This window comes from Cherax quadricarinatus, chromosome 58, assembly GCF_038502225.1.
Source record: "Cherax quadricarinatus isolate ZL_2023a chromosome 58, ASM3850222v1, whole genome shotgun sequence".
Classification (NCBI taxonomy): domain Eukaryota; kingdom Metazoa; phylum Arthropoda; class Malacostraca; order Decapoda; family Parastacidae; genus Cherax; species Cherax quadricarinatus.
In genome coordinates this window covers 1,770,510-1,910,509 of record NC_091349.1, presented here as the reverse complement: position 1 = coordinate 1,910,509, position 140,000 = coordinate 1,770,510, and the positions used below count along the sequence as shown (strand labels likewise).

Here is a 140,000-nt window from a genome sequence, read left to right as displayed (position 1 = left end):
ATGGATTAATTTGATTTCCATTATTTCTTATGGGGAAAATTCATTCGCATAACGATAATTTCGCATAACAATGAGCTCTCAGGAACGGATTAATATCGTTATGCGTTATATGTACGTATGTGTGTGTGTGTGTGTGTGTGTGTGTGTGTGTGTGTGTTATATATATATATATATATATATATATATATATATATATATATTATATATATATACAGTGGACCCCCGGTTAACGATTTTAATCCGTGCAAGAGGGCTCATCGTTATGCGAAATAATCGTTATGCGAATGAATTTTCCCCATAAGAAATAATGGAAATCAAATTAATCCGTGCAAGACGCCCAAAAGTATGAAAAAAATTTTTTTTTACCACATGAAATGTTAATTTTAATACACACAAACTGAAAAAGGCATGCACAATTAAATGACACTTACTTTTATTGAAGATCTGGTGATGATTGATGGGATGGGAGGAGGGGAGAGCATTATCTTCTTACTGTTTAGAAGGGGAATCCCCTTCCATTACGACTTGAGGTAGCAAGTCCTTTTCCGGGGTTACTTCCCTTCTTCTTTTAATGCCATTAGGACCAGCTTGAGAGTCACTGGACCTCTGTCGCACAACAAATCTGTCCATAGAGCTTCGGTATGCGGAAAAATATATATATATATATATATATATATATATATATATATATATATATAATATATATACATACATATACATATATATATATATATATATACAGTGGACCCCCGCATAACGATGGCATCACATAGCGATTATTTCGCATACCGCTTACTTTAATTGCAAAAATTTTGCCTCACATACCGCTTAAAAACCCGCTTACCGATTTTCGTCCGAGACGCGTCCAATGTGCGGCCTGAGCCACGCTCACATGTTCCGCCGGTGGCATTGTTTACCAGCCAGCCTCCGCGGTAACATCCAAGCATACAATCGGAATATTTCGTATTATTACAGTGTTTTCGGTGCTTTTTCTGGAAAATAAGTGACCATGGGCCCCAAGAAAGCTTCTAGTGCCAACCCTACAGCAATAAGGGTGAGAATTACAATAGAGATGAAGAAAAAGATCATTGATAAGTATGAAAGTGGAGTGCATGTCTCCGAGCTGGCCAGGTTGTATAATAAACCCCAATCAACCATCGCTACTATTGGTGGTACAGCTGCTGCTGCTGCTGCACTGTCAGCTGCTGCTGCTGCTGCACTGTCAGCTGCTGCTGCTGCTGTAGCACCGTTGTTGGTGTGGCTTATTGAGAATACCAAGAAACAATTAACCCCAGAGGATTTGCCACCCAGGATAACCCAAAAAAGTCAGTGTCATCGAAGACTGTCTAACTTATTTCCATTGGGGTCCTTAATCTTGTCTCCCAGGATGCAACCCACACAAGTCGACTAACACCCAGGTGAACAGGAAAAAATGCCTGGAACTAGTGCTCATATTGGTGAATTTAAAGCCAGCAAAGGTTGGTTTGAGAGATTTAAGAATCGTAGTGGCATACACAGTGTGATAAGGCCTGTTCTGGAAGAAAATGCCAAAGAGGACCTACAGTACTCAGGAGGAAAAGGCACTCCCAGGACACAGTGTCTCATCAGTCATTGCTGCATTTTCAATAAAGGTAAGTGTCATTTATTCTTCATTTAGTAGACTAGTACATGCACAATATATACTGTGCATGTACTACTCTACTATTGTGCATGTATCCTTCTCTTTGTGTGTGGGAAAATGTATATTTCATGTGGTAAAATTTTTTTTTTCATACTTTTGGGTGTCTTGCACGGATTAATTTGATTTCCATTATTTCTTATGGGGAAAATTCATTCACATAGCGATTATTTCGCATAACAATTACCCCTCTTGCACGGATTAAAATCGTTAACCGGGGGTCCACTGTATATATATATATATATATATATATATATATATATATATATATATATATATATATATATATATATATATATATATATATAATATATATCTCCAATACACCAGGGAGGAAGGAGGGGCAGCTGCCAGCTTCAGGGAGTCCCAAAAGTCTAGAAAATATGGAGAACTTGCCCATCATTATATGTTTGTTCCCATAGGCTCAGAGACCCTTGGCTCATGGGGAAAGAGTGCATCTAAATTCCTTAAGGAGCTGGGAAAAAGACTCATCAGGGTAACTAGGGATCCCAGGGCAGCTAGTTTTCTGTTCCAGCGGCTCAGTGCGGCTGTTCAAAGGGGGTAATGCCTGCTGTATTTTGGGCACACGCCCCAGCTCTGAGGAGCTGGATGAGATTTTCGCCTTATAATCGGTGATACACACGTAACAACATGTACCGTATGTTCCACCTTTATATCAATAGTGTATCTCTTGGATCTTCTGTACCATATTATGTAATAAAATATTCCTATTAGTAAAAAAAAAAAAAAAAATATAAAAAGATGGGGTGGTAGGGGAAGTGGAATATTCAAACGGCTTCAGGAAGAAATCCAAATATTTTTCCTTGAAGCCTTTTTATCCACTTCTTCGAGGCTATGGGTCCCACAATTTACACCAGAGGTGGACCCCATTATATATATATATATATATATATATATATATATATATATATATATACAGTGGACCCCCGGTTAACGAACTTTTTTCATTCCAGTAGTATGTTCAGGTGCCAGTACTGACCGAATTTTTTTCCCATAAGGAATATTGTGAAGTAGATTAGTCCATTTCAGACCCCCAAACATACACGTACAAACGCACTCACATAAATACACTTACATAATAGATCGCATTTGGAGGTGATCGTTAAGCGGGGGTCCACTGTATATATGTATATATATATATATATATATATATATATATATATATATATATATATATATATATATATATATATATATATATATATATATATATATATATATATATATATATATATATATATATATATATATATATATATATATAAATATACATATATATATATATACAGTGGACCCCCAGTTAACGAACTTTTTTCATTCCAGTAGTATGTTCAGGTGCCAGTACTGACCGAATTTTTTCCCATAAGGAATATTGTGAAGTAGATTAGTCCATTTCAGACCCCCAAACATACACGTACAAACGCACTTACATAAATACACTTACATAATTGGTCGCATTTGGAGGTGATCGTTAAGCGGGGGTCCACTGTATATATATATATATATATATATATATATATATATATATATACACACACACACACACACACACACACATACGTACACATACGTACCTAAAGAAACAAGCACATAAAGAAACTAGAGAAAGTGCGAAGGTTTGCAACAAGACTGGTCCCAGAGCTAAGGGGTATGTCCTACGAGGAGAGGTTAAGGGAAATCGACCTGACGGCACTGGAGGACAAGAGAGATAGGGGAAACATGATAACGACATTTGGAAGTTGAAGACACAGATGAATCACAGGGATGTTAGAAAGTATTTCTTCAGTCACAGAGTAGTCAGGAAGTGGAATAGTTTGGGAAGCGATGTAGTGGAGGCAGGATCCATACATATCTTTAAGCAGAGGTAGATAAAGCTCACGGTTCAGGGAGAGTGACCTAGTAGCGACCAGTGAAGAGGTGGGGCCAGGAGCTAGGACTCAACCCCTGTAACCTCAACTAGGTGAGTATACGTACATACGTACATGCGCATGCACGCACCCACCCGCACTCACCCACACACCCACACCCACCTACCCACCTGGAACAGAACAAGAGTATAAATGACAACCAGCACAGTTTCATGAAAGGCAAATCCTGTGTCACAAACCTCGAGTTTTATGATAAAGTAACAGAAGTAAGATACGAGAGAGAGGAGTGGGTTGATTGCATTTTCTTGGACTGCAAGAAGGCCTTCGGCACAGTTCTTCACAAGAGATTAGTGCAGAAACTAGAGGCTCTGGCGCGTATAACGGGAAGGGCACTTCAATGGATCAGAGAATACCCAACAGGTAGGCAACAACAAGTCATGGTACGTGATGAGGTATTACAGTTGGCACCTGTGACGAGCGGGGTCCCACAGGGGTCGGTCCAAGGACCATTGCTATTTTTAATATATGTGAATGACATGATGGAAGGGATAGACTCAGAGGTGTCCCTGTTTGCTGATGATGTGAAGTTAATGAGGAGAATTAAATCAGACGAGGATCAGGCAGGCCTTCAAAGAGACCTGGACAGGCTGGACGCGTGGTCCAGCAACCGGCTTCTCGAATTCAATCCTGCCAAATGCAAAGCATGAAGATCGGAGAAGGGCAAAGAAGACCGCAGACAGAGTATAGGCTAGGTGGCCAACGACTGCAAACCTCGCTCAAAGAGAAAGATCTTGGCATGAGTATAACACCGAGCACATCTCAGGAAGCACACATCAACCAGATAACTGCTGCAGCATATGGGCACCTAGCAAACATGAGATCAGCGTTCCAATACCTAAGTAAGGAATCTTTCAAGACACTACACCGTGTATGTCAGGCCCATACTGGAGTACGCAGCACCAGTTTGGAACCCACACCGGGTCAAGCACGTTAAGAAATTAGAGGAAGTGCAAAGGTTTGCGACAAGGTTAGTTCCAGAGCTAAGGGGAATGTCCTACAAAGAAAGGTTAAGGGAAATTGGCCTGACGACACTGGAGGACAGGAGGGTTAGGGGAGACATGATAATAACATACAAAATACTGCATGGAATAGACAAGGTGGACAGAGACAAGATGTTCCAGAGAGCAGACACAGAAACAAGGGGTCACTCTTGGAAGCTGAAGACTCAGATGAGTCACAGGGATGTTAGGAAGTATTTCTTCAGTCATAGAGTGGTCAGGAAGTGAAACAGTCTGGCGAGTGATGTAGTGGAGGCAGGAACCATACACAGCTTTAAGATGAGGTATGATAAGCTCATGGAGCAGGGAGAGAGAGGACCTAGTAGCGTCCAGTGAAGAGGCAGAGCCAGGAGCTGAGTCTCGACCCCTGCAACTACAATTATGTGAATTAGGTGAGTGAGTGAGCAAGTGAGTGCGCACATCCATGCATGCACATGCACATGTGTGCATGTGCGCGCGAGCACAATTAGGTGAATACATCCTGGTCAGCAAGGTATGCCATCTTTTAGGAGTGAAGAAGAGCAGGATGTGAGTGTGGGGGAGGTGTGTGAGGCATTACATAGAATGAAAGGGGGGTAAAGCACCTGGAACTGATGGGATCATGACAGAAATGTTATAAGCAGGGGGGATATTGTGTTGGAGTGGTTGGTATTTTTGTTTAATGTATGAAAGAGGGGAAGGTACCTAGGGATTGGCAGAGAGCATGTACAGTTCCTTTATATAAAGAGAAGTGGGACAAAAGAGATTGTAAAAATTATAGAGGAATAAGTTTACTGAGTATACCAGGAAAAGTGTACGGTAGGGTTATTATTGAAAGAATTAGATGTAAGACAGAATGCAAGATTGCGGATGAGCAAGGAGGTTTTAGAGTGGGTAGGGGATGTGTAGATCAAGTGTTTACATTGAAGCATATATGTGAACAGCATTTAAACATCTTAGACAGGGATGTGTAATGTCACCATGGGTGTTTTATATATTTAAAGATGGGGTTGTAAAAGAAGTGAATGCAAGGGTGTTGGGGAGAGGGATCTACCTGGAGGGTATTCTGGGGATCAATGCCCCTGTGGCCCAGTTCATGACCAGGCCTCCCAGTGGATCAGGGCCTGATCAACAAGGCTATTACTGCTGGCTACACACAATCTAATGTATGAACCACAGCCCGGCTGATCTGGCACCATCTTTAAGCATCTGTCCAGCTCCTTCTTGAAGACAATCAGGGGTTGTCCTCAAAAAGGTTGGAGGGATGGGGTAAAGGAGGTTTTGTGGGTGAGGGGCTTGGACTTCCAGCAAGCGTGTTAGATAGGAGTGAATGGAGACAAATGGTATTTGGAACCTGACGAGCTGTTGGAGTGTGAGCAGGGTAATATTTAGTGAAGAGATTCAGGAAAATCGGTTATTTTTATATAGCTGGACTTGAGTCCTGGAAATGGGAAGTACAATGCCTGCACTTTAAAGGAGGGTTTGGGATATTGGCAGTTTGGAGGGATATGTTGTGTATCTTTATATGTATATGCTTATAAACTGTTGTATCCTGAGCACCTCTGCCAAAACAGTGATTATGTGAAAGTGAGGTGAAAGTGTTGAATGATGATGAAATTATTTTCTTTTTGGGGATTTTCTTTCTTTTTAGGTCACCCTGCCTCGGTGGGAGATGGCCAACTTGTTAAAATAAATAAATATAATATATATATATATATATATATATATATATATATATATGGGTATATATATATATGGGTGTGAAGCGTGGGTGATGAATGTTGCAGCGAGGAGAAGGCTGGAGGCAGTGGAGATGTCATGTCTGAGGGCAATGTGTGGTGTGAATATAATGCAGAGAATTCGTAGTTTGGAAGTTAGGAGGAGGTGCGGGATTACCAAAACTGTTGTCCAGAGGGTTGAGGAAGGGTTGTTGAGGTGGTTCGGACATGTAGAGAGAATGGAGCGAAACAGAATGACTTCAAGAGTGTATCAGTCTGTAGTGGAAGGAAGGCGGGGTAGGGGTCGGCCTAGGAAGGGTTGGAGGGAGGGGGTAAAGGAGGTTTTGTGTGCGAGGGGCTTGGACTTCCAGCAGGCATGCGTGAGCGTGTTTGATAGGAGTGAATGGAGACAAATGGTTTTTAATACTTGACGTGCTGTTGGAGTGTGAGCAAAGTACCATTTATGAAGGGATTCAGGGAAACCGGCAGGCCGGACTTGAGTCCTGGAGATGGGAAGTACAGTGCCTGCACTCTGAAGGATGGGTGTTAATGTTGCAGTTTAAAAACTGTAGTGTAAAGCACCCTTCTGGCAAGACAGTGATGGAGTGAATGATGGTGAAAGTTTTTCTTTTTCGGGCCACCCTGCCTTGGTGGGAATCGGCCGGTGTGATAAAAAAAAAAAAAAAAAAATATATATATATATACATATATATATATATATATATATATATATATATATATTTATTATTTTTTATTATCACACTGGCTGATTCCCACCAAGGCAGGGTGGCCCGAAAAAGAAAAACTTTCACCATCATTCACTCCATCACTGTCTTGCCAGAAGGGTGCTTTACACTACAGTTTTTAAACTGCAACATTAACACCCCTCCTTCAGAGTGCAGGCACTGTACTTCCCATCTCCAGGACTCAAGTCCGGCCTGCCGGTTTCCCTGAACCCCTTCATAAATGTTACTTTGCTCACACTCCAACAGCACGTCAAGTATTAAAAACCATTTGTCTCCATTCACTCCTATCAAACACGCTCATGCATACCTGCTGGAAGTCCAAGCCCCTCGCACACAAAACCTCCTTTACCCCCTCTCTCCAACCTTTCCTAGGCCGACCCCCACCCCGCCTTCCTTCCACTACAGACTGATACACTCTTGAAGTCATTCTGTTTCGCTCCATTCTCTCTACATGTCCGAACCACCTCAACAACCCTTCCTCAGCCCTCTGGACAACAGTTTTGGTAATCCCGCACCTCCCCCTAACTTCCAAACTACGAATTCTCTGCATTATATTCACACCACACATTGCCCTCAGACATGACATCTCCACTGCCTCCAGCCTTCTCCTCGCTGCAACATTCATCACCCATGCTTCACACCCATATAAGAGCGTTGGTAAAACTATACTCTCATACATTCCCCTCTTTGCCTCCAAGGACAAAGTTCTTTGTCTCCACAGACTCCTAAGTGCACCACTCACTCTTTTTCCCTCATCAATTCTATGATTCACCTCATCTTTCACAGACCCATCCGCTGACACGTCCACTCCCAAATATCTGAATACATTCACCTCCTCCATACTCTCTCCCTCCAATCTGATATTCAATCTTTCATCACCTAATCTTTTGTTATCCTCATAACCTTACTCTTTCCTGTATTCACCTTTAATTTTCTTCTTTTGCACACCCTACCAAATTCATCCACCAATCTCTGCAACTTCTCTTCAGAATCTCCCAAGAGCACAGTGTCATCAGCAAGGAGCAGCTGTGACAACTCCCACTTTGTGTGTGATTCTTTATCTTTTAACTCCACGCCTCTTGTCAAGACCCTCGCATTTACTTCTCTTACAACCCCATCTATAAATATATTAAACAACCACGGTGACATCACACATCCTTGTCTAAGGCCTACTTTTACTGGGAAATAATTTCCCTCTTTCCTACGTACTCTAACTTGAGCCTCACTATCCTCGTAAAAACTCTTCACTGCTTTCAGTAACCTACCTCCTACACCATACACTTGCAACATCTGCCACATTGCCCCCCTATCCACCCTGTCATACGCCTTTTCCAAATCCATAAATGCCACAAAGACCTCTTTAGCCTTATCTAAATACTGTTCACTTATATGTTTCACTGTAAACACCTGGTCCACACACCCCCTACCTTTCCTAAAGCCTCCTTGTTCATCTGCTATCCTATTCTCCGTCTTACTCTTAATTCTTTCAATAATAACTCTACCATACACTTTACCAGGTATACTCAGCAGACTTATCCCCCTATAATTTTTGCACTCTCTTATATATATATATATATATATATATATATATATATATATATATATATATATATAATTATTTTCATAGGGAAGCGCTAAACTCGAAGGGGTATACCTGAATAAAGTTACTTAACACCTGGGGAAATGTTGTTAGGTAAGACACATATGCAACAGTTAGGTATCTTTAATTCGAAACGTTTCCCCTACACAGTAGGCTTCTTCAGTCAAGTACAGAAAAGTTGATAGAAGCAGAAGACTTGAAGACGATGTAATCAGTCCATCACCCTTAAAGTTTTGAGGTGGTCAGTCCCTCAGTCTGGAGAAGAGCATTGTTCCATAGTATGAAACAATATGGAGTTGAAGTGACAGGATGGAGCCTTATATACCGCCAGGAGGTGAGACGTAGGTCACTAGTAGAACGCAGATGTTGGGAGGTCAGGTGCCTCTCAAATCCAGCCGTTCTCACTAGTAGAGGTTGTCGAAGATACCCTTGTGTTGCAGTGTCTGACAGATTGAACATTGTTCAACCTGGGGAAATGGGAGGCACTCAGGTTTGATCGAAGGAGGGAAAGCAGCTTCAATTCCATGGAACAAATGCCCCTCAACAATATGAAAACAGCGAGAATAACCCCAATACCTTGGAAGAGGAGCCTCTGAGCCAGTGTCAGCAATATACTCACAATTATTATTATTATTATAATCAAGGGGGAAGCGCTAAACCCGGAGGATTATACAGCGCCTGGGGGGGGATGTGGAAGGCATTTAGGCTTAATTCGGGGAACTGGAGCACAGATCCAATTCCCTAAATCAAGAGCCCCTCACCAACATCAAGGAACCTTCCTTGAGGGGAATATACTCACAAGAGTGAAGGCTGAGCCTGACATTAAGCAGCAGTGTCCTTCTGACGTTTGACTTCTCACAGGAATTATATTATATATTCCAAGTGTTGTTAATCCTCCAAGTCTCCTCAGTAATGTTCCATCATTATTACACAAGTAATCACACATTTAATAATAATATTAGTGAGGCAGCAGAGTCAGTCGCCACAACCTTAGTCTTGTTGGGGAGGTTGTTAAGGCACATCAAAACTTGAACCTTTCATAAACCATCATCATAAACTTGTTTTATGCTAAGTAATTAAGCAAGCAAGTATTTAAGTAAGTAATTAAGCAAGCAAGTATTTAAGTAAGTAATTAAGCAAGCAAGTATTTAAGTAAGTAATTAAGCAAGCAAGTCTTTAAGTAAGTAATTAAGCAAGCAAGTATTTAAGTAATTAAGCAAGCAAGTATTTAAGTAATTAAGCAAGCAAGTATTTAAGTAAGTAATTAAGCAAGCAAGTATTTAAGTAAGTAATTAAGCAAGCAAGTATTTAAGTAAGTAATTAAGCAAGCATGGAAGTATTTAAGTAAATAATTAAGCAAGCATGGAAGTATTTAAGTAATTAAGCAAGCATGGAAGTATTTAAGTAAGTAATTAAGCAAGCATGGAAGTATTTAAGTAAGTAATTAAGCAAGCATGGAAGTATTTAAGTAATTAAGCAAGCATGGAAGTATTTAAGTAATTAAGCAAGCATGGAAGTATTTAAGTAAGTATTTAAGCAAGCATGGAAGTATTTAAGTAAGTAATTAAGCAAGCATGGAAGTATTTAAGTAATTCAGCAAGCATGGAAGTATTTAAGTAAGTAATTAAGTATTTAAGTACTTAAGCAAGCATTTAAATAATTAAGCAAGCAAGCAAGCAGGTAAGCAAGCAATGAAGCAAGCAAGGAAGAAAGCAGGTAAGCAAGCAAGTGAGGAAGCAGGTAAGCAAGGAAGAAAGCAGGTAAGCAAGCAAGGAAGCAAGGAAGCAAGCAAGGAAGCAAGCAGGTAAGCAAGCAAGGAAGCAAGCAGGTAAGCAAGCAAGGAAACAAGCAGGTAAGCAAGTAATAAAGCAAGCAAGTGAGCAAGCAGGTAAGCAAACAAATAATCAAGCAAGCAAGCAGGTAAGCAAGCAAGATTACTTAGGTGCAGGTACACATAAGTACAATAATCAGGTAGCGTAAATTACCTAGGATAACCTCCAAAAAAAAATCCAAGTGACTAGTTACTCCTTGATGCAGGGATACTTGGCATTAAGGATATACCTTTTATAAAGCTCCTGGTTACACACAACATTAAAACAAACTTGTAACTACAACTAGAATTTTCGGAAAACAAATTAAATTCAATATTACATCATTTTTGGAGGGTTACAATTATCTAGGACTCAAGGACCCCAATGTAAATAAATACTTCGACTTTTTTGGAGGGTTAACCTGGAGGGTAATTTGCACTATGTATGATAATTGTACCGAAATAAACCTTGTACATGTACTTGTAGAAATAAAGATTATTATTATTATTATTATTATTATTATTATTATTATTATTAATACTCCAGACAGACTTCTGAGTCAACAACAACAGGTTTTCTTTCAGCCTGGAAGGTGATGTCTGGCAGCAGCAGCAGTGGTGATGTCATGAACAATAACGTGTCAGGGGAAGAATATGAAAAGAAATGCTACACTGGTGTATCAAAGTAGTGTTAGAGTAAGATGTCAAGACTGATGCAGAGGTTGCTGTCTGTTGAAGAGAATGATCCACTTTAGTTAACTTCGGTAGTCAGTGCAAAACCTATAGTCACACTACATAGAAACGTTTCTTTTTTTTTTTTACACATTTTTTAGTCAATAAAGCTTCTGCAGTTAGTACTGTCGATATTAATCGAGTATTTAATTTTATACCCATTTTTAGGTAATAAAGCAACTACCCGAACACACTGTTCCTAGCTCCGACTAACCCATACGAAGTCTCCCTTATTATCAACGCACAAAAAAACAAGGCAGGAGATTTAAATACCTTACCACCCTTTATATACAAAAAAGTGTCACAAGTACTATCACCAATCATTGCAACACTCTTTAACAAATCCATTGAATCCTCCATCTTCCCTACAGTTCTCAAAATAGCAAGGGTCACCCCGATCCATAAAGGAGGAGACCAAACAGAGTTGAATAACTATAGGCCAATATCCAATTTACACCCTCTCTCAAAAATCTTCCTGGAGTTTACCTGGAGAGAGTTTCGGGGGTCAACGCCCCCGCGGCCCGGTCTGTGACCAGGCCTCCTGGTGGATCAGCGCCTGATCAACCAGGCTGTTGCTGCTGGCTGCACGCAAACCAACGTACGAGCCACAGCCCGGCTGATCAGGAACTGACTTTAGGTGCTTGTCCAGTGCCAGCTTGAAGACTGCCAGGGGTCTGTTGGTAATCCCCCTTATGTGTGCTGGGAGGCAGTTGAACAGTCTCGGGCCCCTGACACTTATTGTATGGTCTCTTAACGTGCTAGTGACACCCCTGCTTTTCATTGGGGGGATGGTGCATCGTCTGCCAAGTCTTTTGCTTTCGTAGTGAGTGATTTTCGTGTGCAAGTTCGGTACTAGTCCCTCTAGGATTTTCCAAGTGTATATAATCATGTATCTCTCCCTCCTGCGTTCCAGGGAATACAGGTTTAGAAACCTCAAGCGCTCCCAGTAATTGAGGTGTTTTATCTCCGTTATGCGCGCCGTGAAAGTTCTCTGTACATTTTCTAGGTCGGCAATTTCACCTGCATTGAAAGGTGCTGTTAGAGTGCAGCAATATTCCAGCCTAGATAGAACAAGTGACCTGAAGAGTGTCATCATGGGCTTGGCCTCCCTAGTTTTGAAGGTTCTCATTATCCATCCTGTCATTTTTCTAGCAGATGCGATTGATACAATGTTATGGTCCTTGAAGGTGAGATCCTCCGACATAATCACTCCCAGGTCTTTGACGTTGGTGTTTCGCTCTATTTCGTGGCCAGAATTTGTTTTGTACTCTGATGAAGATTTAATTTCCTCATGTTTACCATATCTGAGTAATTGAAATTTCTCATCGTTGAACTTCATATTGTTTTCTGCAGCCCACTGAAAGATTTGGTTGATGTCCGCCTGGAGCCTTGCAGTGTCTGCAATGGAAGACACTGTCATGCAGATTCGGGTGTCATCTGCAAAGGAAGACACGGTGCTGTGGCTGACATCCTTGTCTATGTCGGATATGAGGATGAGGAACAAGATGGGAGCTACTACTGTGCCTTGTGGAACAGAGCTTTTCACCGTAGCTGCCTCGGACTTTACTCTGTTGACGACTACTCTCTGTGTTCTGTTAGTGAGGAAATTATAGATCCATCGACCGACTTTTCCTGTTATTCCTTTAGCGCGCATTTTGTGCGCTATTACGCCATGGTCACACTTGTCGAAGGCTTTTGCAAAGTCTGTATATATTACATCTGCATTCTTTTTGTCTTCTAGTGCATTTAGGACCTTGTCGTAGTGATCCAGTAGCTGAGACAGACAGGAGCGACCTGTTCTAAACCCATGTTGCCCTGGGTTGTGTAACTGATGGGTTTCTAGATGGGTGGTGATCTTGCTTCTTAGGACCCTTTCAAAGATTTTTATGATATGGGATGTTAGTGCTATTGGTCTGTAGTTCTTTGCTGTTGCTTTACTGCCCCCTTTGTGGAGTGGGGCTATGTCTGTTGTTTTTAGTAACTGAGGGACGACCCCCGTGTCCATGCTCCCTCTCCATAGGATGGAAAAGGCTCGTGATAGGGGCTTCTTGCAGTTCTTGATGAACACAGAGTTCCATGAGTCTGGCCCTGGGGCAGAGTGCATGGGCATGTCATTTATCGCCTGTTCGAAGTCATTTGGCGTCAGGATAACATCGGATAGGCTTGTGTTAATCAAATTTTGTGGCTCTCTCATAAAAAATTCATTTTGATCTTCGACTCTCAGTCTGGTTAGCGGCTTGCTAAAAACTGAGTCATATTGGGACTTGAGTAGCTCACTCATTTCCTTGCTGTCATCTGTGTAGGACCCATCTTGTTTAAGTAGGGGCCCAATACTGGGCGTTGTTCTCGATTTTGATTTGGCATAGGAGAAGAAATACTTTGGGTTTCTTTCGATTTCATTTATAGCTTTTAGTTCTTCCCGCGATTCCTGACTCCTAAAGGATTCTTTTAGCTTAAGTTCGATGTTTGCTATTTCTCTGACCAGTGTCTCCCTGCGCATTTCAGATATATTGACCTCTTTTAGCCGCTCTGTTATTCTTTTCCGTCGCCTGTAAAGGGAGCGCCTGTCTCTTTCTATTTTACATCTACTCCTCCTTTTTCTTAGAGGAATAAGCCTTGTGCATACATCGAGTGCCACCGAGTTAATCTGTTCTAGGCATAAGTTTGGGTCTGTGTTGCTTAGTATATCTTCCCAGCTTATATCGGTTAGGACTTGGTTTACTTGGTCCCACTTTATGTTTTTGTTATTGAAGTTGAATTTGGTGAATGCTCCCTCGTGACTAGTCTCATTTTGTCGGTCTGGGGCTCCTCGCATACATGTCTGAACCTCAATTATGTTGTGATCTGAGTATATTGTTTTTGATATGGTGACATTTCTTATCAGATCATCATTGTTAGTGAATATGAGGTCTAGTGTATTCTCCAGTCTAGTAGGCTCTATTATTTGCTGGTTTAAATTGAATTTTGTGCAGAGATTTAAAAGCTCGTGTGAGTGTGAGTTTTCATCAGAGCTGCCTCCTGGTGTTATTACTGCAACAATATTATTTGCTATATTCCTCCATTTTAGGTGCCTTAAGTTGAAATCCCCCAGGAGCAAGATGTTGGGTGCAGGAGCTGGAAGATTTTCCAGACAGTGGTCAATTTTTAACAGCTGTTCCTGGAATTGCTGGGATGTTGCATCCGGAGGCTTGTAGACTACCACAATGACTAGGTTTTGGTTCTCGACCTTTACTGCTAAAACTTCCACTACGTCATTTGAGGCATTAAGCAGTTCTGTGCAAACAAGTGACTCTGCAATGTACAGGCCAACCCCCCCCCCCCCTTTTGCCTGTTCACTCTGTCACATCTGTATAGGTTGTAACCTGGGATCCATATTTCATTGTCCAAGTGATCCTTTATGTGGGTCTCAGTGAAAGCCGCGAACATTGCCTTTGCCTCTGCAAGCAGTCCACGGATGAAAGGTATTTTGTTGTTTGTTGCTGGCTTTAGACCCTGTATATTTGCAAAGAAGAATGTTATCGGACTGGTGGTATTGTTGGTACTGGGGGGGGGGATTTTTTTTCCGGCATTAGTATCTGTATCTGTTGGTTTGGAGTGGAGGCCATCGACTGTGGTTCCACTCCAGGAATGACTGGATTTGGTGTACGATTTCTGCCATTTCCTGCCAGTTCTTTTTCCTTCCTGGCACTAAAAAACCTCTCCCTCTTGAGTGGCTGTGGCTACCCAAGTTTTCCCATGGCCTGGATGTTTTGTATCTTTTTGTCCCCTTTAGATGGTATGCCTGGCAATTTAAGTTATAGCACAGTCTTTCCTGTACTGAAGAGGTACACATTTCAGGGTGAAAAAGCTTACAGGAAGGGAGTTTGCATTTTCCTGTTGTCATATGGGCATGACATTTTCTAGGGTGGTCATAGTTGCACGTCCCATCTGTTTTTCCAGATTTCCCATGCCAGCAGATACCAAGTGCATAGTATGTGCACAGGCTTGGTTTCCGCTTGCCTTGGGTTTCTGTGACTGTATTCCCTGTTGGTGCATGTTTCCCTGTCTTCTATCCTCCCTAGCACCAACAATGGAGCTCCCACCAGTTGTTTTTGGTAATTTATCCTCACTATTGCTATTGGAGTCCTCTTGTTTGCTATTTCCTGCGGTATTTCTAGTTTGCAATATTGGTTTTATCTTATCTTTGACTACACTTGTTTCCCTACTATGGCTCCTATCCCCTATGAGGTCATTTATATGTATTCCTTCCTGCGTATAATTCCCGACTACCTGGACAAAATCTCCAGCTTCACCATTACTGTCTCCCAGGAAAAAAAATTAATTCATAAACGAATCTACTCCTACCTCATCTCCCATAACATTCTCAACCCCTGCCAATTTGGATTCAGGCCTAATAAAAATACTAATGATGCTATTATACACATGCTAGAACATATATACACTGCAATAGAGAAAAAAGAAGTCCCACTGGGGATCTTCATTTACTTACGTAAAGCTTTTGATACAGTTGACCATGACTTGCTCCACGTAAAATTGTCACACTATGGTATTAGAGGGCACTCCCTCAACTACCTCAAGTCATACCTCAGCAACAGAAGCCAATATGTGTACGCAAATGGGGCAAGCTCTTCCGCACAACCAATTACAGTTGGTGTCCCACAGGGAAGTGTCCTTGGCCCTCTTCTCTTTCTCCTATACATAAATGACCTACCAAATGCTTCGCAATTACTCAAACCCACACTATTTGCAGATGACACTACATACGTCTTCTCTCACCCGAGCCCAGTCACGCTAGCCAATACTGTAAATACCGAATTACAGAAAATATCTACCTGGATGAGGACTAACAAACTTACACTAAACATTGACAAAACCTACTTCATTCAGTTTGGTAACAGAGCTACAGATGTCCCTCTTAACATAATGATAAACGGATCACCTATCACAAAGCTAACAGAGGGAAAATTCTTAGGAATCCACCTTGATAATAGACTCAAATTTCATACACATATACAACAAATTTCTAAGAAAATTTCCAAGACTGTAGGCATACTATCGAAGATACGGTACTATGTTCCACAGTCAGCCCTCCTGGCCCTTTATCACTCTCTTATTTACCCCTATCTCACCTATGGAATTTGTGCATGGGGCTCAACAACAATTAACCATCTCAGACCACTAATTACCCAACAAAAGGCTGCAGTTAGAATGATAACAAATTCTCACTACAGGCAACACACTCCACCAATATTCAAAACACTAAACCTACTCACCATACAAAACATCCATACTTATTACTGCACCTATTACATACATAGAACACTTAACTCTGATATTAACCCTCCCCTCAAACATCTCCTTGCCAACCTCAACAGAACACATGACCATAACACAAGGCACAGATCACTCTTTGATGTTCCTCGTGTCCATCTCACGCTATGCAAAAACTCAATGCACATAAAAGGCCCTAAAATCTGGAATTCATTACCTGTAAATATAAAAGAAACACTACCTGTTTATAAATTCAAGTCTCTTCTCAAAGATCACTTACTCAAAACCAAATAAATACTGAATAACCGAACCTTATAAATTGTATATCCTAAATGTTACTCACAATTATATCACACAAATGTTAAACCTAGGACCCAATCTAACTTTGTTAAGATAAGATAAGATTTCGTTCGGATTTTTAACCCCGGAGGGTTAGCCACCCAGGATAACCCAAGAAAGTCAGTGCGTCATCGAGGACTGTCTAACTTATTTCCATTGGGGTCCTTAATCTTGTCCCCCAGGATGCGACCCACACCAGTCGACTAACACCCAGGTACCTATTTGCTGCTAGGTGAACAGGACAACAGGTGTAAGGAAACGTGTCGAAATGTTTCCACCCGCCGGGAATCGAACCCGGGCCCTCCGTGTGTGAAGCGGGAGCTTTAGCCACCAGGCCACCGGGCTACCTAACAGAATACTCCATTCGACTGAATGTACAGCAATGCATGCAACCATATGACCTGTCTTTGTAATACTCATTTGTGCTTTATAGTTATCTGTTTACAATAATGTTTTATCACTGATTTCATCATTGCTTAGTTAATCTTAAGTTAATTTTAAGCCAGCCCGTAATGCTATGCATATAAGTGGCTTTGGCATACTGCTCTTACCTGTATTTTTTGTACCTCTGTTTGTATGCTAAAATTACTAAATAAATAAATAAATAAATAAATAAAAAGTTCTCACGTTCTCTCCTCCCTCACTTTCCCTTATTTTCTCTACTCCCTCTCACTTTCCTCCCATTCTCCCTTCACACTTTCTTTTTCCTCTTACTTTCACTCGCCAATTCCTCTTGCTTTTTCTCCTTGTTTTCCTGCATCCCGTTTTCTCCATCTCAGATTCTTTCTTCCCCTCACTTTCTAAGTTTATTTAGGGACAATTTTATACAATTTTGAATGAATAGTTGTCTTACATAGTAACATAAATAACTCGGATAACCAAAAAAAATTACTGACTGTAACAGTATTTTCGTTTGGGTTCTTGTAATTCCTTACGTTTAACATAGTTGCAATCTGTATTTTCCTAAAATCAAAATGTTTATTTCCTTGTAAAGCTTACAATGTATGGTTTACATGTTATAAAATATTAATTACAAAGAAGGCCACTAGCATGCCAAGGTATTTATTTTATTTATTTATTTATTATAAATTTGAGCACACATACAGAGGTACAAAAAAATACAGATAAGAGCAGCATGTCAAAGCCACTTATACTATGCATAGCATTACGGGCTGGCTTAAAATTAACTTAAGATTAACTAAGCAATGATGAAGTCAGTGATAAAACATTAATGTAAACAGATTACTATAAAGCACAAGTGAGTATTACAAAGACAGGTCATATGGTTGCATTCAGTCATATGAAGGATTCTGTTAGGTAGTGTATTTAAAAAATAATAAAGTTAGATTCGGTTTTAGGTTTAACATTTATGTGATATAATTGTGAGAAACATTTAAGATATACAATTTATAAGGTTCAGTTATTCAGTATTTATTTGGTTTTGGGTGAGTAAGTGATCTTTGAGTAGAGACTTGAATTTATAAACAGGTAGTGTTTCTTTTATATTTACAGGTAATGAATTCCAGATTTTAGGGCCTTTTATGTGCATTGAGTTTTTGCATAGTGTGAGATGAACACGAGGAACATCAAAGAGTGATCTGTGCCTTGTGTTATGGTCATGTGTCCTGTTGAGGTTGGCAAGGAGATGTTTGAGGGGAGGGTTAATATCAGAGTTAAGTGTTCTATGTATGTAATAGGTGCAGTAATAAGTATGGATGTTTTGTATGGTGAGTAGGTTTAGTGTATTGAATATTGGTGGAGTGTGCTGCCTGTAGTGAGAATTTGTTATCATTCTAACTGCAGCCTTTTGTTGGGTAATTTCGGGCAAGCTAATACTAATTCTTACTCTATATTGATAAAGGTACATTTGAACATACATTATTAGATACATAATTAGATACATAACCTACTTAGGTACATACATGTCACAGTAATAGTACTGGATATTATACATATTGTACATCACTGAAAACATTGCTTGGCTGGTAGCTGCCTCAACTCGCACACTGAGCAGAAATGTTAGACATGTTGCTTGAAATGCTCTGCATGTTAAGGGGCTTTCTGCATGCACACCTTTGTCATTCACTATTGTACTAACTTTGGATCATGCTGAAATAAAGTATCATATCCTACACCTTTTGCTCCTCATTACCTAGCAGTAAGTAGGTACCTGGGTGTTAGATGACTGTTGTGGACTGCATTTTTATTTATTTATTTATTTATTTGAACATGATACAGAGAAGTACAAGGAATACAATTTTTAAGGTGCAATATGCCAAAGCCCCTTGTATGCAGAGCATTATGGGCAGGCTTAAAATTAACTTAAGATTAACTAAGCAATGATATATTCAGTGGTACAAAAATTATTGTAAAACAGATAACAATTTAGTACAAATGAGTATTACAAAGACAGGTCATATGGTCATTTACTGTGTTGCTGTGTAATCAGTAGAATGGAGTATTCTGTTAGGTAATGAAGTTAAATAGTAACAAAGTTTGATTGGGTCACAGGTTGACATTTATGAGATACAATAATGAGATACATATATGAGATACAATTTATGAGATACAGTTATTCAGTATTTATTTAGTTGTGAGTGAGTAAGTGATTTTTGAGAAGAGACTTGAATTTATAAACAGACAGTGTTTCTTTTATATTCACCGGTAGTGAATTCCAGATTTTAGGGCCTTTTATGTGCATTGAGTTTCTGAACCCCAGTGAACATAAGATAGTCCTTGATAACAATATCCTGATTTAATTGGGTTATCATACTAACCATCCATTTTAATAATCCGAACAAAATCTACTGTATATTAAAACTATGAGGGCAAGTGGTGATCCTCCACTGTGACATTTCTCTTTATCATTGGATTGTATTTATTTTTTCAAATAAATTGTCTCGTCCATTATACTGTAATAATTTTGCTTTCATTCTTCCAGTAGCTGAAAGTTTCAAGATTAGACTTCCATGAGAACTCGACCAACATTTTAATTCTGAAATTCAAATAACATAATATAATCTGCCTATCCATATAATTCTTGTAAGTTTTACAGAGGATAAAGCTGCAATATGTATGATTTTACTGGCCATCACATGAAATGTTTGGGTTTCAGAGCAGCAAAAACATACAAATTAAATCTGAGTTGCTACAGTTGTGTGGACCTCTGTTAATGAGGAATTTTTAATTTTTTTTTTTTTTTTTCAACAAGTTGGTAGTCTCCCACCGAGGCAGGGTGACCCAAAAAAGAAAGAAAATCCCCAAAAAGAAAATACTTTCATCATCATTCAACACTTTCACCACACTCACACATTATCACTGTTTTTGCAGAGGTGCTCAGAATACAACAGTTTAGAAGCATATACGTATAAAGATACACAACATATCCCTCCAAACTGCCAATATCCCAAACCCCTCCTTTAAAGGGCAGGCATTGTACTTCCCATTTCCAGGACTCAAGTCCGACTATATGAAAATAACCGGTTTCCCTGAATCCCTTCACTAAATATTACCCTGCTCACACTCCAACAGATCGTCAGGTCCCAAGTATCATTCGTCTCCATTCACTCCTATCTAACACGCTCATGCACGCTTGCTGGAAGTCCAAGCCCCTCACCCACAAAACCTCCTTTACCCCCTCTTTCCAACCCTTTCGAGGACGACCCCTACCCCTCTTTCCTTCCCCTATAGATTTATATGCTTTCCATGTCATTCTACTTTGATCCATTCTCTCTAAATGACCAAACCACCTCAACAACCCCTCTTCTGCCCTCTTACTAATGCTTTTATTAACTCCACACCTTCTCCTAATTTCCACACTCCGAATTTTCTGCATAATATTTACACCACACATTGCCCTTAGACAGGACATCTCCACTGCCTCCAACCGTCTCCTCACTGCTGCATTTACGACCCAAGCTTCACATCCATATAAGAGTGTTGGTACTACTATACTTTCATACATTCCCTTCTTTGCCTCCATAGATAACGTTTTTTGACTCCACATATACCTCAACGCACCACTCACCTTTTTTCCCTCATCAATTCTATGATTAACCTCATCCTTCATAAATCCATCCGCCGACATGTCAACTCCCAAGTATCTGAAAACATTCACTTCTTCCATACTCCTCCTCCCCAATTTGATATCCAATTTTTCTTTATCTAAATCATTTGATACCCTCATCACCTTACTCTTTTCTATGTTCACTTTCAACTTTCTACCTTTACACACATTCTCAAACTCATCCACTAACCTTTGCAATTTTTCTTTAGAATCTCCCATAAGCACAGTATCACCAGCAAAAAGTAACTGTGTCAATTCCCATTTTGAATTTGATTCCCCATAATTTAATCCCACCCCTCTCCCGAACACCCTAGCATTTACTTCTTTTACAACCCCATCTATAAATATATTAAACAACCATGGTGACATTACACATCCCTGTCTAAGACCTACTTTTACCAGGAAGTAGTCTCCCTCTCTTCTACACACCCTAACCTGAGCCTCACTATCCTCATAAAAGCTCTTTACAGCATTTAGTAACTTACCACCTATTCCATATACTTGCAACATCTGCCACATTGCTCCTCTATCCACTCTATCATATGCCTTTTCTAAATCCATAAATGCAATAAAAACTTCCCTACCTTTATCTTAATACTGTTCACATATATGCTTCAATGTAAACACTTGATCTACACATCCCCTACCCACTCTGAAGCCTCCTTGCTCATCCGCAATCCTACATTCTGTCTTACCTCTAATTCTTTCAATTATAACCCTACCGTATACTTTTCCTGGTATACTCAGTAAACTTATTCCTCTATAATTTTTACAATCTCTTTTGTCCCCTTTCCCTTTATATAAAGGGACTATACATGCTCTCCGCCAATCCCTAGGTACCTTCGCCTCTTTCATACATTTATTAAACAAAAGTACCAACCACTCCAACACTATATCCCCCCTGCTTTTAACATTTCTGTCATGATCCCATCAGTTCCAGCTGCTTTACCCCCTTTCATTCTACGTAATGCCTCACGTACCTCCACCACACTTACATTCTGCTCTTCTTCACTCCAAAAAGATAGTATACCTCCCTGGCCAGTGCATGAAATTACCGCCTCCCTTTCTTCCTCAGCATTTAAAAGTTCCTCAAAATATTCTCGCCATCTACCTAATACCTCCCTCTCCCCATCTACTAACTCCCCTACTCTGTTTTTAACTGACAAATCCATACTTTCCCTAGGCTTTCTTAACTTGTTTAACTCACTCCAAAATTTTTTCTTAGTTTCATTAAAATTTCTTGACAGTGCCTCTCCCACTCTTTCATCTGATCTCCTTTTGCACTCTCTCACCACTCTCTTTACCTTTCTTTTACTCTCCATATACTCTGCTCTTCTTATAACACTTCTGCTTTGTAAAAACCTCTCGTAAGCTACCTTTTTCTCTTTTATCACACCCTTTACTTCATCATTCCACCAATCACTCCTCTTTCCTCCTGCCCCCACCCTCCTATAACCACAAACTTCTGCCCCACATTCTAATACTACATTTTTAAAACTATTCCAACCCTCTTCAACCTCCCCACTACTCATCTTTGCACTAGCCCACCTTTCTGCCAATAGTCGCTTATATCTCGCCCGAACTTCCTCCTCCCTTAGTTTATACACTTTCACCTCCCTCTTACTTGTTGTTGCCACCTTCCTTTTTTCCCATCTACCTCTTACTCTAACTGTAGCTACAACTAAATAATGATCCGATATATCAGTTGCCCCTCTATAAACATGTACATCCTGGAGCCTACCCATCAACCTTTTATCCACCAATACATAATCTAACAAACTACTTTCATTACGTGCTACATCATACCTTGTATATTTATTTATCCTCTTTTTCATAAAATATGTATTACTTATTACCAAATTTCTTTCTACACATAGCTCAATTAAAGGCTCCCCATTTACATTTACCCCTGGCACCCCAAATTTACCTACTACTCCCTCCATAACATTTTTGCCCACTTTAGCATTGAAATCCCCAACCACCATTACTCTCACACTTGATTCAAAACTCCCCACGCATTCACTCAACATTTCCCAGAATCTCTCTCTCTCCTCTACACTTCTCTCTTCTCCAGGTGCATACACGCTTACTATAACCCACTTTTCACATCCAATCTTTATTTTACTCAACATAATCCTTGAATTTATACATTTGTAGTCCCTCTTTTCCTGCCATAGCTTATCCTTCAACATTATTGCTACTCCTTCTTTAGCTCTAACTCTATTTGAAACCCCTGAGCTAATCCCATTTATTCCTCTCCATTGAAACTCTCCCACCCCCTTCAGCTTTGTTTCACTTAAAGCCAGGACATCCAGTTTCTTCTCATTCATAACATCCACAATCATCTCTTATCATTTGCACAACATCCACGCACATTCAGACTTCCCACTTTGACAATTTTCTTCTTATTCTTTTTAGTAATCTTTACAGGAAAAGGGGTTACTAGCCCATTGTTCCCGGCATTTTAGTTGACTTTTACAACACGCATGGCTTACGGAGGAAAGATTCTTATTCCACTTCCCCATGGATATAAAAGGAAAAGTAATAAGACCAAGAACTATTAAGATAAAATCAAAGAAAACTCAGATTAGTGTGTATAAATAAACGTGTACATGTATGTGTAGTGTGACCTCAGTGTAAGTAGAAGTAGCAAGATGTACCTGTAATCTTGCATATTTATGAGACAGACAAAAGACACCAGCAATCCTACCATCATGTAAAACAATTACGTACAGGCTTTCGTTTTACACTCACTTGGCAGGACGGTAGTACCTCCCTGGGTGGTTGCTGCCTACCAACCTACTACCATAATTTTTAATTTTTAATTAATGTTGATTAATAATGAGGAAATGCCAAGCCTATAAGGGGTCACACAGTGCCTAGGGAATGGGAGAGAATCAGATTTGATCTGAGGAAGGTGAGGGATTGCTCATTTCCTTGGCTCAAGAGCCTTTCACCAGCATCAAGGCATGTGTGTAACCCTTGAAGGGATGATCAGTGTGGCACGTAAGTGCTTATACTTTTCTGCTGAGGGACAGAAACACAGGGAATGTCTCTGGTGTAAACAGCTATACTACTTATAAACTTGATCAGCTTTTCAATTGATTTGGTAATAGACTTTGCACCCAAGGTTGGATGTGTACTGGCAAACATCTAAAAACTACAGATTTGGCATACATGTCAACAGAAGATGAGCAAGTTCAGGTTATGTGCAAATGAAGCAATTCAAAAACATTATTCAGTTAGAATATGTTTATTAATATCTAAGTTAACAAACTACATAGTATGATGCAATGATCTTTATTGTACAGATGTCACTCACAGGTAGCACACTTGACACTACAAGGCTGTATTCTGTAGTCTGACAAGCATGACAAAATGCTTGGAAGGTGTCAGTTCTAGGCTCTTGCTATTGGCCATGACTAGTATTTTAGTCCTTGGCTACTCAAGTACCTACAAGCAGAATTCTCTAGGTGGCATCAACCTTGGTACTTTCTCATCTAGAAAAATGTCCATACAAAGCACCATTGCAAAACACTTGGTCTACATCAGTTTGCGAGCAGTTGAGTTGAAATTTCATAGTAAACACACTGAATATATTTTCACCCTTCATTAAAACTGATGCATACTGCACCCTTCCCTTCCTGCCAGTACTACAGTTAAACAAACAATGTACAGCTGCAGGAACAACACTCTGTATCATACACTATAGTATATGACTACCATGAGAGCTACAGCTACTATACTTTTGGCATAGTATAGGAATGAGGAAATTCTGGCTACTTACTATCTTCATAAAAAAGATTAATTTGGGGAAACTCCCCAAATTTACTAAATATGATGACTCATACAGAAAAACTATTTAGGAAGACCTGACTAAAATTTATCACCAGATAACCAAAATGTGAATGAGCATAGGTTAAAACTGGAGTCTCAGTCAGTGTTGAAGTGTCTTGTCTATTATTTCTTTAATGAGAAAAATTATAAATAACATTATTATTAGTGTCATGGGGAACCACTGAACTTGTAAGGATCATACAGCACCTGGGGAATGGAAGGTATGGTAATAAAGCTTGATCCAAGGAAGGGGAGGGCAGCTCCATTTCCTTGGATCAGGATCCCTTCATCAGTATCAAAGCATCCCCCAAAAGGTGCTTTTATAAACCACATCAAGCACACTTACATTCATACATTACTATTATATGCTCTATACCAGTGCTTTATAAACTTTAGAATGGGTCTTCCACCCATGGGAAGCTTTTTCATTACACCCCATAACAATTAATATTATTATTATTATAATCAAAAAGAAGCGCTAAACCACAAGGGCCATACAGCGCTGCAGGGCAGGAAGGAAGCAAGGGTATCAGGTCGCAAAAGGGAGAGGGATGATCAGTAGGTTACGGAGAACAGCGGGGCAGTGGATAGTGTAGGGGTAGAGGGTAGCAAGAGATTGAGGTAGAAAGGGCTGAGGGGAGTGCGAAAGGTATCATCATTAGAGTTTATGGAGTAAGTCAGTTGTTGTCAAGAAGTCAATGAGAGAGTCAGGATTAAAGGAGGGTCCATCAGCAAGAAGGGAAGGTAAAGAAAGAGTAGTAGAGCGGAGATGATGTTGGAGGTAAATTCTGCGTGCTCATTGATAGAGAGGGCAGTCTAACAGAATGTGGCTAACCGATACTGGAACCTGACACTTCTCACAGAGAGGAACAGGGTACCTCTCCATGAGATACCCATGAGTAAGACGAGTGTGGCCAATGCGAAGACGGGAGAGAGTAGTCTCCCAACCTCGACACTGATGACAAGAAGACGGCCAGTAACCTATACTCGCTTTAATAGACTGAAGTTTGTTACCAAGCAGATTAGACCAACGTTGTTGCCAACAGGTGTGAAGGTGGGTAGCTATTACAGCAAAACAGTCCGTAAATGGAACACCTCTATATGAAACTGGTAGGTCATGTACTGCTGACCGCGCAGCAGTGTCTGCCTGTTCATTGCCCTGTACGTCAACATGGCCAGGGACCCAACAAAAAACAGTATCTTTATGCTTGGTAGAGATGCGGTGTAGCCAAAGTCGGATATGGAGAACTAGGAGGTGAGGTGTATCAAATTTTCGTATAGCCTGTAAAGCACTAAGGGAGTCTAAGACAACCACAAATGATGACACAGGCATAGATGCAATACGGACCCCCATAACAAGAGATTCATTATTTGTTAACACTCGGTCTAGCCTATTTTCCCCCTTGTATCACTCTTCCATTTGTACTAAAAAATATTATATTAATACAACAAAATAATGGTTTTCAGATGTAGTGGCATGTGATAAACAACTTTTACTATGTGATATAATCAATTCACACACAGCCGTGAATCATAGAAGCTGAAAAGTGACACTCATCCTGTTGCATTCTCCAGGCTACTGACTTGCTGCTATCATACCAATATTGGCAGATTTTAACACCCAAGTTGGCATACCATTATAGGAAGTTAGGAAGAGAGAAGAGCAAATGAAGGAGGTATACAATACTGCTACTGCATCACCGTATTGAGCAGGGAACTTCCCAGGTCACCCTTGACCCTAGCTTGGGTCACCCTAGTTGAAAAGCACTGCTCTGTACACACATTCTGTATTTATCATATAAATATTTGATATTAGGTATGACGATGATAAACTACAGCACTTCCCTTCCATACAAGGACCTCTCAAGACAGGCCAAATATAAATGCAAGTGGCTCTCCTTCTATAATATAATCATGAGTAGTGTTACACTATCTATCTAATCTGAGAGAATTCTACTAATGTAACCCTCCACAGAAACACTGTATGTATGGAGACCAATCTAGTGGAACACAACATTAAGAACCCTCACTGACAAGAAATACCGTGCAACGAAAAGGAGAATATTGTACATACATAATTAATTTTCACATCACAGTTACCACTCACTGACTCTCTCTCACACACAACACACAACACACACGATAATGACATATAAGGGAACATGATTACAACATATAAGATACCGAGAGGAATTGACAAGGTGGACAGAGACAGGATGTTCCAGAGATGGGACCCAGCAACAAGGGGTCACAATTCTAAGCTGAAGACCCAGCTGAGCGACAGGGATGTTAGGAAGTATTTCTTCAGTTGTAGAGTTGTCAGAAGTGGAATAGTCTGGTAAGCAATTAGTGAAGGCAGGATCCATACATAGCTTTAAAAAGAGGTATGACAAAGCTCATGGAGCAGGGAGAGAGTGGACCTAGTAGTGACCAGTGAAGAGGCAGGGCCAGGAACTATGACTTGACCCAAGCAATCACAATTAGGTGAGTACAATTAGTTGAGTGCGTGTACATGCATGTGCGCACACACAATGTGACCCATGCTCTCAGAGTTATAAACAAATTATTATTATTATTATTATAATCAAAGAAAGCGCTAAACCGACAAGGGTCATACAGGACTGCGGGGCAGAAAATAGTGCTGGGGCTATAAACAGCTAGGTGGAGAGGAGATCAGAGGTGAGGGGAGAAAAGGGGTGGAAGGGACACTAAGGGTTATGTGTCAAAGTTTGTATGGTAAAACAGTTGCTGACAAAAAATCATAAGTGATTGTAAGTCAAAGGCAGGGCTGTCTGCAAGAAGGAAAGATAAGGTAAGAGTGGTAGGGCGGTGGCAGCATTGGAGGTAAATCCTACGAGCTCGCTGGTAAACCAGGCAATCTACAAGAAAGTGAAGAATTGAAATAGGGCCTTGATAAACCTCATAAAGAGGAATAGGGTGTCAGTCCATGAGATACCCATGGGTAAGGCGAGTCTGGCCAATGCGGAGACGGGAGAATGCAGTCTCCCGCTAACTGCAACGGTGGTAAGAAGATGGCCACAAACCTAGAGGCAGTTTAATAGAGTGCAATTTATGGTGTATACCCAACCACTGTTGCTGCCAATGGCCACAAAGATGGGCAGAGATGACTGGAAAATAATCTCTGAACAGAATACAGTGGACCCCCGCTTAACGATCACCTCCCAATGCGACCAATTATGTAAGTGTATTTATGTAAGTGCATTTGTACGTGTATGTTTGGGGGTCTGAAATGGACTAATCTACTTCACAATATTCCTTATGGGAACAAATTCGGTCAGTACTGGCACCAGAACATACTTCTGGAATGAAAAAATATCGTTAACCGGGGGTCCACTGTACCTCTATAGGAAACCAGAAGCTCATGTACTGCTGACCACATAGCAGCATCCACTTGTTCATTGCCCTGCATATCAACGTGTCCAGGGACCCAACAGAAAATGACATCTTTGTTTTTGCTAGCCACACGGTGCAATTGTAGTTGAATACGAAGGACTAATGGAGTTATAAACAAAATGCATACAGTACAGTACTTTATACAGTACTGTGCTGTATTTACTATAGCTGCTGAATTTGTAAAACAAAATGGCAAATATTTTGTTATTATGTATATTCATACTTTCAGTAGATTATTACACAAGGGCAATGTATGGTGTGCAGAGAATTCACAACTTGGAGATTATTCAGAGAATTTTTCAGAGGGCTGAGGAGAGACTGTTGAGGTGGTTTGGACATTTAGAGAATGGACAGAAATAGCATGACTTGGAGGGTGTATAAATCTGTAGTGGAGGGAAGGCAGGGTAGGGGTAGGGGGTCACCCTAGGGAAAGTTAGAGGGAAGGCATAAAGGAGGTTTTGTGTTCAAGGGGCTTCAACATCCAGCAGGCATCTGTGTGTTAGGAGTGGAAGCAAATGTTTTTTGGGACTTGAGAAGGTGTTGGATTCAAGGGATTCAGGAGTTTGTCAAGTCCCAAAAAACATTTGCTACCACTACTAACACACACATGTCCAGTTAGCCAGATTTGAGTCCTGAAAGTGAGAAGTACAGTCCCTGCACTCTGAAGGAGGGGTGGGGGATATTTGCAGTTTAGAGAGGCATCTAAAATGTAGAATCTGCATGCCTCTGGCAAGACAGTGATAGACTGAAAGATAGTGAAAGTGTTTATACTTTTTCGGGTTTCCCCATCTTAGTGGGAGACGACCCGTGTGTTAAGAAAAATAAAACAACTGCTGTCTGGGTCATTGAGCACTACTCTTAGTAAAAAAAAAAAAAAAGCTGCTGTGATCTGCTCAAAAATAAACTGCATCTAACATGTCAGGTTACTGTCAGGCTCCTGTCCTTTTGTCTTAATATCACAAACAATGTAGTAAGCCGGAGTAACTAGCTTCAGTGAGAATATAGATACAAATTTTTTGATAAAACACATTACTGTCTTCACACATACATGTGTGTACAACATACACACACAAGAATATCACAAATTTTGACATTTAATGTCTAAGGTCTATCATTATAGCTGGTTACCATACACACGTATACTTTTACCCCGTATCTACAACAGCTTATAAATACAAAACCAAGCACTTATGGTTTTTGATCCTTGCCAACATTCCAATAGAGAAATTAAGTAAAATTCCTATCATAAAAATACTGTATTATTTTACTGTGGCAAATACAGTATTTATTCCAGTTTTGGATACGACAGAAAAATATAAAAGACAATTTATAAAAAGAATTCTTAAAATGCTATATACAAAACAGAGACATATTCACAATGCAATCAACAAATTTTTAATATAAATTATACAAACTGAGTTAATTTTTCCGAGAATCTCACAAGTACACAAATACGACGACAAAATAAAAATATGAGCTTTAACAGATTTTAAGTAATCAGCAAGTGTAGTGAGCATCACCACAGTCTCCTCTGACAATTCTCTCATTAATAATATTTTTATTATTAAAATTACAACACTTGAAAACAAGCAGCTTGTCACACATGCAACATGTGTCTGAGAGCTCTGTCTGTGTCTGTGTTTAGTTTCAAATCACTTATGCATTTTTATGTATAATACAATGTTCAGACAAATTTTAATTAACTTAATATTTTATTATTACATTGATGGGGTGGATGTTAAACCCACTGGGGTCATACAGCACCTGGGTGGATGTTAAAGCCACTGGGGTCATACAGCACCTGGGTGGAATGAGACGCATTTAGGTTGAATCTAAGAACAGGGAAGAGAAGTTCATCTCCTTGAATCATTCACTAAAATATTTAGACACTAAATCTGATACATTGATTTTATTTTTACACACACACACAGACAGGTAGACAGAAAATAAACACACACACACACACACACAGACAGGTAGACAGAAAATAAACACACACACACACAGAGAGAGAGAGAGAGAGAGAGACTGAGAGAGAGAGAGAGAGACTGAGAGAGAGAGACTGAGAGAGAGAGAGACAGAGAGAGAGAGAGAGAGAGACTGAGAGAGAGAGAGAGAGAGAGAGAGAGAGAGACAGAGAGAGAGAGACTGAGAGAGAGAGAGACTGAGAGAGAGAGAGACTGAGAGAGAGACTGAGAGAGAGAGAGAGAGAGAGACTGAGAGAGAGAGAGACAGAGAGAGAGAGAGAGACTGAGAGAGAGAGAGAGAGAGAGAGAGACAGATAGAGAGAGACTGAGAGAGAGAGAGACTGAGAGAGAGAGAGACTGAGAGAGAGAGAGACTGAGAGAGAGAGACTGAGAGAGAGAGAGAGACTGAGAGAGAGAGACAGAGAGAGAGAGAGAGACTGAGAGAGAGAGAGACAGAGAGAGACTGAGAGAGAGAGAGAGACTGAGAGAGAGAGAGAGAGACTGAGAGAGAGAGAGAGAGACTGAGAGAGAGAGAGAGAGACTGAGAGACTGAGAGAGAGACTGAGACTGAGACTGAGACTTTCTCTAGAAGAAACGTGCATAAAACGTAAATAGAACACAATATGTTCTAAATAAAAAATCCAACATGGTATAAGCAATATTTTCTAGAATACAGTACTGTATTTAGTAATTTTTAAAATGTTACACTTCACATTCATTAACAAATATTCATTTTAATATGACTTGACTTTGTGAGGAAGAAGAGTGCAGTACACACCATTCACCTTGTTACACGTGTAAGCAAAATATTCACAAGTATGGTAATTGTTTTCTCAGAAAACTTTGCATTTTATTTACTGAAGTTTCATCTCATTTCGTGAAGAATTTTAGAGTTAATTAAACTTTACCTGTCATCTAACATGTTCATGAACCAGAAACATTTACCCATCAACTTATATGTTCATGAACCAGAAACATTTACCCATCAACTTATATGTTCATGAACCAGAAACATTTACCCATCAACTTATATGTTCATGAACCAGAAACATTTACCCATCAACTTATATGTTCATGAACCAGAAACATTTACCCATCAACTTATATGTTCATGAACCAGAAACATTTACCCATCAACTTATATGTTCATGAACCAGAAACATTTACCCATCAACTTGTATGTTCATGAACCAGAAACATTTACCCATCAACTTATATGTTCATGAACCAGAAACATTTACCCATCAACTTATATGTTCATGAACCAGAAACATTTACCCATCAACTTGTATGTTCATGAACCAGAAACATTTACCCATCAACTTATATGTTCATGAACCAGAAACATTTACCCATCAACTTATATGTTCATGAACCAGAAACATTTACCCATCAACTTGTATGTTCATGAACCAGAAACATTTACCCATCAACTTGTATGTTCATGAACCAGAAACATTTACCCATCAACTTATATGTTCATGAACCAGAAACATTTACCCATCAACTTATATGTTCATGAACCAGAAACATTTACCCATCAACTTATATGTTCATGAACCAGAAAGAGCAGCAAGCTTGCCAGTGTTAAATGTTTAACAGCCAACTGTTTCACACACAACAGGAGAGTAGTAACTTCCTGGGTAATTGCTCTCTACCATCCATTGATCAGTTTGTTTCTGGATAAAGACTTGATGGGGGATACCATCAATGCCCACTAGAGATGGAAATACCACTGACAGCCACTGAAGACAAGGGATACTATATGCATCCATTAGAGATGGGGGATACCACTTACACTCACTACAGAAACTGTGAACACACACACCCACTACAAATGAGGACACCATACACATCCACACACATCAGCAACATGCATTTCTTACCAGCATTGGATCAAATTATGTCAATTTTAGTTTTTGCATTTACTGAATAAATTAGAGTAACGAAAACAAAGTCTCAGAGTCACAACATTCACTATTGTTGCATTGTGACAGGTCTGTCTCGGTACTGCTCAACCCAATAATATCAAGGGATGGAGAGAAGTGGTATAAAATGCTGACACAATAAAAAAAAAGACACCAGTGCAGTATAATGCAATCCTTTACTGACAATGTGTCGTTCACACAGTGGACTTTTTCAAGTGATGAGCAAACTTGAGATAGCCCACTGCATGAGTCAGATGTTGTCAATAAAGGATCACATTATACTGCATTTATGTACAGTATCTTTTCCTATTATTTAAGGAATTGGTTCTGATATACAATTTTTGAAACTGTAAAAAACTTTTAAATATTTTTAAAAATTTGTTTGTGATCATGAGGTTCTTTAGCAATGGAATTTGACTTATGTTGCATGTGATCAGAGCAACAATTGTTGAGGTAGTGCTAACGAACAGTGCTTGAGGTACAAAACATTAATTCTGTTGTGCTATGTTTAATTTACTTTTGTGTATTGTGTTTGGACCACAGTAGTGCTGAAGCAAACAGTGACTGTATCTAGGCATGGGTTAGCACCTGTACTAAACTTACAGGACAAGAATGGATGATTTTGACATCAGTGACGTAATCCTTGTGAATACTTGGTTCTCAATAATAAGCATGAATGTGGAAAGCCCAAAACTTAGTTACCCATACACAGCATTAACCAAAAGGAATCAAGTGTTTAGGTAGATGTATATTATTATAGCATTATTCTTGGGGAAAATGATAAACCTGTGGGGATCATGCTGCACCTTGGGAATGGAATGTAATTAAGTTTGATCCATGGAATAGAATGATAGCTGTAGTTCCTTGAATCAAGAGCCCTTCACCAGCACCAAGGCTTAAGTAGTACACACAAACTTAAATTAACCCACTTTGAGATAAAACACTAAGACTAATACCAGTACATATAGGCATAATACACAAGTGCATCATCCAAACAGAAAAATATAATAAACACTGGTCAGTGGTACAAATTTACCCACATGGATTCAATATTATGTACATGGGAGAAGCAATGAATGGTAGGAAATCAAGTTTGACCTGACGAAGGTAAGGGTAGTCCAGTTTCAGGGAGACAATAAAACAGTAGGCAAGAGGAGCACCATATATTGCAGCCTACCACTGAAGTCCTCAGAGTGAGGCTGACATTACAAAAGGTAAGAGAAGCACTGTATATTTCAGCCTACCACCAAAGTCCTCAGAGTGAAACTTGTATAAAAAGTACAGTACCACTCTTAACTTATGCTTTATTGTCTCCATGTGGATTAGTTTCTACCAGTATTCATTAAATGCATGATAAAGAAACTATGTTTTGTCTGTATAACTAGTTACATAAAGGGATATAAAGTTACATAAAGGGAAGGGGGACAAAAGAGATTGTAAAATTTATAGACGAATAAGTTTACTGAGTTAAAGGTAGTAGGTTGGTAGACAGCAACCGCCCAGGGAGGTACTACCATCCTGCCAAGTGAGTGTAAAACAAAAGCCTGTAATTGTTTTACATGATGGTAGGATTGCTGGTGTTCATTTTTGTCTCATAAACATGCAAAGATTTCAGGTAAGTCTTGCTACTTCTACTTACACTTAGGTCACACTACATATACATGTACAAGCATATATATATACACCCCTCTGGGTTTTCTTTCTAGTTCTTGTCCTTGTTTATTTCCTCTTACCTCCATGGGGAAGTGGAACAGAATTCCTCCTCTGTAAGCCATGCGTGTTGTAAGAGGCGACTAAAATGCCAGGAGCAAGGAGCTAGTAACCCCTTCTCCTGTATATACAGTGGAGCCCCACTTTACGATCAGCTCCCAATGCGACCAATTATGTAAGTGTATTTATGTAAGTGCGTTTGTACGTGTATGTTTGGGGGTCTGGAATGGACTAATCTAATTCACAATATTCCTTATGGGAACAAATTCGTTCAGTACTGGCACCTGAACATACTCCTGGAAAGAAATATCAAACCGGGGATCCACTGTATTACTAAATGTATAAGGAGAAACTTTCGTTTTTCCTTTTGGGCCACCCCGCCTCGGTGGGATACGGCCGGTGTGTTGACAGAAGAAGTTTACCGAGTATACCAGGAAAAGTGTACAGTAGGGTTATTACTGAAAGAATTAGAGGCAAGACAGAATGTAGGATTGCGGATGAGCAAGAAGGTTGTAGAGTGGGTAGGGGATGTGTAGATCAAGTGTTTACATTGAAGCATGTATGTGAACAGTATTTAGATAAAGGTAGGGAAGTTTTTATTGCATTTATGGATTTAGAAAAGGCATATGATAGAGTGGATAGGGGAGCAATGTGGCAGATGTTGCAAGTATATGGAATAGGTGGTAAGTTACTAAATGCTGTAAAGAGTTTTTATGAGGATAGTGAGGCTCATTTTAGGGTGTGTAGAAAAGAGGGAGACTACTTCCTGGTAAAAGTAGGTCTTAGAGAGGGATGTCACCATGGTTGTTTAATATATTTATAGATGGGGTTGTAATTTAATACATTTATAGATGGGGTTGTAATTTAATCCCACCCCTCTCCTGAGGGGTGGGATTAAGTTATGGGGAATCAAATGCAAAATGGGAATTGACACAGTTACTTTATGCTGATGATATTGTGCTTATGGGAGATTCTAAAGAAAAATTGCAAAGGTTAGTGGACGAGTTTAGGAGTGTGTGTAAAGGTAGAAAGTTGAAAGTGAACATAGAAAAGAGTAAGGTGATGAGGGTATCAAATGATTTAGATAAAGAAAAATTGGATATCAAATTGGGGAGGAGGAGTATGGAAGAAGTGTGTTTTCAGATATTTGGGAGTTGACGTGTCAGCGGATGGATTTATGAAGGATGAGGTTAATCGTAGAATTGATGAAGGAAAAAAGGCAAGTGGTGTGTTGAGGTATATGTGGAGACAAAAAATGTTATCTATGGAGGCAAAGAAGGGAATGTATGAAAGTATAGTAGTACCAACACTCTTATATGGGTGTGAAGCTTGGGTTGTAAATGCTGCAGTGAGGAGGCGGTTGGAGGCAGTGGAGATGTCCTGTCTAAGGGCAATGTGTGGTGTGAATATTATACAGAAAATTCGGAGTGTGGAAATTAGGAGAAGGTGTGGAGTTAATAAAAGTACAGTGGACCCCCGCATAACGATCACCTCCGAATGCGGCCAATTATGTAAGTGTATTTATGTAAGTGCATTTGTACGTGTATGTTTGGGGGTCTGAAATGGACTAATCTACTTCACAATATTCCTTATGGGAACAAATTCGGTCAGTACTGGCACCTGAACATACTTCTGGAGTGAAAAAATATCGTTAACCGGGGGTCCACTGTATTAGTCAGAGAGCTGAAGAGGGGTTGTTGAGGTGGTTTGGTCATTTAGAGAGAATGGATCAAAGTAGAATGACATGGAGAGCATATAAATCTGTAGGGGAAGGAAGGCGGGGTAGGGGTCGTCCTCGAAAAGGTTGGAGGGAGGCGGTAAAGGAGGTTTTGTGGGTGAGGGGCTTGGACTTTCAGCAAGCGTGTTAGATAGGAGTGAATGGAGACGAATGGTATTTGGGACCTGACAAGCTGTTGGAGTGTGAGCAGGTTAATATTTAGTGAAGGGATTCAGGGAAACCGGTTATTTTTATATAGCCGGACTTGAGTCCTGGAAATGGGAAGTACAATGCCTGCACTCTAAAGGAGGGGTTCAGGATATTGGCAGTTTGGAGGGATATGTTGTGTGTGTATATGCTTCTAAACTGTTGTATTCTGAGCACCTTTGCAAAAACAGTGATTATGTGTGAGTGAGGTGAAAGTGTTGAATGATGATGAAAATAATTTCTTTTTGGGGATTTTTTCTTTCTTTTTGGGCCACCCTGCCTCAGTGGGAGACGGCTGACTTGTTAAAAAAAAAAAAAACTATATCTCAGGAAAATTCATAATAACAAGAATGAAAAATTTCCTACACTCCTGTACATGAAGCTGTAATTATATTCATGGGAAGATGCTGAACTCAGGTATTGTGGTAATTATTTTTGATCTATGAGAGGGAACAATAGCTTCAATTACACTTGGATTGAAAGTCCTTCACTGACATCAAGGCAGCATCTTAAATGTCTTAAGTGATTTTGAACCATATTTCCATGTACCACAATAACAGAGTATACAGTAAAAAGGTTATTTGCAGCTTCTATTTGGACATGTATTCCAGTTTGAACAATATTATATTATACTGTACTGTAGTGTATTTATATGATCAATAAACCCATGTGGGTCTTTCAGCACAAGTGGTTGAGGCTCAATATTTTGTCCACTAATAACGAGCCAGATATGCTACCCTTGCAGTCAGGCTTTCCCCCATGTAACAATATATTAATAGAGTCCAATGTATTTTTTAATGCATGGAAACATTAGCAGCATGTGACATTCAGATATTTGCTTCCTAAATATTTATATTAACTGCAATATTTTCAGGGCTCCCATCCATATTTAAGAATGTCATTCAACAAAAATACTGCTTTCAATGTAATAAAAAATCACATTCATGTAGTTTCTAAATAAGCTCCTTGGTTGCTATTTTTTGCAACAGTGTGTGCTGGTGATCAAACAGTAACATTATCAGAAGAATTCTGTATCTGGAACAACTTACACCTAATCCACTAACAGGTGAAACTATATGACCTGATAATGACCCACGATGGCCCAAAAACATTGTCTTAGTTTTACATTCAATTTCTAGGTTAGTCATAACATTAAAAAAAAAAAAAAAATGATAAATAGCCACACCACAGAAACTGCTAGTGAAAGTTAAATCCTGAGAAAACCTGCAAAGTTCAAAAAACACAGTGATCCCTAGTGTCCTGCCATGAGATACATCACATACCATAATTATGAATGCTGCAAAACACTTGCACAGTACAATAAGATCACAGCCAGCAGTGTATTACTAAGGTAACTTAATTTACACCTAAGCAAATTGTTAAGCAATTCGTTTTTATGTATGCTTTAATAATAAATAAGAATAATGTTATGCGGTACATGGGTTCTATGGAGAAGAACATCCATCAAGTCTACCAGAGGAAGTACCCAAAGAACAAACTGCACGATAGTGTTCTGATTATTCGGAAATAGGACAGGTGTCTCATGACATAGTAGAGCATGGTGAAATAGGTGTGAATACTGACACATGGCTTAGTGTGCCTATGAAGAGGAAATAGATCCATTGGTCTTTGCAATTCCAAATGCACTACCCACACAGTATAGTCTGGTTGCCACAGTTTATATACTTCAGCATGTAGCATCCTTCTGACCCTTTGTGATCAAAAAAGTGTACATCATTCACACTGTTCATTAACATTTTATCCATCCACAGTAAAATTTATTTATTCAACAATAATACTGCACGATCATCCACACTGCTTATAGCTATCACTTCAGGTCATGCACTCACATGGCATTATTTTACCGCTTCACTAAGATTTATAACGCTATGCAGGCAACTACATTACTGTTTTTGCTACATCTTTTATTGCCCCTCTTGAATAACAAAATTATTGTAAAAGGACACAAGTGCAACTAATGTGACATTTATTGTGGCAACGTTTCGCTCTCTAGGAGCTTTATCAAGCTCCTGGAGAGCGAAACGTTGCCACAATAAATGTCACATTAGTTGCACTTGTGTCCTTTTACTTTACATATTGTCGGTAATTCTACCAACTTTATTACAACAAAATTATTACTCCCCTCATAACTTGTTTGCCACACTACCTGTTTTTTAGCAGATTAAATCAAAAGGAGATTTTCCTCAGACACAGACTAACGCGGGCAGCTAATCTCTCTCACAAGTATAAACACCGGTGTTAGGAAGACAGCATGTTGCAAAGAACACACATCAACTTGGTTTTGAACAAGACTGTACAAGCCATTGCATTTATTGGTACAAAAAAATATACTAGTTTATGAAAAGATGGTAGAGGAAGAAGAGTCTGTGCTATCTGTAATCACATACAAACAATAAAACAACATAGTTCCCTGTTCATTTCTGCCTCATACTTGTGCAGTGTAGACATCAGCAGTCTCCTGAAGAGGACCTCATTGTGAGGTCAAAATATATAGTACGTACTAAGTTTGCCTCGTTTGTCTCCATGTTCGTGCCATTGACCAGTGATTATTACTTTTGTGTTTGATACACAGTTAAATTCAGATATGAGGAGAAACTTACAGAAATGTGTTAGAGAATATGCTACATCTATTAATGTTGGTGAGCAGAAATTATTTTTTTAGGTTTTAGAGCATGAAGTAGCTGCAGCTGCAGCTGCAGCAGTTATGTCATGTGTCATGTCCAGAGCATCAAATAACAGGATTATTAAAGGGTGAATCGGCCTTTTCCCACTGAGGTAGGATGACCCAAAAATAAAGAAAAAACTTTCATCATTCAACACTTTCACCATAACTCATACATAATCACCGTCTTTGCAGAGGTGCTCAGATATGACAGTTTAGACGTCCCTCCCAACTGACAATATCATAAACCCCTCCTTTAAAGTGCAGGCATTGTACTTCTCATTTCCAGGACTAAAATTCCTACAATTTCTTGCCAATAAGTGGCTTTATTTGAGAAAAGAGTACACAAGTTGAAAATGATTATGAAACAAAGTAATTTGCATGAATTTTTTTGTGAGCATAAGTGCGCTGGTTTGAGTTTGAGGTATATATTGAAGTTTTAATGCTCAAAATTGCAAATGCAGTTTTAGTAAAGTAGGGTTTGTTGGTGAAGGGAGATAGGCAAGCATTATAATCTTGTGTTCACTCAGCACAGGGAGTGGTGAAGGCTTGATCTTCTGTTCACTAATCACAAGACAAACTCTACTCTCGCAGCGAGGCTGCTGATCAAAAGGGTAAGTGGATCAAATTTAAGAGCAAGAGGTGCTACAGTAACAAAAGATTTAGATAATTAGAGAAAGGAAATAGGAGACAAAAGCTAACACACCTGTTGAACACAGTGTGGGGAGGGGCTGTGGAAAGGTTTGGAGAATTTTGTGCACTGGGCCTAACACAGAAGCAAGGCAATGTACTGTAGCCATTTTTTGTGTGAACAGTCTTCTAAGTGTATGAATATGCCATCACTTATAAGGGCGAGTCAGGTACAGGATACAATATGTGCCAAGGCAAACACACACACACACACACACACACACACACACACACACACACACACACACACACACACACACACACACGCACACGCACACGCACACGCACACGCACACGCACGCGCACGCACACGCACACGCACACGCACACGCACACGCACACACACCACACACACACCACACACACACACCACACACATGCATGCACATACAACAGGCCTAGTGTCTAATCGACACGTGCCTAGGACCAAATGGTAACTAACACACGTCACTAAAGTGCTATTGCATTATGACTGTTACACAAATTTTTATTTCATGCTTCTTATCCTTAAATTATTTAAAAAATAGGTGGGAGTGAACCAGATTATCATCTTCAAGGTTTGACAATAATGAGAACACATTTGCTGGCACTTAAAAAGATCATTTGTCATCACTTTATTTTTTGAATATTTGCAAACATGTTATCATTGATGAATAATCAACAGTTTCATGTTAGTTACAAATAAATTGTAATATTTAGGGCCCAACTATAAAAAAAATATACTTGTTTCCACTATGAAGGTGGAAGAAAACTCTACGACAGATATTTACTGCCCATGAAAAACATATCCCATCAAAGTTACTTTAACATTTACATATGAACTTGTGTGAAAGAAGACATGCACAAAAATTTCAAAGAAATGTAAAATCAGACCAACAGCATCTAAGTGTGAAAACAAGTATTTTTTTTTTTTTTACTTTTCTGGCCCCGTAAATGTCAGCACTTTTACACATTTAAAACACACAAGATAACTTTACACAAACATGGATTCCAGGAAAACTGACAATAGGCAGTACAGGTAATTACTAATTAAACTTAAAACCTTACTTATGAAATGTCTTACAAAGTTTCAAAGATTCTAATATTAACTTAAGTTCAGTATAATCTGCAATGACAATTTCTAGAACTCAAGATCACCCTGCAGCTACTTCTTTTAGTTCACCCAGCTGCTAGTGTTAACATTCTCATCTGAGAGAAACAATTTAGTTGTGTTTATTTCTAGTTTCTCAAAATAAAAGAAAAATAGAAGCAAGTCACAGACTTGTCCTACAAAGGAAATATATCACAGTTTATAAAAAAATTAAAATTCCCATATTTACTGGGAAGATTCTGCATGGGCCACCCTAGGTAAGTTGTTTAGAGCACTAAAGAGGCCGAGGAATGCAAATTCCCACATGCTACACTGCAACCATTCATTCCCAGCTTATACTCACTCGTCACCTTTTATGTACACATTCCCCAGGAAGAGAGAACACAATGCCAACGCCAGCAACCAAGACATACAATACCAGGACAGTCCCACTACCTCCTAATCAGCCAGGCTGTGATGGCTATGTGGGTTTGTAGATGACTAACAGTAACAACCTGGTTGACCAGGCCATCAACAAGGAAGCCTTGCCACTGGCTAGGCTGCCAAGGCAGTTGAACCTACTGAATCCAGTCACAGGAATGTCAAGTAGCAGGCAGTTCAGTTCCGGCTGCTATGTGCCTCACAAGTCTATGAATTTAACCTTAAATTTAAAACTAGCTCTTTTATCTCTTAACACAAAAATTGGAAAAATTTCTGTAATTTACTTGAAAGCTAATGCCTAATTTTTTAAAGTTTTTGTTAGCTAGTGACAAAACAGAGAAATAATAGCGAGTGTGTGCTCATTCTCACTTTCTCACTCTCTCATGCACTAACCTCTAATCATGTCTATGAATGGTAATTCTAAATGAAAATAACCACTTGAAATTCATTTAGGCTCATCAAGAATATTCATTTTCAAGAAATGGCAAGTCGTGAAATGCTTACTTACACCAGAGGTAACAGAGTGAAGGAAATGAAACAAGTCCAATATGAACTCGATATATCCCCGAAATTTTAAGAACACAAGCATGACGGATAGACTTAATTAATGACGATGGATGTGATTATGTACATATTGCTGAGCTTACTGCTAGCCCTTTGTGTTAACTTTGGTGAAGCTATCTTGTCACTCGTATCTAACAAATCAATGCACTACACTACCTGCAAGTACAGTTTAAAATAAAGTAAGATTACATGGAAATGCCTGTTATGTAACTAATTTTTATGTAAGTGCATACTGTACATTACTATCATATTTCAAGTCAGATATGAAACAAACTTGCACTGCCAATACAGTTGCCAGGTGGGGTTGACTTGATAATGAAGTGACAACGTATGCACACTTGAAAATGGCGATGTTAGCTACTGTGGGATGAAATGTTAGGATGATGATGATGAATCTGAATTGTCATCCTTGGTCCTGCACTTGAGGGACTCAAGATACTCCTGCTGACTAGCTGCCAGTACCTGGGCAAGGATGTCAGCCTCAGCATTGGAGTATTCTGTCAGCCCTGAAAAAAAGATGAGTAAGTTAAAAACTATTACAATATATTTTATCAATTAACTTGGACATTCACCCATCAATTTAAGAAGATATTCACATCTTCTGGAAGATTCTAAAGAGAAGTTGAAAAGGCTGGTGGGCAAAAATGGGAGGATATTTAACCCTTAAACGGACCAAAGAGATCGACGTTCAAATTCGTAGTGCTACAAAAGTAGATCTACTTTTTTTACATATTTTCAAATATAACAAATGTAGATAAAAGTTTTTTACACGTTTTCAAATGTAAAACAAAAAAGAAGATCTACATTTTTTTTACATACTTTCAGATGTTGAAAAAACATATATATACGTTTGGACCATTTAAGGGTTAAAAGGGAATTGAAAGTGAACACAGGAAAAAAGCAAGGTGATGAGGGTAACAAAAAATTTAGGTTGTGAGAGATTGGATATCAGATTGGAAGGAGGGAGTATGGAGGAAGTGAATATGTTGAGAGATCTGGTGGTAGGTTGGTAGACAGCAACCACCCAGGGAGGCACTACCATCCTGCTAAGCGAGTGTCAAACGGAAACTGTAATTGTTTTACATGATGATAGGACTGCTGGTGTCCTTTTTTCTGTCTCATAAACATGTAAGATTTCAGGTACGTCTTGCTACTTCTACTTACACTTAGGTCACGCAACACATACACATACAAGCATATATATACACACCCCTCTGGGTTTTCTTCTATTTTCTTACTAGTTCTTGTTCTTGTTTATTTCCTCTTACCTCCATGGGGAAGTGGAATAGAATTCTTCCATGCGCGTTGTAAGAGGCGACTAAATTGCCAGGAGCAAGGGGCTAGTAACCCCTTCTCCTGTATATATTACTAAATGTAAAAGGAGAAACTTTTGTTTTTCCTTTTGGGCCACCTCGCCTCAGTGGGATACGGCCGGTGTGTTGAAAGAAAGAAGAAAAGGACTGCTGGTTCCTCTTTTTTTGTCTCAAACATTCAGGATAACAGTATATCTTGCCACTTCTACTAACACTGAGGTCACACTACACATGCATGTACGTACACACGCATACACACGTACACACACACACACACATGTACACACACACACCTACACACACGTCTCGGGGCCAGGAGCTGAGTCTCGACCCCTGCAGCCACAATTAGGTGAGTACACGTACACGCTCACACATACACACACGTACACACACACATGTACACAACACACGTACACACACACGCACACACACACGTACACACACACACACATACACACGTACACACACACGTACACACACACACGTGTACACACACACACACGTACACACACGTACACACACACACACGTACACACACACGTACACACACGTACACACACGTACACACACACGTACACACACACATGTACACACACACGTACACACACACCTACACACACACAACAGGCCTAGTGTCTAATCGACATGTGCCTAGGACAAAATGGTAACTAACACACACACACACACACACACACACACACACACACACACACACACACACACACACACACACACACAACAGGCCTAGTGTCTAATCGACATGTGCCTAGGACAAAATGGTAACTAAAACACACACACACACACACACACTCTCTCTCTCTCTCTCTCTCCCTCTCTCTCTCTCTCTCCCTCTCTCTCTCTCTCTCTCTCTCTCTCTCTCCCTCCCTCTCTCTCCCTCCCTCTCTCTCTCTCTCTCCCTCTCTCTCTATCCCTCTCTCTCTCTCTCTCTCTCCCTCCCTCTCTCTCCCTCCCTCTCTCTCCCTCCCTCTCTCTCCCTCCCTCTCTCTCTCTCCCTCTCTGTGGCATGCAAAGAGTACGTAACCTTTATTCGGCGCATGGACACACCCTCATTTACAGGTTATCTCCCCCAACCAGCGAACCAGGTTGCTAAGAGTTGATGATGGGGCCCCATCGTTCAACTAGTGACCAGGTTCTAGCCAATAAGAAGGTGGGATTGGCAATCGCAGAGGTTATGTGGATACCGCTCTCCTGTCTGCCCTTGTCATTCCCATTCTAGAGCTGGTTGAAGCACGGTCTGCTATCTTGTGGCTTCTATTTCTGCCTTGCTTACCGTGGAGTGCACTATATTTATCACTGTACATAGTGTACATATTGCTGTTCTAAATTGGTGAAGGATAATATAAGTCTAAACTTTTTCTACTGTGTTTATTTGCTCCCATTACACCTGGGATAACAGGCCATTTGAAATCCTAGGTTGTAATATGGGTAGCCTGTCCGAGAGCTGGAGCTGGACTTAGAGAAACGGTTGAGCTTAGGGTGAAGCTTGTAGCAGGAACATTGTGTAGCTTGCTGTTTCGCTTCGCTTTACAAATTTTGCGTGTCAGTTGCTTATGATCAGCCTTGCTATTGTGTGATCGTTCAACAGCTCGCTACTAGCTTGTTCAGTGTGCTCGCTTCGCTACGGTCAATCTTGTGTGCAGTCGGCTTTGCTTGTATGCGTATTCTGCAATCGTACTGTGCATAGCTAAGCGTGTTCTGCAAATTAACGTGTTACGTTGGGGTATTCGTACTGTGCATAGCGAATAACTTATGCCACCTAGACGAGTCAGACGCCTGGTGTCGGCATATACTTTGCATAACCTACCTAAATTGTCCCTACAGCGTTGTTGGCAAATTGCTCGTTCCATTGGCATTCCCTATAAACGCACTCTCACAGCTGCGCAACTGCGTTCACTTATTGCTGACAAACTTATTGAAGAAGAGATGGCACATCAAACTCCTCCCTCTACGGGAGCTGGGGCAAAAACTCTTATGTTCTCGCATGAGGAAGATGATACACCTACGGAGCAAAATGGTCAGTATGGTGCAGCTGGGTTGTCTTGAGGTGAATCAGCGTCGTTGGCACTTGAGCTGGCAAAAATCACGCTGGAGCAAACTAGGGAACAGAGAGCATTTGCAAGGGAAGAATTTGATAGGGAAAGAGAAAGGAGGCAGTTTTCGCATTCTGTAAACGATTTCAGTTTACAAAAAGCAGTACAGCTTGTTCCCCGCTTCAATGAGGCCGAACCAGAGCAATTTTTCGAAAGCTTCGAAAATCAGGCTCGAGCCTTGAGGTGGCCGGAACAGCACTGGGCAGCGTTGGTTCATACAGCATTATTGGGTAAGGCACAGGAATTTACGTCGGTATTAACTGACGCTGAATTCTCTGATTATCAAGTAGTGAAGACCACAGTGTTGGGAGCATATACATGTATCCCAGCTAAATATCGTAAGACCTTCAAATTGAACAGGCGGCAGCTTGGTCAATCCCTGGTGGACTTTGTGAGACAGCAAACCAAAGCTTTTACCAGCTGGTATAAAGCGAGTGGTGTCTCTAACTTTGAGGAGCTGGTGCAGCTTATTCTGATTGATAACCTGCTGGAGTCTGTGGGACCCGAGGTTCGTGTCTTTCTGCAGGATCGTGACTTAACCACTGCATTGGAGGCAGCCAGGTGGGCTGATACCTTCGAAACGAACCGCTCCTTGTCCGAGCGGTCCCGTCTCTCTTTTCAACAGTCTGGCGTGAGCAGAGATCGACAACATTGGAGAATGAAGTGCCAGCCGGAGGGAGAGCGTCTACGACATCCAACTAAGTCACCTGGTGAGCCACGCTTCTCAACATATGGTCCCCCTGCGGAGAGGCAAACTACTTATGGAGCATCTCGACAACAATATCCAGAGAGGCACCAGCCAGAACGACACCACTTGCAACGTCATCAGGGAGTAAAGGGCAAGCCTGTCGTCTGCTTCAGGTGTAATAAAGTAGGTCACATCAGTTCCAACTGCCCCCAAAAACCTCAACCCATCGGGAAAATCTCTAATATCCCTAGTAACATGTCCCCTAGAGAAGTAGAAAAAGGTATGGCCCCTTATTATTGCGAAAGTCTTATTTCCCTTCAGGAAAACTCGGAACCAACTAAAGTAAATACCTTTAGAGATACTGGAGCATATTGCTCACTTGTCAGAGAAGGAATATTACCCCTTTCAGAGAATACTTCCTTGAATTCCTCAGTTTTATTGGAAGCCTATGGAGGAGCTATATATTCTGTTCCTTTGCATAAAATTTATGTACAGTGCAAATATTACACTGGGTACTTGACTGTAGGTATCTCAAAAGGATTTCCCATGAAAAATGCCATGTTATTACTGGGTAATAACATTACTACTGTTACTTCGTGTCCTGAACCTATAATGATTAATGCTTCTCCAGTGTTGGCCATAACTCAGGCAACATCCCAAGGGTTGTCTGGGGAGAATGTTGACCTATCCTTGGACGACTCCGATCTCGGAATAGCCACGTTGTTTTATGAGACACACCGGCCGGAGTCTCGTAAATCAAGTGAACAGACCCCGATCAAGCCTTCCTATTCCCAGGTTGCAGGATTGCCAGATGTCTCTGTTTCCATGCCCGAGGGACTGTCCTTCCGGGAGGAACAACGAAAGGACCCTTCTTTAAAATTCGCTTTTGAGGCAGCCATGGGTAAATCCTCTTTGGGTCATCCAGTCAAGTATGAAGTTAAAAATGATTATTTGGTCTGCACTGAGACTGGTAAGGAGACAGAGGGCCGGCAATTATACGACAGGTTAGTGGTTCCAACCAAGTATAGACCTCAGATATTAAATATAGCTCATAATACGTCATTAGGAGGTCACTTAGGAATTACAAAAACCTTGTATAGAATCACAAAAGAATTTTATTGGCCAAAATTAAAGAAAGATGTGAAGAATCATATTAGGTGTTGCCGAGAATGTCAGCAAGTTGGAAAACCTGGACATTCCATTAAACCTGCACCTCTCCAACCCATACCTGCTGATGGAGAACCTTTTGCAGATTTAATTATAGATTGTGTAGGTCCACTACCTAAGTCAAAGTCTGGAAATCAGTATTTATTTACAATTATGGATAAAGTAACCAGATATCCTGAAGCGATCCCAATGCGTAGTATCAATACTAAAGCTATTCTCAAAGCTTTAACAAAATTCATTTCTTGTTTTGGCATTCCTAAAACTATACAAAGTGATCAAGGTACTAACTTCACTGCCAAAGCATTTAGGGAAGTATTAACCCTTTGAGGGTTTTCGTCGTACTAGTACGTCTTACGCGTAGGGGTTTTTGACGTACTAGTACTCATAAATTCTAGCGACCTCAAATCTAGTGGGAGAAAGCTGGTAGGCCTTCATATGAAAGAATGGGTCTATGTGGTCAGTGTGCACAGTCTAAAAAAAATCCTGCAGCACACGGTGCATAATGAGAAAAAAAAAACTTTTTCCATTTTTTTTTAATAAATCAGCGACTTTGCAGTGTATTTTCGTATAGTATTTATTGTTGTATTCTAGTTTTCTTGGTCTCATTTTATAGAATGGAAGACATATTACTGAAATTGAGATGATTTTGACTGGTTTTACAATGAAAGGTGCCTTGAAATTGAGCTCAAAGTAGCAGAAATGTTCGATTTTTACCAAACTTCAAAAGTAAACAAATCATGCCAAGCGTGCAATACACGTCAACTGGTGAGTCTAATATTCTTTCACAAGTGCACCAATAATATTTATACCATTTTTTACACTAATGCAGTAGTCTGCATAACAGTAAATCTTATATTTTTTGTGAGAATAAAAATTCAAAGTGGAAAGCAAAAGAATATAAGAGGGGCCTTGAGACGTGACTAATGACTAGAGGAAATGTCATTTTAGTTCCAGGAATGTATTTCTTGTTTATTCTGGACCCTATTCCGAAATTGGCATCTTTTGAAATTTGTGTGAAATTGGCAAAATTGCTAAATTCTGACCACTGTACTGGATAGTTGAATTTATAAATGGGTGGTTTCTTGCACCCATTCGATAGAAAAAATGGAGTTCTAGCGAAATATTCATGTTTTTTGTCGACTAGTACAGTGAAATTGGCCGAAAATGGGGCTCAAAGTGGGCAAAATCGCCGATCCGTAAACATCGCCGAGACCGCTAACTTTGCGAGAGCATAATTCCGTAAGTTTTCTATCAAATTTCAAACTTTTGGTGTCGTTATGATCGGGAAAAGATTCTCTATCTTTTCATAAGAGAAAATAATTTTTTTTTTTTTTAAATTTGGCCGACCCTGAGAACGAGTTTCGGAGAGGGCCTGTCGACCCTCAAAGGGTTAACTAGGTTAGGGATAATTCACAACTTATCCACTGCCTATCACCCTCAGTCCCAAGGCGCCTTGGAAAGATTCCACCAAACATTAAAAACAATGATGAGAAGTTTTTGCATGCACTTTCCGACAGATTGGGATGAATCTCTACCGTTGTTGCTGTTCTCAGTACGAGAGACGGTGCAAGAGTCTACAGGGTATAGTCCGTTTGAGCTGATCTTTGGGCACAATGTACGAGGTCCTCTTCGGGTGCTCAAAGAAGGATGGATGGGAGAAGACGTAAGCTCAGCACTCTACAACCCGTCTTCAAGGTTGCAGGTGGCACGTGAGTTAGCCACGGCTAACCTAAAGATAGCTCAAAGTAAGATGAAACAGAGGTATGACAGAAGTGCACAATTCTGCTCCTTCCATCCAGGAGACAAGGTGTTGGTGCAGGAACCTATACCTGGCCACACCTTGAAAGCTAGATTTACGGGACCTATGCAGATAGTAAGTAGATTATCTGATTTAAATTATGTGGTAGCTCCCATTGATAAGACCTCAAAAACAAAAAACTTACCACATTAATCAAATCAAGGCCTTTCATACACCAGATAAAGTCCCAGTAATGACTCTGTCCTCTACCTCTGAGGACGACTCTGACTCTTTGCACTCTATCTCTGAAATTAATACTAAACTTTCAAATTCTGTCCTCCTCAAGGATCCTAGCCCGTTAATGGATGGATTATCTGAAATACAAGCAACCAATTTAACTGAGCTTCTACAGTCATATCCTAATATTTTTTCGGATGTGCCGAAAAAATGTACGTTAGGTTACCATGATGTAGATGTGGGAAAATCTAAACCAATTAAACTCTCCCCCTACAGAGCTAATCCTGAAAAGCAAAGGCTACTTCAGCAGGAAGTAGACTTCTTGTTAGAACATGGTTTAGTGGAGGAGTCATCTAGTCCATGGGCTTCACCGTGCATCCTAGTAAAAAAAGGCTGATGGAGGGTTTCGTATGTGCACAGACTACCGTAAAGTGAACGAGGTCACAATCACAGATGCTTACCCTCTTCCTCGTCTGGATGACGTAATTGACTTTGTGGGTAAGGCTACTTTTGTGTCCAAATTAGATCTCCTTAAAGGTTACTATCAGGTACCTTTGACAGATAAGGCGAAGGAAATCTCTGCCTTCGTAATTCCAGGAGGTCATTATCAGTATACAGTTACCCCCTTTGGAATGAAAAATTCCCCCTCTTCATTCCAGAAACTCGTCCATCAGGCTATTAAAGGACTTGAAGGCACGGCAGCATACCTAGATGATATTGTTGTGGTGTCTGATACTTGGGATCAACACCTACTTAGACTTAAAGCTCTGTTTGAGACCTTTAAGAATTCCCAATTAACAGTTAATTTATCTAAATCTTCCTTTGGCCAGGCCACTGTCACTTTTCTAGGCCATGAAGTAGGTAGTGGTAATGTTGCACCTAAACTTGCTAAAGTTCTTTCGATTAAAGATTATCCAGTTCCTCATGATAGGAAATCTCTTCAACGTTTCCTAGGCATGATAGGATTTTACAGAAGATTCTGTAAGAATTTCTCAGATATTGTAGCCCCTCTTACCTCTCTTACCAGTCATAAAGTTCCCTTTAATTGGACGTCAGATTGTAACACTGCTTTTAATAAAGCAAAAAGATTATTGTGCTCTGCACCCATTCTCCTGTCTCCAGACTTCTCCAAACCTTTTTCATTACAGGTTGATGCTTGTGAGTCTGGGGTTGGGGCGGTACTATTACAAATCGGGAACAAGGAGCTGCAGCCAATCGCATACTTTTCAGCTAAGTTCCAGCCACATCAGAGAGCTTACTCTACCATTGAAAAAGAAGCCCTCGCGCTGGTAATGGCTTTGGAGCATTTCGATGTTTATGTGGGCCAGACATCGCAGGTGGTCACAGTCTACAGTGATCACAACCCGTTAGTCTATCTCCAAGCCATGAAGAATCACAACACAAGGCTTATGCGTTGGACGCTCAGGCTGCAGCCCTACAATATAAAAATTAATTATATTGCCGGCAAAGAAAATGTGTTGGCAGACTCTTTGTCAAGAGTCTAGTTTAATATTTTATTTAGGTTAGGATGTATTTGTGGTAACCCCCCTTTCAAGCTCTTTTTTTTATCCCCTGATGTGGGGGTTTTTTTTAGTGAGGGGATACGGGCTACCGTCCGCTTGTATCTTGGACCTATGTTGGCCTATCTGACTGCTGTCTCACTCTGAGTTTAGGGTTTGGCTTTTGGTCACTAGGAAAGCTGAGCTCTATCTAAGAGTTGGATGGTGGAGAGGATAGGCGGTCCCATTATTTTGTGCCATGGCGGCACGGTTACCACTGGGAGGTGGCAGCCTAATCCTGAGCCTTCTCGGGGGTGGGGGTGTGGCATGCAAAGAGTACGTAACCTTTATTCGGCGCATGGACACACCCTCATTTACAGGTTATCTCCCCCAACCAGCGAACCAGGTTGCTAAGAGTTGATGATGGGGCCCCATCGTTCAACTAGTGACCAGGTTCTAGCCAATAAGAAGGTGGGATTGGCAATCGCAGAGGTTATGTGGATACCGCTCTCCTGTCTGCCCTTGTCATTCCCATTCTAGAGCTGGTTGAAGCACGGTCTGCTATCTTGTGGCTTCTATTTCTGCCTTGCTTACCGTGGAGTGCACTATATTTATCACTGTACATAGTGTACATATTGCTGTTCTAAATTGGTGAAGGATAATATAAGTCTAAACTTTTTCTACTGTGTTTATTTGCTCCCATTACACCTGGGATAACAGGCCATTTGAAATCCTAGGTTGTAATACTCTCTCTCTCCCTCTCTCTCTCCCTCCTTCTCTCCCTCTCTCTCTCCCTCTCTCTCTCCCTCTCTCTCCCTCCTTCTCTCCCTCCTTCTCTCCCTCTCTCTCTCCCTCTCTCTCTCCCCCCCTCTCTCTCTCCCTCTCTCTCTCCCTCTCTCTCTCCCTCTCTCTCTCCCTCTCTCTCTCTCCCTCCTTCTCTCCCTCTCTCTCTCCCTCACTCTCCCTCTCTCTCCCTCTCCCTCTCTCTCTCTCTCTCTCCCTCTCTCTCTCCCTCTCTCTCTCCCTCCCTCCTTCCCTCTCTCTCTCCCTCTCTCCCTCACTCCCATAACCCAATCTCTCACCCTCCTCTCTCTCTATAGGCTTCTCTCTCCATCTCTCCATTTCTCTCTCTCATAGCCTTTTCCCTCGCCCTCCTTTCTCCCTCTCTCTCTCTTTCTCTCCCTCTCCCTCTCTTTCTCCCTCTCTCTACCCTTTCTCTCCCCCCTCACATCTCTCTCTCTCCCTCTTGGTCTTATCCCTCACCCCCATACTCTCTCCTCTCTCTCCCTCTTTCAACCCTTTCTCTCTCCTCTCTCCCCCTCTTTCTACCCTTTCTCTCTCCTCTCTCTCCCTCTTTCTACCCTTTCTCTCTCCTCTCTCTCCCTCTTTCTACCCTTTCTCTCTCCCCCCCACACCCCCTCCCTCCTCTAGCCTTCTGTCTGTGGTAATAAAAAAAAAAAAAATATGGGTGGCCTTAGAGGACGGAAAACCAGAGATCTGGTAGACGAACCAGGGAGGAAAGACTGGGAGTTAGAGCTCCAAAAAAGGGAGGAAGAGTGGGGAAGGAAGATAGTAGAGCTTGGTAAGAAAATGGAGGAGCGGATAGCTGAAGAGTGCAGGAAGTGGGAAGTACAGGTCTTAGCAGCAGAAGCTAGGATACAGTGCTTAGAAGAGAAACTGCAAAGCCTGAAACAGATTAGAGAGACAAATGACAATTCAGATGTGACATCAGGAAATTCAAAGTCAGGCGCAGACAAGGGGATGGTAAGCAACAACGGAGACATGCCGTACACGAAGGCCCTATCAGACCCACGTGGGGCCAGGGAAAAGACGATGAGCACACTGAGATCAAACGACAGGTCTGAAGACAATGAAGGAAATTCAAAGTCAGGCGCAGACAAGGGGATGGTAAGCAACAACGGAGACATGCCGTACACGAAGGCCCTATCAGACCCACGTGGGGCCAGGGAAAAGACGATGAGCACACTAAGATCAAGCGACAGGTCCGAAGACAATGAAGGTTTGTTATGTGCAGAGATTCTAACAGCCAACTGCAGTAGCAAGGGACAGCTGGTCAGGAAAGACAGTTCACTGAGAATAGAAGTTTCAGATATGACAGGGACTGAAGGCAAGAACATGTCAATGGAAGGAAATAAAATGCCTCAGAGGAAGCAGATGGAGACTCAGTGGGAGGAGGAAAGGGCGAGGTCAGTTTTTGTGTACGGGCTCCAAGAAGCCAAGGGGGCCAACTTTGAAGAAATAAAACAGGAGAAAAAAATGATTGAAGGCATCATGAAAACAATAGGGGAGGGCAATATGACCCAGGTGACAAATTTTCAGAGAATTGGGTGGTTTGCGAGTGGAAGGATACGGCCTGTCAGAGTAACTTTCAAGGAAGAATCAGTTCGAACCAGGATTCTGCAAGAGAAAGCAAGACTGAGGGACAAACAGGGGTACCAGAGAGTATACCTCGACCGCGACAGAACACAAGAAGAAAGGACTACACTGAAAGAGAGGGTACAGAGACGCAAGGAGGAACGAGAAGCAATGAAAATGAGCAGGACCCAGACACAGGAGGAAGGGCAAACACACCCCACAGAATCTCCCACCAAAAGACTCCACCCGCGACATTCCCAACGCAACTGAGCAACCTATACTACAACCCACTCACTGTTCCCTCTGCCACCAACCCCCATATCACAAACCTCACCCCAACAGCTGTCCCTTATGGGCATTCTGACCCCACCCCCATCAACACAAACCCCACCTACACCACAGCCCCATATAGGCCCCCACCAAGGCTCTCGCTCCCCCAACCCCAATATACTTGCATGACCACAATGATAGAAAAGAAACTAAAGGTTTGGTACACAAACGCGGATGGAATAACGAATAAACATGAGGAGTGGAATGAAAGAATCAGTGAAAAATCCCCAGACATCATAGCAGTCACAGAAACAAAACTCGCTGAGACAATAACAGACACAATCTTCCCAACAGGATATCAGATCCTGAGGAAAGATAGAAGGAGTAGAGGGGGAGGAGGGGTTGCACTGCTCATAAAACACCAATGGGGATTTGAGGAAATGGAAGGCATGGACATGATTGGAGAAAGAGACTACATTGTAGGTACAATTCAGTCCGGAGAACATAAAGTAGTCATTGGAGTGATGTATAACCCACCACAGAACTGCAGGAGGCCAAGAGAGGAGTACGAAGAAAACAACAGGGTGATGGTGGACACACTGGCTGAGGTGGCAAGAAGAGCTCACTCGAGCAGAGCAAAGTTACTGGTAATGGGCGATTTCAACCACAGGGAGATCGACTGGGAAAACCTGGAGCCACATGGGGGTCCCGAAACATGGAGAGCCAAGATGATGGATGTGGTACTTGAAAACCTCATGCATCAACATGTCAGGGACACAACCAGAGAGAGAGGGGAGGATGAGCCAGCAAGACTGGATCTTGTGTTCACCCTGAGCAGTTCAGACATTGAGGACATCACTTACGAGAGGCCCCTTGGAGCTAGCGATCATGTGGTTCTGAGTTTTGACTATATAGTAGAGTTACAAGTGGAGAAGGTAACAGGAACTGAAGGGGACAGGCCAAACTATAAAAGGGGGGACTACACAGGTATGAGAAACTTCCTGCAGGAGGTTCAGTGGGACAGAGAAATGGTAGGAAAATCAGTAAACGAGATGATGGAATATGTGGCAACAAAGTGCAAGGAGGCAGAGGAAAGTTTTGTTCCCAAGGGAAACAGAAATAATAGGAAGACCAAAACGAGTCCTTGGTTTACCCGAAGGTGTAGGGAGGCAAAAACTAAGTGCAACAGAGAATGGAAAAGGTACAGGAGGCATAGGACCCAGGAAAACAAGGAGATTAGTAGAAGAGCCAGAAACGAGTATGCGCAGATAAGGAGGGAGGCCCAGCGACAGTATGAAAATGACATAGCATCGAAAGTCAAATCTGACCCGAAACTGCTGTATAGCCACATTAGGAGGAAGACAACAGTCAAGGACCAGGTGATAAGGCTGAGGAAAGAAGGTGGAGAACTCACAAGAAACGATCAAGAGGTATGTGAGGAGCTCAACACGAGATTTAAGGAAGTATTTACAGTAGAGACAGGAAGGACTCTGGGGGGACAGACCAGATGGGGACACCAACAAGGAATACACCAACAAGTGTTGGACGACATACATACAGATGAGGAGGAGGTGAAGAAACAGCTAAGGGACATCGATACCTCAAAGGCAATGGGACCGGACAACATCTCTCCGTGGGTCCTTAGAGAGGGAGCAGATATGTTGTGCGTACCACTTACCACAATCTTCAACACATCCCTGGAAACTGGGCAACTACCTGAGGTATGGAAGACGGCAAATGTAGTTCCCATTTTCAAAAAAGGAGACAGAAAAGAGGCACTAAACTATAGACCTGTGTCATTGACGTGTATAGTATGCAAAATTATGGAGAAGATTATCAGGAGGAGAGTGGTGGAGCACCTGGAACGGAACAGGAGTATAAATGCCAACCAGCACGGATTCACGGAAGGCAAATCCTGTGTCACAAACCTTCTGGAGTTTTATGATAAAATAACAGAAGTAAGACAAGAGAGAGAGGGGTGGGTTGATTGCATCTTCTTGGACTGCAAGAAGGCCTTTGACACAGTTCCTCACAAGAGATTAGTGCAGAAGCTAGAGCATCAGGCGCATATAACAGGAAGGGCACTGCAATGGATCAGAGAATACCTGACAGGGAGGCAACAACGAGTCATGGTACGTAATGATGTATCACAGTGGGCACCTGTGACGAGCGGGGTCCCACAGGGGTCGGTCCTAGGACCAGTGCTATTTTTGGTATATGTGAACGACATGACGGAAGGGTTAGACTCAGAAGTGTCCCTGTTTGCAGATGATGTGAAGTTAATGAGGAGAAATAAATCTGATGAGGACCAGGCAGGACTTCAAAGAGACCTGGACAGACTGGACACCTGGTCCAGCAAATGGCTTCTCGAATTTAATCCTGCCAAATGCAAAGTCATGAAGATAGGGGAAGGGCACAGAAGACCACAGACAGAGTATAGGCTAGGTGGCCAAAGACTGCAAACCTCACTCAAGGAGAAAGATCTAGGGGTGAGTATAACACCGAGCATGTCTCCGGAAGCACACATCAATCAGATAACTGCTGCAGCATATGGGCGCCTGGCAAACCTGAGAACAGCATTCCGACACCTTAGTAAGGAATCATTCAAGACACTGTACACCGTGTATGTCAGGCCCATACTGGAGTATGCAGCACCTGTTTGGAACCCGCACTTGATAAAGCACGTCAAGAAACTAGAGAAAGTACAAAGGTTTGCAACAAGGTTAGTTCCAGAGCTAAGGGGAATGTCCTATGAAGAAAGATTAAGGGAAATCGGCCTGACGACACTGGAGGACAGGAGGGTCAGGGGAGACATGATAACGACATATAAAATACTGCGTGGAATAGACAAGGTGGACAAGGACAGGATGTTCCAGGGAGGGGACACAGAAACAAGAGGCCACAATTGGAAGTTGAAGACACAAATGAGTCAGAGAGATAGTAGGAAGTATTTCTTCAGTCATAGAGTTGTAAGGCAGTGGAATAGCCTAGAAAATGACGTAGTGGAGGCAGGAACCATACACAGTTTTAAGACGAGGTTTGATAAAGCTCATGGAGCGGGGAGAGAGAGGGCCTAGTAGCAACCGGTGAAGAGGCGGGGCCAGGAGCTAGGACTCGACCCCTGCAACCACAAATAGGTGAGTACAAATAGGTGAGTACACACAGGAATGAGGAACTACCTGAACGGGGTTCAGTGGGACAGAGAACTGGCAGGGAAGCCAGTTAATGAGATGATGGAATATGTAGCAACAAAATGCAAGGAGGCTGAGGAGAGGTTTGTACCCAAGGGTAACAGGATTAATGAAAAAGCCAGGATGAGCCCATGGTTTACCCAAAGGTGCAGGGAGGCAAAAACCAAGTGTGCTAGGGAATGGAAGAAATATAGAAGGCAAAGGACCCAGGAGAATAAGGAGAACAGTCATAGAGCCAGAAACGAATATGCACAGATAAGAAGGGAGGCCCAAAGACAATATGAAAATGACATAGCAGCGAAAGCCAAATCTGACCCGAAACTGTTGTACAGCCACATCAGGAGGAAAACAACAGTCAAGGACCAGGTAATCAGGCTAAGGAAGGAAGGAGGAGAGACAACAAGAAATGACCGTGAAGTATGTGAAGAACTCAACAAGAGATTCAAAGAAGTGTTCACAGAGGAGACAGAAGGGACTCCAGAAAGACGGAGAGGTGGGGCACACCACCAAGTGCTGGACACAGTGCACACAACCGAGGAAGAAGTGAAGAGGCTTCTGAGTGAGCTAGATACCTCAAAGGCAATGGGGCCAGATAACATCTCCCCATGGGTATTGAGAGAGGGAGCAGAGGCGCTATGTGTACCCCTAACAACAATATTCAATACATCTATCAAAACAGGGAGATTGCCTGAGGCATGGAAGACAGCAAATGTAGTCCCAATCTTTAAAAAAGGAGACAGACATTAAGCATTAAACTACAGACCAGTGTCACTGACATGTATAGTATGCAAAATCATGGAGAAGATTATCAGGAGAAGAGTGGTGGAACACCTAGAAAGGAATGATCTCATCAACAGCAGCCAACATGGTTTCAGGGATGGGAAATCCTGTGTCACAAACCTACTGGAGTTCTATGACATGGTGACAGCAGTAAGACAAGAGAGAGAGGGGTGGGTGGATTGCATTTTCTTGGACTGCAAGAAGGCGTTTGACACAGTTCCACACAAGAGATTGGTGCAAAAACTGGAGGACCAAGCAGGGATAACAGGGAAGGCACTACAATGGATCAGGGAATACTTGTCAGGAAGACAGCAGCGAGTCATGGTACGTGGCGAGGTGTCAGAGTGGGCACCTGTGACCAGCGGGGTCCCGCAGGGGTCAGTCCTAGGACCAGTGCTGTTTCTGGTATTTGTGAACGACATGACGGAAGGAATAGACTCTGAGGTGTCCCTGTTTGCAGATGACGTGAAGTTGATGAGAAGAATTCACTCGATCGAAGACCAGGCAGAACTACAAAGGGATCTGGACAGGCTGCAGACCTGGTCCAGCAATTGGCTCCTGGAGTTCAATCCCACCAAGTGCAAAGTCATGAAGATTGGGGAAGGGCAAAGAAGGCCGCAGACGGAGTACAGTCTAGGGGGTCAGAGACTACAAACCTCACTCAAGGAAAAAGATCTTGGGGTGAGTATAACACCAGGCACATCTCCTGAAGCGCACATCAACCAAATAACTGCTGCAGCATATGGGCGCCTAGCAAACCTCAGAACAGCATTCCGACATCTTAATAAGGAATCATTCAGGACCCTGTACACCGTGTATGTTAGGCCCATATTGGAGTATGCGGCACCAGTTTGGAACCCACACCTAGCCAAGCACGTGAAGAAACTAGAGAAAGTGCAAAGGTTTGCAACAAGACTAGTCCCAGAGCTAAGAGGTATGTCCTACGAGGAGAGGTTAAGGGAAATCAACCTGACGACACTGGAGGACAGGAGAGATAGGGGGGACATGATAACGACATACAAAATACTGAGAGGAATTGACAAGGTGGACAAAGACAGGATGTTCCAGAGATTGGACACAGTAACAAGGGGACACAGTTGGAAGCTGAAGACACAAATGAATCACAGGGATGTTAGGAAGTATTTCTTCAGCCACAGAGTAGTCAGTAAGTGGAATAGTTTGGGAAGCGATGTAGTGGAGGCAGGATCCATACATAGCTTTAAGCAGAGGTATGATAAAGCTCACGGCTCAGGGAGAGTGACCTAGTAGCGATCAGTGAAGAGGCGGGGCCAGGAGCTCGGACTCGACCCCCGCAACCTCAAATAGGTGAGTACAACTAGGTGAGTACACACGTACACACACACACACACACACACACACACACACACACACACATACACACACACACACGCACGCATATACAACAGGCCTAGTGTCTAATCGACATGTGCCTAGGACAAAATGGTAACACACACACACACACACACACACACACACACACACACACACACACACACACACACACACACGCACGCACGCACGCATATACAACAGGCCTAGTGTCTAATCGACATGTGCCTAGGACAAAATGGTAACTAACTAACACACACACACACACACACACACACACACACACACACACACACACACACACACACACACACACACACACACACACACACACACGCACGCACGCACGCACGCACGCACGCACGCATATACAACAGGCCTAGTTTCTAATCGACATGTGCCTAGGACAAAATGGTAACTAACACACGTACATTTGAGTTTTCTTTATTTTCTTAATTAATCTTTTTTTATTTTTGAACACATCGGCCATTTCCCACCAAGTTGACAAAGTGACTCAAAAAGAAAGAAAATCCCAAAAGAAAAAAAAACTTACATCATTATTCAACACTTTCACCATCACTCATACATAATCACTATCTTTGCAGAGGCGCTCAGATATGACAGCTTCGATGTTCCTCCAAATTGCCAATATCCCAAACCCCTCCTTTAAAGTGCAGGCACTGTACTTACCATTTCCAGGACTCAAGTCTGGTTAACCGGTTTCCTTGAATCCCTTCACAAAATATTACCCTGCTCACGCTTCAAACAGTTCGTCAGGTCCCAAAAACCATTCGTCTCCATTCATTCCTAACACCCTCACGCATGCTTACTGAAAGTCCAAGCCCCTTGCCCACAAAAACCTCCTTTACCCCCTTTCGCCAACCTTTTCAGGGATGACCCCTACCCTGCCTTCCTTCCCCAACAGATTTATACGATCTCCAAATCATTCTACTTTGTTCCATTCTCTCTAAATGACCAAACCACTTCAACAGCCCCTCTTCAGCCCTCTGAATAATACTTTTAGTAACTCCACACCTCCTCCTGATTTCCACACTAAGAATTCTCTGCATAATATTTACACCACACATTGCCCTTAGACACATCTCCACTGCCTCCAGCCACCTCCTCACTGCAACATTTACAGCCCATGCTTCACACCCATACAAGAATGCAGGTATCACTATACTCTCGTACATTCTCTTCTTTGCCTCCATGGATAACGTTGTCTCCACAGATACCTCAATGCACCAATCACCTTTTGTGCCTCATCAATCAATTCACCGGTTAACCTCATCCTTCATAAACCCATCCACTGACAAGTCAACTCTTCCTTATTTCCTCTTATCTCCATGGGGAAGTGGAAAAGAATTTTTCCTCTGTAAGCCGTGCGTATTATAAGAGGTGACTAAAAGACTGGGAGCAAGGTGCTAGTAACCCCTGCTTCTGTATACATTACTAAATTTAAAAAGAAGGCTGTTTTTCTTTTTAGGTCACCCTGCCTTGATGGGATATGGCCGGTGCATTGAAGATGACTTGGTAGTGGACTCTTCAGTGGATGGGTCTATGAAAGACAAGGGTAAAAAGGTGAATGGTGCACCGAGGAGACAAAGAACGTTATCCAAGGAAGAAAACAGCGAGTATGGGTGTGAAGCATGGGTGGTGGATATTGGAACAAGGAGAAGGATGGAGGCAGTGGAGATGTTATGTCTGAGAGCAAGGTGTGGTGTGAATATTATGCAGAAAATTGCTTGTTTGGAGACTAGGAGGTGGTGTGAGGTTACTAAAAGTATTATCCAGAGGGCTGAAGAGGGGTTGCTGAGGTGGTTTGGACATTTAGTGAGGATGGAACAAAATATATATCTGTAGTGGAAGGAAGGCAGGGTAGGGGTCAGCCTAGGAAAGGTTGGGAGAGAGGGTAAAGGAGGCTTGGACTTCTCGTGAGCCTTTTCTAAGTTCAATCACGACAAATCTAACATTAGTTCATAAATGAGGGACCCCTGGCCATTTTTCTCACTTATTATTAGCCATATAGTTAAGTGGATGAAAGGTACACACACACTGCACTAGAAAGACAGGCAGATGAAGGAAAAAGTTTGTCTTGAGGTATTGAGCACATGACTAACAATTTTTGAGTGTGTAAATTACTTTGTGATCAGTCTAGGAAACAAAATATTGCAGTCCATGTTTTGCTTATCGTTAGTGATGCATTACAGTATATATTAGTTTTTCTTGATGCTCAAGAGCACGGAAGGTGGTGTGAAAGATCAGGTGTCAATTTGCTTTAAAATAATTTTCCCAACACTGCTTTACAATCTTTGTCAAATGTCTCCCTATCATATGAAAGTAATAGGGTAGTAATGATGATGACTATCAATATCATGATCATAATCACAGATCTTTATACTGCCAGTATAATTTAGTTTCAGTAGTACAATACCAAATTAAGAATTCCAGTGTTATGACAATAATATATATAAAAAACATCACATTTTACTTGGGAGATGCTTACCAAATATGTTAGGAGGAAGGTGATTTAGGAAAGATGCTCTTTCATTAACAGTGAAGTCTCCTATGGAGGAATATCCTGAGGATGAGGGCATTGGGTCTTTGGAGGAGCCAGGAACAGCTGGGTCATGGTTGGGCTCAGAGCTTGTCTCTTTGGAGCTTGATGATCCACGAAGTGAAGAGGAACTCCTTGGTGATGTTGAATCACGAGGAGATGTAGAACTACGAGGCGACATGGATCCACGAGGCGAAGTGGAATTACGAGGTGATAACCTAGCCAACTCAGTGGTGCAAGGGGATGAACGAGGGGAGCTACGAGAAGTTTCCGTGGATCCTTCTGCCTGAGAGCTTTGATGGATAGGCGAGGAGCGTCCTCGAGTACAGCGATCACTGGAGCTGGAGCCCGACGGTGAAGAGGGAGATCGCTATGAAAATGAAAGGAAAGAAATTTAATCAAATCATAAACAGTACTGTATATAAAAATTTCCATCACTTCGTGTGGGTTTGCTCAATATGTATTTAGTATTATGTGATGTCCCATTTCTGTCAGTAAGTTCGTATGTATGTTGGTGAAGTTTGCAAAACACACTGAAGATTCTTTTTATGTGGCATTAAATGTTGATGGTCTGATTCAGCTTAGAACAGTTACCAAAGGCCTAGAAAGTTTCTACTACATGAAGCTAGGGACACCTGTATCTAAAAATACTACTGCTATTAATAATATATTTTATTAGCATACACTCAAGGGCAAAAACATTGTAATATTAGACGACTTCCTATCATGCAAATTACTAGAAAAGATTATAAAGAAAGATTTTTTTAACACACTGGTCGTCTCCCACCAAGGCAGGGTGACCTGAAATAGAATAAACACTTTCACCATCACTTACTCTATAACTGCTGTCTTGCTAGAGGTGTGCCAACACTATAGCTCTGATGCCCCTCCACACTGCAACATCCCCAACCCTCCTTTAGAGTGAAGGCACTGCACATCCCACCACTAGGACTTAAAGTTCAGCTAACTAGCTTTCAGTGAATTCCATCATAAATGTTACCGTGATCACACTCCAACAGCACGATTTCATAAAAACTACTTGCCTCCACTCTCTCCTATCTAACATACTCATATAAGCTTGTTGAATGACCAGGCCCTTTGCATGCAAAACCTCCTTTACCTCCCTCCATCTAACAATTTCTAGGACAACCCCCTACCCCTCCTTCCCTCCACTATAGATTTATACACTCTTGAGTTATCATATTTTGCTCCAGCCTCTCTTTGATAATAAATTCTGGGATTCAGCAGTGCCTTAAACCATGCTCCAGGCAGTACCACACAGTCAAACACTAGTATCTATAATAATGAACACTTTTTATACCATCAAGGGTCACACATTGCAAGGGAATGGGAAGTAATCATGCTTGATCTGAGGAAGGAGAGGATAGCTCCAATTCTTCTGATCAAGAGCCCTTCAACCGTATCAATAAAAACTACTAAAGAACTAATTTTATGTAAAAAATTCTACAATATGTTAGTACAGAGCAATCAGGCTTCAATAACCTAATTTTCAAATCATAATACTACAGTGAGATAAGAAGCAATAACAGTGTGTGTGTTAAGATACAAGAGCAAGAAAACAGTCAAATTAATCATAGGAAAGAAGGAAATCAACAGGTGGTAAAGATACTGATATAAACAGATACATTAAAGTGTTAATACTATATTATATACAGGAGGAAGCACTATGGGTCATACAGTACCTGGGTAATGGATGCAATTAGGTTTGATCAAGAAGAGGGAAAGATATTCAATTTATTGGATCAAGAGCCCCTCACTGGAATCAGGGAACCCCCATGAAGGGATAAGCAGATAGAAAAACTCTTAAAAGACAAGATAAAGAAGTGATGAAGGATTAATGGCAGATTGATAATCAAGGGTTATATGTATTAATCAGTAATTTATGTACAAGCCTTCATCCTCAAGGGTTAAAACATTCTTAGAATGCTATAGAACTTGTTTTGTGCCTGCTCAAAAATGCATATCTTCACCTGGCCTTTGGAGCGCTGATCGTTTTCTCGTAACCACTGAAGGTAACTCTCACGGGCAACCTGCTCTTCTATAGCCTCGCTTGTGGCCTCAAAATCTGTAGCTCTGATTTTGTCTTCTAACATAGCCTGAAAAAATGTTTCTGTATTATTATATTTTTTTTTTATTTTACATTAACACATCAGTTGTTTCCCACCAAGGTAGGATGGCCCAAAAAATGGAAAACCTTTCACCATCATTCACTCCATCACTGTCTTGACAGAGGTGCACTTAAGTTATAAAACTGCAACATTAACACCCCTCCTTCAGAGTGCAGGCATTGTACTTCCCATCTCCAGGACTCAAGTCCGGTCTGCCGGCTTCCCTGAATCCCTTCATAAACATTACCCTGCTCACACTCCAACAGCACGTCAAGTCCTAAAAATCATTTGTCTCCATTCACTCGTATCTAACATGCTCATGCATGCTTGCTGGAAGTCCAAGCCCCTTGCACACAAAACTTCCTTTACCCCCTCCCTCCAACCTTTCCTAGGCCGACCTCTATCCTGCCTTCCCTCCACTACTGATTTATACACTCTCGAAGTCATTCTATTTTGTTCCAACCTCTCTACATGTCCAAACCACCTCAACAACCCCTCCTCAGCCCTCTGGATAATAGTTTTGGTAATCCTGCACCTCCTCCTGATTTCCAAACTACGAATTCTCTGCATTATGTTCGCACCACACATTGCCCTCAGACACAACATCTCCACTGCCTCCAACCTTCTCCTTGTTGCAACATTCACCACCCATGTTTCACACCTATATAAGAGCACTGATATCATTATACTCATACATTCCCCGCTTTGCTTCCATGGACAAAGTTCTTTGTCTCCACAGATTCCTAAGTGCACTATTCACCTTTTACCCCCTCGCCAATTCTATGATTCACCTTATCTTTCATAGACCAATCTGCTGACATGTCAACTCCTAAATATCTGAATACATTCACCTCCTCCATACACTCTCCCTCCAACCTGACATCCAATCTTTCGTTACCTATTTTTTTTGTTATCTTCATCACCTTACTCTTTCCTATACGTACATGTATTCACTTTCAATTTTCCTCTTTTACATACTTTACCACACTCATCCACCAACCTCTGCAACTTCTCTTCAGAATCTCCCAAAAGCACAGTGTCATCAGCAAAGAGCAACTGTAACAACTCTTACTATGTGTTAGGTTCTTTATCTTTTAACCCTAAACCTCTTGCCAACACCCGTGCATACACTTCTCTTTCAACCCCATCTATTAATATACTGAACAACCATGGTGAGATCACACATCCTTGTCTAAGACCTACTTTTACTGGGAAATAATCTCCCTCTCTCCTACATGCTCTAACCTGAGCCTCACTATCCTCAAAAACTTTTTACTGCTTTCAATTACCTACCTCCTATTCCATACATTTGCAACATCTGCCACATTGCCCCTCTATCCACCCTGTCATATGCCTTTTCCAAATCCATAAATGCCACAAAAACCTCTTTACCCTTATCTAGATACTGTTCACCTATATATTTCACTGTAAACACTTCGTCTACACACCTTCTACCCTTCCTAAAGCCTCCTTTTTCATCTGCTATTCTACTCTCCATTTTACTCTTAATTCTTTCAATAACAACTCTCCCATACACTTTACCAGGTATACTCAAAAGACTTATTCCCCTATAATATTTGCATTCTCTTTTGTCCCCTTTGCCTTTATACAAAGGAACTACGCATGCTCTCTTCCAATCTCTAGGCACCTTACCCTCTTCCATACTTTTTTTCTTTTTTCAACAAGTCAGCCGTCTCTCACCGAGGCAGGGTGACCCAAAAAAGAAAGAAAATCCCCAAAAAGAAAATACTTTCATCATCACTCAACACTTTCACCTCACTCACACATAATCACTGTTTTTGCAGAGGTGCTCAGAATACAACAGTTTAGAAGCATATACATATAAAGATACACAACATATCCCTCCAAACTGCCAATATCCCAAACCCCTCCTTTAAAGTGCAGGCATTGTACTTCCCATTTCCAGGACTCAAGTCCAGCTATACAAAAATAACCGGTTTCCCTGAATCCCTTCACTAAATATTACCCTGCTCACACTCCAACAGATCGTCAGGTCCCAAGTATCATTCGTCTCCATTCACTCCTATCTAACATGCTCATGCACGCTTGCTGGAAGTCCAAGCCCCTTGCCCACAAAACCTCCTTTACCTCCTCCCTCCAACCTTTTCGAGGACAACCCCTACCCCGCCTTCCACACTCCGAATTTTCTGCATAATATTCACACCACACATTGCCCTTAGACAGGACATCTCCACTGCCTCCAACTGCCTCCTCGCTGCAGCATTTACAACCCGAACACCCTAGCATTTACTTCTTTTACAACCCCATCTATAAACATATTAAACAACCATTGTGACATTACACATCCCTGCCTAAGACCTACTTTTATTGGGAAGTAATCTCCCTCTCTTCTACACACCCTAACCTGAGCCTCACTATCCTCATAAAAACTCTTTACAGCATTTAGTAACTTACCACCTATTCCATATACTTTTAACATTGTCACATTGCTCCTCTATCCACTCTATCATATGACTTTTCTAAATCCATAAATGCAATAAAAACTTCCCTACCTTTATCTAAATACTGTTCACATATATGCTTCAATGTAAACACTTGATCTACACATCCCTTACCCACTCTAAAACCTCCCTGCTCATCTGCAATCCAACATTCTGTCTTGCCTCTAATTCTTTCAATGATAACCCTACCATATACTTTTCCTGGTATACTCAGTAAACTTTTTTTTTTTTTTTTTCAACAAGTCAGTCGTCTCCCCCCGAGGCAGGGTGACCCAAAAAAGAAAGAAAATCCCCAAAAAGAAAACAAAAAGAAAATACTTTCATCATCATTCAACACTTTCACCACACTCACACATTATCACTGCTTTTGCAGAGGTGCCCAGAATACAACAGTTTAGAAGCATATACGTATAAAGATACACAACATATCCCTCCAAACTGCCAATATCCCAAACCACTCCTTTAAAGTGCAGGCATTGTACTTCCCATTTCCAGGACTCAAGTCCAGCTATACAAAAATAACCGGTTTCCCTGAATCCCTTCACTAAATATTACCCTGCTCACACTCCAACAGATCGTCAGGTCCCAAGTATCATTCGTCTCCATTCACTCCTATCTAACATGCTCATGCACGCTTGCTGGAAGTCCAAGCCCCTCGTCCACAAAACCTCCTTTACCCCCTCTTTCCAACCCTTTCGAGGACGACCCCTACCCCTCTTTCCTTCCCCTATAGATTTATATGCTTTCCATGTCATTCTACTTTGATCCATTCTCTCTAAATGACCAAACCACCTCAACAACCCCTCTTCTGCCCTCTGACTAATGCTTTTATTAACTCCACACCTTCTCCTAATTTCCACACTCCGAATTTTCTGCATAATATTTACACCACATATTGCCCTTAGACAGGACATCTCCACTGCCTCCAACCATCTCCTCGCTGCTGCATTTACCACCCAAGCTTCACATCCATATAAGAGTGTTGGTACTACTATACTTTCATACATTCCCTTCTTTGCTTCCATAGATAACGTTTTTTGACTCCACATATACCTCAACGCACCACTCACCTTTTTTCCCTCATCAATTCTATGATTAACCTCATCCTTCATAAATCCATCCGCCGACACGTCAACTCCCAAGTATCTGAAAACATTCACTTCTTCCATACTACTCCTCCCCAATTTGATATCCAATTTTTCTTTATCTAAATCATTTGATACCCTCATCACCTTACTCTTTTCTATGTTCACTTTCAACTTTCTACCTTTACACACATTCTCAAACTCATCCACTAACCTTTGCAATTTTTCTTTAGAATCTCCCATAAGCACAGTATCATCAGCAAAAAGTAACTGTGTCAATTCCCATTTTGAATTTGATTCCCCATAATTTAATCCTACCCCTCTCCCGAACACCCTAGCATTTACTTCTTTTACAACCCCATCTATAAATATATTAAACAACCATGGTGACATTACACATCCCTGTCTAAGACCTACTTTTACTGGGAAGTAGTCTCCCTCTCTTCTACACACCCTAACCTGAGCCTCACTATCCTCATAAAAGCTCTTTACAGCATTTAGTAACTTACCACCTATTCCATAAACTTGCAACATCTGCCACATTGCTCCTCTATCCACTATCATATGCCTTTTCTAAATCCATAAATGCAATAAAAACTTCTCTACCTTTATCTAAATACTGTTCACATATATGCTTCAATGTAAACACTTGATCTACACATCCCCTACCCACTCTGAAGCCTCCTTGCTCATCCGCAATTCTACATTATGTCTTACCTCTAATTCTTTCAATTATAACCCTACCGTATACTTTTCCTGGTATACTCAGTAAACTTATTCCTCTATAATTTTTACAATCTCTTTTGTCCCCCTTCCCTTTATATAATGGGACTATACATGCTCTCTGCCAATTCCTAGGTACCTTCCCCTCTTTCATACATTAAACAAAAATACCAACCACTCCAACATTATATCCCCCCTGCTTTTAACATTTCTGTCATGATCCTGTCAGTTCCAGCTGCTTTACCCCCTATTATTCTACATAATGCCTCATGTACTTCCCCCACACTCACATCCTGCTCTTCTTCACTCCTACAAGATGGTATACCTCCCTGGCCAGCGCATGAAATTACCGCCTCCCTTCGTCGACATTTAAAGGTTCCTCAAAATATTCTCGCCACCTACCCAGTACCTCCATCTCCCCATCTACTAACTCCACTACTCTATTTTTAACTGACATATCCATTCGTTCCCTAGGCTTTCTTAACTTGTTTAACTCTTCAAATTTTTTTCTTATTTTCATTAAAATTTCTTGACAGTGCCTCTCCCACTTTATCATCTGCTCTCCTTTTGCACTCTCACCACTCTCTTCACCCGTCTTTTACTCTCCATATACTCTACTCTTCGTATAACACTTCTGCTTTGTAAAATCCTCTCATAAGCTACCTTTTTCTCTTTTATCACACCCTTTACTTTCTTCCATACATTTATTAAATATAAGCACCAACCACTCGAAAACTATATCCCCACCTGCTTTTAACATTTTTATCTTTATCCCATCAATCCCAGCTGCTTTACCCCCTTTCATTCTACCCACTGCCTCACAAACTTCCCCTACCCTCACAACTCGCTCCTCCCCACTCCAAGATGTTATTCCTCCTTGCCTTACACACGAAATCAGAGCTTCCCTATTGTGGCATGCAAAGAGTACGTAACCTTTATTCGGCACATGTACACACCCTCATTGAAAGGCTCTCTCTCCCAACCAGCGAACCAGGTGCTAAGAGTTAACGATGGGGCCCCGTTGTTCAACCAGTACCCAGGTTCCAGCCAATAAGAAGATGGTTTTGGCAATTGCAGAGGTGATGTGGGTACCACTCACCTGTCTGCCCTTGTTATTCCCATTCTAGAGCTGGTTGAAGCACGTTCTGCTCTCTAGTGGCTTCTATTCTGCCTTGCTTACCGTGAAGTGCACTAATACCTATTGTTGTACATAGTGTATATAGTGTACATACTTCTGTTCTAAATTGGTGAAGGATAATACAAGTCAAAAAGTTTTTCTGCTGTGTTTATTTTGCTCCCTTTATACCCAGGATAACAGGCCTTAGGGACTCCTGGGTTGTAATACCTATCTTCATCACCATTTAACTATTCCTCAAAATATTCCCCCCTCCCCCCCCATCTTCCCAATACCTCTAACTCTCCATTTAATAACTCTCCTCTTCTATTTTTAACAATTAAATCAATTTGTTCCCTAGGCTTCCTCAACTTATTAACCTCACTCCAAAACTTTCTTATTTTCAACAAAATTTGTTGATAACATCTCACCCACTCTTTCATTTGCTCTCTTTTTACACTGCTTCACCACTCTCTTAACCTCTCTCTTTCTCTCCATATACTCCTCCCTATTTAGGAGGAAGCATCATAAGAATCAGAGAGAGCCTGGGAAATGGAGGGTAATCAAGTCCAGTCAATGGAAGCGATTTGCTCATATGGTCAGTACATGACCTGCTCAACAAGAGATTTGTGTATTAAAATCAAGTAACAATATTAAATAACCACATTTGTAACATGTATATAATGGCTCAATAGGTCAGTAAAGATTCTAACACATAATTTGCAAAGTTATTCAACATCCTTTTTTTTTTTTAAGTTACAGTAAAACACCTCAGTGAATTTCCACAATTTCGAACAAAAAAAAAAAAAAAAAATTGGCTGAACAAACATTGGAAGTATTGGTAAAATGAAAAAAAGTCTGTAATTCTGGATTTTGTCAATAGTGATAGTGTTTAGCTGTCTTCTGAAATATCAGTCCAACTCTGATGTTTGTCTGGTATGGGCCAGAGAAGTCATATCCAGGACTTGTGTTTTTCTTGTTTCCTGAGTCATAAGCCACCCATGCAATTCATTGTTTGTGCACTCACACTCATTATTTAGTTTCCAATTTTTCCTGGATTTAGTGCTTTGTAAAAGTTTATTAACATACTAAGTCAACTGCAATTAACAATGGCTTGTAAATCATGTGGTGGTGGCAAGAGGAAATGTGTGGTTCTCAATGTTAACAGAGAAAGTCAAGTCTGGCATCTCAGTGGCACGGTTATGCGAGGCATGTGACGTTAAGAAACACCGTCTGATATCTGTAGATGATGTTTACATTTTATCTAGTAGAGCTTTAAAGCTCCTCTGACTCAGAATAAAAGTTATTCTGAGTCCTCACTATCAATCACTGTGGTTTACGCCTCATTTCTCCAATGTGGAAAGGTAAGTAAAAATTGCTGTAAATTATGTACAGTAATATAATTACTATACAGTATAGTACTGTACTACTACAGGCTACAATACCCATATTCTTATTGTCCAGTTGTCATTTGAAGTATCAGAAAGCCTACTCATTCAGAAGACAACCAGACAATCATAAAAATTAATTTCAAAATTCAAAAGTTTCGGACTACAGTGGACCCACGCATAACGATTACCTCCGAATGTGACCAATTATGTAAGTGTATTTATGTAAGTGCGTTTGTACGTGTATGTTTGGGGGTCTGAAATGGACTAATCTACTTCACAATATTTCTTATGGGAACAAATTCGGTCAGTACTGGCACCTGAACATACTTCTGGAGTGAAAAAATATTGTTAACCGGGGGTCCACTGTATTGGCAAAATTGTACACCCCCCTTGCCCCTATTGTCCATTAATGAAAGGATTTGCTTTACTTATTTGTGTTAAATATACAATATTACAGGTTTATTAGGTAATGCATAAGGATATAAACGTAAAACAAGGATAGTTTGACGAAGAAGAATGTACATGTTAAGTATTGTGGTGAAACTGACCTGCTCCAGATGAACGTTCTCACTCTGCCTGGTTGCCTCCTTCATTAAATTTTTCTCTGCCTGACCTGGCTGGAAGCCCGGCAGACCCAGACCTACACCAATGGTGGCCTTGAAGGGGTCCACCAGGCTGTTATAGTGCGTGCCCATATGGTAACTTAACCGGATAGGCTCATTGTCAGTCTCTAGGCTACCTTGGAAACTGTTGATAGGTTCTGAAAAATATTTATAGTATAAATATACATGCATGCCAGCAAAGGCTGTATTTTCTAAATTGTTTTTATGTCATTACAATAACCTGCTTCTACTTTTACATATTAAGTCTGTGAATCAAAGCTCTTCTTATTTTTGTATCTATGACAAATGACTTAAGTACATATCCTAGCACCTATGCTTTAATGCCCATCTACACTGCAGTAATATATCTTGCTGTAGAATTTCATTACTCACCTACACTGTAGCAATATACTTCGATGATACGGTTATACATTTCTGACATGGCTGCTAATTCTATGTGGTTGCCAAAGCAGTCATCTCGTCTCTTTCTTTGTACATATGTCTGGAAGTTCTCGGATACAAAGGGAGCAAAAGCATCTTCATTAAGGGCCTGTGAAGAAAAGCTTATCTTCAGTCTCAGGTCTCTATAGTGCAAAATTCATTGTCTACATCTATTGTTATACAGGACATATGGCAAGGACTTCTAGAAAACATACACACTTTTTTTTAACACGTTGGTTGTCTCCCACTGAGGCAGGATGACTCATAAAAGAAAGGAAAATTTTTACGATCATTCAACACTTTCAAAATCATTCCACATAATTATTGTCTTTGCAGAGGCACTCATATACAACAGTTTAAATGTCACTCATAACAGCTAATATCCCAAACCCCTCCTTTAATGTGCAGGAATTGTACTTTCCACCTCCAGGGCTCAAGTCCAACTAACCGGTTTCCCTGAATCCCTTTAGAAAATATTAACCTGCTCACACTCCAGCAACTTGTCAGGAATATTTATTCTACACAGAATAAGTTACAATGTTAATTTGGAAATGAAATTGATAATGGTCCAGAATGGACCAAACCTCTTAAAAGTCCTTTCAAAATTATCGGTTATTTAGGAAATATATTCAACACTATAATCAACAGTTATATACACTTTTTTTTCTTTCAACACACCGGCCGTATCCCACCAAGGCAGGGTGGCCCAAAAAGAAAACCGAAAGTTTCTCGTTTTAACTTTAGTAATTTATACAGGAGAAGGGGTTACTAGCCCCTTGCTCCCGGCATTTTAGTCGTCTCTTACGACACGCATGGCTTACGGAGGAAGAATTCTGTTCCACTTCCCCACGGAGAAGTTATACACACATGCGACTAAAATCTGGAGAGACTCACTACATAATCCATGCAGTTTTTTCTAACACTGCTGTGCATATCCTGATCACCATAAACTTGATCAGCGATGGCACGGAAAAGACAAGCACCATCTTCACGCATCTTCTTAATCATGAGACCCTTTTTCTTCATCTTCTTTTCAAATCTTCGCTCTTTCTGCATGAACAAAAATATAATTATATTAATAGTATACAATAACAACAAGTAGACAAGTTAGACACAAGTACAACAGTTGGGTATCTTTATTTTCATAGATACTCATTTGTAGCAATTTTTTTTTTTTTACACAAATCAATTTTACAGGCTAAGAGCTGTTATCCTTCCTCAGTTCATTTTAAAGCCCTTAATATATTTACTGCTACAAGAATAATATAGAGGCCATCCCTGTCTAGCCTTATTTCTTAACAATACTGTACATAAATGAGTTATGCACAGCCTAACCTTGTTATATATAAAGTGACAGCCTACTTCCTGTTATACATAACGACCCACAACCTACCTCCTCCCACTGATCAGCAGTTAGGTTCCACCCAAACGGCTCATATTCGTCTCCACTGTTGTACCCGCTATGGTCATTGTCCTCTTCATCTGGGGGTTGCGAGGGTCCAGCCTATAATATCAAATACCACTGTGTTCAGTTGGGTGTTTTTCATTGTAGAATTGCGATGTCAACAATCTGCAGAGTGTCGTACGATAAGTACTGTACAGCTTAAGACATAATGAAGCCGAGAGGAGTATATAAAAAAATAACAACACTAAATCCTCATATGGCTATCTTTGCCTATTCTATTACACTGTATTCATTTTATACAATTACTTGTCTTTTAGAAAAAGAAGGTACATGATATTTACAGAGACTTGCAACCTAGTAATGCACAGCATTATGGTAATAACATTCAGCATAACACAATTACAGTGGAACCTCAGTTTTTGTTTGCCCTGGTTTTCATTGAATTCGGGTTTTGACTACTTTTTGGTCAAAATTTTGTCCCAGTTTTCGGTCATCACCTCGGTTTTTGTCAAGTTGACAGTGGTCCGCTGTACTGAACATGTCCAACCTCGCCCACACTAAGCATCCCACGTGTTCTGAGTCAGTCTGGCTTTGTTTCTCGTCAGTAGAGGGTGGTAGTGGTGGTGGTAGAGGGTGATAGTGATTGTGATGATGGTAGAGGGTGATAATGACTGTGGTAGAGAGTGGTAGTGATTGTGGTAGAGGGTGGTAGTGATTGTGGTAGAGGGTGGTAGTGGTTGTGGTGGTAGTAGAGGGTGGTAGTGGTTGTGATGGTGATAGAGGGTGGTAGTGGTTGTGATGGTGGTAGAGGGTGGTAGTGGTTGTGATGGTGGTAGAGGGTGGTAGTGGTTGTGATGGTGGTAGAGGGTGGTAGTGGTTGTGATGGTGGTAGAGGGTGGTAGTGGTTGTGATGGTGGTAGAGGGTGGTAGTGGTTGTGATGGTGGTAGTGGTTGTGATGGTGGTAGAGGGTGGTAGTGGTTGTGATGGTGGTAGAGACAACCTTTCCCCCTCTTCCCTCCTCGCTGTCTTCCATATGCCAACAAGAGTCGTCAATAAAGGTAAAAGTGATGTTAAATGTTCATTTATCCATTTCATTAATCCTTTATATTTATTTCTCATTGTTTTCTGTATGTAAAACTATAGTTATTCTCTATAAAATGTATTTTTTGTTAATACTTTAGGGTTTCTGTAATGGATTAATTGGATTTACATTATTTCTTATGGGAAATATTGCTTCAGTTTTCATCAGACTTTCTGGAACGAATTAATGACGAAAACCGAGGTTCCACTGTACCTCTTGACTCCCTGTACTTATGAAATCAATTATTATTATTAGGTACAGTGTTCAGAGACAAGTGCTGAACCCCTAAAATTCATACTGCACTTACAAAATGAGAGGTAATCAGGTCTGATCTGAGGAAGTGGGATAACTCACATTCCTTGCATCAGGAGCCCTTCTCTGAGCATCCTGGCACCCTTTGAAGGGTTGTGATATCAAACACATCAAAACTTTTTGACAAACTTCTCTAAATATTATACTGCTTAACCTTTTTAGGGTCCAGAGGCCAAATTTCAAAGTGCTCACCTGTGTCCAAGAATTTTCAAAAAATAGTTTTGTTATTTTTTCTTATGAAATGGTATAGAATCTTTTTCTGAAGGTAATAAAGCAAAAAGTACGAAATTTGATGGAAAACTGACGAAAATTATGCTCTCACAAATTTTGACGTGTCTGCGATATTTACGCATCAAGTGATTTTGCCGACTTTGACTGTTTCAACTACAAAATAAAGTGACTGGAATTTGGTAATTTGGCGAATTTAGTGCAAAGTTCAAAATATTCCAATTTCAAAATAGGGTCCAGAATAAACAATGCAGGCATTCCTGGCACTAAACTAACATTTCATCTGTTCATTAGTTACGTTTTCAGGCTTTACAAATGAATTCCATTTTGATTTTTAATTCACATAATGAATTTTTATTCAAACCAAAAAACAGAAGATTTACTGTCATGCAATACTGTAATAATTGTATAAATAATATCAGCACATTTGTGAACGTATATTAGATCCACCAGCTGGTGTGTATTAAACGTGTGAGGTCATTTGTTTACTCTTGAACACTGGCAAAAATTTAACATTTCCGCTACTTTGAGCACAGTTTCAAGCCATTTTCAGTACTAAAACCAATCAAAATCATCTCTATTTCTGTAATATATCTTCCATTACTCTGTAATATATCTTCCATTCTATCAAATGAAACCAAGAAATCGCAAATATACCTATAATAAACATACAAAAAATACTGCAAAGTTGCTGGTTTAATCGAAAATTACGGTCTCAGTTTTTTTCTCATTATGCAGTGTGTGCTGCAGGATTTGTTTTATGTGGTGCACACATACCACATAGATGTATTCTCTCATATCTAGGCCCAAATTTACCACTCACAGCTTATCAGAGTGAGCTGAGCTCATGGCGTAGCTCTACGGTTTGGACCCTCAACGTAAAGCCGTAGATCTACGGCACGGACACTGAAAGGGTTAATGATAACATTAATGGCTGAAATAGAATATTTTGGTTTTGATCACAAGTATGTAATTTACAACCCTTCAGCATTTTATGTAGTCTGTTCATGGCAAAGTGCTAAATCCATAAGGGTCATACAGTGCCTCAGATGGTAAATAATTAGGTTTGATATGAGGAAGGGGAAGGTAGCTTCAATTCCTTGGATCAAGATTCCTTCACCAGAAGTATTAAAACATTTTCATACAATGATGGAGGTCAGACTCAACTTAACAATAACACCTGACACCCACTAGTTGAAAGTTGCTGCTCCCAATGATATATGTACAGTACAGTGCTGCACAGTATAATAAATCATACTTTTAAAATTGTAACTTTTATATATTAGCTACGTTATTGTGCATATAATTGTATGTCTCAGAAACCCCAATTAACTAAAGATCACTGGATCAGTTTGAAAAAAAAATAGTCATACTTAAAGTATATCATTGTTCATTTAGCTACCCTTCTTCGTGTGCATATAACTTTAATTAATGCATAGTACATTCTACTTAACAGACTCGTTCAACCAGAACAAGTAATTGGCCTAAAATAGGACTCAAAGTAGGCAAAATCGCCAATGCGTAAATATTACTAACACAGCAAAATTTGTGAAAGTGCAATTTCATGAACTTTTGATCAAATTTGTGCTTTTTGTTTTATTACCTTCAGAAAAAGATTCTCTACCATTTCATAAGAAAAATCATTTTTTTTTTTAAATTCTTGGACACTGTGGACAAGTTTCAGATCAGGGGTCTAGGCAGTGAAAGGATTAAGCATTAGGATTAGTTTGCCTGAGATGCGGCTGCATAATAGTAGATTTCTTTTGTGCCTAACAATGTTTTATTACATGTAAACTACATTAGCTTTGTGCAGCATAAAAAAAAAATACAAATCTGAATTTGAATAGTAGTGTACAGTACATACAGTATACCAAGAGGTTACCAGAAGTCAATTAAGACCAAACCCTTGCAGCTTATAGTGAAGCATAAACAGCATGTTAAAAATTAAAGGGGCTCAGATGTGAGATTGCCAGGTACTCTTACCTGCCCATGATTACCTCCACATTGGATACTCCAATATGGAAATAAACTTGAATTTGAAAAAAAAAAAAAATGTTTTCTTTAGGAAAAGATTGTAAATTACAAATTAGGAATGCAACTTATTCATCAGTTTGATATTCTTGGTGCTTGTTCACAGTATTATCAGCTAAGTGATGTTTTTAATATGCATATTTAACCAACAAGTTAAGAAAGCCTAGAGAACAAATGGATTTGTCAGTTAAAAATAGGAGAGGAGAGTTATTAAATGGAGAGTTAGAGGTATTGGGAAGATGGAGGGAATATTTTGAGGAATTGTTAAATGTTGATGAAGATAGGGAAGCTGTGATTTCGTGTATAGGGCAAGGAGGAATAACATCTTGTAGGAGTGAGGAAGAGCCAGTTGTGAGTGTGGGGGAAGTTCGTGAGGCAGTAGGTAAAATGAAAGGGGGTAAGGCAGCCGGGATTGATGGGATAAAGATAGAAATGTTAAAAGCAGGTGGGGATATAGTTTTGGAGTGGTTGGTGCAATTATTTAATAAATGTATGGAAGAGGGTAAGGTACCTAGGGATTGGCAGAGAGCATGCATAGTTCCTTTGTATAAAGGCAAAGGGGATAAAAGAGAGTGCAAAAATTATAGGGGGATAAGTCTGTTGAGTGTACCTGGTAAAGTGTATGGTAGAGTTATAATTGAAAGAATTAAGAGTAAGATGGAGAATAGGATAGCAGATGAACAAGGAGGCTTTAGGAAAGGTAGGGGGTGTGTGGACCAGGTGTTTACAGTGAAACATATAAGTGAACAGTATTTAGATAAGGCTAAAGAGGTCTTTGTGGCATTTATGGATTTGGAAAAGGCGTATGACAGGGTGGATAGGGGGGCAATGTGGCAGATGTTGCAAGTGTATGGTGTAGGAGGTAGGTTACTGAAAGCAGTGAAGAGTTTTTACGAGGATAGTGAGGCTCAAGTTAGAGTATGTAGGAAAGAGGGAAATTTTTTCCCAGTAAAAGTAGGCCTTAGACAAGGATGTGTGATGTCACCGTGGTTGTTTAATATATTTATAGATGGGGTTGTAAGAGAAGTAAATGCGAGGGTCTTGGCAAGAGGCGTGGAGTTAAAAGATAAAGAATCACACACAAAGTGGGAGTTGTCACAGCTGCTCTTTGCTGATGACACTGTGCTCTTGGGAGATTCTGAAGAGAAGCTGCAGAGATTGGTGGATGAATTTGGTAGGGTGTGCAAAAGAAGAAAATTAAAGGTGAATACAGGAAAGAGTAAGGTTATGAGGATAACAAGAAGATTAGGTGATGAAAGATTGAATATCAGATTGGAGGGAGAGAGTATGGAGGAGGTGAACGTATTCAGATATTTGGGAGTGGACGTGTCAGCGGATGGGTCTATGAAAGATGAGGTGAATCATAGAATTGATGAGGGAAAAAGAGTGAGTGGTGCACTTAGGAGTCTGTGGAGACAAAGAACTTTGTCCTTGGAAGCAAAGAGGGGAATGTATGAGAGTATAGTTTTACCAACGCTCTTATATGGGTGTGAAGCGTGGGTGATGAATGTTGCAGCGAGGAGAAGGCTGGAGGCAGTGGAGATGTCATGTCTGAGGGCAATGTGTGGTGTGAATATAATGCAGAGAATTCGTAGTTTGGAAGTTAGGAGGAGGTGCGGGATTACCAAAACTGTTGTCCAGAGGGCTGAGGAAGGGTTGTTGAGGTGGTTCGGACATGTAGAGAGAATGGAGCGAAACAGAATGACTTCAAGAGTGTATCAGTCTGTAGTGGAAGGAAGGCGGGGTAGGGGTCGGCCTAGGAAGGGTTGGAGGGAGGGGGTAAAGGAGGTTTTGTGTGCGAGGGGCTTGGACTTCCAGCAGGCATGCGTGAGCGTGTTTGATAGGAGTGAATGGAGACAAATGGTTTTTAATACTTGACGTGCTGTTGGAGTGTGAGCAAAGTAACATTTATGAAGGGATTCAGGGAAACCGGCAGGCCGGACTTGAGTCCTGGAGATGGGAAGTACAGTGCCTGCACTCTGAAGGAGGGGTGTTAATGTTGCAGTTTAAAAACTGTAGTGTAAAGCACCCTTCTGGCAAGACAGTGATGGAGCGAATGATGGTGAAAGTTTTTCTTTTTCGGGCCACCCTGCCTTGGTGGGAATCGGCCAGTGTGATAATAAAATAAAATAAATTTAACCAACAACACCTCATCAATTCAGCACTGGCTCTTCTATCATAATTTATGACAAGATGGTTTTCCCTGATACTTCAACCTAAGGGTAAGGAAATCTGTCAGCCCCAGGTGGAGATATGAGTATGCTCCATATAACTTACCTGCTTTACTGAACTTCGAGGTCATGATCTGATCTACACAGAAGTTTATTAGTGGGAAAATAATGACAAAAATGTAGAAACAGTAGAGAAGTAGGGATATTATAGATTACTATGCAGTGCTTCAAATAGTGTTGCCTGTGGCAAATGTATGTTTATGTATGCACCTGCTCAGATGACCTGTTAAACTTTTCCCTGCCACACAAGAACTACAAATCTTCGAGCTATTTTCTTAAACTTTAAAACCACAAACTCAAGAGTAAAAGCACAGTGCCAAGCAATGAAAATTTAAATTTTTTGTTTTGATAAAGTTTGGAAATGTTCATTTTTATTATATGGTTTGACTGATTTGAGTTTTATTTTTCTAATGTTATTCCATTGCTTTTGCCATTTACTGTTGAGAAATGACTCCCAGGTTTGTACTTTATGCCTGACAAGGCATCAAATACAAACATCAGGTGAGGTATCACTTGGTGCTTCATCTAAATGCTAACACATCCACGGGATAAGCTAAACAGGAAACTAAAATTTGTATGTAATTTATTATTTATCCCAACTATAGTAGTGGATTAGGATGTTCAAATGATTCTACTGATTTTAAGGAGTGTTAATAGAATACTACAGTTTTATGTAGTTTGGGTACAGGTTGAAAAGAAGTCATAGGAGCCTAGCTTTTATTTTTGGTTGTACATATGCTTAAAAAAAAAAAAAAAATTGCTGGATTCATGCAGTACCTCCCTAACAAGGCATCAAGCCGGCACTCTTACAGACATCACACCGCAGATATTCTACATGTGGCCAGACTCACCTGTGGGGAGAGAGCCGGGGGAAGGGCGGGAGCAATAGAGTTTGACATGGGTAGTGGATGTGGATGAGGATGTGGATGTGGATGTGGATGAGGATGTGGATGAGGGTGAGGATGTGGGTGAGGATGTGTATGCTGATGGGGGTGAGGGTGGTTCACTGGTGTCACGCTCCACCCGCTACTTGTACTTGGGTAAGGTGGAGAGGTACTGCCCCGGTGTTCTCTATGGTCACGGTGTTTGGGACGCACACTTCTGTAAGCATCCATTGCATCAGCCACCTTCTTTGACCAAGAATAACAGATATGAAGTAGCTGCTAGTACTAGTCCAGACCAGTTCTTTTATTAACATTTTTAAATTAAAGATATTTAAATACCAGCCATGCTTACCTAAAGGTTATGAAGAGTACACACTTGCATACTGTATATGGTAAACAATATAGTCATCATTACACATAATGAGTTTTATTTCAGAAAGAAAACTATAAGAAAGCCTGTTTTATGCCTAAATTTTTCAGTGAAAAAAAAAAAGCCAGATAGAGGTGATCAATAAATTTTATATAAAATACAATATAAACAATTACAGGCCAATACAGTGGAACCTCTACTTGCGAGTTTAATCCGTTCCATGACCTTGCTCGCAACTGGATTTGCTCGTTTGTACAGCCAATTTTCCTCATTTAAATTAACTGAAATGTAATTAATCCGTTCCAGTGGAATTCTGTACTGTACTTTAATAATTTCGCTAATATCAACTCTACAGCTTATTTATCCATCTCACTTCATCTAATATGACATAATAAACAATATAAATAACATAGAAACCTGATATATATTCTAAAATTAATAAAATATGTAATTCATGTAGTGGTATGGGCGGTGTCGGCGGTGGACGAGAGTTTGTCTGGAGACAGGACAAAATACTCCTTGAATATTTCACTATCAACTCTATGGCTTATTTATCTATCACGGTTCATCTAATATGAAATAATAAACAATATAAATAACATAGAAACCTGGTATATACTCTAGAATAAAATGTCATTATGTAACAGGTGGAGGCGGCCACAACCGCTCCCTCTTTGTTGTGGTAAACAGTGCCATCTAGTGACGGCCTTTTGAAGCTGTCTATTATTATAATTATTATGTAGTACATTATTATATATAATTATTATATGTATTATTATACGTATTATTATTATTATATGTATTATATTATTATACTATTATTATTATATGTATTATTATTATTATTATTACAATATAAATAATTAGAAATTTTTATTCACACAAAAAACATAAGATTTACTGTTATGCCTTATTGCAATAATTGTATAAATAATGTCAACCCATTCACTACTGCATACTGGAATGGACAGTAACATTTCTCCTATGTTGAGCTCAATTTCAAGGTACTTTTTGTCATGAAAGCAATCAAAATCATATCTATTTCTGTAATAGATCTTCCATTCTATCAAATGAGACCAAAAAAACGAGAACACAACCATAAAAACCAAACGAAAATACTGCTAAGGGGTGGCTAATTGCTGAGAAGTGAACCCCATTATTTATGCTCTGATTTCTTTCATTTTTGGTGTAAGTTAAGAAACATCTTTCCATCATACATTGCCCAAGTTTCAATAAGATAGTCCAACAAACAAATGAGATACAATTCCCAAGATCAAGAGCAAGAGCCCTTCACCTGCCTTGAGGTCTGCTCGCTTATAGAAATTTTGCTAGCATATGAAAGCAAAACAATCAACCCATCGACTGCTCGTATTTGGAAAAACTCGCATGTGGATGCACTCGCAAGTAGAGGTTCCATTGTATTGCTATTAATATGAGGATGGCATCTGAAGCTTATATGGCTACAACAAAGCACTATATATGGCAAATACGGGTTAAGAAGGGTGAATAATTTCCAGTGTATGAAGGAAGAAAAATGGTAAGTTTGATACCATATACTGTACGTTAAGATAAAGATCCCGAGTTATCTTTGCACATACATTTAATTACATTAATTTTTCTCACTAGTTCAGCACCAACATCAAATGCCGAGAGAGTTTAGGCCATGATAGCGTACACTGAACTGTTGAAGCAATGTATTACCGAGCGACACATGAAGCCAATTGTGGCCCACGCCGATTTTCCCTCTATCATACCTGAGGGGGCTGGCTCGGTAGCGGCGCTTACTGTGTGATGGACCACTCTCATGTGCATCTTCAAAATGTGAAGGAGATGCATGAGATGAGCGCTTCTCCTCCCGGGGTGTTGACGTGGGAGGTGGGGGAGGCCAGCAAGGGGGTGGTGACTGTGATGACAAATACAAGGTGCCCCGGCTCGTCCCTTCCCCAGCCTGTAGGTGGAGTCTCAGCATCAGACACACAGGTAGTCATACAAACGCAGTCACTCACACACCTGCTTGTACACCTTGATTACATATATACATGTATATATACATGTATATATATACATATATATATACATACATACATACACATATACATACATACACATACATACACATATACATACATACACATATACATACATACACATATACATACATACACATATACATACATACACATATACATACATACACATATATACATATATACATATATACATATACATATATATATATATACATACATATATACACATATATATATATATATATATATATATATATATATGCATGCATGCATGCATGTAGACCATGCCACATGAAATGGGGTGACACTGACATGGTAAAACCATGCCTCTGACAGAATTTTTCCTTTATCTGTTGCTAGACTTGCAACATTTCATAGCCATGATGACATGTATGAAAGATCTTGAGCTAAAGATTTCCATTCCCATGTGGCTTGTTCTGCATTGTAATGATCACCTGTTTGAAATTAAATTGTGTATATGTATGTACAGGAGGCCCTCCACATTTGCGAGGGTTAGGGGATCAAGAACCTCGCGAATGTTGAAAATTCCCGAATGTTTGGTGCACAATATGTAGAGAAATATAATAATAATGTACTGCAGCATTCGTGAATGTTTTCATGCTCAAATATATTGTAAGGAAATACAATAATAGCATTTACTTAGCCTAACAATACTGCTTCCTTAACCCATTGAACCATGAACAATCATAAAAAACATGAAAACATAAAATACGTGAAAACACATGAAATCTGGACAGCTGGGCATTCGCAAATGTTCGAATTTTGCGAAAGTGGAATTCGCGAATGTGGAGGGCCTCCTGTACATGGGTGTATGATATATATAAAAGACAGAGAAAGTTTCTAGAAAGAGAAAAAATAGAAAAAGGAAAAAGGGGAAAAAAAGAGAAAAAGAAGAAAAAAAGAGAAAAAGGAAAAAAGAAAGGAGGAAGAGAGAAAGAGGATAAGAGAAAAAGAAAGACAAAAGAAAAAATAGAAGGAAAAGAAAAAAAAGGAGAGAGGAAAAGAGAAAAATAAATAGAGAAAAAAAGAGGGAAAAGAAAAGAGAAAAAGAGAGGAAAGAGCAAGAAACAAAGAGCAAGAAAGGCTTTCAAATGAGCTGATGGAGGTAATAGCTCTTAGCTTGTAAATAAAGTTAGGAACCCTAGATCTAACCTTGTAAAACCCTGTGTAAAAAAGGGAGAACAAATGAGAAACAGGGAAAGAGAAAAAGAAAAAAAAGAGCACCAGTGGGGAAAAGACCTTCCTGATTAATTGTATAACCTACCCTAATGTTACCCAACCAAACTTAACCCACAGTTTAATGGCTGGGTTAGGTTAGGCTATTTTGGGTTAGGATGAGTTACATTATTATATAAAGCTTCTATCTAAATTTGTCCAAAATATAACTGTTCCCATTGCAAACTATCATACATAATAAAAAAAAAGTACACTGTACATATTTATAAGACAAGGTGTGGCATCCAAGACAGAGGGAGTCTCAATTATTATTATAATCAAAAAGAAGCGCTAAGCCACAAGGGCTATACAGCAAGGGAGTCTCAAGAGAGCAGTAAAGTTAGTCTGGGTTTTTAATGTACCAAGCTTACCAGAGTGACAAGTGTTCTCAGATTATGATACAGTATTCATAGAGAAGTGCTAAACCTGTATGGGTCCTACAGTGCCTGAGGAATGAAAGACATTCAGGTATGATCCAAGGAAGATGAGAATAAGTTTGGTTCCTTGGATCTTGAGCTCCTCACTAGCATTAAGACCCTTGAGGAGTCGACCCCTCAAAATAAAATACTCTCAAGGAATTCCTTAACATGCATTAAATTAGAAATCTGAGAGATAACATTATCAATTGTCTTTAAAACTGAATTGTTTGTAGATGGAAGACAAGCATTTAAGATCACTGAATATTCTAGTAAGTTTATTTAGACACAGGTATACAAAAGCACAATTATCAGTGTAAATTACCCTCCAGGATAACCCAAAAAAAGTCAGGTGAAGTGACTTTTTCCACTAGGATCCTTGATTGATATGTCTTAATGTTTACATAAAAACATTTAGTATATTGAAGAACAAGTGCACGAATAGGACAAGACATATTTGTCAGTAATCTGCAAGGGTGATATAAAGTGTATGAAGTATGTGGGTGGATGTGAGTGAATATATATACGAGGGTGGAGGTGGGTGGGCGCACCTGTATATGGTTGGGAAGGGAACCCATAGGCATCTGGTGCTGGTGGGTGGTGGAGGAGGCTGTCTCACTACCCTCCACCTCACCTGACCCTGACCCCTGTTGTGGTGGCTTCTTCTTGGGCAGGATGGTCATCTTGACCAGTTATGTCACTCCTCACCTCCCTCACACAACGATCTAACACCAGCTTCCAGATTTATTCCCTCGAGCTTTTGTCCAGAAAATGGCGAAAGTATTGGCTATAGACGGGCGAACCTTGTTTTCCGGGGGAAGACTGGGCAGTAAGAGGATCAGGAGGTGAGAGAGGCAAGGTAAGAGGATCAGTGAGGACACGAGAGTAGTGTTAACCTGCTTCAACACTCTTAACACTCATACATTATAGACTCTCTGACTCTCTACTGAACTGTTGTTGTCTGAGGAGGTCACGTGACCACTCAACAGCTGATGGTCAACACTCAAGTAACGATAGTTGAGTCTAACTTAATTCCAGCTACCACTTGTTATAATGTTAGTCTTGGTACACTCATACTAGTGTACACACACACGGTGTACACAGGTTACACACGGTGTACACAGCTTACACACGGTGTACACAGGTTACACGGTGTACACAGCTTACACGATGTACACAGCTTACACACGGTGTACACAGCTTACACACGGTGTACACAGCTTACACACGGTGTACACAGGTTACACACGGTGTACACAGGTTACACACGGTGTACACAGCTTACACACGGTGTACACAGCTTACACACGGTGTACACAGCTTACACACGGTGTACACAGCTTACACACGGTGTACACAGGGTACACACACGGTATACACGGTACACACATGGTGTACACAGGGTACACGGTACACACGGTGTACACGGTACACACAGGGTGTACACACAGTGAACATATAAGGTGTGCAGTGTAAACACGGTACACACACAGGGTTCACTGCAGCATTAACAATAATATCTTTATTTCTACATGTACAAGGTATACAGATCATAGCTGACATCAGTGACATACTACTACCTATATAGAAAGTCGCTGGTTATGCTGAGCATTTCCTGCAAATTATGTCAGTTTTGTCCCAGGATGCGACCCACACCAGTCCACTAACACCCAGGTACCCATTTTATAATAATGGGTGAACATGTACAGCAGGTGTTTTATGGAAACATGTCCCTAATGTTTTCCAGAAGTACCAGAGATTCGAACTCTGGACCTCAGTGTGTGAGCTGAGTGCATTAGTGGTCCAGCTATGGGACACCTCACTCTGCCCTTACCATGATGTTGACTTCCATTCTGTTAACCTTATGGGTTCAGTGCTTCCTTTATTAATATAATAATAATGTGTGACCTCTAATATCGATATAGTAATACATGTAACATCCTTGTGACTAATTTTGAGAACAAAAATTATGGCAGAGCAACACGGGCCAGTGTTCCTTGCTGACTGATGTTCAGCCAGGTTGTTGGTGGCCCGTTGATGCATAGTACCTTCGAAGTCTGGCACTTTACAGAGGTACTGATCTAATTTCTTGATTTCCACACATTTGAGTTACTTAGTTGTTTTAACTTTTAAGCCCCTCAAGGAAGGTTCCTTGACACTGGTGAGGGGGCTCTAGATCTAGGGAATTGGATCTGTATTCCAGTTCCCTCAATTAAGCCTGAATACCTTTCACATCCCCCCACAGGCACTGTATAATCCTATGGGTTTAGCGCTTTTCCCTTGATTATTAAGGTTTGAATAATAAGATATTACAAGGACCCAAATGGAAATAAGTCACTTTGTCTGACTTTTAGAATTTTCCTTGGTAATTTACACAATGATAATTGTAAATATGTGTACCTGTACCTGAATAAACTTACTTATAGTATTCATTCTGGTAATATTTCTAATATTTGCTTGTAGAGTGTTGAAGAGTCTTGATCCCCACATGTTCACACTTCTTTTATTGTCCTTATGACCCCCTAAATTTCACTAGATTTATTTTGCACTTCCTCCTGTATCAGTCCAATAACCAACTGGTAGGTAGCACAAGCACTTCACTTTAAACATTGATCCTTACAGGTTTAGTGCTTCCCCCTAAATATAATGATAAGAGTCTACTTGTAACAGGCTTATTTCTTTTACCTTACTATGCACTTAATGGTATGCTATTTCAGGTGAAGGTAAATTGTGGCAAAAGCATGTAATGAACGGTCTATAATGTGGCACTTTTTTCTTAAGTTATACATTCCAGTTTTGTCTGTTTCCTCATGAGAGTGCATTCATATTCTGGAATGCAGAAAAAGAAATTTTGATCAAAAAATTGATTTAACTTTGGCTTTCCAGAACTAGTTATGCAATTTTCGGAGGGATCACAGCTGTTGTTTGTGGGTGAAGGAGACTTCTCATTTGTTGCTGCTCTGATTCAGGAAAACTGGTTTACTGGAGTACACATTGTTGCCACTTGTCTTCAAGAGAAGCTGACTGAAAGAGCCAGAAAAAATACTGATATTCTAACTGACAGAGGTTAGTGTCTTACAGTCTATATTGGCTGTCTCTTTCGGTCTTGACCTTAGTGAGCAGAGTTTCAAGTCTCCACCACTCTTGTGCTAATGACTCGTATGGGCTTAGAGCTTCATATTATTGTACCCTTGATGCTGGTGAAGGGCTTTTGTTTCAAGGAACTGGATTTATCCTCCCATTTCTTGGATCACACCTGAATTTCTCTTTATTTCTCAAAAGTTATATGGCCTCTAGGGGTTTAGTGCTTCCCTCTGATTAAAAGAAAAAATCTTACCCTGATCCACCACAAGGCCTGGTCATGGATTGGGCCATGGGGGCATTGACCCCCAGCACATCCTCCAGGTATTACACTATACATATATTGTAATGGATATACATAATGGATATACACTATACATAATATTGTAATGGATATGTTGTCTCCACTCCAGTCTAACATGAATCCATCAGACTTGTGTGAGTGTATTACATGGAGAAGTGGATAAGAATCCTTCCTCCATAAGTCATGTGTGTCATAAGAGGCAACTACAATGCTGGGAGCAAGGGGAAAGTAACCCCTTCTGCTGTGTAAATTGCTAAAAATGAGAAGATAAACTACAAAGTTGGGATGTTCAAATGTTCATGGATGTAGTACAGATGATAAGAAAGAGATGATTGCTTGTGTTATGAATGTAAAGAAGTTGAATGTTCTGACTCTAAAACAAAGCTGAAGGGGGTAGGAGAGTTTCAGTGGGGAGAAATAAATGGGATTAAGTCAGGAGTATCTGAGAGTGCTAAAGAAGGGGTAGCAATAATGTTGAAGGATCATTACACAAATAACCTGCACATAGAAGATGCAAACAGTGGGTTATACTAAGTGTTTATGCACTTTGAGAAGAGAGGAATGTAGAGGAGAGAGAGAGAGATTTTGTGAGATGTTAAGTGAATGTTTAGGAACTTTAGAAGCAAGTGAGAGAGTAGTTGTGGTAGGGTACCTGAATGCTCAAGTGGGAGAAACAATTGTAGAGGGCTTAGTTGGCAAGTTTGGGGTGCCATAGGTAAATGGTAATATGGGAAGCTTTTGATTGAACTTTATATAGAAAGAAATTTGGTAATAGGTAATACATATTTTTAGAAAAAAGAGGATACATAATTATAGAAGATATGGCATAGGGCATAATGACCCAGAGTGTTTGTTTAATTTCCATGGTAACCTAATCCAATACTGACCATCTTCATATTAGACTTTGTCTAAATATTGGTTATAAGTTTTTGACTCCTGTGGGCTTGATTTTGTGTTCCAGTTAGCCTTGCACCACTTTGCTATTAAGTTTAGATTAAACTATCTGGTGGAAGTATTTGTTTATTGAGTATTCTGTACAGTACATACTTCTTATTTTTCTAATTCTACTTTGATCTAGTATCTGTATTTTCAGGTGTGGAAGTTATATTGGGAGTTGATGCCACACAGCTGCATTGTAATCTCAATATTAAAGACCGCAAGTTTACTCACATTATCTTCAATTTCCCTCATGTTGGTGGAAAAATGAGAATTGATCTGAATCGCAAGTTACTCCGTCAGTTTTTTCAAAGTGCAGCCCATGTCCTTCTGGAATGTGGTCAGGTTTTGGTGACACTTTGTGCAGGTCAAGGTGGTGTTCCACTTGACCCCATTGTTCGAAGGTGGGATGACTCATGGCAGGTCGTCCTCATGGCTTCATATGCTGAGTTTGTGCTAAAAGATTTTAAAACCTTTGATGCTTTGAAGTATTCAGGTTATTCAGCAACTGGTTATAGGTCCTTGGAAAAAGGCTTTGATCAGAAGGGTGCTTTTATGTACACATTCGAGTTACAAACTATTTTGCATGAAGGAAACATCTTGGATGCTAGAGCCACTAAAGTGATCTCTGTGTATGCTGATTGCAACTTGAAAGTTCCTTATTTCCTTTATAATAAAGTGAAAAGAAAAGTGTTTAGTAATAAATCAAACATGATAGGCTACCTCACGCATGCACTAAGAGAACGTGTTTCAACAGTTATTACAACTCATCTTGGAGGTGATATAGTATATGGAAATGATGTGCATTCAAGAAATTTTGCAAGTCTGCTTAATTTTTGTCAATGTATGAAACTGAAGAGCACGAGTATTTGTTTGCACTCTGCATACAAAATTGACATGACCCTTGGCTTCAAGGTTGACCCTCTTGTCATATTGGTCTGCCCTGGGAATAGCAGTATATTTGAAAACATTTTAGCTGAAGAAATGTCACTGGAAATCAGAAATGTGAGTAAATCTTTTTTGCCTAAAGTTAAAAGGGCAGTGATGAAGGATTTTTTAGAAAAGCATGTCTCTTTTTCTCTGCACTGTGCAGGAGATAATGATAACAGTTCTCTATGTACCAAGTCTGTTTATGTTATAAATATCACCTCTGCAGCCAATTTCTATTTTGAAGTTGATGATAATGAACTGTGGGGTGTTTGTCAGTGTGTGTGTGTGTGTAATGGTGTAGTTTTGTATACACCCTGCAGTCTCTTCCCTATTGAATACTCTTATGACATCAGTTTTTGGGAACCTCCACCTTCAACAGACCCAGCTCATAGTAACGTGCTAGTGGATTTAGATTGTTCTCCTGGAAGCATTGGCTTTGATGAAGCCATTATTGGTGTGATAATTGTAAATGTAGCGAGGGATACTTTAAGACATTATAAACTCTTAAGCACATATGTTCACCCAAAAATTAAGAGGAGGAGTTACACGTATAGGATTACATATAGAAGTGTCTGTGGTGCTCTTTCTGATGTGAAAGCAAAGGCTATTCATTCAGAAATTGGAAGAAAGCTTGAAGAATGTATTGGTGTTAAGATTAGATAGCAAAATGGTTTAGGACATCCATTAAATGTAAGAGAGAGAGAGAGGGAAAGGAGATTAAAGAAGAAAGAAGAGAGAAAAGTGAGTGAAAGAGAGAAAGAAGAGAGAAAAGTGAGTGAGAGTGACTGAAGAGAGAAGAGTGAGTGAAAGATTTGTTATTATTTGTTCAAATGAATATTCTATAGTTATCTTAATTCATGTAACATTCACTTTCCAGGTGAATGTGAAAATTTCTTGATCCAAGAAATTGGAGCTCATCTTTTTCCTTGTATTAAATTTGTGCTCACTTGTACAGATGTTATAAGATCCCAGTGAGCTTAGTGCTTCCTTGTAAATATAATAATCCAGTTCCTTAATCAAGTTGGTATGGTACTTCAGTAATAAAATTCCTAACAAGTTATTGCTTGAAGTTTTTACTAAATTGTTTCATAATTTTTATTTTATTGAAACACGTTTGGTCATGCCATGACTATTGTTGAAAATGTTTTGATTTGTGAATTCAGTAAATAAATACTGCTTACAGTTTTTTTATGTTTAAATTCTATGAGAAACCTGACAGGAAAGGTTGAAAGTGTTAGCAAAATATTTAAGAAAGTAAGGTGGGTGCTACTGAATTATAATTAACACACCAGGTGTCTCCCACCAAGGTAGTGTGACCCCCACCCGAGGTAGTGTGACCCCCACCAAGGTAGTGTGACCCCCACTGAGGTAGTGTGACCCCCCACCAAGGTAGTGTGACCCCCACTGAGGTAGGGTGACCCCCGAGGTAGTGCGACCCCCACCGAGGTAGTGTGACCCCCACTGAGGTAGTGTGACCCCACTGAGGTAGTGTGACCCCCACTGAGGTAGGGTGACCCCCACCGAGGTAGTGTGACCCCCACTGAGGTAGGGTGACCCCCACCGAGGTAGTGTGACTCCACCGAGGTAATGTGACCCCCACTGAGGTAAGGTGACCCCCACCGAGGTAGTGTGACCCCCACTGAGGTAGTGTGACCCCCACCAAGGTAGTGTGACCCCCACCGAGGTAGGGTGACCCCCCACTGAGGTAGGGTGACCCCCACCAAGGTAGGGTGACCCCCACCAAGGTAGTGTGACCCCCACCGAGGTAGGGTGACCCCCACCAAGGTAGTGTGACCCCCACTGAGGTAGGGTGACCCCCACCAAGGTAGTGTGACCCCCACTGAGGTAGGGTGACCCCCACCGAGGCAGGGTGACCCCCACCGAGGCAGGGTGACCCCCACCGAGGCAGGGTGACCCCCACCGAGGCAGGGTGACCCCCACCGAGGCAGGGTGACCCCCACCGAGGCAGGGTGACCCCCACCGAGGCAGGGTGACCCCCACCGAGGCAGGGTGAGCCCCACCGAGGCAGGGTGACCCCCCACTGGGGCAGGGTGACCCCCACTGGGGCAGGGTGACCCCCAGCGAGGCAGGGTGACCCCCACCGAGGCAGGGTGACCCTCACCGAGGCAGGGTGACCCCCACCGAGGCAGGGTGACCCCCACCAAGGCAGGGTGACCCCCACCGAGGCAAGGTGACCCCCACTGAGGCAAGGTGACCCCCACTGAGGCAGGGTGACCCCCCACTGAGGCAGGGTGACCCCCACCAAGGCAAGGTGACCCCCACCGAGGCAGGGTGACCCCCACCGAGGCAGGGTGACCCCCACCGAGGCAGGGTGGCCCCCACCGAGGCAGGGTGACCCCCACCGAGGCAAGGTGACCCCCACCGAGGCAGGGTGACCCCCACCGAGGCAGTGTGACCCTCGCCGAGGCAAGGTGACCCCCACTGAGGCAGGGTGACCCCCACCGAGGCAGGGTAACCCCCCACCGAGCAGGGTGACCCCCACCGAGGCAGGGTGACCCCCACCGAGGCAGGGTGACCCCCACCGAGGCAGGGTGACCCCACCGAGGCAGGGTGACCCCCACCGAGGCAGGGTGACCCCCCACCGAGGCAGGGTGACCCCCCGCCGAGGCAAGGTGACCCCACACCGAGGCAGGGTGACCCCCACCGAGGTAGGGTGACCCCTCCCAAGAAAGAGGAAGCATCCACTATCATTAAATAACTATCTTGTCAGAGGTATACTGATCTCACAGTTCAGATGATTCTCTAAACTGTAACATCCCCACCTCTCCTTCAGAGTGCAGACACTGCCCTTCCTGCCTCCAGGACTCCAGTCCAGCTAACCAGTTACTCTGAAAAAAAAAAAAATCCTCCACTCTGATGTAATGAGCTTACACATGCCTGTTGGATGTTCACTCCCCTAGCACTCAAAACTTCCTTCACTCCTTTTGTCAACCTATTCCTGGAATGATCCCTACCCCTTCCTTCCCTTCACCCCAGATTTATATACCCTCCTACTCATCCTATTTTGCTCCATCCCCTCTTAAGTGACTATAGTATCTCATCAAACCCTCCTCAACCCCTCTGGATTATATTTTGGTAACCCCACACCTAATTTATACCTCTGAATTTTCTGCAAAATATTCACACTACATTATTATTATCACATTGGCACATCACATCACAACATCTCCACTGCATCCAGCCTGCACACCCATATATAACTGTTGGTACCATTGTACTCAAGTACATCCCTCCCCCCTTTTTTTTATGTTTTAGAACATTTGACAGTGGCCCGGTGGCCTGGTGGCTAAAGCTCCCGCTTCACACACGGAGGGCCCGGGTTCGATTCCCGGCGGGTGGAAACATTTCGACACGTTTCCTTACACCTGTTGTCCTGTTCACCTAGCAGCAAATAGGTACCTGGGTGTTAGTTGACTGGTGTGGGTCGCATCCTGGGGGACAAGATTAAGGACCCCAATGGAAATAAGTTAGACAGTCCTCGATGACGCACTGACTTTCTTGGGTTATCCTGGGTGGCTAACCCTCCGGGGTTAAAAATCCGAACGAAATCTTATCTTATCTTATCTTATCTTACTGAGAGAAATGAGAGCCTACAAAAATGAAGCTAAAGCTAAAATTTATGCTGTGTATTAGGATCAGTTTGAGAAGTCAGTACTGTATCTGTGAAGGTTTGAAAAATTCAGAATTTAGAAAGTGCATCAGTTTTTTGGATTACTGTTGTCCCTAACATGACAAAAGAGAGCACTGTCAGTGTTGATAAGGCAACATCCTTTATATTCTTTGTGAGAGGAAAAGTGGCCACTTTCATCAGTATAGTACTGTATATGGTACTGGAGACTGTAAGAAGAGCAGAAAATAGTTTACCTCTGATGTATCAGTGTCAGGAATAAAGTGTAGACTAGAATGCTTCAAAAGGTATTATCTCATGTATTCTAAAAATGAAAGTTTAATAACTAAAAGGCTAATTAGTGCTATATTCAAGGAAAGCACCAAAGTTGTAAGGGTTACTTAGCACTACACAGCAGTGGTGAAATAGTTAATGGAGAGGAGTGCTGAAGGAAGCACACTGACATGAATGATGATGGGGGTGAATCATCTAGCAGATTGGTGTTTGGTAAGAAGTAGATTGTACAGATTAGAAATGCAAGAAACAAAAATTACAAGTACGTACTGTAGTATCTTGGCTGGAGGGGTGTATCTGTCCTTTAATGCACTAATGATAGAAGAATCATCCATGTTATGGGAGGAGCCTGCTGTGTGACCCTTGTAAGTTTAGTGCATCTTTTGATTATAATAATATGGGAGGAGCCAGGTCCATGATCAATGTGAAGTGAGGATCACAGACACCAGAGGGGGTAGGTAGAATGCCCATACTGGGTTCAAGCAACAGTTGATGGCTTAAAAGTTATTCTGAGTTCTGAGGAGGGTCCATGGCTGTGCTGGGGTTGGTAAAGGGTGTTGCAGTCACTTGGCCTCCAGGAGAATGAATCACTGTCTCACTTATCATGAGTAAATAAATGAGGCAGATCTGAAAACAAACAAAAAATTAACATACCCACCTTGAACCATGGTCAGCTCCATTGTGACAGGTAATACTGTTGGTCCCTGGAAACTAGCTTTTACCCTGCTTGCTGTACAACACCAGACAAGGCTTAGCAAAACCACCTGTTTAGACAGACAAGGGCACTAACTGTACAATTGTCTTTCAGCTGATAATGTAGGTGGGTGACCTGGAATGAACACTAGGCATCATACAGCTTCAGTTGCCACTCCTGGATTTACAGGCAACCTGTGGTAATACTTTCATTACCAGAGGCCCTTTCGAGATGGCCATCTGGTATCTCACTAGAGGGGTCATCTGACTTTCCCTAACATAATCTGATGTCCAGTGAGTGAATTGAAGCAACCACTGCAGCACTACCACTGGAGATTGTTAGAACGGGGATGCTGATAGTTTATTTTCCATCTTACACGAGCTAGAGTTTTCAAAAGGGAAATTTCATCATTATTGAGGGCAAATGGAAAGTTGAAGGGTTTGGGGCTATTTAGATTTGATCTGAGGAATGGTACAAGAGGTCAGTTTCCTTGGATCAAGAGTCACGTTTCATCAGCAAGTGACTCAGGATATTAAATTTGCATTAAAACAGTCTTATACAAAGCAACCAATACTTCAAGTTTAACTCATTCTTGCTCATCTTGCCTTCTGAAATGCACTGGTGAAATAGGCTGCTGGTTTTTCACATGTTTGACATAATGGTGCAAAATAAATCTATATGCTGCTCAATTTTAATTTCATATTAGTAGATTTATTGTGACTGATTACCTTTACATCTGGATGGCTCAATAACTACAGTTTTACAGCTGTTTTGACATATTGATTTTTCTTCATTCTTTTTATTTAGGTTTCATCATCAGCACTGCATAGAGGAGAGAGAGAGATGGCAGCAGGAGCTTTCAGGCTCTCCTCAGGAAGGCCACTCAGCTGGGCATTCCAAAACCAAATGAGAAATGTATTGCAGAAAATAAGGTACTGCTCAAATGATGCTGCATCTGTTGGTGGTGTTGATGGTTGGCAACGTGGTGTAGTGGTGCTGGATACTGTACAACGTAGTGCCTGGAGAGGTGTGGAAAATGTGGAAAAATCTTATGATTGGGATGATGGTTGGAACCAGAAAGGAAAGGAGTTTCTTAAATGGCTACAAGACAACCCAGATGTGGAACTAGAAGACAAATACACAGCAATCAAAAAAGTCAAAAACAAATCAGATAAAACAATGGTTAGAACAATATATTTTAAATATTGTTATTGGCTCTCCTTCCCAAGTGTTGGTTATCTGCTAATTTTAAAATCTTTTGATATATATTTGCTACTAATAGTTTGGTATTAATTACAACATCAGTGTTTATGGAGAATAAGTTTATGTATAGTATGTTGTACAGCTTAAAATATGGTCAGTTCTTCCTCACTTATTTAATGTACATTGTACACAACCAGAATTTTCTTAGGAATGTAGTGAAAATCTTTACAATAGACTAAATACTGAGGCTCTACTTCACTAGCTGCAAGCAAATAATCATAAGCAGGTAACCACACTGGATTCTACCATACCTGTCATGCAGTGTACATTGTTGCTTGTTGCTGCACAGTACAATCCTTTCAAATTAATTTTTTTTCTGGGTCTACTCTTTTTACTGTTTTTGTGAATAAACTCATTCTTTGAGTTTTTAAGGTGAAGGAAAGAAATCTAAATGTTAACGTTACTAAGTAGTGTGTGTGTGTGTGTGTGTGTGTGTGTGTGTGCGCGTGCACGCGTGTGCATGTGTGCATCAGTGCACGCGTACATACGTATGTTCGTACACACACATAAAAACTTGCTATTGTAATACGAGTTGGAAAATTAGTACACGTACTGTATTTCTCCCTCTTTAGGCCAACCTTGTAGCCCACCAAGGTATTCCTCCCTCCCTAGGCTCTCCATTGTGTAATCCACTGAGGTATTCCTTTCTCCCTTGGTTCACCAAATGTAAGTTCCTCCCTGTTAAGCCTTATTACCTTCTATTCCCCAGGTGTTGTACAACTCCTGTGGGTTTAATTTTTCTACATGAATATAATAGTAATCCTCCCTAGGCCTCCCATTTTTGTAGGCAATGTCACTGAAGGAATTATCTCATTTCTAGGCCCGTCACTTTGTTGATTATCGGAGAGTGAAGACATGTGCTGGAGATGGCGGTAATGGCTGCATCTCTCTCTTGAGCACCTACCAGAAAGAGAAAGCTGGACCTGATGGTGCAGATGGTGGTAATGGTGCCCATGTTATCTTTGAGGTTTGTTTTGAAGTCATTCAAGTGTTTGACCCTTTGTCTACCTGTTGAGAATTTGCCCTTCCCACTCTTCTATCCATTTTCTTTGACAATTATGTTTTACATTCAAGTAAATTTCTGTTGGAAGTATCTTCATTGAAAGACCAGCCTTTACCCTGTCCTCTTCCCTTGCTCCCTATTATTATTATCAGTTTTTAACACACCAGATGTCTTCCACTGAGTTGAGTGGCCCAGAAAAGAGGAAACTCATTTACCCTTATTCATTCAGTCACTGTCTTGGCAGAAGTATACAGTCATCACTGGACAGATGACCCTCCAGACTGCAACATCCTTGCCTTTTTTTTCAGAGTACAAACTCAGTACTTTCACCTCTAGGACCTGAGTCCGGCTAACTGGTTTCACTGAAGCCTTTCATAAATGTTATCTTGCTCACATTCCAACAGCTCTACGGTGTGCTAGCCTCCACAAGCAGTATACATGTCCATATTGCAACCACAAACAAGTGGTATTTAATCAATAACAACACTGTGAGTTGCCGGGGGATCAAACCCATGTTGTTTCAGCCTGCCTCATGGTGAGTGAAAATTCACAATGCTCTAGCATACTGGACCACGCAGTCCTACAAGAATCACTCACCCAGCAGAGCTAGGTGTTATACTCGTTCGTGGTTACAGTACTATATATGTATATAGATATATATGTCTCTTGCGTAGTTTACCAGCATTTTAATTTACAAATGAGTTGTTTGTACAAAAAACAATAGTACCACAGTTTGTTATACAGTGCTACCCCGAGTTTCGGCCACCTCTCAATTCGAACTGTTGTGTAAGTGTATTATTGTGAGTGCATTTTTGGGGGTCTGAAACGGACTAATCTAATTTGCATTATTCCTTATGGGAACAAATTCGTTCAGTAACGGCATTTGAACAGCCTTCTGGAACGAATTATGGCCGAAACTCGGGGTTCCACTGTATTTCTTATTCATATGTAATTAGGCTTGGTGACTGTAAAGCCTTAATTGGTTTCTGAGGTCTTTTTCCACTTTTCTGTTTGCATCCCATTTGTGCCTTGAGGTCAACGCTGGCACTGCTTTTTTTGCAAGTGCATGCCTAGGTGCTCCACTTTAAGGTCCTATCCTCTGCCATTTCAGAAGAATTTTGTTTTTAAATGCTAGGAGGCCTGGTCACAGACTGGGCTGCGGGGGCGTTGACCCCCGGAACTCTCTCCAGGTAAACTCCAGGTAGCACTGTGAGCTCTTCTCATTTTGGGGTTTCTGACAGTGAAGGGGTTAATGAAGCATACCTGTACTCAGGAAGCATCATTGTATGTAATATTTATAAGAGTCCATCCCCGTGTGTAGCACAGACTTCATCACAACACGTACGTACTAAATTACAATAATTTGAGCCTTTAACATGTTTTTCACTTCCATCCTCTCTCTCTCTCATAAATGACTCAGGATGCCTGACTAATGAAGAACATGTTTTGGTCATTGTAGGCTTCAACTAAGATCAGGAGCCTAAACCATTTAGAGTCATTCATTCGAGGGCAACCTGGAGAGCCAGGACGAAACAAGGATTGCCACGGCAAAAATGCTGAAAATAAAACTATCCAGGTTAGTGGGACAATGCAGTTTCTCTTGTGTGATGTGTATTATGGAAATAGAAAGGTTACACATTTCTTTTCATGTCGGGTGCCTTGATACTAGTGAAGGGCTCTTGATCCAAAGAATTGTAGCCTGATTATCTCCCATTCCACCCAGCATTGTTTGATCCTTCTGAGTTTAGTCATTTCTCTTGAATATTCAGGGATAATAATATACAGTGGACCCTCAAGTTAAGAACCACTCCCAGCATGACAAATTATGTAAGTGTATTTTTGTAAGTGCTTTTGTAAGTGTATTTTCGGGGGTCTGATACAGATTAATCTATTTTACATTATTCCTGATGAGAGGAAATTCGTTCAGTAACAGCACTTGACCAGCCGTCTGGAACGAAAAAAGTTCGTAACTCGAGGGTCCACTGTATTTTATTTTCATAAGGAAGGGTGTTAATGTTGCAGTTTTATAACTGTAGTGTAAAGCACCCCTCTGGCAAGACAGTGATGGAGTGAATGATGATGAAAGTTTTTCTTTTTTGGGCCACCCTGCCTTGGTGGGAATCGGCCGATGTGTTAATAAAAAAAATAATTTTCATTAGGTACATAATTTTATAAATTTAAATGACATTTAATAGTACAGTTGACAAGGGAAGCTCTGGGTTATATAGAGTATTCAGGCAAGCTACAACTGAGACAAGATTAATAGAACATGAAAATATTATTGATGCTTGTCAATGAGAGGACATCCAACAAACTTAGGAAGAAACATAGTCTGTATAGTCTGCTGAAGAGAAATTAACTTAATTGAGTTAAATTTCAATCAAATACATTATTATCAGGCACAATTTTCAGTGTTAGGTGTCAATTACAGTAACTTAAAAACTGAAGGATTTTGAATAGTTGAGGTTAACTGAGGTGTAATGATTATTAACATTAACAAAGCTCAGTACAATATATTGAAGCAACAATGTTAATATGTAGAGATACCAGTACATAGCAGCACAGAGACTTTATAATATCTTCCTAACACACATTGAAAACAGGTCTTCAAATCAGCTAGATTTCTTTAAAAAAAATCATTAAGTTGAGTGCATATATTGTTCACACATCATCTACTTTTTTTTTATTTTTATGAAGAACCTGTGGCAGTAATTATTATAGTTCTGAGATAGTGGATTCATGTTCTTGTACTTGTTTATAGTGTGATACTAGGTAATTTCATAGCCATTGTCAAGGCATTCTGCAAGATACCTGTTGCTTGGTTAGTTGGATTAAGGGTATGGGTGTGGTTGGTAACTGGATGGGTGACTAGGATCACTTGTAGGATTTACTGGCTTCCCCCAGATACACTGAAAAGGAGAGATGCATTATAACACTTAACTTTCCCCAGCAAAGTCATGGATTAGATCTTTCCCACAAAGTCCTGGAATAGGTACCCTCAGTATAGTCTGCAATTAGATCTCTTACCTCCCTCAGCAGAGTCATGGTTTAGATACCCCCATAAAATTTAACGATTAGGTCCCCTTGCAATCATGCATTAGGTCCCCATAGCAGAGTCAGAGTTTAGGACCCCCACAAAGCCTTGGTTTTGGTCTCTTCAGTAAAACTTGAAAATAAAGAAATAATGTAGTCTGTGACATTGACAGTGTGTAGTAGAATGACTGGGAGGAGTAATAGAATTTGCATTGAAGTTTAAATTAGGCTAAAGGAATCAACAAATAATGAATATCTTTTCAAAATATGTTAACATTGCATTTCTCATATGCATTGTGCAATTGCAGGTACCCATTGGGACAATATTTAAGACAGGAGGTGAGGTTGTTGCAAGTCTGGAGGAGAATGAATGTCTCTTCATCGCTGCTCGAGGTGGAGCTGGAGGCAAGGGCAATGCTTTTTTTGCCACCGATGTGTAAGAACAATGGACCTCATTTTTGTCTTATGCTTTGTATGACAACTGAAAGCTCTAATACAGAATTTATGGTAAGCCTGAACCCAGGGTGGGCTCCAGGAGCAGAAAAACTCGAAGGTGGTCTAGCTATTAAATAAACCAGCAATAGGCATTAAAATTATAGTAGATATAAGTTAGGGTCCTGTGGCAATTAGATTGACAGTGATTTATGGCAGCATATCTTCCATTATAGCCACCTGAACGATGTATCAAGATTCCATGTTAATCAGAATTTCATTTTCCTACTTTTAATGGTACATCTTGCTACCTTGATAAATAACAAAACCACAATATATTGACTGACATGTGTAAAACGTCCATTACACACTCTGCATTGACAAGTGTACAGAATTGTGCAAGTGTAAGAATGGATATACATTATTATTATTATTATTATTATTATTATTATTATTATTATTATTATTATTATTATTATCATTATCATCATCATCATCATTATTATTATTATTTGAGGCAGTAAATCTATGTGAATCATTCAATGCAAGTAGTGGCAGTGGAGGCTCAGTCCTCCATTCACCAGGTGTGAGACAGACAGTCTGTCTATTGACGAATAATCACTTGATGTGTTGGGGAGTAAGTAGGTCATACTTTAGTGGTAAGGGACCAAATATTGATGGAGTTGCATGAGTAGCACAACAAATAATATCTTGAAAACCTTGTTCTTGCATGAAACTGCACTTGTATATACTTGTGCTGTGAAACTGAAGCTCCACATGCTGGTCTCTGGTTTTCTGTCTCATCCTTTTTTTGTGATTTATTAAGAAATCTTTCTCCATGGGAAAGTGGAACAGAATCCTTCCTCTGTAAGCCATGCATGTAATAAGAGGTGGCTAAAATTCCAGGAGCAAGGAGCTAGTAACCCCTTCTCCTATATAAATTACTAAATTTAAAATGAAGAACTTTCGTTTTTCTTTTTAGGTCACCCTGCCTCGGTAGGATACGACTGGTTCATTGAAAAAAAGACATTAAGAAATCTTAAAAAAATGTTGGTGCATGCATTTAACATGTTTGCTTTTCCTCATTAAGTCTTTTGTTTAATGCCACATTTTTATTTCAGGGATCAAGCCCCACTTATTGCTGAATTTGGTGGAAAAGGAGAGGTTATCGAGTATGAAGTTGAACTACGAACAATGGCAGATGTTGGACTGGTGAGAACATTAACTTAATTAAAATTGCTTACTGTATTAGGGTTAGTAACTTGTATAGGCTAAGATCATAAGTAACTGTAAATGGTGACATTTTAGAAAGCCATTTTTGTATGGAGCTTATTCATATTTCCTTTACAGGATATATGTACTTTTGTGTTCTTGATCCAATGTATGTACAGTGGACCCCCGGTTTACGATATTATTTCATTCCAGAAGTATGTTCAGGTGCCAGTACTGACCGAATTTGTTCCCATAAGGAATATTGTGAATTAGATTAGTCCATTTCAGACCCCCAAACATACACATACAAACGCACTTACATAAATACACTTACATAATTGGTCACATTGGGAGCTGATCGTAAACCGGGGGTCCACTGTATTTGGAAAAGGAATTCACAATAATACATGTAAAGAAATTGAACTTTTAATATAATGGATATACACAATTTTCACAGAAAGTACAGTTTCAAGAATAAAAGATCCTGTTTGGTTTAACTTATACCTAGCTTCAACTTGTTTTAAATTATTACAATAATGATTTTGTTAGTGTGTTTACTGTCTTACAGATAGGATTTCCCAATGCTGGAAAATCTACCTTGTTACGTGCAATTTCCAGAGCTCGGCCAAAAGTGGCATCTTATCCCTTCACCACGCTAAACCCTCATGTTGGCATGGTACACTATGCTGACCACCACCAGCTGGCAGGTAATGCATTAACCTTCACTGAAACTGCATAGTTTAGAGTGAACTTTATCTGTATGTTACTGGCTTCAATTTTGCCTAATGATGTGAGATGGTTATAGTCAAATTTGGCATAATTTGGTACTTTGTAGGATCTGTGATTGGTAGAAAGTTAATTGAAATTTCGCCCATTTTGGAAAATCTTCTGTGATTATTTCTTGTTTTATTAACTGGTAATAAAATATTATAAATTATTGAACAGTAATTATTAAGTTGTCACAGTATGGCTTAGTTTTTCTATTAGGTTTAGTGCTTCTACATGAATGTATGTCATTCTATTAATTTTTTTTTTTTTTAACAAGTTGGCCATCTCCCACTGAGGCAGGGTGACCCAAAAAGAAAGAAAATCCCCAAAAAGAAAATACTTTCATCATCATTCAATGCTTTCACCTCACTCATACATGATCACTGTTTTTGCAGAGGTGCCCAGAACACAACAGTTTAGAAGCATATAAGTATAAAGATACACAACATATCCCTCCAAACTGCCAATATCCCAAACCCCTCCTTTAAAGTGCAGACATTGTTCTTCCCATTTCCACTACTCAAGTCCGGCTATATAAAAATAACCGGTTTCCCTGAATCCCTTCACTAAATATTACCCTGCTCACACTCCAACAGCTCGTCAGGTCCCAAATACCATTCGTCTCCATTCACTCCTATCTAACATGCTCACGCATGCTTGCTGGAAGTCCAAGCCCCTCGCCCACAAAACCTCCATTACCCCCTCCCTCCAACCTTTTCAAGGACGACCCCTACCTAAGATTTTCTTTGGATTTTTAACCCCAGAGGGTTAGCCACCCAATATAACCCAACAAAGTCAGTGCATCATCGAGGACTGTCTAACTTATTTCCATTGCGGTTCTTGATCTTGTCCCTCAAGATGCGACCCACACCAGTCGACTAACACCCAGGTACCTATTTGCTGCTAGGTGAACAGGACAACAGGTGTAAGGAAAGATGTTGAAATGTTTCCGCCCGCCGGGAATCGAACCTGGGCCTTCCGTGTGTGAAGCGGGAGCTTTAGCCACCGGTCCTGGTGGCCTTCAGATTTCCCCTACAGATTTATACACTCTCCATGTCATTCTACTTTCATCCATTCTCTCTAAATGACCAATCCACCTCAACAACCCCTCTTCAGCCCTCTGACTAGTACTTTTAATAACTCCACACCTTTTCCTACTTTCCACACTCTGAATTCTCTGCATAATATTTACACCACACATTGCCCTTAGATAGGACATCTCCACCACCTCCAACCACCTCCTTGCTGCAGCATTTACAACCCAAGCTTCACACCCATATAAGAGTTATGGTACCACTATGCTTTCATACATTCCCTTATTTGCCTCCATAGACAATGTTTTTTGTCTCCACATATACCTCAATGCACCACTCACCTTTTTTCCTTCATCAGTTCTATGGTTAACCTCATCCTTCATAAATCCATCCGCTGACACGTCAACTCCCAAGTATCTGAAAACATTCACTTCTTCCATACTCCTCCTCTCCAATTTGATATCCAATTTTTCTTTATCCAAATCATTTGATACCCTCATCACCTTACTCTTTTTTATGTTCACTTTCAACTTTCTACCTTTACACACATTCCCAAACTCGTCTACTAACCTTTGCAACTTTTCTTTAGAATCTCCCATAAGCACAGTATCATCAGCAAAAAGTAACTGTGTCAATTCCCATTTTGTATTTGATTCCCCCTAATTTAATCCCACCCCTCTCCCGAACACCCTAGCATTTACTTCTTTTACAACCCCATCTATAAATATATTAGACAACCATGGTGACATTACACATCCCTGTCTAAGACCCACCTTTACCGGAAAGTAGTCTCCCTCTCTTCTACACACCCTAACTTGAGCTTCACTATCCTCATAGAAACTCTTTACAGCGTTTAGTAACTTACTACCTATTCCATATACTTGCAACATCTGCCACATTGCTTCCCTATCCACTCTGTCATTCTATTAATATATTTCTGATTTCTGTAGTTGCAGACATTCCGGGACTGATTGAAGGCGCTCACAAGAACCGTGGCTTAGGAATAACATTTTTACGACATATTGAGAGGTGCAGTTGCCTTCTTTATGTACTTGATACTTCGCAGCCAAGACCCTGGGACCAGCTGCATGTTCTTATGTGAGTCACTTACTTGTACTTGTTTATATGTTACTGCTCTTGAGATGTACTCTGGTCTGGTTCATATTCTCCCTGCCTAAGTGCTCAACTTAAAAACTGATTGTGTTTGTTTCATTTTTTACCACATTGGTTGTTTCCCAAGGTAGAGTGACCCAAAGAAGGAACTTGCTCACTAATGTTCTTTAAGTATTTGTCAAATGACCTCCTAACTGCAGCATCACCTCTAATCCAAAAGAATGAAGACATTGTACTTCCAACCTCCAGAAATCAAGTAATCAAAATAATCCTTGTTTTAATTGTTATACCACACATTGTTTTCTTTCACATAAATCTGATCTGATAATCCCCAGAACATAAATAATATAAAAACATGTACTGCATTTTGCAGCTTATTAGACGCATTTTTTTTTCCATAAAATATCTCCAAAAAGCAGCCTGCATCCTCTAAACTGAAGGTCACTGACAGGAGCTATAAATTTGGGGTGTGGGGTGGGCTGCAGCTTTTCCAGTTACGTCCGATGCTGAGCCATTGAAACTAAAACAAGTCTTATAAGCCACGAAATATGGTACTTTTTTTTTAACACACTGGCTGTCTTCCACCGAGGTAAGGTAACTCATAAAAGAAGTAACATTTTCACCACCACACATGCCGTTACCATCTTGCCAGAGGTGCAACATCACAGCTTAGATGCTCTTCCAAACTGCAGTATCCCTACCCCTCCTTCAGTTCTGAGAGCAGGCAATGTACTTCTCATTTCCAGGACTGAGGTCAATCTAACCAGTTTCCTTGAATCCCTTCATAAATATTACCTAGCTCACACTAACAGCACATCAAGCCATAAAAACCACTTGCCTTCATTCCTAAGATGATCACACATGCCTGTTAGATGTCCAACCCACTAACATCAAAACATCCTTTACCTCCTACCTTTCCTCAGACAACTCCTACCCCTCCTTTTCTCTGCTACAGACTTATACACCCTCCAGGTCATCCTATTTTGTTCCATCCTCTCTAAATGTCCAAACTACCTCAGTAACCTCTCCTCAGCCCTCTGAATAATTCTCTTAGCATCCCCTCATCTCTGCATCTCCTAATCTCCAAACTACAAATTCTCTGCATAATATTCACACTGCGCATTACCCTCAGACATGACGTCACTATTGCCTCCAGCCTGCTCCTTGCTGCAACATTTAAATGCCCATACTTCTCACCTCTATAAGTGCATTGCTACCACTCTATGTATATTTAAATACGTTACCCTTTTTATTGCCATAGATAATGAATAAGTATTAAGTATGTACATATCAAGGAAGTGATTATTTTGAAACTTCATTAGAGTATGGGATAGACAGGGCACATGCCAAGTGATATGGTTGTCTATCCACAAATTGATAAAGAGAAGATTATAAATATGCTTTTTTTTCAGGCACGAACTGGAGCAGTATCAAAGAGGGCTGTCAAAGAGGCCCCATGCAGTAGTGGCCAACAAGATGGATTTGCCCGAGGCCAAGGTATGGCATACTCTCCTCTTATTTTTTAATAGATTCAGTTAAATATAGTGTGTGTACAGTATTTAGGATTTATGTCATGAAGACTTGTTATTTCTGCTTTATTCCCTGAATACCTGTTATTTCTGCTTTATTCCCTGATTACCTGTTATTTCTGTTCTATCCCCTGAACACCTGTTATTGCTGCTTAATCCCCTCTTCCTATCTGTGTTTTTGTAGCTCATTATCATTATCATTATCATCATCAGCAGCAGCAGCATCTGCTGTTAGTGTCATCTACAGGTAGTGTGTTAAAGATGTCAGGCATACAGTGTGTAGGAGCACATGATTCATGGCTTGCTCTTGCAAATTTGTGCCTATCTAGAGTGCATTTATGCTGATGAAGGACTCTTGATTCATGGCTGAAACCCATTCTTCAGGTGCTGTATGACCCCTATGGGTTTAGTGCTTCCCCAGGAATATAATAATAATGTGGGACCTTCTTCTGTATGTAGAATATCAACAGTGAAATAAAGGTTATAATAAATTTAGCAACTTTAATCTTCAGATTATTGTTTGAATATATGTACAGTACTTGCTGATGCAGACAATCACAAACAAATGAGCAGTGAACAGTTTTGTGGTTTTGCTGCTGTGCTTTTTGTGAAAGACTGTCATTTGTAACTTGAAAATATGAGTGTTGTCAGACACAACACATTAACCTGCTAAGTTGTGCACATAAAGTTTAATGTACTTTCTAAGGACATTTGATGACTTGAATTATAATTTTCTCTCCCTTCAAGAAGTGGTCCCTTGATGCTGGTCAAAGGCTCTTGATGCAAGACATAAGAGCTACCCTCCTCTTCCTTGGATTTAACCTGATTACCTCTCATTCCCCATACTGTTTGACTCCAATGGGCTCACTGCTTCTTTATGAATAATAATTTTATTTTTGTCTACAGGAGAATTTGAAGGAGTTGGCCATGCATATTGATCTTCCTCTTGCTCCAGTCAGTGCTAAGATGGGTGGGCAACTTGGACCATTGTTAGCACTTCTTAGGCTGCTGATTGACCATAAAGCTGAACATGGAATCTCACCTGCTGCCATCTCTCCCACACCTCTACGATGACATGCAGAAATCTGTCATGTCTAGTCTCAATACAGTGAAAATGGATAAAAAGACACTCATTGCAGAACATTTAATTTAATGAATAAAAATGCAGACTATGCAGAGCAAGATTTAAATGAGACAACATTTTGCTGTGTTTAGAGCTTTATCAAGCTATACACAGTGAAAAATTGCTCCAGTAAAAGCTTGCCCTGTAATGTGGGCCTTTTCTTCACTATCATTGACAGTGTGTTATTTGAATTCATGAAAAGTAACTTGGAAATTTCTGTTTGTGCTTGTAAGTGTACAGTTCTTTGGGGAAAGTTAACTTAGTTACTATCACTGGTGGACTGCAGTGGTAGTTTTGAAGTGAACTTTGAACCTTGCAAATGCAATCTAAATTCACTAGATTAATAAAAAAATATCATAAAGTATTCCCTCTGGTTTAGTTTTACCTCAGGACATATATGAGAATGATAAATATTCTGGCATGAGGACTTTTGAAAATGTCAGGTATTGTGAACAGTGATGTGGAACACTTGGGGTTCACCAGTACATAGAACACTGGGGTTCACCTATGCACTGTGATGATCCTATAGGAAATAGTAAAAAATGAGAACTTTTAATGTAGCTTTACCTCTTGATTAATTTTTGTATATAGTCTTTTTTAAAAGACACTTGTGTGGGTATTACACTTCGAGGAGACCCAGGGAAGTGGAGCTAATCTCCCCTTCCTTGGATGAAACCTTATTACTTCCCATTCCCCAAGCACTATGACTGTATGTGTTAGGTGCTTCCCCATGAATAAACAAAAATGTGAAAGCAGTGGGATCAGCCAGGATATCATCTTAGGTCACCTCAAGGAAGATTCCTTGAAGACAACAAAGGAATTGCAGGTACACTCTTATTTAGATTGAGCCTGATTGCCTCCCATTTCCAAATGTAAGACCATTATGGGTTTAACTCTCTGCCCCCATGATGGTAATAATGAGTGTGAAAGGAACATGAATAAGGTTTAGCATGTAGGTTATTAAAATTATTAAGATGTTTCATCCACTGGCAACTTCATCACCCACTGCTGGACCAAATGTTTCCTCTCTAAACTGAATCAAGTCTGAATGTCTCCCATACTCCCAGGCATTGTATGACCCCTATGGGTTTAGCACTTCCCATCACTAATGTTTCTCAATAAGTGCCATAAACTCCACATAATATCTTACATCTTCTTTCAATGCACCAGCCGTATCCCACTGAGGTGGGGTGGCCCAAAAGGAAAAACGAAAGTTTCTCCTTTTAAATTTAGTAATATATACAGGAGAAGGGGTTACTAGCCCCTTGCTCCCGGCATTTTAGTCACCTCTTACGACACGCATGGCTTATGGAGGAAGAATTCTGTTCCACTTCCCCATGGAGAATATCTTGCATATTAATATGATATAAAATGTGAGAGGAAGACCAGGAGCTGTGCGACCTCTCTGTGAGGATATAACAGAACCTGAGGGGAAAACAACTGCTGAACACCTACAAAATTGCACATGTTACCTTCATATACCCCTCAAGGGAAGTTCCTTGATGCTGGTGAGGGGCTCTTGATCTAGGGAATTGGATCTGTGCTCTAGTTTCCTGAATTGAGCCTGAATACCTTCCATCCCCCCCAAGGTGCTGTATAATTCCTATGGGTTTAGGGATCCCCCTTTGATTATAATAATAATAATACCTTCATATATGAGAAGGAAAACAGACAAGAAGTACTGAAATAATTATTCTATATGTGTAGTTATCCTGGGTATGCTATTATCTTTTGTGTGTATGTGTAGATATCTTGGGTATGTTATCTTTTGTTTGTTTAGTTATCCTGGACCATCCTTACTGACCACTACTGTAACCATGACCAGTTCAGTGCTTAACCAGGATAATAATAAAAATAATAATAATGATAAAGAGGATGAATAAAATCACACAAATTTCATCATTTTAGTATTATTAATTCTACAAATATTAATTCATCTTCCAGACATTGTTGAACACTGATGAATATACACACTATATGTACTTGGTTTACACACAACCACACCTATATACATTATGTATATACACAAGGGAGGGAGACATTGGGCATGTTTCCTGACACCTGCTGCCCCTATTCACCTAGCAGTAAGTAGGTACCTGGGTGTTATTTACCTGACACCTGCCCCTGTTCACCTAGCAGTAAGTAGGTACCTGGGTATTATTTACTTGACACCTGCTGCCCCTGTTCACCTAGCAGTAAGTAGGTACCTGGGTCTTAGTTAACTGCTGTGAGTGGCATCCTGAGAAAGGACCTGAAGACTACAATGGAAATAAGCCTCATTCTTGGGTTATCATGGGTTAATAACCATCTGGGGTTATTAATCTTGGATTAATGTGGGTTACTAACCCTCCAAGGTTAGTAATCTTGTTTTATCCTGGGTTACGAACCCTGGGTTATCTTAGGTTATCCTAGGTTACTAATTCTCCAAAGTTAATAATATTGGGTTATCTAGGGTTACTAACCCTCCAGGGTTAATTATCATGGGTTATCCTGAGTCAACATGATAGAGGACCTTCTCAGCCAGGAAGAGGAAGTCAGCAGGGCTGTAGCAGACATCAGTAGGGCAGTAGCAGATGTCAACAGGGTGGTAGTAGACATCAGCAGGGTAGTAGCAGACATCAGCAGGAGAGCAGACTTTGCAAGCCATGAGGAAGACATCAGTAGAGCAGAAAACCCACTACTAGTATCACCTCTCTCTGATCCTGAGGGAACAATAACAACATTATCACTGTTGAAGCCGAGGATAATTTTTAAGGCTGATCATCCAAGTTAACAGTCAGTGACCTGGGATGATGTGGACCAAGTTCGTGAACCAGGATGACGTGGACAAAGTTCATGAACTAGGATGACCTGGGATGAACGGAAAAGGCAGACAGCAGATGACAGAAGTAGACAACAAGGCTGTCTGATGAGAAGTGCCATCTATTTCTATCTAGCTTAAGAACTGTAGTGTATTATCAAGGTGTGTTAGAGTAGGGTGTTTCCTCAGGAGGAATAACTGAAGAACGGAGGTCAGTCACGTAATACACATCTAAGGTCAAGTTCGTGGCTCGTCCTGCCTTGGTATAGAGCCATCTGAGAACAGAACTGAAGAATATATAATGATGGAAGCTAGTGAAAGGAAACTTAATGAAGGAAGCTAGAGAAAGAATATTTAATGAAGGAAGCTGGAGAAAGAATATTTAATGAAGGAAACTAGAGAAAGAATACAAAGCTATCACATTGAATACGAGATAAATATACCTGGAGGGTGTTACGGGGTCAACGCCCCCGTGGCCTGGTTCAAGACCAGGCCTTGTAGTTGATTAGCACCTGATCAACCAGGCTGTTACTGCTGGCCACACGTAAACTAACGTACGAACCACAGCCTGACTGGTCAGGTACTGACTTTAGGTGCCTGTCCAACTCCCACTTGAAGGGGTCAATTGGTAATCAATCCTCCTAATGTATGCTGGGAGGCAATTGAACAGTCTTGGGCCCCTGACACTGTCTTGTCTCTTAGCTACTCATGGCACCTCCTGCCGAGTCTTTTTTTCTTTCCTAGGGAGTGATTTCCGTGAGCAGATATGGGATTCGTCCCTCTAGGGTTTTCAAGTGTATATTATCATGCATCTTTCTCACATGAATTCCAGGGAGTACAGTAATTTAGGTGCCTTATCATACTTATACGTGCCGTGCAAGTTTGCTGTACATTCTCCAGGTCTGCAATTTCGCCTGCATTGAAAGGGGTCATTAGTGTACAGCAATATTCCAGCCTAGAGAGAAGTAATTTGAAGAGAATCATCAATGGCTTGGCATCCCTAGTTTTGAATGTTCTCATTATCCAGCCAATCTTTTTCCTGGCAGATGTGGTAGATACATTGTTGTGATCTTTAAAAGTGAGATTCTCTGACATTACCACTCCCAGGTCCTTCACATTAGTTTTTCTCTCTTTTGTGTTGTTGGAACTTGTTTTATTAACCTTCTTGGTTATCATAAATTATCCTGAGTTATTAACTGTCTTGGATCGATAATCCGAATAAGGTATTTTCTTTTTTTTCCTCTTCTAGTTTTGACGAACATAAAAATTTTAATTGATAATTGGGGATATTCTTCCCACTCTCCTATACGGTGTTAACCGTTTTCTATGACATTATTAAGTCGTAAACTCTAGTAAATTTCTACTGGCGGCTTCTTTGTCTGAAACTAAGCACAGTTTCAGACAAAGGTAGGATTGTGGACAGTGAAGTCAGAGTACACTTTCTGTGGAATCTGTTTCACACTGGTTTTCAGATGCGTGATAGAACCGATGAATCAACAAAGTCTTACTTGTTCAAAGAAGGAATTGATTGTAATCTTGGGCTGTCAGAATTTTGAGAACAGCAATACGAAAAGAACTTCAATTGAACTTAACTGATTTGAGACTGATGAGATTGAGACGAGTCAGTCCATCTATCATCGTTCTATCAGTGTAGGAGCCACATGTCTACAGTGCATCTAACAAAATAAGCCGACTCTTGGATGTCACTACTGCCCGGCTCCGGCTGGGTTACAAGTATCTTTGGCAGGTTAAATTACCACCGTCAGATGTAGTCCAAACTTAATATAAACTTTGCCAGATGGAGTATTGTCACACCTTGCGTCATTATGTACTGAAATGCGATAAAGCTGACGAATTCAGAGACAACTCTGAAAAGTTTTCATGAAATAAAATATTGTATTGACGGTGGTATATTACCAACCATTGTGGAAAAATAATCTGACTTTCCCCACTGTAAATAACACATTACCACTGCTAAAATATATGGTAATATTTTTGTAATTTTTATGTTACTTAATTCATGTGTGTATAAAAACTCATTATGAATATAACCAAATATAAGCATATAAATAGTTCATTACCGCTGTAACTTGTTGAGTTATCAGAAGCTTGTGGGCCGGTCTCTGAGCCCATTATGTGCCTGTGTAAGCTGTTAACTTAAAGATGAGTATCCTCATAAAACCATCAATGGTCTTTAATGCTGTATTTATCTAAGTAAAAATTCCCTATAATCACAACTCCCATTTTGTATTAGTTTCTTTATCTCTTAAATACATACATCTCCCCAAGACCGTAGTACTCACTGCTTGTACACCGTCATCTATAATTACGTTAAACAACTATGGTAACAGAAAATAATCTTCCTTTATTCTGCATACCTCTCTATCCGTATAAAAACTATTAACTGCTTTCAGTAGCCTACAACTTATTCCTCACACTTGCAACATCTGCCACATTGTTTCCTTATCCACCTTATCACATGCCTTTTCTAAATCCATAAATACAAGAGAAAGTTCCACACCTTAATCTAAATATTGCTCACTTATATACTTTATTGTGAACACTTGGGTAACACATCCCCTTCCTTCCTAGAACCTCGTTACTCTGTGAACCTGCTCTCTGTCTTACTCTTAATTCTTTCAGTAATAACACTGCCATACACCTTATTTGGCATACTCAACAGACTTATTTCTCTATAATTCTAACATTATCTTTTATCTTCTTCTCCCTTATACAAAGGAACTATATACTCTTTCTGTTAATCCCTAGATAGTGAACCTTCCACATTCTGGCAGAGGGGGATGGAGAGACAAGTCTGGCAGGTTTGACGGTGGATCAGGCAGGTCTAACAGGTCTGGGGAAAGTCTGGTAGGTCTGGGGAAAGTCTGGTAGGTCTGGGGAAAGTTTGGTAGGTCTGGGGAAAGTCTGGTAGGTCTGGGGAAAGTCCGGGGAACGTCTGGGGAAAGTTTGGCAGGTCTGGGAAAGGCCTGGCAAGGACAGTGTTGATCACCAATATTGAATAGCAATTGAGTTGGTTACTTGAATATGTCAGGCACCCTTGTGGCGTCAGCTGTGTCTGACACCTCCACCCCTCCCGTGTCAGCCTCCACCACACCGCTTGTGTCAGCCTCACTATCCCTAGTCTCCCAGCTCAGGCTGACACTACTGAAGTCTCACAGATCATGCTTACACATTTCAACACTATGAGCACTATCCTGTGTAATGGAATATAACAGGGAAACATAGCTAGCTTTTGTTACCACTGAGTAATTATCATATAGAACAGTGTAGCAGCACACTGTAGGTGTTACTACTCTGTAACTACCATATAGAACAGTGTATCACCACACTGTGTGTGTTACCACTGTGTAACTACCATATAAAACAGTGTAGCACCACACTGTGTGTGTTACCACTGTGTAACTATCATATAAGACAGTGTATCACCACACTGTGTGTGTTACCACTGTGTAACTATCATATAAAACAGTGTAGCACCACACTGTGTGTGTTACCACTGTGTAACTATCATATAAAACAGTGTAGCAGCACACTGTGTGTTACCACTGTGTAACTGTCATATACAACAGTTTAGCAGCACACTGTGTGTGTTACCACTATGTAACTGTCATATACAACAGTGTAGCAGCACACTGTGTGTGTTACCACTATGTAACTGTCATATACAACAGTGTAGCAGCACACTGTGTGTGTTACCACTATGTAACTGTCATATACAACAGTGTAGCAGCACACTGTGTGTGTTACCACTGTGTAACTGTCATATACAACAGTGTAGCAGCACACTGTGTGTGTTACCACTGTGTAACTGACCTCCAGCAGCAGCAGCAGAAGCAGTGTGGAGGTTGTGGAGGTAGGAAGCAGCAGTGAGTTTCACCCTGATGGTGGTATTGGTACTGACTTGATGAGGGCCCAGTGTGAGGCGGCACTCTGCCACCACACTTCCACCTGCTGACATCACCTGTGGGTAGGACCAGGAGCTGAATTTCGACCCCCCGCAAACAAAACTTGGCTTGGTGAGTATACACACACATACATCCATACACCCACACCTGGTCAAACACGTTAAGAAATTAGAGAAAGTGCAAAGGTTTGCACCAAGACTAGTCCCGAGGCTAAAGGGTATGTCCTACGAGGAGAGGTTAAGGATATGGGATGACATGATAACGACATATGAAGTACTGAGAAGAATAGAAAAAGTGGATAGGGACAGAATGTTTCGGAGCAACAAGAGTTCACAACTTGAAGTTGAAAACTCAGATGAGTCACAGGGATGTTAGGAAGTATTTCTTCAGTCATAAAGTTGTCAGGAAGTGGAACAGTCTGGAGAGTGATGTAGTGGAGGCAGGATCCACACATAGCTTTAAGACGAGGTATGATAAAGCTCATGGAGCAGGGAGAGAGTGGACCTAGTAGCGACCAGTGAAGAAGCGGAGCCAGGAGCTGAGTATCGACCCTTGCAACCACAATTAGGTGAGTACAAAAAGGTGAGTACACACACACACACACACACACACACACACACACACACACACACACACACACACACACACACACACACACACACACACACACACACACCCACACCTAGCCAAGCACGTGAAGAAACTAGAGAAAGTGCAAAGGTTTGCAACAAGACTAGTCCCAGAGCTAAGAGGTATGTCCTACGAGGAGAGGTTAAGGGAAATCAACCTGACGACACTGGAGGACAGGAGAGATAGGGGGGACATGATAACGACATACAAAATACTGAGAGGAATTGACAAGGTGGACAAAGACAGGATGTTCCAGAGATTGGACACAGTAACAAGGGGAATTAAGTAAGTAAGTAAGTAAGTAAGTTTATTCAGGTATACACAAATACAGTTACATAGAATTATCATACATAGCAGCATATGTGTAGAGAACCTGGGATAACCCAAAAAAGTCAGACAGAGTGACTTATTTCCATTGGGGTCCATTGGGGACACAGTTGGAAGCTGAAGACACAGATGAATCACAGGGATGTTAGGAAGTATTTCTTCAGCCACAGAGTAGTCAGTAAGTGGAATAGTTTGGGAAGCGATGTAGTGGAGGCAGGATCCATACATAGCTTTAAGCAGAGGTATGATAAAGCTCACGGCTCAGGGAGAGTGACCTAGTAGCGATCAGTGAAGAGGCGGGGCCAGGAGCTCGGACTCGACCCCCGCAACCTCAACTAGGTGAGTACAACTAGGTGAGTACACACACACACACACACACACACATTATAGCAGATTATAATAGCATAATTATAAAAGATTATCATAAACAGATAATTGCATATTTTATGATGGTGTAATCTACAAAAATAATTGGTCACTAATTATGTCATTTTAACCAAAATTAGATAAACAGAGAGAGAGAGAGAGAGAGAGAGAGAGAGAGAGAGAGAGAGAGAGAGAGAGAGAGAGAGAGAGAGACAGAGAGAGAGAGAGAGAGAGAGAGAGAGAGAGGGAGGGAGAGCACTGATAAAATGGTTGGTTATCACCAGCTTGCGAGGCAGACAGTGCCGGGAGCCGAGACTCAACCCCTGCAGCCACAAATAGATGAGTACAAACATACACATACGTGTGTATGCATGTGATACTTTTACTGACTAAAGGCTTTTACTCCAAGGAGCTGGACCTACTCAACGATTCCTAGGAACAAATTTAATCACCTCTTCTAACAGAAATGGGTATTACCCCTGCGGGTTGAACGCTTCACTGCTGTAACACCATCATCGGTGACCCGGTGGCCTGGTGGCTAAAGCTCCCGCTTCACACACGGAGGGCCCGGGTTCGATTCCCGGCGGGTGGAAACATTTCGACACGTTTCCTTACACCTGTTGTCCTGTTCACCTAGCAGCAAATAGGTACCTGGGTGTTAGTCGACTGGTGTGGGTCGCATCCTGGGGGACAAGATTAAGGACCCCAATGGAAATAAGTTAGACAGTCCTCGATGACGCACTGACTTTCTTGGGTTATCCTGGGTGGCTAACCCTCCGGGGTTAAAAATCCGAACGAAATCTTATCTTATCTTATCTTGAGTCGCTACCATTATCCTACTTCAGGCAACACATCATCAACATAAACAACACCACTTTCAGTCCATAAATATTATTCTTTGCTTCCCCCCCACGCTGACATTTTTCACTGTACAGGGAATGTAACCAGCGAGTGTAATGTATTTTCTTTCCAAATGCACTGTGTGGTGGTAATAATAGTGTAACCTGGCCCATTTTACATGGTGAGGCAGCGGTGCGCTCGTACATCTTCCTCCAGTGTTGTCGTTGATCATATTTTTACCAATTCTCTCTCTCTCTCTCTCTCTCTCTCTCTCTCTCTCTCTCTCTCTCTCTCTCTCTCTCTCTCTCTCTCTCTCTCTCTCTCTCTCTCTCTCTCTCTCTCTCTCTCTCTGTCTCTCTCTCTCTCTCTCTCTCTGTCTCTCTGTCTCTGTCTCTCTGTCTCTGTCTCTCTGTCTCTGTCTCTCTGTCTCTGTCTCTCTGTCTCTCTGTCTCTGTCTCTCTGTCTCTGTCTCTCTGTCTCTGTCTCTCTGTCTCTCTGTCTCTCTCTCTCTCTCTCTCTCTCTCTCTCTCTCTATATATATATATATATATATATATATATATATATATATATATATATATATATATATATATATATATATATATATATATATATATATATATATATAGGATGGAGTCCACCTCTGGTGCAAATTGTGGGACCCACAGCCTCGGAGAAGTGGATAAAAAGGCTTCAAGGAAGAATATTTGGATTTCTTCCTGAAGACGTTTGAATATTCCACTTCCCCTACCACCCCATCTTTTCATATTTTTTTTTTTACCAATAGGAATATTTTATTACATAATATGGTACAGAAGATTTAAGAGATACATTGTTAATATAAAGGTGACATATACGGTACATGTTTTTACGTGTGTATCACTGATTATCAGGCGAAAATCTCATCCAGCTCCTCAGAGCTGGGACGTGTGCCCAAAATACAGCAGGCATTACCCCTTTGAACAGCCGCACTGAGCCGCTGGAACAGAAAACTAGCTGGGATCCCTAGCTACCCTGATGAGTCTTTTTCCCAGCTCCTTAAGGAATTTAGATGCATTCTTTCCCCATGAGCCGAGGGTCTCTGAGCCTATGGGAACAAACATATAACGATGGGCAAGTTCTCCATATTTTCTAGACTTTTGGGACACCCTGAAGCTGGCAGCTGCCCCTCCTTCCTCCCTGGTGTATTGGAGATAGGTATCAGCCAAGGTAGATGCACATGTATAGTCCCACACCACCTGCTTCCCATCTGTCCAGGCTTGAAGGGTGATACCATCTGGACGCTTCTGGCTGCCATCAGATATACATATACATGTATATATATATATATATATACACATATGAATATATATATATATATACATATACATGTATATATATATATAAGTACCCATTTCAACATACCAAGCTATGTAGAAGTATTTAAACTCATTGCATTGAAGTTACTAACACAAACAATAAATACTGAAATATCTTAATGGTTGCACAAAATAAGTGAGCAGCATCCAGGGCTGCCAACTGTGTTGTTCAGGGTTGCCAACAGTGTCATCCAGGGCTGCCAACTGTGTTGTTCAGGGTTGCCAACAGTGTCATCCAGGGCTGCCAACTGTGTCGTCCAGGGCTACCAACTGTGTCGTCCAGGGATACAACTTCATCGTCCAGGGCTGCCAACAGTGTCGTCCAGGGCTACCAACTGTGTCGTTCAGGGATGCCAACAGCTCCCTATATGGCATTATCTTTTCATCTCTTTCTTTTTTTTCCCCTATATTTCTCTATTTCACGTTTGTTCCTCTTGCTTTTTTAGTAATTATCACTAGTTATATAACAAAGGGCTTGGTGGATAAGCAGTTTAAGGTCTTTCTTACTGTCACCAGTCCTTCGTCAGGAGCTTGCAAAGGCTCCTGTTATGATGATGACGAGGCAGGCAGAAAGAGCCTCTGTTGTCATTATAACCGCTTCTTTTTATAACCTGTTTTATGCTGAATTTATACGATGCGTTAAGTTCTGTATCATGAGCAACTACCATGATTTTTCTTTCTAATTCCGTCCTGGTTATGATTTTTGCTTCTAATTCTATTTAGTTTCCTCCCTCTCTCCTCCATCTCTCTTTTTCTCCCTCCCTCCCTCCTCCATCTATCTTTTTCTCCCTCCCTCCCTCCTCCATCTATCTTTTTCTCCCTCCCTCCCTCCTCCATCTCACAATAATTACACCACAGCTGGTAGTCACCTTCAAAATAATTACAAGACTCAGCTGCTGGTGTAAGTAGGTTCTCTCAAGAGTAGTTAGGCAGTTACCTAATTATTAGTATGTTGGACTTGTGTGTGTGTGTGTTAGAGAAGGAGAGTATATATATATATATATATATATATATATATATATATATATATATATATCTTATATATATATATAGACACATCCCCCAAAATGCTGATGGATGTGTCTATAAGATTCCTTGTAAAATTTGCGATAAAGTTTATTTACCTGGAGAGTTTACCTGGAGAGAGTTTCGGGGGTCAATGCCCCCGCGGCCCGGTCTATGACCAGGCCTCCTGGTGGATCAGCGCCTGATCAACCAGGCTGTTGCTGCTGGCTGCACGCAAACCAACGTACGAGCCACAGCCCGGCTGATCAGGAACTGACTTTAGGTGCTTGTCCAGTGCCAGCTTGAAGACTGCCAGGGGTCTGTTGGTAATCCCCCTTATGTGTGCTGGGAGGCAGTTGAACAGTCTCGGGCCCCTGACACTTATTGTATGGTCTCTTAACGTGCTAGTGACACCCCTGCTTTTCATTGGGGGGATGGTGCATCGTCTGCCAAGTCTTTTGCTTTCGTAGTGAGTGATTTTCGTGTGCAAGTTCGGTACTAGTCCCTCTAGGATTTTCCAGGTGTATATAATCATGTATCTCTCCCTCCTGCGTTCCAGGGAATACAGGTTTAGAAACCTCAAGCGCTCCCAGTAATTGAGGTGTTTTATCTCCGTTATGCGCGCCGTGAAAGTTCTCTGTACATTTTCTAGGTCGGCAATTTCACCTGCCTTGAAAGGTGCTGTTAGAGTGCAGCAATATTCCAGCCTAGATAGAACAAGTGACCTGAAGAGTGTCATCATGGGCTTGGCCTCCCTAGTTTTGAAGGTTCTCATTATCCATCCTGTCATTTTTCTAGCAGATGCGATTGATACAATGTTATGGTCCTTGAAGGTGAGATCCTCCGACATAATCACTCCCAGGTCTTTGACGTTGGTGTTTCGCTCTATTTTGTGGCCAGAATTTGTTTTGTACTCTGATGAAGATTTAATTTCCTCATGTTTACCATATCTGAGTAATTGAAATTTCTCATCGTTGAACTTCATATTGTTTTCTGCAGCCCACTGAAAGATTTGGTTGATGTCCGCCTGGAGCCTTGCAGTGTCTGCAATGGAAGACACTGTCATGCAGATTCGGGTGTCATCTGCAAAGGAAGACACGGTGCTGTGGCTGACATCCTTGTCTATGTCGGATATGAGGATGAGGAACAAGATGGCAGCTAGTACTGTGCCTTGTGGAACAGAGCTTTTCACCGTAGCTGCCTCGGACTTTACTCTGTTGACGACTACTCTCTGTGTTCTGTTAGTGAGGAAATTATAGATCCATCGACCGACTTTTCCTGTTATTCCTTTAGCGCGCATTTTGTGCGCTATTACGCCATGGTCACACTTGTCGAAGGCTTTTGCAAAGTCTGTATATATTACATCTGCATTCTTTTTGTCTTCTAGTGCATTTAGGACCTTGTCGTAGTGATCCAGTAGTTGAGACAGACAGGAGCGACCTGTTCTAAACCCATGTTGCCCTGGGTTGTGTAACTGATGGGTTTCTAGATGGGTGGTGATCTTGCTTCTTAGGACCCTTTCAAAGATTTTTATGATATGGGATGTTAGTGCTATTGGTCTGTAGTTCTTTGCTGTTGCTTTACTGCCCCCTTTGTGGAGTGGGGCTATGTCTGTTGTTTTTAGTAACTGAGGGACGACCCCCGTGTCCATGCTCCCTCTCCATAGGATGGAAAAGGCTCGTGATAGGGGCTTCTTGCAGTTCTTGATGAACACAGAGTTCCATGAGTCTGACTGGTCAAACTGGTAAAAATCTCGAACTAAGATTAAAACAACATAAATATAGCATTAGAACTGGACAAGATTCCAATGCTCTATTTATTCATGTAAGAGATTTTAACCATCCAATTGATTTTCAAAAAGTTGAGAAGTAGTATCAAGCAAGTCCATGGTCGACAGGAATATAATTGAATCTTGTTTCATAAAAAGCAGTTTTGACAATAATATGAATATTTCCTTTGGCTTATATAAATTAGATCCATTTATAATTAATAGAATTTGGGAAGAATTTAATAATACACTGGACAAATAATAATTTTTAAATTTTCTTGGGTAGAATAGTTTGTTGGTGAGTTGTGCAAAGGACCTATCCAAGTTGGGTCGGCGCGCGTCAGGTGTTTAACCGTTGTGGGATCTGATAGTGAGGTGCTGGCCAGACCCCTTATATAGCTTCCTTGGATGCTTTACTTTCATAGTTCCTTGATAATGTGAGTAGTCACGAAAGCGCTTGGAATTTCTCTATTCTTTCACAGTGGTTGTTTTGCACACATATATAAGAATAAGAATAAGATTTCGTTCGGATTTTTAACCCCAGAGGGTTAGCCACCCAGGATAACCCAAGAAAGTCAGTGCGTCATCGAGGACTGTCTAACTTATTTCCATTGGGGTCCTTAATCTTGTCCCCCAGGATGCGACCCACACCAGTCGACTAACACCCAGGTACCTATTTGCTTCTAGGTGAACAGGACAACAGGTGTAAGGAAACGTGTCGAAATGTTTCCACCCGCCGGGAATCGAACCCGGGCCCTCCGTGTGTGAAGCGGGAGCTTTAGCCACCAGGCCACCGGGCCACACCGTGCCACATGTGTGTGTGTGTGTGTGTGTGTGTGTGTGTGTGTGTGTGTGTGTGTGTGTGTGTGTGTGTGTGTGTGTGTGTGTGTGTGTGTGTGTGTGTGTGTGTGTGTGTGTGTGTGTGTATGTATGTACATAATACTGAATTAACTACAAAAGAGGAATGATGATTGTAGGTATAATAACAAGAATGAACTACTCTCCCACGTGGTCGCTGGGGAGGTGCAGTGAGAGGTTGTGGTACTCACGTGGTCCCCGGGGAGGTGCAGTGAGAGGTACTCACGTGGTCGCTGGGGAGGTGCAGTGAGAGGTTGTGGTACTCACGTGGTCGCCGGGGAGGTGCAGTGAGAGGTTGTGGTACTCACGTGGTCGCCGGGGAGGTGCAGTGAGAGGTTGTGGTACTCACGTGGTCGCCGGGGAGGTGCAGTGAGAGGTTGTGGTACTCACGTGGTCGCCGGGGAGGTGCAGTGGGAGGTTGTGGTACTCACGTGGTCGCCGGGGAGGTGCAGTGAGAGGTACTCACGTGGTCGCCGGGGAGGTGCAGTGAGAAGTACTCACGTGGTCGCCGGGGAGGTGCAGTGAGAGGTTGTGGTACTCACGTGGTCGCCGGGGAGATGCAGTGAGAAGTTGTGGTACTCACGTGGTCGCCGGGGAGGTGCAGTGAGAGGTTGTGGTACTCTCGTGGTCGCCGGGGAGGTGCAGTGAGAGGTACTCACGTGGTCGCCGGGGAGGTGTAGTGAGAGGTTGTGGTACTCACGTGGTCGCCGGGGAGGTGCAGTGAGAGGTTGTGGTACTCACGTGGTCGCCGGGGAGGTGCAGTGAGAGGTTGTGGTACTCACGTGGTCGCCGGGGAGGTGCAGTGAGAGGTTGTGGTACTCACGTGGTCGCCGGGGAGGTGCAGTGGGAGGTTGTGGTACTCCCTTGGTCGCCGGAGAGGTGCAGTGAGAGGTACTCACGTGGTCGCCGGGGAGGTGCAGTGAGAGGTACTCACGTGGTCGCCGGGGAGGTGCAGTGAGAGGTACTCACGTGGTCGCCGGGGAGGTGCAGTGAGAGGTACTCACGTGGTCGCCGGGGAGGTGCAGTGAGAGGTACTCACGTGGTCGCCGGGGAGGTGCAGTGAGAGGTTGTGGTACTCACGTGGTCGCCGGGGAGGTGCAGTGAGAGGTTGTGGTACTCACGTGGTCGCCGGGGAGGTGCAGTGAGAGGTTGTGGTACTCACGTGGTCGCCGGGGAGGTGCAGTGAGAGGTTGTGGTACTCACGTGGTCGCCGGGGAGGTGCAGTGGGAGGTTGTGGTACTCCCTTGGTCGCCGGAGAGGTGCAGTGAGAGGTACTCACGTGGTCGCCGGGGAGGTGCAGTGAGAGGTACTCACGTGGTCGCCGGGGAGGTGCAGTGAGAGGTACTCACGTGGTCGCCGGGGAGGTGCAGTGAGAGGTACTCACGTGGTCGCCGGGGAGGTGCAGTGAGAGGTACTCACGTGGTCGCCGGGGAGGTGCAGTGAGAGGTACTCACGTGGTCGCCGGGGAGGTGCAGTGAGAGGTTGTGGTACTCTCGTGGTCGCCGGGGAGGTGCAGTGAGAGGTACTCACGTGGTCGCCGGGGAGGTGCAGTGAGAGGTTGTGGTACTCACGTGGTCGCCGGGGAGGTGCAGTGAGAGGTTGTGGTACTCACGTGGTCTCTGGGGAGGTGCAGTGAGAGGTACTCACGTGGTCGCCGGGGAGGTGCAGTGAGAGGTTGTGGTACTCCCTTGGTCGCCGGAGAGGTGCAGTGAGAGGTACTCACGTGGTCGCCGGGGAGGTGCAGTGAGAGGTTGTGGTACTCTCGTGGTCGCCGGGGAGGTGCAGTGAGAGGTACTCACGTGGTCGCCGGGGAGGTGCAGTGAGAGGTTGTGGTACTCACGAGGTCGCCGGGGAGGTGCAGTGAGAGGTTGTGGTACTCCCTTGGTCGCCGGGAGGTGCAGTGAGAGGTACTCACGTGGTCGCCGGGGAGGTGCAGTGAGAGGTACTCACGTGGTCGCCGGGGAGGTGCAGTGAGAGGTACTCACGGGGTCGCCGGGGAGGTGCAGTGAGAGGTACTCACGTGGTCGCCGGGGAGGTGCAGTGAGAGGTACTCACGTGGTCGCCGGGGAGGTGCAGTGAGAGGTACTCACGTGGTCGCCGGGGAGGTGCAGTGAGAGGTACTCACGTGGTCGCCGGGGAGGTGCAGTGAGAGGTACTCACGTGGTCGCCGGGGAGGTGCAGTGAGAGGTACTCACGTGGTCGCCGGGGAGGTGCAGTGAGAGGTACTCACGTGGTCGCCGGGGAGGTGCAGTGAGAGGTACTCACGTGGTCGCCGGGGAGGTGCAGTGAGAGGTACTCACGTGGTCGCCGGGGAGGTGCAGTGAGAGGTTGTGGTACTCACGTGGTCTCCGGGGAGGTGCAGTGAGAGGTACTCACGTGGTCGCCGGGGAGGTGCAGTGAGAGGTTGTGGTACTCACGTGGTCGCCGGGGAGGTGCAGTGAGAGGTTGTGGTACTCCCTTGGTCGCCGGAGAGGTGCAGTGAGAGGTACTCACGTGGTCGCCGGGGAGGTGCAGTGAGAGGTTGTGGTACTCTCGTGGTCGCCGGGGAGGTGCAGTGAGAGGTACTCACGTGGTCGCCGGGGAGGTGCAGTGAGAGGTTGTGGTACTCACGTGGTCGCCGGGGAGGTGCAGTGAGAGGTTGTGGTACTCCCTTGGTCGCCGGAGAGGTGCAGTGAGAGGTACTCACGTGGTCGCCGGGGAGGTGCAGTGAGAGGTACTCACGTGGTCGCCGGGGAGGTGCAGTGAGAGGTACTCAAGGGGTCGCCGGGGAGGTGCAGTGAGAGGTAGTGGTACTCACGTGGTCGCCGGGGAGGTGCAGTGAGAGGTTGTGGTACTCACGTGGTCGCCGGGGAGGTGCAGTGAGAGGTGCAGTGAGAGGTACTCACGTGGTCGCCGGGGAGGTGCAGTGAGAGGTTGTGGTACTCTCGTGGTCGCCGGGGAGGTGCAGTGAGAGGTACTCACGTGGTCGCCGGGGAGGTGCAGTGAGAGGTTGTGGTACTCACGTGGTCGCCGGGGAGGTGCAGTGAGAGGTTGTGGTACTCACGTGGTCCCCGGGGAGGTGCAGTGAGAGGTACTCACGTGGTCGCCGGGGAGGTGCAGTGAGAGGTTGTGGTACTCACATGGTCGCCGGGGAGGTGCAGTGAGAGGTTGTGGTACTCTCGGGGTCGCCGGGGAGGTGCAGTGAGAGGTACTCACGTGGTCGCCGGGGAGGTGCAGTGAGAGGTTGTGGTACTCTCGTGGTCGCCGGGGAGGTGCAGTGAGAGGTACTCACGTGGTCGCCGGGGAGGTGCAGTGAGAGGTTGTGGTACTCACGTGGTCGCCGGGGAGGTGCAGTGAGAGGTTGTGGTACTCACGTGGTCCCCGGGGAGGTGCAGTGAGAGGTACTCACGTGGTCGCCGGGGAGGTGCAGTGAGAGGTTGTGGTACTCACATGGTCGCCGGGGAGGTGCAGTGAGAGGTTGTGGTACTCACGTGGTCGCCGGGGAGGTGCAGTGAGAGGTACTCACGTGGTCGCCGGGGAGGTGCAGTGAGAGGTTGTGGTACTCACGTGGTCGCCGGGGAGGTGCAGTGAGAGGTTGTGGTACTCACGTGGTCGCCGGGGAGGTGCAGTGAGAGGTACTCCCTTGGTCGCCGGAGAGGTGCAGTGAGAGGTACTCACGTGGTCGTCGGGGAGGTGCAGTGAGAGGTACTCACGTGGTCGCCGGGGAGGTGCAGTGAGAGGTACTCACGTGGTCGCCGGGGAGGTGCAGTGAGAGGTACTCACGTGGTCGCCGGGGAGGTGCAGTGAGAGGTACTCACGTGGTCGCCGGGGAGGTGCAGTGAGAGGTACTCACGTGGTCGCCGGGGAGGAGCAGTGAGAGGTACTCACGTGGTCGCCGGGGAGGTGCAGTGAGAGGTACTCACGTGGTCGCCGGGGAGGTGCAGTGAGAGGTACTCACGTGGTCGCCTGGGAGGTGCAGTGAGAGGTACTCACGTGGTCGCCGGGGAGGTGCAGTGAGAGGTACTCACGTGGTCGCCGGGGAGGTGCAGTGAGAGGTACTCACGTGGTCGCCGGGGAGGTGCAGTGAGAGGTACTCACGTGGTCGCCGGGGAGGTGCAGTGAGAGGCCGGAGGTATGATGGTGGAGGTCACTAGTGTACCTCACAAGCCACTCCGACCTCACCTGTAATACAGTCTTCATTAATACATGTTAACACAACTAACTTCATACTTAAGTAATACAACACTAAGATAATACAACACTAAGATAATACAACACTAGGATAATACAAGAGTAAAATATAATACAACAGTAAGAAATAATACAAGAGTGAGAGTGATATTATTCTTAACTGTATTTTCTATATTACCAATATTACGACCGATATTATTATTGATGCTACTACTATTACTACTAGTAGTAATACTACGACTACTACAATTACTACTACTACTTGCACTACTACTACTACTACTAGTAGTAGTACTACTATGAAAGAAAAGACTCGGCAAGAGATGCAACATAAGGGGGATTACCAATAGACCCCTGGCTGTCTTCAAGATGGCGCTGGATAGGCACCTATAGTCAGTACCTGATCAGTGGGGCTGTGGTTCGTACGTCGTTTTAAGTGCAGCCTGGAGTATACCTGGAGAGGGCATCGGGGGTCAACGACGCCCCCTCTGCCCAGTCTGTGACCAGGCCTCATTGTGGATCAGGGCCTGATCAACCAGGCTGTTACTGTTGGCCGCACGCAACCGGGCGTACGAACCACTGCCCGGCTGGTCAGGTACTGACTAGGTGCCTGTCCAGCGCCTTCTTAAAGACAGCCAGGGGCCTATTGGTAATCCCCCTTATGTATGCTGGGAGGCAGTTGAACAGCCTACGGCCCCTGACACTTATTGTGTTTCTCTTATCGTGCTAGTGACACCCCTGCTTTTCATTGGGGGGATGTTGCATCGTCTGCCAAGTCTTTTGCTTTCACTAGGGAGTGATTTTCGTGTGCAAGTTTGGTACTAATCCCTCTAGGATTTTCCAAGTTTATGCAATCATGTATCTCTCCCGCCTGCGTTCCAGGGAGTAAAGATTCAGGAACTTCAAGCGTTCCCAGTAATTGAGGTGTTTTATCTCCGTTATGCGCGCCGTGAAGGTTCTCTGTACATTTTCTAGGTCAGCAATTTCACCAGCCTTGAAAGGTGCTGTTAGAGTGCAGCAATATTCCAGCCTAGATAGAACAAGTGACCTGAAGAGTGTCATCATGGACTTGTCATCCCTAGTTTTGAAGGTTCTCATTATCCATCCTGCATTTTTCTAGCAGATGCGATTGATGCAATGTTGTGGTCTTTGAAGGTGAGATCCTCCAACATGATTACTCCCAGGTCTTTTACAATAGTTTTTCGTTCTATTGTGTGGTTGGAATTTGTTTTATACTTAGATATACTTTTAATTTCCTCACGTTTTCCATATCTGAGTAATTGAAATTTCTCATCGTTGAACTTCACATTGTTTTCTGCAGCCCATTTAAAGATTTGGTTGATGTCCGCCTGGAGCCTTGCAGTGTCTTCACTGGAAGACATTATCATGCAGATTCTGGTGTCATCTGCAAAGAAAGACACGGTGCTGTGGCTGACATCCTTGTCTATGTCAGATATGAGGATGAGAAACAAGATGGGAGCGAGTACTGTGCCTTGTGGAACAGAGCTTTTCACCGTAGCTGCCTCGGACTTTACTCTGTTGACGACTACTCTCTGTGTTCTGTTAGTGAGGAAATTATAGATCCATCGACCGACTTTTCCTGTTATTCCTTTAGCACGCATTTTGTGCGCTATTACGCCATGGTCACACTTGTCGAAGGCTTTTGCAAAGTCTGTATATATTACATCTGCATTCCTTTTGTCTTCTAGTGCATTTAGGACCTTGTCGTAGTGATCCAATAGTTGAGACAGACAGGAGCGACCTGTTCTAAACCCATGTTGCCCTGGGTTGTGTAACTGATGGGTTTCTAGATGGGTGGTGATCTTGCTTCTTAGGACCCTTTCAAAGATTTTTATGATATGGGATGTTAGTGCTATTGGTCTGTAGTTCTTTGCTGTTGCTTTACTGCCCCCTTTGTGGAGTGGGGCTATGTCTGTTGTTTTTAGTAACTGTGGGACGACCCCCGTGTCCATGCTCCCTCTCTATAGGATGTTAAAAGTCCACAGTAACAGTCTGGTTGATCAGGCCCTAATCCATCATGAGGCCTGGCGTTAACCCCCGCGGCCCGGTCTGTACTACTACTGTTAATAAAAATAATAATAATAATAATAATAATAATAATAATAATAATAATAACAATAATTATTATTATTATTATTATTATTATTATTATTATTATTATTATTATTATTATTATTATTATTATTATTATTATTATTATTAAAATATTACGTTAATAAACAATAATGAGAGCAACAAGGGCATACAACAAATATTAACATTTGCTACTTATGTAAATTATCAAGATCTGTATTCACTGCATTAATCTCTCAGAATGATTAGTCTGGATTCAATAAATTACGTGGTGTGAACGGAAGGACTGAGTCTTTGTGTGGAAATCCGGGTACATTGCACGTGTTTGTATCTGAATGATGAAAATTCGGATTCATGGCATGATTTTGCCTCGAATAATTAATCAGGATTCAGTTTTTTTTTTCACGAACGAAGTCTAATGGAAATTAACCGAACGAATATTAAAAATCCGGATTCAGTGTCTCAGCGTAAGACTGAGGGACTGACCATTAACTATCAAGGCTGAGGGACTGACCATCAACTATCAAGGCTGAGGGACTGACCATCAACTATCAAGGCTGAGGGACTGACCACCAACTATCAAGGCTGAGGGACTGACCATCAACTATCAAGGCTGAGGGACTGACCACCAACTATCAAGGCTGAGGGACTGACCACCAACTATCAAGGCTGAGGGACTGACCATCAACTATCAAGACTGAGGGACTGACCATCAACTATCAAGGCTGAGGGACTGACCACCAACTATCAAGGCTGATGACCATCAACTATCAAGACTGAGGGACTGACCATCAACTATCAAGGCTGAGGGACTGACCACCAACTATCAAGGCTGAGGGACTGACCATCAACTATCAAGGCTGAGGGACTGACCATCAACTATCAAGGCTGAGGGACTGACCATCAACTATCAAGGCTGAGGGACTGACCATCAACTATCAAGGCTGAGGGACTGACCATCAACTATCAAGACTGAGGGACTGACCATCAACTATCAAGGCTGAGGGACTGACCATCAACTATCAAGGCTGAGGGACTGACCATCAACTATCAAGGCTGAGGGACTGACCATCAACTATCAAGGCTGAGGGACTGACCATCAACTATCAAGGCTGAGGGACTGACCATCAATTATCAAGGCTGAGGGACTGACCATCAACTGTCAAGGCTGAGGGACTGACCACCAGCTATCAAGGCTGAGGGACTGACCATCAACTATCAAGGCTGAGGGACTGACCGTCAACTATCAAGGCTGAGGGACTGACCATCAACTATCAAGGCTGAGGGACTGACCATCAACTATCAAGGCTGAGGGACTGACCACCAACTATCAAGGCTGAGGGACTGACCATCAACTATCAAGGCTGAGGGACTGACCATCAACTATCAAGGCTGAGGCACTGACCATCAACTATCAAGGCTGAGGGACTGACCATCAACTATCAAGGCTGAGGGACTGACCATCAACTATCAAGGCTGAGGGACTGACCATCAACTATCAAGGCTGAGGGACTGACCATCAACTATCAAGGCTGAGGGACTGACCATCAACTATCAAGGCTGAGGGACTGACCACCAACTATCAAGGCTGAGGGACTGACCATCAACTATCAAGGCTGAGGGACTGACCACCAACTATCAAGGTTGAGGGACTGACCATCAACTATCAAGGCTGAGGGACTGACCATCAACTATCAAGGCTGAGGGACTGACCACCAACTATCAAGACTGAGGGACTGACCACCAACTATCAAGGCTGAGGGACTGATCACCAACTATCAAGGCTGAGGGACTGACCATCAACTATCAAGGCTGAGGGACTGACCATCAACTATAAAGGCTGAGGGACTGACCACCAACTATCAAGGCTGAGGGACTGACCACCAACTATCAAGGCTGAGGGACTGACCACCAACTATCAAGGCTGAGGGACTGACCACCAACTCTCAAGGCTGAGGGACAGACCATCAACTATCAAGGCTGAGGGACTGACCATCAACTATCAAGGCTGAGGGACTGACCACCAACTATCAAGGCTGAGGGACTGACCATCAACTATCAAGGCTGAGGGATTGACCACCAACTATCAAGGCTGAGGGACTGACCATCAACTATCAAGGCTGAGGGACTGACCACCAACTATCAAGGCTGAGGGACTGACCATCAACTATCAAGGCTGAGGGACTGACCACCAACTATCAAGGCTGGGGGACTGACCACCAACTATCAAGGCTGAGGGACTGACCACCAACTATCAAGGCTGAGGGACTGACCATCAAATATCAAGGTTGAGGGACTGACCACCAACTATCAAGGCTGAGGGACTGACCATCAACTATCAAGGCTGAGGGGCTGACCATCAACTATCAAGGCTGAGGGACTGACCACCAACTATCAAGGCTGAGGGACTGACCACCAACTATCAAGGCTGAGGGACTGACCACCAACTATCAAGGCTGAGGGACTGACCACCAACTATCAAGGCTGAGGGACTGACCATCAACTATCAAGGCTGAGGGACTGACCACCAACTATCAAGGCTGAGGGACTGACCATCAACTATCAAGGCTGAGGGACTGACCACCAACTATCAAGGCTGAGGGACTGACCACCAACTATCAAGGCTGAGGGACTGACCATCAACTATCAAGGCTGAATGACGGACTACCAACTATCAAGGCTGAGGGACTGACCATCAACTATCAAGGCTGAGGGACTGACCACCAACTATCAAGGCTGAGGGACTGACCATCAACTATCAAGGCTGAGGGGCTGACCATCAACTATCAAGGCTGAGGGGCTGACCATCAACTATCAAGGCTGAGGGACTGACCACCAACTATCAAGGCTGAGGGACTGACCACCAACTATCAAGGCTGAGGGACTGACCATCAACTATCAAGGCTGAGGGACTGACCATCAACTATCAAGGCTGAGGGACTGACCATCAACTATCAAGGCTGAGGGACTGATCACCAACTATCAAGGCTGAGGGACTGACCACCAACTATCAAGGCTGAGGGACTGACCACCAACTATCAAGGCTGAGGGACTGACCATCAACTATCAAGGCTGAGGGACTGACCACCAACTATCAAGGCTGAGGGACTGACCACCAACTATCAAGGCTGAGGGACTGACCATCAACTATCAAGGCTGAGGGACTGACCATCAACTATCAAGGCTGAGGGACTGACCACCAACTATCAAGGCTGAGGGACTGACCACCAACTATCAAGGCTGAGGGACTGACCATCAACTATCAAGGGTGAGGGACTGACCACCAACTATCAAGGCTGAGGGACTGACAACCAACTATCAAGGCTGAGGGACTGACCACCAACTATCAAGGCTGAGGGACTGACCATCAACTATCAAGGTTGAGGGACTGACCACCAACTATCAAGGCTGAGGGACTGACCATCAACTATCAAGGCTGAGGGACTGACCACCAACTATCAAGGCTGAGGGACTGACCATCAACTATCAAGGCTGAGGGACTGACCACCAACTATCAAGGCTGAGGGACTGACCATCAACTATCAAGGCTGAGGGGCTGACCATCAACTATCAAGGCTGAGGGACTGACCACCAACTATCAAGGCTGAGGGGCTGACCATCAACTATCAAGGCTGAGGGACTGACCATCAACTATCAAGGCTGAGGGACTGACCACCAACTATCAAGGCTGAGGGACTGACCATCAACTATCAAGGCTGAGGGACTGACCATCAACTATCAAGGCTGAGGGACTGACCATCAACTATCAAGGCTGAGGGACTGACCATCAACTATCAAGGCTGAGGGACTGACCATCAACTATCAAGGCTGAGGGACTGACCACCAACTATCAAGTGTTGGTGAGAGACACAACACACTCTTCAGTCACTAAGTGTTGAGAGACACAACACACATCCTTCAGTCACTAAGTGTTGAGAGACACAACACACTCTTCAGTCACTAAGTGTTGAGAGACACAACACACATCCTTCAGTCACTAAGTGTTGAGAGACACAACACACTCTTCAGTCACTAAGTGTTGAGAGACACAACACACATCCTTCAGTCACTAAGTGTTGAGAGACACAACACACACCCTTCAGTCACTAAGTGTTGAGAGACACAACACACATCCTTCAGTCACTAAGTGTTGAGAGACACAACACACCCTTCAGTCACTAAGTGTTGAGAGACACAACACATCCTTCAGTCACTAAGTGTTGAGAGACACAACACACACCCTTCAGTCACTAAGTGTTGAGAGACACAACACACACCCTTCAGTCACTAAGTGTTGAGAGACACAACACACATCCTAAGTGTTGAGAGACAAAACACACCCTTCAGTCACTAAGTGTTGAGAGACACAACACACCCTAAGTGTTGAGAGACACAACCCACCCCTCAGTCACTAAGTGTTGAGAGACACAACACATCCTTCAGTCACTAAGTGTTGAGAGACACAACACACCCTTCAGTCACTAAGTGTTGAGAGACACAACACACTCTTCAGTCACTAAGTGTTGAGAGACACAACACACTGTCTTCAGTCACTAAGTGTTGAGAGACACAACACATCCTTCAGTCACTAAGTGTTGAGAGACACAACACACACCCTTCAGTCACTAAGTGTTGAGAGACACAACACACACCCTTCAGTCACTAAGTGTTGAGAGACACAACACACCCTTCAGTCACTAAGTGTTGAGAGACACAACACGCACTTCAGTCACTAAGTGTTGAGAGACACAACACACTGTCACTAAGTGTTGAGAGACACAACACACACCTTCAGTCACTAAGTGTTGAGAGACACAACACACCCTTCAGTCACTAAGTGTTGAGAGACACAACACACTCTTCAGTCACTAAGTGTTGAGAGACACAACACATCCTTCAGTCACTAAGTGTTGAGAGACACAACACATCCTTCAGTCACTAAGTGTTGAGAGACACAACACACCCTTCAGTCACTAAGTGTTGAGAGACACAACACACATCCTTCAGTCACTAAGTGTTGAGAGACACAACACATCCTTCAGTCACTAAGTGTTGAGAGACACAACACATCCTTCAGTCACTAAGTGTTGAGAGACACAACACACATCCTTCAGTCACTAAGTGTTGAGAGACACAACACACATCCTTCAGTCACTAAGTGTTGAGAGACACAACACACACCCTTCAGTCACTAAGTGTTGAGAGACACAACACACATCCTTCAGTCACTAAGTGTTGAGAGACACAACACACACCCTTCAGTCACTAAGTGTTGAGAGACACAACACACTCTTCAGTCACTAAGTGTTGAGAGACACAACACATCCTTCAGTCACTAAGTGTTGAGAGACACAACACACAGTCACTAAGTGTTGAGAGACACAACACACTCGTCAGTCACTAAGTGTTGAGAGACACAACACACATCCTTCAGTCACTAAGTGTTGAGAGACACAACACACATCCTTCAGTCACTAAGTGTTGAGAGACACAACACACATCCTTCAGTCACTAAGTGTTGAGAGACACAACACACACCCTTCAGTCACTAAGTGTTGAGAGACACAACACACTCACTACGTGTTGAGAGACACAACACACCCTTCAGTCACTAAGTGTTGAGAGACACAACACACATCCTTCAGTCACTAAGTGTTGAGAGACACAACACACTCTTCAGTCACTAAGTGTTGAGAGACACAACACACATCCTTCAGTCACTAAGTGTTGAGAGACACAACACACATCCTTCAGTCACTAAGTGTTGAGAGACACAACACACCCTTCAGTCACTAAGTGTTGAGAGACACAACACATCCTTCAGTCACTAAGTGTTGAGAGACACAACACATCCTTCAGTCACTAAGTGTTGAGAGACACAACACACATCCTTCAGTCACTAAGTGTTGAGAGACACAACACACATCCTTCAGTCACTAAGTGTTGAGAGACACAACACATCCTTCAGTCACTAAGTGTTGAGAGACACAACACACATCCTTCAGTCACTAAGTGTTGAGAGACACAACACACCCTTCAGTCACTAAGTGTTGAGAGACACAACACACATCCTTCAGTCACTAAGTGTTGAGAGACACAACACACAGTCACTAAGTGTTGAGAGACACAACACACATCCTCAGTCACTAAGTGTTGAGAGACACAACACACAGTCACTTCAGTCACTAAGTGTTGAGAGACACAACACACATCCTTCAGTCACTAAGTGTTGAGAGACACAACACACACACTAAGTGTTGAGAGACACAACACACATCCTTCAGTCACTAAGTGTTGAGAGACACAACACACACCCTTCAGTCACTAAGTGTTGAGAGACACAACACACACCCTTCAGTCACTAAGTGTTGAGAGACACAACACACATCCTTCAGTCACTAAGTGTTGAGAGACACAACACACATCCTTCAGTCACTAAGTGTTGAGAGACACAACACACACCCTTCAGTCACTAAGTGTTGAGAGACACAACACACACCCTTCAGTCACTAAGTGTTGAGAGACACAACACACATCCTTCAGTCACTAAGTGTTGAGAGACACAACACACTCTTCAGTCACTAAGTGTTGAGAGACACAACACACACCCTTCAGTCACTAAGTGTTGAGAGACACAACACACACCCTTCAGTCACTAAGTGTTGAGAGACACAACACATCCTTCAGTCACTAAGTGTTGAGAGACACAACACACACCCTTCAGTCACTAAGTGTTGAGAGACACAACACATCCTTCAGTCACTAAGTGTTGAGAGACACAACACACACCCTTCAGTCACTAAGTGTTGAGAGACACAACACACACCCTTCAGTCACTAAGTGTTGAGAGACACAACACATCCTTCAGTCACTAAGTGTTGAGAGACACAACACACCCTTCAGTCACTAAGTGTTGAGAGACACAACACACACCCTTCAGTCACTAAGTGTTGAGAGACACAACACACACCCTTCAGTCACTAAGTGTTGAGAGACACAACACACCCTTCAGTCACTAAGTGTTGAGAGACACAACACACACCCTTCAGTCACTAAGTGTTGAGAGACACAACACACCCTTCAGTCACTAAGTGTTGAGAGACACAACACACTCTTCAGTCACTAAGTGTTGAGAGACACAACACACTCTTCAGTCACTAAGTGTTGAGAGACACAACACACATCCTTCAGTCACTAAGTGTTGAGAGACACAACACACTCTTCAGTCACTAAGTGTTGAGAGACACAACACACACCCTTCAGTCACTAAGTGTTGAGAGACACAACACACACCCTTCAGTCACTAAGTGTTGAGAGACACAACACACACCCTTCAGTCACTAAGTGTTGAGAGACACAACACATCCTTCAGTCACTAAGTGTTGAGAGACACAACACATCCTTCAGTCACTAAGTGTTGAGAGACACAACACACACCCTTCAGTCACTAAGTGTTGAGAGACACAACACACTCTTCAGTCACTAAGTGTTGAGAGACACAACACACACCCTTCAGTCACTAAGTGTTGAGAGACACAACACACACCCTTCAGTCACTAAGTGTTGAGAGACACAACACACCCTTCAGTCACTAAGTGTTGAGAGACACAACACACCCTTCAGTCACTAAGTGTTGAGAGACACAACACATCCTTCAGTCACTAAGTGTTGAGAGACACAACACACACCCTTCAGTCACTAAGTGTTGAGAGACACAACACACACCCTTCAGTCACTAAGTGTTGAGAGACACAACACACACCCTTCAGTCACTAAGTGTTGAGAGACACAACACACACCCTTCAGTCACTAAGTGTTGAGAGACACAACACACACCCTTCAGTCACTTCAGTCACTAAGTGTTGAGAGACACAACACACCCTTCAGTCACTAAGTGTTGAGAGACACAACACACATCCTTCAGTCACTAAGTGTTGAGAGACACAACACACACCTTCAGTCACTAAGTGTTGAGAGACACAACACACAGTCACTAAGTGTTGAGAGACACAACACATTCAGTCACTAAGTGTTGAGAGACACAACACACCCTTCAGTCACTAAGTGTTGAGAGACACAACACACACCCTTCAGTCACTAAGTGTTGAGAGACACAACACACTCTTCAGTCACTAAGTGTTGAGAGACACAACACACACCCTTCAGTCACTAAGTGTTGAGAGACACAACACACATCCTTCAGTCACTAAGTGTTGAGAGACACAACACATCCTTCAGTCACTAAGTGTTGAGAGACACAACACACACCCTTCAGTCACTAAGTGTTGAGAGACACAACACACACAACACACCCTTCAGTCCTTCAGTCACTAAGTGTTGAGAGACACAACACACACCCTTCAGTCACTAAGTGTTGAGAGACACAACACACACCTTCAGTCACTAAGTGTTGAGAGACACAACACACACCTTCAGTCACTAAGTGTTGAGAGACACAACACACACCTTCAGTCACTAAGTGTTGAGAGACACAACACACACCTTCAGTCACTAAGTGTTGAGAGACACAACACACACCTTCAGTCACTAACAGTTGAGAGACACACAACACACCCTTCAGTCACTAAGTGTTGAGAGACACAACACATCCTTCAGTCACTAAGTGTTGAGAGACACAACACACACTCTTCAGTCACTAAGTGTTGAGAGACACAACACACACCCTTCAGTCACTAAGTGTTGAGAGACACAACACACATCCTTCAGTCACTAAGTGTTGAGAGACACAACACACCCTTCAGTCACTAAGTGTTGAGAGACACAACACACACCCTTCAGTCACTAAGTGTTGAGAGACACAACACACATCCTTCAGTCACTAAGTGTTGAGAGACACAACACACATCCTTCAGTCACTAAGTGTTGAGAGACACAACACACACTCTTCAGTCACTAAGTGTTGAGAGACACAACACACACCCTTCAGTCACTAAGTGTTGAGAGACACAACACACTCTTCAGTCACTAAGTGTTGAGAGACACAACACACACTCTTCAGTCACTAAGTGTTGAGAGACACAACACACATCCTTCAGTCACTAAGTGTTGAGAGACACAACACATCCTTCAGTCACTAAGTGTTGAGAGACACAACACACATCCTTCAGTCACTAAGTGTTGAGAGACACAACACACTCTTCAGTCACTAAGTGTTGAGAGACACAACACACTCTTCAGTCACTAAGTGTTGAGAGACACAACACACCCTTCAGTCACTAAGTGTTGAGAGACACAACACACACCCTTCAGTCACTAAGTGTTGAGAGACACAACACATCCTTCAGTCACTAAGTGTTGAGAGACACAACACACATCCTTCAGTCACTAAGTGTTGAGAGACACAACACACCCTTCAGTCACTAAGTGTTGAGAGACACAACACACACCCTTCAGTCACTAAGTGTTGAGAGACACAACACACACCCTTCAGTCACTAAGTGTTGAGAGACACAACACATCCTTCAGTCACTAAGTGTTGAGAGACACAACACACATCCTTCAGTCACTAAGTGTTGAGAGACACAACACACACCCTTCAGTCACTAAGTGTTGAGAGACACAACACACATCCTTCAGTCACTAAGTGTTGAGAGACACAACACACACCCTTCAGTCACTAAGTGTTGAGAGACACAACACACACTCTTCAGTCACTAAGTGTTGAGAGACACAACACACCCTTCAGTCACTAAGTGTTGAGAGACACAACACACATCCTTCAGTCACTAAGTGTTGAGAGACACAACACACATCCTTCAGTCACTAAGTGTTGAGAGACACAACACACATCCTTCAGTCACTAAGTGTTGAGAGACACAACACACACCTTCAGTCACTAAGTGTTGAGAGACACAACACACACCTTCAGTCACTAAGTGTTGAGAGACACAACACATCCTTCAGTCACTAAGTGTTGAGAGACACAACACACACCCTTCAGTCACTAAGTGTTGAGAGACACAACACACATCCTTCAGTCACTAAGTGTTGAGAGACACAACACATCCTTCAGTCACTAAGTGTTGAGAGACACAACACATCCTTCAGTCACTAAGTGTTGAGAGACACAACACACACCCTTCAGTCACTAAGTGTTGAGAGACACAACACACTCTTCAGTCACTAAGTGTTGAGAGACACAACACACTCTTCAGTCACTAAGTGTTGAGAGACACAACACACACCCTTCAGTCACTAAGTGTTGAGAGACACAACACACACCCTTCAGTCACTAAGTGTTGAGAGACACAACACACACCCTTCAGTCACTAAGTGTTGAGAGACACAACACACATCCTTCAGTCACTAAGTGTTGAGAGACACAACACACATCCTTCAGTCACTAAGTGTTGAGAGACACAACACATCCTTCAGTCACTAAGTGTTGAGAGACACAACACACTCTTCAGTCACTAAGTGTTGAGAGACACAACACACCCTTCAGTCACTAAGTGTTGAGAGACACAACACACATCCTTCAGTCACTAAGTGTTGAGAGACACAACACACACCCTTCAGTCACTAAGTGTTGAGAGACACAACACATCCTTCAGTCACTAAGTGTTGAGAGACACAACACACACCCTTCAGTCACTAAGTGTTGAGAGACACAACACACATCCTTCAGTCACTAAGTGTTGAGAGACACAACACACATCCTTCAGTCACTAAGTGTTGAGAGACACAACACAACCTTCAGTCACTAAGTGTTGAGAGACACAACACACACCTTCAGTCACTAAGTGTTGAGAGACACAACACACAGTCACCTTCAGTCACTAAGTGTTGAGAGACACAACACACAGTCACTAAGTGTTGAGAGACACAACACACTCTTCAGTCACTAAGTGTTGAGAGACACAACACATCCTTCAGTCACTAAGTGTTGAGAGACACAACACACTCTTCAGTCACTAAGTGTTGAGAGACACAACACACACCCTTCAGTCACTAAGTGTTGAGAGACACAACACACTCTTCAGTCACTAAGTGTTGAGAGACACAACACATCCTTCAGTCACTAAGTGTTGAGAGACACAACACACATCCTTCAGTCACTAAGTGTTGAGAGACACAACACACTCTTCAGTCACTAAGTGTTGAGAGACACAACACATCCTTCAGTCACTAAGTGTTGAGAGACACAACACACACCCTTCAGTCACTAAGTGTTGAGAGACACAACACACACTTCAGTCACTAAGTGTTGAGAGACACAACACACATCCTTCAGTCACTAAGTGTTGAGAGACACAACACACTCTTCAGTCACTAAGTGTTGAGAGACACAACACACCCTTCAGTCACTAAGTGTTGAGAGACACAACACATCCTTCAGTCACTAAGTGTTGAGAGACACAACACACCCTTCAGTCACTAAGTGTTGAGAGACACAACACACATCCTTCAGTCACTAAGTGTTGAGAGACACAACACATCCTTCAGTCACTAAGTGTTGAGAGACACAACACATCCTTCAGTCACTAAGTGTTGAGAGACACAACACACATCCTTCAGTCACTAAGTGTTGAGAGACACAACACACCCTTCAGTCACTAAGTGTTGAGAGACACAACACACACCCTTCAGTCACTAAGTGTTGAGAGACACAACACATCCTTCAGTCACTAAGTGTTGAGAGACACAACACATCCTTCAGTCACTAAGTGTTGAGAGACACAACACACCCTTCAGTCACTAAGTGTTGAGAGACACAACACACTCTTCAGTCACTAAGTGTTGAGAGACACAACACACATCCTTCAGTCACTAAGTGTTGAGAGACACAACACATCCTTCAGTCACTAAGTGTTGAGAGACACAACACACACCCTTCAGTCACTAAGTGTTGAGAGACACAACACACACCCTTCAGTCACTAAGTGTTGAGAGACACAACACACACCCTTCAGTCACTAAGTGTTGAGAGACACAACACACTCTTCAGTCACTAAGTGTTGAGAGACACAACACACACCCTTCAGTCACTAAGTGTTGAGAGACACAACACAAACTTCAGTCACTAAGTGTTGAGAGACACAACACATCCTTCAGTCACTAAGTGTTGAGAGACACAACACACATCCTTCAGTCACTTCAGTCACTAAGTGTTGAGAGACACAACACACTCTTCAGTCACTAAGTGTTGAGAGACACAACACACACCCTTCAGTCACTAAGTGTTGAGAGACACAACACATCCTTCAGTCACTAAGTGTTGAGAGACACAACACACCCTTCAGTCACTAAGTGTTGAGAGACACAACACATCCTTCAGTCACTAAGTGTTGAGAGACACAACACATCCTTCAGTCACTAAGTGTTGAGAGACACAACACACTCTTCAGTCACTAAGTGTTGAGAGACACAACACATCCTTCAGTCACTAAGTGTTGAGAGACACAACACACCCTTCAGTCACTAAGTGTTGAGAGACACAACACACACCCTTCAGTCACTAAGTGTTGAGAGACACAACACATCCTTCAGTCACTAAGAAGGAGAGAATGGTGAAGGAAGGAGAGAGTGGTGAAGGAAGGAGAGAGTGGGGAAGGAAGGAGAGAGTGGTGAAGGAAGGAGAGAGTGGTGAAGGAAGGAGAGAGTGGTGAAGGAAGGAGAGAGTGGTGAAGGAAGGAGAGAGTGGTGAAGGAAGGAGAGAGTGGTGAAGGAAGGAGAGAGTGGTGAAGGAAGGAGAGAGTGGTGAAGCAAGGAGAGAATGGTGAAGGAAGGAGAGAGTGGTGAAGCAAGGAGAGAGTGGTGAAGGAAGGAGAGAGTGGTGAAGGAAAGAGAGAGTGGTGAAGGAAGGAGAGATTGGTGAAGCAAGGAGAGAGTGGTGAAGGAAGGAGAGAGTGGTGAAGGAAGGAGAGAGTGGTGAAGGAAGGAGAGTGGTGAAGGAAGGAGAGAGTGGTGAAGGAAGGAGAGAGTGGTGAAGGAGGAGAGAGAGAGTGGTGAAGGGAGGAGAGAGTGGTGAAGGAAGGAGAGAGTGGTGAAGGGAGGAGAGAGTGGTGAAGGAAGGAGAGAGTGGTGAAGGAAGGAGAGAGTGGTGAAGGAAGGAGAGAGTGGTGAAGGAAGGAGAGAGTGGTGAAGGAAGGAGAGAGTGGTGAAGGAAGGAGAGAGTGGTGAAGGAAGGAGAGAGTGGTGAAGGAAGGAGAGAGTGGTGAAGGGAGGAGAGAGTGGTGAAGGAAGGAGAGAGTGGTGAAGGAAGGAGAGAGTGGTGAAGGAAGGAGAGAGTGGTGAAGGGAGGAGAGAGTGGTGAAGGAAGGAGAGAGTGGTGAAGGAAGGAGAGAGTGGTGAAGGAAGGAGAGAGTGGTGAAGGAAGGAGAGAGTGGTGAAGGAAGGAGAGAGTTATCACTGTTATCACTCTGTTATCACTGTTATCACTCTGTTATCACTGTTATCACTCTGTTATCACTTCTTCATCAGACATAAACCTCAAGCAGTCTTAGTAATAATAATTATCCAGGTGGTTAATTACTAACAGGTAATTGTCTCAAAAGCAAATAAATTAAGTGATGATCCTTGGTACCGGACTATTTATGTAAGTACTAATTACTGAGGCAGAGGTTGTCATGTCTCTCAGTAATGATAATTACTGAGGCAGAGGCTGTCATGTCTCTCAGTAATGATAATTACTGAGGCAGAGGCTGTCATGTCTCTCAGTAATGATAATTACTGAGGCAGAGGGTGTCATCTCTCTCAGTAATGATAATTACTGAGGCAGAGGTTGTCATGTCTCTCAGTAATGATAATTACTGAGGCAGAGGGTGTCATGTCTCTCAGTAATGATAATTACTGAGGCAGAGGGTGTCATGTCTCTCAGTAATGATAATTACTGAGGCAGAGGCTGTCATGTCTCTCAGTAATGATAATTACTGAGGCAGAGGTTGTCATGTCTCTCAGTAATGATAATTACTGAGGCAGAGGCTGTCATGTCTCTCAGTAATGATAATTACTGAGGCAGAGGCTGTCATGTCTCTCAGTAATGATAATTACTGAGGCAGAGGCTGTCATGTCTCTCAGTAATGATAATTACTGAGGCAGAGGCTGTCATGTCTCTCAGTAATGATAATTACTGAGGCAGAGGGTGTCATGTCTCTCAGTAATGATAATTACTGAGGCAGAGGTTGTCATGTCTCTCAGTAATGATAATTACTGAGGTAGAGGTTGTCATGTCTCTCAGTAATGATAATTACTGAGGCAGAGGTTGTCATGTCTCTCAGTAATGATAATTACTGAGGCAGAGGTTGTCATGTCTCTCAGTAATGATAATTACTGAGGCAGAGGTTGTCATGTCTCTCAGTAATGATAATTACTGAGGCAGAGGGTGTCATGTCTCTCAGTAATGATAATTACTGAGGCAGAGGTTGTCATGTCTCTCAGTAATGATAATTACTGAGGCAGAGGTTGTCATGTCTCTCAGTAATGATAATTACTGAGGCAGAGGCTGTCATCTCTCTCAGTAATGATAATTACTGAGGCAGAGGTTGTCATGTCTCTCAGTAATGATAATTACTGAGGCAGAGGTTGTCATGTCTCTCAGTAATGATAATTACTGAGGCAGAGGGTGTCATGTCTCTCAGTAATGATAATTACTGAGGCAGAGGTTGTCATGTCTCTCAGTAATGATAATTACTGAGGCAGAGGTTGTCATGTCTCTCAGTAATGATAATTACTGAGGCAGAGGCTGTCATGTCTCTCAGTAATGATAATTACTGAGGCAGAGGTTGTCATGTCTCTCAGTAATGATAATTACTGAGGCAGAGGCTGTCATCTCTCTAATGATAATTACAGTAATAATGATAATTACTGACTGAGTAATGATAATTACAGAGAGGCTGTCATCTCTCTCAGTAATGATAATTACTGAGGCAGAGG

General features: G+C 41.9%; 3 protein-coding genes and 1 long non-coding RNA gene across 17 annotated transcripts in view; 1 reads left to right on the top strand and 3 right to left on the bottom strand.

Annotated features, from left to right (window-relative positions):
* LOC128698037 (probable ATP-dependent RNA helicase DDX23) overlaps positions 1–9,703 on the bottom strand; it is a 36,543-nt gene extending 26,840 nt beyond the window's left edge. The window contains exon 1 of the mRNA XM_070097503.1: positions 9,468–9,703. The gene's annotated coding sequence lies outside the window, so the exon portion shown is untranslated. The remainder of the gene's footprint in view (positions 1–9,467) is intronic.
* A 29,938-nt stretch (positions 9,704–39,641) lies between these two features.
* Positions 39,642–83,272, bottom strand: LOC128698036 (OTU domain-containing protein 5-A). 2 transcript variants are annotated; one of them, XM_053790088.2, is made up of 10 exons: positions 83,138–83,272; positions 80,659–80,852; positions 78,502–78,751; positions 71,755–71,865; positions 71,256–71,411; positions 70,314–70,470; positions 69,867–70,078; positions 62,385–62,510; positions 60,343–60,763; positions 39,642–41,619 (listed from the first exon to the last, which is right to left on the bottom strand). In XM_053790088.2, exons 1-10 carry the CDS (start codon positions 83,267–83,269, stop codon positions 41,489–41,491), a joined length of 1,890 nt encoding a protein of 629 aa, XP_053646063.1. In that variant the 5' UTR covers positions 83,270–83,272; the 3' UTR covers positions 39,642–41,488. The 2 variants fall into 2 exon arrangements, with proteins under 2 accessions (XP_053646063.1, XP_069953603.1); XM_070097502.1 differs by lacking the exons at positions 78,502–78,751; positions 80,659–80,852 and having other exon boundaries at positions 83,138–83,270.
* Positions 83,273–83,304: 32 nt separating this feature from the next.
* LOC128698035 (uncharacterized) lies at positions 83,305–105,328 on the top strand. 13 transcript variants are annotated; one of them, XM_053790078.2, is made up of 13 exons: positions 83,625–83,641; positions 84,563–84,659; positions 85,473–85,652; positions 87,065–87,912; positions 93,261–93,635; positions 94,537–94,683; positions 96,179–96,295; positions 98,061–98,188; positions 99,306–99,396; positions 99,965–100,103; positions 102,149–102,296; positions 103,724–103,808; positions 104,747–105,328. In XM_053790078.2, the coding sequence occupies exons 3-13, from the start codon at positions 85,481–85,483 to the stop codon at positions 104,912–104,914; spliced, it is 2,418 nt and encodes an 805-aa protein (XP_053646053.2). In that variant the 5' UTR covers positions 83,625–83,641; positions 84,563–84,659; positions 85,473–85,480; the 3' UTR covers positions 104,915–105,328. The 13 variants fall into 13 exon arrangements, with proteins under 13 accessions (XP_053646054.2, XP_069953601.1, XP_053646050.2 ...); XM_053790081.2 differs by lacking the exon at positions 83,625–83,641 and adding an exon at positions 83,672–84,260 and having other exon boundaries at positions 85,556–85,652; XM_053790079.2 differs by lacking the exons at positions 83,625–83,641; positions 84,563–84,659 and adding an exon at positions 83,305–83,445.
* Positions 105,329–107,537: 2,209 nt separating this feature from the next.
* LOC138854415 (uncharacterized) lies at positions 107,538–123,005 on the bottom strand. Its single transcript, XR_011393616.1, has 3 exons — positions 122,919–123,005; positions 111,598–111,745; positions 107,538–107,665 (listed from the first exon to the last, which is right to left on the bottom strand). It is a non-coding gene; the product is annotated as an uncharacterized lncRNA (long non-coding RNA).
* Between the last annotated feature and the right edge of the window lie 16,995 nt (positions 123,006–140,000).

Bases quoted from the DNA above. Each gene is read 5' to 3' on its own strand.
- LOC128698036 (XM_053790088.2), bottom strand. From the start codon at position 83,269: ATGACCATCCTGCCCAAGAAGAAGCCACCACAACAGGGGTCAGGGTCA. The intron at 71,866-78,501 runs GTGAGTCTGGCC...TTGATATTATAG, and splicing joins CCCCGGCTCTCTCCCCACAG to GCTGGACCCTCGCAACCCCC. The intron at 70,079-70,313 runs GTGAGTAATGAA...AATATTTTTCAG, and splicing joins AGTATATTGCTACAGTGTAG to AACCTATCAACAGTTTCCAA.
- LOC128698035 (XM_053790079.2), top strand. From the start codon at position 85,481: ATGCAATTTTCGGAGGGATCACAGCTGTTGTTTGTGGGTGAAGGAGAC. The intron at 87,913-93,260 runs GTGAGTAAATCT...CTTTTTATTTAG, and splicing joins TGTCACTGGAAATCAGAAAT to GTTTCATCATCAGCACTGCA. The intron at 99,397-99,964 runs GTGAGAACATTA...ACTGTCTTACAG, and splicing joins CAATGGCAGATGTTGGACTG to ATAGGATTTCCCAATGCTGG.